Here is a 124,928-nt window from a genome sequence, read left to right as displayed (position 1 = left end):
GTTTATCTGTCTCTCCTCAGCAGACTCTTAATCAAATAGTATGTCAGAAAAAGAGATGTAAATGATTTTCCAGCACTCTAGAGTCCTTTTCACATTCATGCAAGTGCCGGATATAATAATTAGCATGAAAAGTAAAAAAAAAAAAATTTCAATACACAATATGTGATTACTGCATAAGTAATTTAGTAAAACAGATTTTAGTCATGTTTCATGTATATTGATTACAGCTGAAAGCTCTTTTTAGTGCAATCTATCAATTATTTCATTAAGACTGTGTTTCTTTAAAGGAAAAAAAATCAATCCCAGTATGTTTGTTTTGTTTTGTTTTGTAAGGAGAAACTATCCATAATTGTATGAATTTTTGTGACTGTAGAGACGGTGCGAGCGATGACCCATGTGATCAACCAGGGGATGGCCATGTACTGGGGCACGTCCCGCTGGAGTCCCATGGAGATAATGGTGGGTCACTTTAGCTTCCTCCTGCCATGCTCACGCCTTCTCTCTGACCTTGTACAGGAAGCACAAATCCACCCTAGCTAGAGTCAGACAAGGATTTCAGCCCCCTACTGCTTGTTCATCACCATCATCTGAATTGAAATCCTATTTGTTCGTGCGTTCAGAACCTGTGAGAACCAAACCGAGAATAAAATTCCTTCTGGTGTTTGCAGGAAGCGTACTCGGTGGCCCGGCAGTTTAACCAGATCCCGCCCATCTGCGAGCAGGCAGAGTATCACATGTTCCAGAGAGAGAAGGTCGAAGTGCAGCTGCCTGAGCTCTTTCATAAGATTGGTAAGTAGTCTACCCTCACATACGGACGACTCATACACTTGATCACCTCCCGGGTTCGTGTTGTCATGCTCTCCATAAATGAATAAGAACTATGGCGGCATCTTATAATGAAAGGGAATGCAGTAGTGTAAAAGAGTAAAGCACTTTGGGTCCGTGCAGTTATAGGAAAATAATCAGGCAACAGTAACTCTGCTTCCTCTCACCACACTAAAGCAAACGAAAAGGTTACTAAGTTAATGAGAGAAGTATAAAACACGAGATGACCAGACTGTTTCTTAGAAATGTGGAAATTCTCATATTTATAAAGAGATGCCTGTCCTTAAAAATGCTCAGTGCAAAGATTCAGTTTATTATATACTGACACAGCCTTGTTCTGTGTGCTGCACGTTATAACAAGTGAGTATAGCAGGACGGTTGCATTTTAGATAAATATTTCCGTGTGTGTGAGAGCCGCTTGATGTTCTTTTGTCGAGCATAGGCTTTTCAATTGGTTTCAGTTTCTTTGTAATCTGTATGAAATACATTCTGCCTTACTATAAATAAAAGTGTTAAATTTATGATACTTTTTTAGATCTTAATTATATTTGTGCATTATGGATCATCTCTACACTTCCATCTGGTGTGTCTGTGTGCGTGTGTGTTACAGGTGTAGGGGCGATGACGTGGTCCCCGCTGGCCTGCGGGATCATCTCAGGGAAATACGACAGCGGCGTTCCTCCGTACTCTCGCGCCTCTCTGAAGGTACTTGGGTTCCATCAGTCGCTCTGTCCCTCCATGCCTTTGAGGTTGTGTTGGGTTTTTTTTGTTGTTGTTGTTGTTGTTTTTTTCCTAGATTTTTGTGGCTTCGTATTGTGGTGGTTCTCTGTGTTGATGTTCTAATGGATGTGTTCGTGTCTTCCAGGTTTTAGCTTTGGGTGTGTTTCCTTGTGGGTGTGTGTTGTCTGTGAATGTGTCTTGTTGTGGCATGAGCCTTAAGAGCTGATTTGTCAAGTGACCATGCCTCTGTGGTAACTCTGAGGAGGACTTTTACGACCTACTGATTATTTCACACACACACACACACACACACACACACACACACACACATACACACACAGAGTCGTATCCACATCCTCAAGTCCCGAATTCGTCCAGTGCAGCAGTGTGTGTGCGCGTGTGTGTAGTGGCATGCTCCATCGTATCACAGTTGGTTCACTGGTCTTGGCTGTAACGTTCACCTCGTCCCTCAGCGCTCTAACACCACTGTTCATGCTCTGTGCTCTCACCTGCGTGTGTGTGCGCGCCCTCGCTCCCATACCACCCCGACACTGTGCTGGTGATCTAGACAGTGATGGGTCTTGTATTTATTTTTCAGATCTATGAGTGCTTGGATCATCAAACAGACTCAACCCTTCCCACTGTTAATCTTAACCAATATACTCATTATATACTGCTGTCCCAGCACACACACACGTGTGCACACACACTGGTTATAGATATTTGATGTGTTTTAATTAGTAGAAATTTAACACCATAATTAACACACTTCAGTTTGTGTGTGTGTTAAGGTCTTGAAGGAGTCAGGTGGGCAAAACAGATTCTCAGGATTTTCCACTCGTTCCAAATGAAGCCGATGTTCGACTGAACAATATCTGTAACCACATTCAATTCCTTTTTATTTGTATATCACCTTTAACAATAGTCATTGTCGCAAAGCAGCTTCACGGGATCATAAAAAAGTCAGGGAAATGTTTGAAATGTTTAAGAAAATACGTGTTAATCAGAATGATCAGATTGTTCTGATGAGCGAGCCGAGTGGCGAGGAAAAATCCCTGAGATGGCAATCAGAAGAAACCTTTAGAGGGACCAGAGTCAACAGGCAACCCATCCTCATTTAGGTGATAACAGGGATTGTTGTGCAGTCATATTGTGTGTTAGGTCGCTGGAAGTTCAATATAGCAGATGATGATGTGTTTAAGTAAATATAAAGTCGAGTTCGTTATTGGAGGCTCAGTCACGACAATCACCAGATGCAGCCCAAGCAGACAACATGGGGCCTCCATTCAACGAGATCAGCAACCAGAAGAGGGGCACCAGGACGGGTTAGACATGTCCAGAGGGCAGAGGGGGTCTGGATCACTGGTAGCACCGGAGTAGCATGTGTAGCTCGACAGGGAGAGAGAAGAAAAGATAACAGTTAGGTCTGGTCACAGTCACATAATGTATAAGAGGACTGTATATTTAGTGCAGAGTTTAAGCAGGGACTCCGGCTGGACTAACTATAACAACATAATTAAAAGGGAGAGCCAGAAGGAAACACAGACATGAGGGGGAACTGTGATGTAAAGCAACCAATCACTTCACCGTCAACAAACTTAAGTGATTAGTGAGAGTGGGGAAGACGGCATCTAAACATACCAGTTCACCATAATACTCTACGTCCATGAGTCCCCCAGATCTGCTCCTTTACTTAAGGCAAATCTATTTACAAAAATTCTTGGCTAAATAATTAGGTTTTTGGCCTGGACTTAAACACTGAGACTGTGTCTTAGTGCCGAACATTAATTATGGAAGACTATTCCATAACTTCCAAAGCTCTGCCCCCATCTGTAGTTTTCATAATACGTGGTACTGACAAGCAGCCTGCATCCTGCATCATCAAAGTGGGCGTGGCAGATCATAAGATCATATGCTTTATACGTCAAAAGTAGTATTTTAAAATCTATGCGAAATTTTACAGGGAGCCATTGCAGGAAGGTAAGAGATAGGGGTGATGTGCTTGTATCTTCTAATTCTAGTGAGGACTCCCACTGCTGCATTCTGGACTAACTGAAGCTCGTTTATGCACCTAGTTGAACAACCAGACAGTAAGTTGTTACAATAGGCCAACCGAGGGGTAATAAAAGGGGTATGCGCATAATCTGCTTTCCTTAGGGTTCAAGCTCATTTAACTGACTGCTCATTAAAAGCTGTTAATTATGTAATTAATAAAAGTTTGAGAATAAACATCTAAACCCAAAGCTCTTCATTTGAACTTGATTAGCAAAATGTTTTACTATAGAGATTCTTAATATTGTCCAAATGACATTTTGAAACTTTAAATAAACCTGACCTTAACGCAAAAAAAAATCAACTAAAGTGCTCTATTATGAGTATGTGTATCCTGTAAACATAAATGTATAAATTGTCTGTGCGTGTGGTGCCGATTTAGCTGCTGGCAAAGTGGTGCAACATTTTTACTAGAACCAGCTATTTTAGGATTTTTTTAGTCTTTATGTCGATTTTTCTTTATGTCAGATTTTAATTCTGAATCGATTTACATTTTTTAAAAAAATCCTACAAATGTAAAAATTTGTACTTGAAAATAAACCACCTGTCCTAGAAAAGACGAAATGTGTCCATCATTCTGAAAAATAAAAAATTCTGATCTTCTCCTCATCATCTTGAGTTTGTGGGGTACATTACAGCCACCTAACGGTCTGGAGTTACTGTAGGTGAGCAGAAATTTAGCACAATCAACAAGTGTTTTACTGTCTATTAGATCCATTCAGTAAATTTTATCTGTAGATTTACTTTTAAGAAATCTAGTTGATTTAGACAAATCAGACAATAAACATTAGTGCTATTGAATTAAATAAAAAATTTTAAAAAAGCAAAAAAAAAAATGGCCAAATCAAATTAAATCAACAGTCTACAAATAATTCACAGTTCTGGTTTCTTCAGCTCCCAATAAACATCCAAAAGAACCTCTTAATTGTGTGAAAACCATCGAGATGTGTGAAGTGTTTTGCCCAACTGCTCCTTTAAAGCTGTGCAGACAGAAGAGAGTGTGTGAGAGGCTCTGCCTGCGTCAAGTGCTGGGAAAGACAGAGTCACGTGTTTAAAAACAGGCCCTTGTTCACGCAGGTGCTGCTGGAAGTGTGTGCGCGCGTGCATTTACAGTATGTGTGTGTGAGAGAGAGAGAGAGAGCAGCAGGTGTGCGTGGACTGGGCCCTTGTTTTTAAGCAGGTGTGCTGTGTGGTTTAACAGGGCTACCAGTGGTTGAAGGACAAGATCTTGAGCGAGGAGGGCCGGCGTCAGCAGATGAAGCTGAAAGAGCTGCAGGCCATCGCCGAGCGGCTGGGGTGTACGCTGCCACAGCTCGCCATCGGTACGCAAACACTCACACTGCCGCTCTCTCTTTTTGTCTGTCTGTCCGTCCGTCCTGAACCTCGCTCCCTACGCCGCCCCTTCACATAGACACACACACTCCTCCATTCTTCATTCTGAGACTAACTAAAACTGGTGTGCATGGGTGTCTGTCTGTCTGTCTGTGCTTGTGCAAGTGTGTGTGTGTGTGTGTGTGTGTGTGTGTGTGTGTGTGTGTGTTTAGCCCTTTCTTGTTCGAAAGTTCTACAGCCTTAAAAGATTTGGTTCCCCAGTGTTCTGTTCCTATTAGCCCAGAGTTTAACACACCCCTCACTCCTGCCACAAGTGTGTGTGTGTGTGTGTGTGTGTGTGTGTGTGTGTGTGTGTGTATTCAGTACCTTGCATTTCATTTCACACATACCATGGGTGTAACCAGAATTAACAATTTGAATAATAATACTGATTGTGAGGTTTGAAAAACTTTCCAAATGTTTCCCCACAATCAGGCAGCATTAATAACTAATATTAATGGATACTATAGAAATTCTGACGTAAGTGTTAAATGACCGTCAAGCTTATTAATAATGATAACCAGCTGATCAGAACAGAGAGGCGGTGCTGATTACCCGTCAGTCCAGAGTGTTCCAGTATATGGGTGTGGTTCTGTGGGCGTGGCCTGGGAGTGTCCAGTGGGTAAAGCAGGAAGTGAGATTTTGGGTTTTCAAGGTAAAACAGAAAGGTTTTGGCTAACGAATAGAAAATAAATGAAGATATAGAATCTTACAAAGTGTCCAAAAAGTCTCCATACATACAAACGTGAAGCAAATGGTTAACCTTGTGACAGCTTCCTGATCCGGCCATGCGAATGATTTCAGTACTTTTCAAAAGCCATCCCTAAAGGACGTCTGAAAAATGCAGTACAGTAAAACCTTGGATTGCAATCATAATTTGTCCCAGAAGCGTGCTTGTATATCAAAGCAAATTTCCCCATTAGAAATAACAAAAACTCCAGTGATTTATTCTACAGCCCAAAAATATTCATAGGAAATAAAACAAAACAAATTAACCTCCACTTTACAGTACCTTTGAAAATAATTATGACTGGTGTTAGACGAAAGCAGGAGCCTAAACCGATTCATCTCCCGCACTGCTACAGCCTTTTCAACTTTTTTTTTTTTCTTTACAGAGGCCGTTGTTACAGTACAGTTACTAAACAACAGTCACTACACTAGGACACAAAGAATCCTTTACACACACACACACACACACGCATGGTCACGATGTTATATTAAACAGTACACGAAAGGATGTGGACTGTACGAGTGATGCATGCGCACTGAGACTGAGCATGGGAGACGATTACCCACAGTCCGACAGCGCGAGAGAGAGTAGAATCATTGTCTCCGTAGTCATCACGTGACACTCAGCAAACAAAGCACATACGCACTACAGTTCAGAGTTTACATAAGTTTAAGAGTTTAGTAATTATGATACAGTCGTCCCCGTTTATTCTTTACTTATTTTTTGTTGAAAGAACTTGCCAGATGTGTACTGTAAGTCTCTGTACCTGTCAGCATTGGCCGGTGGTTTTAAGTGTTTATTTAGCTTTAACCCATATGTTCCATATGCACCTCTACTGTAAATGTGTCATAAGCAGGTGATTTTACTCTGCAGGTCGTTTTTTAACATGGGCAATGTGCAGGAGTAATAAGATAAATCAGCAATACAGGGGAAAACATTACCGAAGCTGATTTAATGCTGCCTAGGTTGCTTCGTTTAAGGCGACATAGCTTTATTAGCTTCAGAGCTTTATTAGCTTACTTGTCTCTACACTATTATAAGTAGACAAACAGTGCTAGTCAATGAGCCGACCACCTACAGATCCATAGGCATCACTTTTTAATTCATTAATTCTCAGCAATACTTTCTGTTTATGGAACTGTAACCTTTATACATCTGTGTCCTATTTATTTCCGTACTTTTACCATTCCTAAAAAAAAAATTCTTAGCATCATATTTCATGTGAGGGCAAAAGACATTTGTAAGATCACGAATACGTCTTTAGTAACCGAGATATAGTGTGAGGTGAAAGGCTGACTAACCTGCAGTACATTTTTTTTTTCCCCCCCAGCAGTTTGTTTATCAGGCATTCGAAGCATTTTGAAAAGAAACAGGTGAAAAATGAAAACCAGTGAAATTATTCATAGAAAGTATTAATCTGAAAGCAAGCAGTAAATCACAGTGCCAAGTAAAATACTGTTCTAATTCTTTTACAGTAAATGTAGCACCTGTGGTGTGTGTGAATGTGTGTTTGTGCTCGAGTCCATTCGTGTGTGTGGTTGTGGGTGTCTTGTAAGTTGAGCAGGTCCTCATGTGTATGATCATGATTAAGTGGTGGTTTAGTTCCATGGTTCGTAGCCCTGATCGCTGCGGGAGGAACCACCTGTAGAAATGATGTTTCAGTTAAATATTAAGCAGAAACATCTCTTGGAAGCCCTGTTCTGGTTACACCCCTGCACCCCCTCCGCCCCTGACATTTCTTCCCCGGGTTCTGAGCGAGCCAGCAGCACTGGTACTGATCTGTCCATGCCGTGTCTGTTTCTGCACCTAGCACACGCTGAGGGAGTGAACACCACCGTCACCCACTCATGTCACCTTCTCTCTCTCTCTCCCTGTCTGACTCTTCTGTTTCTCTCACAATCTGTGTGTGTTTGTGTGTGAGCTGTCTGCTGTGAGGTTGATATAAGTGATGACTCGGCAGGTACAGTGAGCTGAACCACTGCACGGAACTTACACTTGTCCAACTGCAGCCTCCTGATGAGTTTAGATTTTAGGTTGTTTTTTTTTCCCCCCTTTCAAATTTAACTTTCTATGTAACTTGTACTTGTTTTAGTCTTAATGTGCCCAAATATTCCTTCAGTTCATCTTCAGTTTTAATTCTGAATGTGAGGTTATTTATTTTCCTCAGTTTGAAGTAGATGAGAGTTACTGTTGGGAAGACCAGCAGCCGAGAGCCTTTAGCATCTCTGAATATTATAATAATCGCTAAATTACAGATAAACACCCGTATTATTATTAAAAAAAATATTTTGGTAAAATGGCTTCAATAGTGATGAAGGTGAGGTGCAGAGCCGTTGATCTTGAGTTTTAAAAAAAGGCAGTTAATGTCACTACATAAGATGAGCAGCATTTATTTATTTGTTTAGCTAATCGTGTCTGTGTGTGTGAGAGAAAGAGAGAGTTTGCTAAATCTAATGGCGTGAATTCTATGCAAATCTCACTTGTGCCCATCATGTGCGGTTCTAGAGATTTACACAGACACTACAGTGTGCAAGAAACACACACAAACACTGAGTACATGTCACACACTTGAGATATGAGATCCCCACAGAGTTTCCTCTCCGCGTGTGTGTGTGTGTGTGTGTGTGTGAGAGAGGTGTTGCATGTATGGTCCTCCGGGAGCTGCAGCAGTCAGCACATGGCTTCTCTCACCTCCGACTCCAAACCTCTCCGCTCCAACACTGCAAGTTCTCTCAAAAAACACAAGAAAAAAATGTTTCATTCCTCCTGCCCCGGTGTTGGGAGCCATGGTAACGGTGCGGTCTGACGGCTGTTTTTTTTTTTTTTTTTTCCCTCTGTGTGTGTGAGAGTAGGTGGTGGAGTTAGCTAGAGTGTGTTTTAATTTTGGAAATGGCTTTATTTTTTGCGATGTTAGAAATGTTTGTGCTTGATGTGGAAGGGTGGGGGTGTGAGCTGTTTGTGTGGGCGAGTACGATAGTGTGTGTTGTGCGTGTGTTGTGTATTGGATGTGATTTATGTACTGATCCTCTGCAGCATGGTGCCTAAGGAATGAAGGAGTCAGCTCGGTGCTCTTAGGAGCCTCCAACAGCGAACAGCTCATGGAGAATATAGGTGCGATACAGGTGAGGACGTTGTGCTGCACCACTACACAAGCACCATCAACCTGCGTTGTGTGTCGTATTTCTAGATTATAATTTCAACTTTCTCTTTGTATTTATTCCGTAACTTTAAAAACTTGGCTTCTGACCTAACTGCCACAATTCACATTTAAGTTCTCTTCCACCTCAACACAGACTTTTTCACTCTTCTTTTAATTAGTGTCTATATAATTAGTGTCTATATAATTAGTGTCTATATAAATGAGCTACGGCTGAGCCACGCCCCTCCAAAGAACAGCAGCTGATTTTATTATTTATTTATTATTAATAACAAGAATAATTTAAAAACTGTAAAAACTAAACAATACAAATAACTTTACACAGTTTACAGAACAATAACAAGATCTATTGAAAATAACAGTATTCACAAACTTTTTTTTTCGGATTTTCTCCCTAATTCAGTCGTGTCCAATTCCTCCCCGTCACTAGGGGGCTCCCACAATTAGGCTACTACTACCACTCAGTCGGAAGGACCGAAGACTATCACGTGTTTCCTCCGCCAGCCGACCGCATCTTTTCGAACTGTTCGCTTACGGGGCGGCGTAACGCACTCGGAGGACAGCGCTATCCACTCCTTTCACTTGCGCGAGCTCACAGACGCCCCTGATTGGCTGTAGAGCCGTGATTAATGTGGAAGCACCAAGTACCTCTCACCCCTCTCCTCTGAGAAAGCTCGGCCAATCAGCTCTCTCTAGACCCCCGGCTGTGAACCAGCGATCTCCGGATGATAGGGCGAGCACTTACCACTGCGTTACCCAGAGGCCCTAGTATTCACAAACTTAATAAAAGAACTATGTAAATAAATAACAATTGACAGAATAAACTAGTAAATAAACTAACTAAATGAATAACAAAAAATCTATCTACATACCTATGTAGGTATCTTTCTCTCCCTCCCTCCTAACAAAGAACTGACCATATCAGCAATTTGTTGTAGAAGCTCTAATGTATTAAACCTGTGGTCTTTCAGAGCTGAACACATTTTAACTAAATAAGAGTGTGGTGTAACGCCGACTCGGGCATGACGTGCCATGTCAAACACTTCTCAGGGCAATTCTTTTATTTAAAAAAATAATAAATAATCTGCTCCATAGTCAGATTGTCGTTCAACCTGAATAACCATGTTGTTTGTTTTACTTTTGTTTTTGTTTTTTTGCAGGTCCTTCCGAAGTTGTCGTCCTCCATCGTGCACGAGGTGGACAGCATACTGGGGAACAAGCCCTACAGTAAAAAGGACTATCGCTCCTAGTGTGTGTGTGTGTGTGTGTGTGTGTGTGTGTGGAGCCCAGGGGCTGCCATGCACTGAGCCCCCTTTGCCTGTTTCTCCGTTTGCTTGAGCTTTTACTGAATGAGTAAACAGCGCATGAGACCGGCAGGTCCACCCCGAGCCTGCAGGGGGATCCCTTGTAAAAACATACAGGGAACATTGAAACTAAACATCAAAATAATACACACATGGGCTTTCAAAAGGGAAAAAAAAAAGAAATTAACAAAAAGAAAAGAGCTAGACCTTCATACCTGGGGGATAAATAGCTTTTAATAGAAAGCTGAAAAAATAAGAGAGGGAGAAAAAAATAGCACCTGCTTGCTTGGCTGTAGGAAATACTCGGTTTTCCTCTGCGCGTTGTTTTTAATACTCCGATGCATATTTGACCAAAAATAAAGAAAAATCACAAAAAAAAAAATCGAATAGATCTCTATATGAACGCAGCACTTAACTTTTATGGTTGGTTGCACATCTCCCATAGTCACTCATGAGGTCCGTCTCTCCAAAACCATTCACTGTGTCGTCTGCGTCATGATTGCACACACCCCCTTCGCAGATGAGCCAATCAGCACTTTAATAACAGTCCGTTTGAGGGAGTGGCTATGGGAGGCACCGGCGTCTAAACTGATACACAAGCATCGTTTTAGGGTTTTTTTTTGGGGGGGGGGGGGGGTTATTTTTTCCTTTTCTCGGTGCATCCGGTCCCACCTCAGAGTAGCGGTTATCTTAATGTCACAAAGTAAATAAAAACTGGACCTGCGTTCATCCGTTAGTGCGTTCATGCTAATCCAGTGGCGTCCTGGACCTCCCTCTCGCCTGCTGCGTACGAGCGTACGCTCAGGAACGTCTTTGAATGTGTTGACCCGCACACGAGCGCATGCTGAGTCTCGTCACCAGACGCCGGAGGTTAACGTTAAAGCTTCAGCGTCGACATACATGGCTAAAGCCAAAGATCTGTCCCGGCTCCGTCTGTAACGTCTCCCTGTCTCGCCCCCATCTTAAGCTCATCTGTAAGAGCATGCACTTCCTCTTATTCACTCACTTTATATACATCATATATCATGTATATCTCTTCCCGTGTATACTCGCCAAGAGACTTAGATATGTAGGTATTAACACCAATATATATTTGCATCCTGTATCTTAGGAATGTCATTAGATCTTTTCTACACCGTATACCACAAAAAATTTACGAGCCATTCTCTCCGACTTGCAGTGAAAATTTTCCTCCAACTGCATGACGTCTACTCCCAACCCCAGGCATGTGCACTCTTCAGCCATTATGCAAGGGGTGCGTGTGTGTGTGTGTGTGTGTGTGTGTGTGTACAGTGTGTGTGTATGTGTAATATATAATCTTCACATACATGCATACAGAGTCAGCCAAAATATGTTTACACTCTTCAGGAAAAGATAAACTTGTATAAAATAATTTAATACAAAACGTATTGCTGTTCGTTTATATGTGTGTATACTGTATATGTTTGTATACATGATAATATTATAATAATAATATGAAAATACATCATACTTTTGTTGTTTTTTCCTGAGGTGTGTATAAATGTTTTTGGCTGACTGACTAGTACACACATCATGTACTGTACACACGCACACATACATGTAGGACATAATTTGATTGATGGGTTTACACGGGCGTGTTTGTTTTTTTTGGGGGGTTTTTTCCTGAGGCGTAGATTTTTGTTTGTCTCACTACGCAAAGTTTCACCAGGAGCCGTGTTGATCCATGACCGAATAGACCGTGTCGCATCTTATTGGAGAAATGGAATTTGTTGATGCACAGACAAAAACAGTTTTGAGAACGTATTTCAGTTCTAATTAAACGAGCGCAATTCTTTTATCCTGTTGTACAAACAAATAAACAAACACTGATCTTTAAGTTTGGAGAGAGAGAGAAAGATTAGGGGATTCAGTCAGCGATTTGGTCACCCTTCTTCAGGCTAAAGGCTTCTGCTGTAAAATGGGGTCAGCAGATCCACTAAGGCATGCTCAGGGGTTTCCCAGCCTGCACCTCACCTGCGCTTCTCCATGGGATATGCTTTTCATTCTCACCGATCAGTCGCTCTCAGATCTGAAACTCCTGTTTCTTAGACTTGTATCTGTTAAGATGATTTGGGTCTGGCTTGTAGATCTAAAGTTGTTGCCTGTCTCTGGATCAGGCTGGAGTTCCACACCTTCTCTTTCTCCAGTACTACCTTACATTTGGGTATCGGGTACCGCTGAATCTCCTGGACCATCCATTACGTACGAAGGGAGCTCCTTAAAGAGCGAGCAAGACGAAAATCCTATGAGCATGTGGGGATCTTCTTAGAGCAAGGCAGCATTTATATTTTTATCCACTTTCTCCTTCTAATGAGCCTCATTCACCAAGTTTGTTTTTAATGGCACCATGACGGTCTGTTCTTCTACACGGACATTTCAGAAGTGTTGTGAGCTTTTCATCTCCCACGCTTAACTTGTCTTAACTTGAACTTGCAAATCCTACATCCTGGAACTCCTGGTAATTCTTTTTCTCCTCCGTCTTTTAGGATCTCTCCTCAATGATGTTCTCAGAGTCCATTCTGAAATCTTTGTGCATCTCTCAGTACTGCACTCAGTTTAATTTAGAGTTAAATCACAAAGCGTGCATTACCTGTTAGAAGAACTTTATTTCATCAGAGGATTTTTTGATCCCACGGTTTCACTCAGATCATCAGACGATCGTTGCTGTTTTGTTTCTGATCTGACTCGTATAAATATTAGATTAGATTAGAATTTAGGTCGGTCCTTTGAGCTGTTGTTTAGTTTTAGGCGATACACCTCACTGTGCTCCATAAGGTAGAATCCGGTCCAGTTCTCCTACTGTGTGTAGCCGCTGTGTTTGAAATTAGGACGTTGTGGAAGCCGATTCTGAATCGTAAAATTAAAAAAGAAACAAACAGATGTTGATGTATTAATGTATTGGGTTTTTTTCTTTTTTTCTTTTCAATTATTTGTGGAAACGTCAAACGTCTCGTTGTGCTTTTTATGGCGTCGCCCTGTTTCTGTGTTAGAGATTCTCTCAGGAAAGAAGGGCATTACTGTGTGTTCGTCTGCGGTGGGAAACTAGTGCACTAGCGCCACACGTTTCATGACTAAGTACTGCATTTGAAGAAAAAAAGTTTTTAAAAAATAAATGAAAACTCATCAGTGGTACATCAGTGGCGTGCTGTGGAACATGTTCACTAGGGAAACGTTTTGTGCTTCTCTTCTCACAAAGGAAAACAAGACAGGGCAGTATTTACCCAGAACAGTGCTTTAATGTTTCAACATGAAACGCCTTTTATGTTCTTATACCCAGAGCGGAAACGTGAGCGTGCATGGGCTTTTTTTTTATTTTTATGAATGATTCTTTAAAAAAAAAAAAAAACACCTGTAGATAGAGGACGAGCGCTTAAAGCATCATCTGCTGTTTGCTTAGAAATTATTTTTCTGTTTAATATTTTAGAGGGATAAAGGCAAGTTTAAAACTTAAAAAAGGGGATTTTATTTTTTTAGTATTCTTCGTTGCCCTGCTTTGATATTAAGATGATGACGATGATGATGAGCACCTATTTGCACTGAATATGCATTTTGAAGAACTCTGTATAATGTATACAATGGCAAGCTTACATCTCCTCCTGTGTGTGGAGAGATACTGGATGTCCAGAATGATATATCTGTATATAGTTTGACCTTTTGTACATATATACATATAAATGGTTGTGATCACTTCGGCATTTTTTTTTTCTTTTTTTTTTTTTTTTTTTTTAATCCTTCATTGGCAGGCATTGCTAACTGCATTGTGCTTGAATTGAAATTTAGAAATGTACAGCTTCAGTATCTATGAAATGGAAATTATAAAATATTAATGAGGATGAAACTTGGGCATCTGGTCTTGTTTTTTCTTTTCCCTCTCCTTACACTTTCAAACAAGATTTTAAAAATATGACTCTTCCATGGACTATATATATTTTTATTTATACAGCATTAATAAAAATAATGTACATATCCATCATACATAAATACATTAAACAACTTTATATACTGTAGAATGAAAACTGCTGAAAGAATAATACAACAACCCTTGAGATCAGGCCTTAAATAAGGTCACTGCATGATCATTATAGTACATTGTTGCTGGTTACGAATTCAAGACAAGCAAATTATCATAAAAAATATACATATAAACTCCTGTATTAAGCAAAATAGCACCATGAATAAAGAACACTTTTCTTTGAAAACTGAACACTTTACATCGTATAAAGCTTAAATCTCATTTGCACATTGTATTATGTCCCTTTATCTATATGAGTGCAAGGTGTAGCTCGTTCTTTACATGATTTTAAACAGCCTCATTACAAGAAGACCTTGGAGCAAATGTCAGACACCAAGTATGTAGGGATGATGATGATGATGATGATGATGAGGAAGCACCTGATACGATACTTAGGTGGTGATTCAATTTGTACTTAGCAACCAGTTTTCTCCTACTACACAGGATGCTGTGCTGCCTGACCATGTTTAAATAGTTTAGAGCACCATCTGTAGGATCGTAGAGGAACTGCAACATATTTCCACTTCAAATGCAAACATATAAAAAAAAAAAAAAAAAGATGTAGGGAGTCAGATTGGTTTTGGTTGGATGAATTGGTGAATTTTTCCCCCTGCATCGCTACTAAAAATATTGTCAAAAACAGTACTTTTGTGATGTTAAATCTACAGATAAATAAAGGACAGTGTAACACGTATAACGATCATAACATAGAAACACAAAATTCACAAATGCAGGTGTAGTTCGTGTGATCGTGTGTTTGTTTTTCTTTTGTTGACAGGCAGTTGCTGATCTTGTACAAAAGAACAATTTTACTTTGTTTTTATGTTTGTGTAGTCAGTGCAGCTTGTAGAAAACACACATGATGAATGGCTTTTTGTCCTCCTCTGAGTGGGATGAGTGTGTGTTCCCTCAGCGCCGTCCTCATGCAGAGGAGGTCTGACGCAGGTTCATGGAGCTCCAGAGGAACAACACGCCTGCTCTTCCTGCTTCACTTCTTCAGGCTGTGCGTTATAAGTTGTTCAGATGTGACTGCTCATCTCTTCTGTCACGTCTGCTCAGAGGTGGAGGTCCATCTATGGAGACGACCAGATCACACCTTACACACTTGTGAATTAGGTAGAGTAGAGGTCCGGGTTACAGCCATTGGTTCTTGTTAGAAACTTGAGTGAGGAATCCTTTCTGTTTATTTACTACATTAGGTACAGTCGTGGTTGCGGTAAAGCAAGTACAGAACAGTGCTTCTGTACAAGGGTAAGGAAGTCTGCTTTAGTTTTTTAAATCATGTCGCTGATCCTCCAGAGTAAGGGGAACAGTTCTCATTCCCTCAGTGAGATGTTATTTGTCTCCTAGCCTTGCTTGTCTTGTGCTGTTAGCAGAATGTGCTCTGTGAAGAAGACCTCATGCTAAGTTTTGGTTCTTAATATTGTTAGATGTTTCACTGGCTTGAACCCGCACCCTCAGATTCCCAGACCAACAACCTAAGCCACCTGAGCGACCTCTCCCAGTCTTTTCACACAGGGTTATACAGTACAATCAATACACTAGTTCTGTGTCTCTCTCTGGATTAGTATTAGATTTTAGTCTCAGCATATTTTTTTTAAAGTTATGATTAAATGAGCACCATGTTGGGTCAGTACCAGAATGTTCCTAGTCTATTATTGTAAAATAAGAGATTCATTCTAAGGTATGGGGGAAGTTTTCAGATATAGGATTTGATTGATGTTAGAAGTAAAATTTTTAAAGCTGCAGAGAAGCTCATCAAAGCAAGGCTTCAGTGCAACAGTTTTGGGGGAAGCATTCAGTGTGTATTTATTTGTTAAAGTTTGCTCTAAAACACAATATAAATCCATCACTCATCACCATACTAAGAGATTTCTCTAATAATCTGGACAGGAATAAACATAGCATGTAAAAAATGAACTCTTATGAGCAGATGGGGGGAAAAAACGTGTTCAGTCCTCACATCGAGAGACAAACTTGAGACAAAGAATTAGTAAATGAAGTACGAGTTACCTTCTGTACACCTGGCGCCGATCCAGCCTTTCACACACACACAGTGACCAGTGCGACTGTCACACTCTGCTCCATTCTCACATTCGCAGTTTAATGAGCAGTCTGGTCCGTACCGGTTCACTCGACAGTCTAAAACACGCACAAAGGAGTTAGAAGATCAATGAGGAAACAGACACAGTTAATGTTGAGGCAAAATGTAAATAAAAATAAATTAATTAAAATAAAACTTACTGAAACGGAGTAAAAAGTGTTAATGAAGCAAAGATTCAGAGGAATAAAGATTAACTGGTAAAGTGTTACAGTTTTCTGTCTGCAAACTCAGCAATCAGTGACGTGTTTAAAAAAAAATTCAGTCCTTAGTGGGGGAAAGTGTCCCGAGTCTAATCTAACTCAGTGTTTTATCAAAAGAGTACAGTTTATCAAATAGAACATTTTTAACCCTACTGTACCTCTAGGCATATACTATAGTATAGCAATATACTCTCTATACGCTTACCTGCATCACACCTGAGTCCGGTTTTTCCTGGCACACACATGCACGTGCCACTCACGGGGTCACACGGTGTGTCGTCTGCGCAGTCACACGTCTTCGAGCAGTTCAGACCGTACGTGCCGCGCTCACACGCTGTAAAACGTTAAGAATTTTAGTTTAATCTCTTTCGTTGTACGTTTTTTGGAGCTGAACTATAACAAAAAAGTTTTTTTGTAATGCATCGGATACGTTTAATTTTGTGGCAGAATTGAATTGTTTAATAGAATTGTAATTGTTTAAATAAATGTATTAATGTATTTGTAATATATTAATAATGCTATAGAAGCAACCTTTAATTATTAGAGCTACAGTAGAGAACTATAAATTATAGTTAAAAACTAACTTTCAAAAAGTAAAAGAGACATTTGGTTTAATAAACACACTTAAAATTAAGGAATTTAAAAGAGCATTTTTATGACCTCACTTAAAACGGATACTGTAAGTGTGACTTTAGGCGTGTGCGCTCCACCGACTCGCTGCAGACAGGTCTAGACCATCACTGAGTACTAACTGTAAACTGGGTGTCCTTTTACTGTTAAACCTCTGCTGCAGCTAAAACACCTGCCATGTGTGTGATAGATACAGACATTAAATCTGTCTGGTCCTCTCCAGGAATCAACCATCAAGTCCTCCGTACAGTATTGTAACACACTGTACTGTAACACACTGTACTGCTGGTTTATTAAACACACCTAAGGTATTTAAATGAGAGCATTAATTAACAGCAGGAGGTTGATGGTGGTTATTATACGTTACTTCAATAACTCGTACATTTGCTCTGTTAACTCTGTGCTTCCTGAAACTTTTTAATGACCCCAATGAATTTTCTGTAAGCCCAAACCTTATTCACTCGACTTTATTATTCCAGACTGATTACACTGAAGATTTTAAGATGGCTATAAACTAAAAGAATATTCCTTCCACTGGCTCACTGCTCTAGTAAAAAGCTTCACACAATTTTGACTGTTTTAAAAACTATATACGAAAAAATACATCCAAAGCCTTTACATTAAAAACTTTTCGATGATCTACAAATTCAAACTTTCGGCAAAAATAAATGTTTTTTTTTAAGTTCATTTAAAACGGAAGCTGTGAAAAGCCTTCCTCTTAATTAATTCTTTTAAATGTTAATTTTTTTAACAGTATAACTTTAATTTGTGACCTTTCTGGCAGTTTGACCCCCAATATCCAGCAGGACAGATGCAGTGCCCGTCGCCGGGAGCACACACAGCTCCGTTCACACACTCGCAGTGCTGCTGGCACCGAGGTCCATACAGACCCTCTGGACAAGCTGTAACACACACACACACACTTCGCTGAATAGTACTGTAAAAAGACAAAACTGCTGATAATCAACAATGTGCCTGAGGGTTAAAAAAGTGTGTGTGTGTGTGTGTGTGTGTGTGTGTGTTTGAGAAAGAGAGAGAGACACACACTCACCATGCTGACACTGATGACCGTAGTATCCTGCTCCACACAGACATGATCCTGTCACCTCGTCACATGTGCTGTTGTGCTGACACACACATTCCAGTGCACAGTTTGGACCGTACCATCCCTCAGGGCACTCTGAGACACACACACACACACATATATATATATATATATATATACTGCATCTTATATGTATATAATCTTGTGCACTCGCAACAGCGCACGAACACTATACAGGATGAAATTTTAAGCCCCGTCTCCTCTCTGATTTGATTAGTGGTTGTTCATAAACCATAAAACACTTCTGGGTTGAGTCGCACCGCAAATTCAGTAATGAGAATTCAGAGTCTGTACTCATCAGTCCCAAATCATTTTCAATTAAAACGGGAATAATTGTTGCTTTTTGCCCCCCACATTAAAAAACACACACTAAGTTATGATGATGATAACAGTGATGCCACTCACCTCTCTCACAGTACGGTCCAGTGAAGCCGAGCCCACACACACACTTCCCAGAGACTGAGTCACACACACCTCCATTACTGCAGTTACAGCGCTGAGAACAGCCTACACCATACCAACCTGAAGCACAGCCTGAGTACACACACACACACACACAGACATACAATTTTTTCCAAGTGTTTAAGGTGTTAAAAGCATTTAGTAAAATGTTTTCTTTTTAATCACATGAAATTATACATTTTCTGTGTGTACTATCTTTACTACATTGTATATATTACACTACACTTTTACTACAGTATGACGTTCTACACATTTTACTCGCTTCACTATAGTACCTGTAACACACTATAAGAACTGCACTGATATTGATCTTGTGCTACTTTATAATCATGGTTCTCACACTTTTTAGCTCAATCTCCAGAGCAAACCGCTACGAATCACTACTTATAATCATCCAGCAGGACCTCAGGTGGGGCAGAAACATCACCATCACCACCACCACGCCTCTGTAACATCTGACCTGTGTGTGACAGATACAGAAATTAAATCCATCTGGTTCTCTCCAGGAATTAATAGTCACTTCCTCTGTATGCATCAAGTTCAGCTCTGCAGTTTCACTGTCCAAACGCAAGCTACCAAGCCTCATCAACAGCGCAGGAAGAAGAACCGTCTGGCAGCTCCGCCCCCTTACTGAGCTACACCCATCCCAGGTGAAGAAGAGAGAGACAGAGAGAGAGAGAGCAGGGAAAATAATGCTGTCTCCACACATCCCTGATGCTGTCTATTTCAGTGTTTCTCTTCACCGCAGAAACCTTGAGGCAGAGTCCTAAAGTCCCACAGCAGCAGACACCAAAAGGGTTTCTTCCCCTGCACTAGCACTTAAATAAACGAGTACAGCGCCAGAGTAATGCACCACCGCGTTAGTCTTACCCGTCCTGACACACTGTGTAAGTTTGGTGAAGATTTAAGAATGTCACAAAGGGGTTTCCTTTCTGTTTTTGCTGTTATTTTGGGATGTACAAAAATATCATAATTCTCAGATTTTCACCAAATTCACACTGTAAATCGATGGCTAATAAAGGGGTGCACTTACTTTCGTCCTGTCACTCCAGAGCTGGGATCTGAGCTTCTCAGTTCCATTATATCACACTTAAACAAAGCTAAAGTTTAGGAGTGCATAAACTTAATTCTGTAAGTTTTGAGGTAATTTCATGGATCAGACATGTTTTTCCAGCACACTCACTTGATACCTGATCAGACTTCATGTTTCTATCAGAGACAGCATTTAGGTTTTCAGCAGTTTAAGCTACAGTAGCTCTTCTATTGGATCTATCGGACCAGACGGACCAGCCTTTACTCCATACATGCATCAGTGAGCCTCGGCTGGCCGTAATCCTGTCACCGGTTCGCTGGTTTCCTTCCATGGAGCACATATGTAACATGTGCATGGCTTTATCATCATGGCCTGCTCCCCAGTCTGATGTGGCTCATGACTGTGTATGAGGTTCCACAGTAGTGAAGAAAGTGGAATGTAAAATCAACTCACATCTCAGAAGGTGGTTGGGAATCCCTCCAGGCTTCACATCAGATCAGGGAAATTACAACTACCCCTCTCTTCCCTGGTTGAGGAACTACAAGTAGCCAAGGTCGCTATGCCACAAGTAGCAGGGTGGCTATGACCCCAAGAAACTTAAGAAACGGCAAGGTCAGAGAAGATGAAATAAAAACCAGGTCGAGTCGGAAGTAGGGTTGGGTACCGAAAACCGGTACCAATACGGCACCGGTACCACCATAACCAGTATGTACCAGACCGAAACAGAACGCGAATTTCGGTGCCTTATTTCGGTGCCACTTAAATGCCTGAACTGTCGAATGAATGACGCAGTTGTAATAAGCATCAGATTCATCAACACACATGAAAAGATACCCAACCCTAGTCGGAAGTGGGAGGCCTCAGCAACTCTGACTGGAGCCAAAGGCATGGGAGGAGGCGTTTAAAAGGAAGACCGAACACTATAAGAACTTGGTGTGGAACTGCAGGGGCAGACGTGGTTCTGTCCAGTCGTAGTGGGATGTAGGGGCTTCCCAGCCCAATCAGTATGTAAGCTGATGGAGAAAGAAGGCAGTGAGAGAAAGAAGAGCAGTGCAAAGGCAGAAAGAGCCTACAGTACTACTGACCCACCAACAGGAAGAGATGTTATGGTTAATGGTCGAAACACTTTGGGATCGTTGGTAACCATCTGATGACACAACCTCCTGGCTAAAGGCTCCAGTCGTTGCAAGATGACTGAAGGAGAAGCATCCAAGGACGTATGCCATAACTTAAGGCTGATCAGTATATTATTTAATAATTTTAATAAAATGGCTCAATCTTTAATGGCTATAGTACAGTAGATGATGTAGATCTATTTCCATTTAATCTCGTGCACTGATTATGTATTTTAAGTGCTACTGATGATGATGCGCCACAATGCACACGCCTTTAGAGGTTTTGTGGAGTCCAGGCTTTGACGGGTCTGAGCTGATTTAGTGGCTGATTAAGTGCGTGACCTCAGTCTGTGTATAACCATGATCAGTTCACTAACCTTGCCCACAGTCGTCTCCTCGGTGCCCAGGAGCGCACACACACCTCCCTGTGACTGGGTCATTCCTCATCCCGGCCCTGCAGTGAGCGACATGGGCACAGTCTTGCCCGTAATGCCCGACCGGACACGCTGAAACAAAATATAGCCTTAAATCACTGCAACTGAAAAAATATATAAGATGCTCTGTAAAGAAATATGAAATTTAAAACAAAACAGCTCACTGATGTTGCACTGAGCTCCTATAAAACCAGGTGGACATTGGCATGCGCCCATTGTGGCCTGACACACCCCGCCGTTCACACACTGACACTCCCTCTCACAGTCTGGACCATAGCGCCCGCTCTCACACTCTAGAAAGACACACAGCAGACATCAGGACACCTGATTAAAGGAGCGGTATGTCATTTTTGAGACGGTCCAGAAAGAAACCCTGAAAGAAATTGTTAAACAATGCCATTTATTTGAAAAATATGACTAATTATACAAAAGGAATGTTTCTTATTTACGGATATCGTTCACGTGAAGTCATTAATTATTACATAGTTGTTTGACTAATTAATTTAAATCCTAATGATAAGTAAAATAACCCCAACAACCCTGATCAAAAGTTTACATACTGTATCCTGGAACGTTTGTCCACATTATAAACACGAAGGCTGTCACACACAGGTTTAAATGGCTGTTAAAGGAAAGTTTCCACACCTGAGACTCATTGAAATTGTAATTAGTGTCTGTGCTTAAAGAGTCAGTGAGTTTCTCAACTCATGAGATGGTGCACTGATTTGACTGGATACTGCACCATGGAGAAACTGCCTATAGACCTGTGTAATAAAGTGGTTGAACTTTATTAAGTAGGAAAAGGACATAAAAAGATATTTGGTACTTGAACACAAATGACCTGCATGGTTGAGATGGCAGGAGAAAGCCGTTACTGTGCCCATGCCACGAAAAGGCCGGCTTGCAGTACACCAGACAGCACCTAGACAAGCCTCACAGCTTCTGGAGTCATTTGGAGTGATGAGAACAAAACTGAACTCTATAGTCACATCAACAAATGCAATGTTTATGTTGGAAAGGACATTATCCACACTGTAAAGCATGGTGGTGGATCTCTTGTGTTTTGGGGCTGTGTGAGCTCCAGTGGCCCAAGGAAGGTTAGTGCAGGATGAAAGCAACATCTTATCAGAAAATAAAGGCAGACCATTTGCATTCTACAGTACAAAATCTGTGCATGGGACGCTCTTGGATGCTCCAACATGAAAATGACCCAAAACACAAGAACAAGTTGACCCTCCAATGGCTACAGCAGAAAAAGCTGAAGGTTCTGGAGCAGCCATCAGTCTTCTGACCTCAATATCATTGAGTCACTTTGGGGAGATCTCAAACATGTGTAACCCAGCTGGAAGTATAGGGTTAGACTATAAATAAAATATTGTACCTGCTTTAGGTTAGGGAAATACAATTAGTTTTGCAGTTAAATAAAATTTATTTAATATTTACCGGAAGTCAGAGCCAGCGAACGGAAGTTGCGCAGAGTGGTGCGGCGGCAGGAAAAAAAAAACAACCGAATATAGAAAAGGTTTGTTGTTTCGTGTCGTCACATTAATCGCGCTAAACAGTTATAAACTCTTCTTCAGAGTTAAGTGAAAGGAAATAGTAGTACAAGTGGGTGAAGAAAGCTCCACACAGACGGTGTTGAGCGGGAGGATTGCTGTTTTGCCGAGTCGCAGTACTTCTCTGATCTCGGTAAGTTAGCGTGGTGCGGCTGCTAGTCGGCTATATGCTTAACACTGCTAGTGGATTCAGTCATAACAACAGCATCATCACTGTTAAGCGCGAGTTACTATATTTTGTTATACCTATGAACGTAGATATGTGACTATTGTTTAAAGGATGACAAATTAAGTGTTACTGAATGTTTGTTAAATTTTACAGTGTGAGCATTGACTGATGTAGATGGTAAATTTCTAACAATTGAATTGAGGGTAATATATTGATGGAGAGAGTACCTGCATATTAAGTTTGTACTTTGTGATACTGTGCTTTATACCCTGTTGTACAACAATGAAAAGACTTTAATTACGAGTCAATAGAATTTATAAAGAACAGAAACATATCATGATCCTGTTGTAAATGCAGGTCAGGTCTTAAGAGAGTGAAAACCACATTGACGTCCGCCGTGAGGAATTACAGAATTAGAGATGGCGAGCCACCAGCTGATCTTTATGGAACTCAGCCGCTGAGTGAGGAATCATTGGGGTAGGAGGGTGCCAATCACTTGGAGTGGCACCCGCACATCTACAAGCATCATTATAGGAGAGGAACTAATGAACATTTCACCGGGAAAACGGAACTGGTGTAGAGAGTGATCACTGAACTTTTATTTTGTTAAAAGGGCCCATTTTTTATTTTCCATATTTGTATAGAAATTGTGTTTTGTGTGATAAACAAATTAAGACTCTAACTGTTCAATTCACTAATTGTGTGGTGTGTTCTGTTGCACTAAACATCACAGCTCCTTCCGAACCTAGACAGATAGGTGTACTCACAGAGGGTGGGTTACACATGCAGTTCATGCAAGTCAACCGAAAGATTTACAGGAACTGGATGCATTTTGCCAAGAGGAATGTGCAACTATACCACTTAATTATGAGTCAAGAAGAATTTTGAGAATTAGGTTAAATTAATTAAAATGCACGATTATTACAGAAGACTGGATGCAATGTCATTCTGTTCTGCTTTACATATGAACTTGACTCCTCTAAAAAATAAAATAAATTCATTTTGCCTTCTCACTCAAGTTTTCTTTAAAAAAAAAATGGCACAGATTTAGCAAATTTTTCCAAGGTATGCAAACTTTTGAGCACAACTGTAAATAATGTCAAACGTTTAGCATCGTAGTCACTTTACCCTGATCACATTTGGGTCCGGTGTACCCTGGAGCGCAGTAGCACTCTCCTGACACCGGGTGGCACAGCTGGTTCCTCTCGGAGCACTGACACACATGATTACAGTTAAGGCCGTAGGTGCCAGGTACGCAAGCTGCAAAGATAGCAAATAGCGTTAAAAAAAACGTACAGTGCAAGAGTGTGTGTGTGTGTGAGTTTATGGCAGCGTGTGTGAAGGGCAAGGATCCGGCTGCACTTACTCTGCTCACATCCATTTCCAGTGTACCCCGGCGGGCAGCCGCACTCTCCGCTAACGTGGTGGCAGGAAGTGCCATGTGGGCACGTACACAGCTGGGAACAGTTACTTCCGAAGGTTCCAGGCAAACAGGCTGAAAGAGACAAACGCTACTGTTGTTATAACACTGTTTCGCAATCCTTATCATCTAATCATTTATCTCAACCCAGAATTATATTTTTTACAACTGGCGTAAAAACCAGGTTCGTTAAAGTATCATACTTACTAATGTATACAGATTTGGGAGACACTGACTGGTCAATATCACAAACGCCCCTTAAACTACCCCTGTCCATAACATACTGTAGCTCAGGGTTTTACAGTGATATTAATGTGAATTTCAGAACTGACACAAATTTCTGTGGATCATTTTCGGTTGATATCTTAAGCAGCACCAAGAACAGAACTTGCACGAAACGATTGTACAACTCACAAACAAGAAACTTGTGGGATAAAATGAGACTGTGACAGAATTTCACACAAACTCACTGGTGATTATTTACGCTACTGTACCACAACCTCGGCGAGACGGGCTTACATGCTCCACTGACCTCATAGTTTTTGTGCAAAATCTTCATTTGATTAACGAGCAAGTGAGGCTTTAGTGAGATCAGGGACGGATACACACTGTGTCTGAGTGGTGTGTAAAGGCTGGACTCTATAGTGTACTGTAGGTGTGTAAGTGCCGAGCGCACCTTTGTCACACTGAGCTCCTCGCCAGCCTTCTGGACACACACATCTTCCACTGACATGATGACAAGAAGCTCCATGTCCACACTCACACTGCTCCTCACAGCCCACGCCGAAGCGGCCTGAGGCGCATGCTGACCACACACACACACACACACACACACACACACACAGTATAGGAAAAGTGCAACATGGGTTATTAAAAAAAAACTTTACAGATCCAAAATGTAGAAATGTACCATCTTACTACACATAGTTGTACTGCATGCTAGGAATCTTATTACTATTAGAAACAAAGCGGATCAGGTTTCTCCTCCGTGCTACCTTTCTCGCAGCGCTGTCCCATCCAGCCGGCTCCACAAACACACTGTCCGGTCTGCCTGTCACATTGACCCCCATTCTCACACTCACAAGTCCGCTGGCAGTCCGGCCCAAACCGGCCCGCAGCACACTCTGAAACCAAAGGAACAGAAAGACAAGTGACTGTAAATACAGTAGGCTGCGTTAAACATAAATCTGGTCCTCAGATTAATAATAAAGCATAATTAACGATACAGAACCGACAAACACATACACACACAGACAGGAGGCCAGTATTTCCAGCTGTGTTAGGTTTGGTGGTAACATCTGTACCGTGTTGCCCGCAGGCGTGTCTTTTCCACTCAGAATGTGACTCTATCTTTATAAACAAATAAAATGAGCTGAATTGAATTTGGTCTCCAACAAGCGTGCAGTCTAACATCTTAACCAGAGCTTTGGCTAATCTGGATCACACAAAGCCTCCAGGATGCGTGCGGTGTGTGTGGTTAGCGAGTTAGCGGGTAAACACACATCCTGGAGCTGCAATCCTAAGAGTTATGAGGCGGAAAAATAACTCAGGACCGAGGCAGATGGGGAACTGGAGGTCTTACACCCACGGTGGTCTAAAAGACAGCGTGTGGCCGAGAGCACCAGTAAACGCCTGACGCTAACGCTAACGAGCTGAGGACAGGAGTCAGGAGTCGGGAGTCGGGCCTGCTGCTGCCCAGTTTTGCTTGCCAAGTACCAGTCCACTGTATATAGTTAATTATATGAGTTATATAAGGTCAAATCTCTTAATGATGGCTTTACAGTAGCTCTATGGAACTGTTAGTGGATTTTATTGAATCACTATCTTAAAGTGAAAAATAAGGAATAGATAATAAGATCTGCTCTGATTTCTGTTGACGATTTGGCTAAACAGACATCCTACACATAGTCAATTAGAAGAAGCACTTCTCGCTCTTTAAGTCGCACTAGACTTAAATCGGGAACTCTAATGAAATAAAAATCATCCTGATGAGAAAAGACACTTAGTGCTGCTGGAGGGTGTAGTGTAAAGAGCACTCTGGCACAGTAATGACTCGGGAGAGGACGGGATCCCCTTCGAGTCTGGTTCCTCTCAAGGTTTCTCCTTCATCAGGGAGTTCCTACTTTGGCACCGTCACATCTGGCTTCCTCATTAGGCACCGAAATGGATTTCTGGATTTCTATAAAGCTGGTTTGTGACGACAGCTGTTGTTATAGTGCTGCAGTAAATCTCAACGCAACTTTCTCAGAACTGCCCACCAACCATAGTTTATTCTCCACACTTTTTTGGCTACATAGGACCTGCTTAAATTCTTAAACTACTTTCACCATCAACGTGGTAAAGATATTCAGTACAACATACTCCCTCTGGGTACCAGGATACATTCTCTGTCTCTCTATGTCTCTTTCCTGTCTCTCTCTCCTCTCTCTCCTCTCTCTCTGGTACTGACCTCGCTCACACGCCATGCCCGTCCAGCCGTTGGGACAGGAACAGCGCCCGCTGATGTGGTCACACGCCCCGCCATTCTGACACAAGCATCCCTGACTGCAGCCTAACCCAAACAAACCCGCCGGGCATTCTGGGAAAATGTAAAATAACGTCTCATTGAAATTACATCTCATTATATCTAATACACTCGCTACTGAAATTCAGCTCTGTTCCTCACTCTGTGTGCAGTTCAGTCCCGTCCACCCTGCCGTACACACGCACTGTCCTGTAACGCCGTGGCATCTCTCACTGTTCTGACAAGCACAGGTCTGAGAACAGCCTTCACCGTAAAAACCACCGGGACATGCTGGAAGAAGGATAAAGAGAGGACATGGGGGACACATATGTGTACATGCATGCAGGTTTATCAATAAATAAATAAATAAATATCTCCCTAATGAGATCATCGTTGTCTTTGCAGAAGAGATAGTTTAGATAACTGTGCGCTTACTCTGGTTACAGCTTGGACCAATCCAGCCTGCAGGACAGGCACATTTCCCACTCACGTGATCACAGTGCCCGCCATTCATACACACACACTTGTGCTGACAGTCCAGCCCATAATAACCCTGAGGACAGGCTGATACAACGCACACACAAAACAACTCGTTTAATAAGACATACAAATTGTGTATATATTTAAGGCGAAGTCTAGAAATCCACTCACGTTTCTCACAGAACGTTCCTGTCCAGCCCACTTTACAGGTACAAGCTCCACTTACATGGTCACATGACGCCTCGTTATCACACTGGCAGCGCTGCCGACAGCCCAGGCCAAAGAACCCAGCAGGGCATTCTGCGAGAGGGAAAATCGACAGAATGAAGACCTGACTTGAGCCTGTATGTGGAACTGTAAAAGTATAATACAGTCTGGGGGGGGGGGGGGTCATTAAAATCACAACGTTTACTACATTGGAACTGAGAGAAAAGATTTACCGAGGGTATGGGCAGGGTTAGAATTACGTGTACAGTAGTATAGCATTAATGTTTTGTGGGCGTGGCTAAAATACTTACTTTAAAATAAAAAATAAACTAACCTGAAAATCCTTTTTTTTAAAAAAAAAAAAAAAAAAAAAAAAAGCTTACATAGTCAGTAGAGCTCATTAAAACACTTAAGTACGGAGTTAGGTGACTATGGCTCATTATAATATTTATATAGGGCTCATTAGCATATTTAAGTACTTAGTCAGGTGACGTTGATCTCATTATAATATTTAGGTCATGTCACTAGAGCAGTACAATATTTTTATAATACTGAGTCAAATTATTATAATATTTAAGTACTCAGTCACATGACATAGGGCCCATTATAATATGAGAGTACTGGGTCAGGTGACTAGGGTTCATTATAATATTTAAATTTTTAAGCACCAAGTGACAAACATTCAATAAGATAATAAATGAAACGTATCGTTTCCCAGTGGGCCGCTGGCCAGTGTGGGCCTGTCCAATCAGCACGCAAATATATTTGAAAAATGATGGAAACCATGATATCGCATCTCTTGTCTATGAAGATAGGTCATCATCATCATCATCATCATCAGACACTGGTTCATCATCACTGACCTGCGCACATTCAGCTTACACTGATGAGTGGTATATCTTACACTGCATCACGATCCGTTGTCTTTAGTGTCTCTATATGTTTTCCTTTGTTTCTTTGTTTTAGAAATATGACCCAATATACAGTATGTTCACTGTTACTTTAAATAATATGTTTAAATAGCATTCGTTTCTCTATTGCTATGATTGTTAAAAATTAATCTGCACATTAATGAGCCAAATGTATTATGATGTGGGGCTGCTGTGGACCATGAAGTCCAGTGTCACTTTTTGGTCCCAGTCCTCCCCTGTATGACATCATAGTGTGTTCCTAATAAGCCCTGTTTAAACCAGAAGAAACGAGGATTTGCAGGTTTAGACGAATGTAAAAAGAGAGTGTGTGTGTTGTGAGAGAGTGTGTGTGGTTGTAAGTGGGTGTAGATGAAGGTAGAGTGAGAGTAAACAGTGAAGTACTCGGACGGTCCGTGGAACACACTCACTGAGGTCACAGCTCTCTCCCGTAAACCCGGCTTCACAGTTACACTGTCCTGTTAGCGCGTCACAGCTGCCATCACTGTTCCTGCAGTCGCACGCCTTCGCACAGCCCAGGCCCCAGTGTCCAGGGTCACATGCTGTACAGACCATAAACACAACAACTACGCAAGACTGCTACGCAAGACGTGTGATACAGAATAACACAGCTCATCAGGTTGTTGTACCTTTCCTGCAGTTGTGACCCGTCCAGCCTGGAGCGCAGGAGCAGCGGCCAGTCACGGGATGGCAGCGCCCGCTGTTCTCACACACACACTTCAGCTGGCAGCTTTGACCAAAACGACCAGCTGGACATGCTATACACACACACACACACGTTTAGAATGCGGCTCAGGCAGATTGTACAGTATGAATCAGGGAGGAAATTGAAATTTGAACCACGCTTAAGTGCTCACAGTTCTGACAGAGGCTTCCCATGAATCCTGCTGGACAAAAACACGAGCCGTTCTGTTTGTCACACACGCCTCCATTTTCACACACTGGACATGTCTCCTTACAGTCCAAACCCCACTGGCCTGCAGCACACTCTGTGTGTGTGTGTGTGTGTGTGTGTGTGTGTGTGTGTGTGTGTGTGTGAGAGAGAGAAAGAGAGAGAGTATTACTGTACTTTATGTAAACATTTACAGATCTAAAACCTCCAATAATGTTCGAAAGTCTTTACTTAACCAGTCCACCTTTTTTCAACCTGATTGACTGATGTATGTCATGAGGTAATAAAACATTTTCTAATCAGAAAAAAAAAGTTTAAAGAATAAATATAAATAATAGGGGAAAAGTTGTTATTAACATCTAAAAATATCAAGGACCTTAATATAATGTTCGTTTGAGTTGTGTGTTTTAACTGATAAAAACGTTTTTTATTTTTTTTGGAAACAGTGAAAAAAATTAGAGCGATTATGCTCACCTTCCTCGCACCGGCTGCCCATCGTCCCTGCAGGACATCGGCACTGACCGCTCACCTTCTCACATGGGGCTCCTGAGCAGTGACATGACTCCGAGCAGCCAATCCCAAAAGTCCCATCCTCACAATCTACACAAACACATCGTAAGACCTCTTCATAAACAATAGTTTTACTTCATCTATCAGATATGCGGGTCACTTTTTTTTAAAAATGGAAGAGGCTAATGATGACTGTCAATGTCCCCCACGGAAGATCTCTCCTCGTGGGGTATCAATGATGCTAAGAAGAATCAGACCAGGGCTACACGGGAGGAGCTGGTCAATGCCGTGAAGAGAGCTGGGACCATCATTTCCAAGGCAATCAGTAATTCACTAAAACGTCATGGTTTAAAATCTTGCATCGCGCGAAAGGTTCCCCTGCTTAGGTCAGCCCATGTCCAGGCCCATCTGAAATTTGCCAGGGACCATCTGGATGATCCAGAGGAGTCATGGGAGAAAGTCCTGTGGTCAGATGAGACCAAAGTAGAACTTTTTGGTCTTAACTCTATTCGTCGTGTTTGGAGGAAGAAGAATGATGAGTATCATCCCAATAATACCATACCTACAGTGAAGCATGGGGCTGGAAGCATCACGCTCTGGGGGTGTTTTTCTGCACAGGGGACGGGACAACTGCACTGCATTAAGGAGAGGATGAACGGGGCCATATATTGTGACATATTGGGCAAAAACCTCCTTCCCTCCGTCAGAGCATTAAAGATGGGTCGTGGCTGGGTCTTCCAACATGACAATGACTCAAAGCACACAGCCAGGAAAACCGAGGAGTGGCTCCGTAAGAAGCATATGGACTATTTAAAAGCAAAATAACTGGTCTTTGAGGGTCAGAAATCTGGCTGTTAAGCAAGTGATCAAATACTTATTTGACACAGTAATTCACAAATAAGTTGTTAAAAAATCATTTAATGTGATTTCTGGATTTTTCTCTTATTTGATTCTGTCTTTCACAGTAGAAATGCACCTATGCTGAAAATTGTAGACACCTCCATGATTTCTAAGTAAAAGAACTTGCAAAATCACAGGGTGATCAAATACTTATTGACCTCACTGTATAATCTTTGAGCTGAGACAAATTTCCAGACGTGTTGGTGTTTTTCCCCCAAAAAGTCCAAGAAAACACTGGCAGCCTTAGATTAGGTGCAGTCAGGGTTGCCAGATCACACAGACAAAATCCCACCTAGACAGTGCTGAAATCCTGATGATATACTGTAACTTTAAAGATGTTGTGTTTATTCGTGATCCATAAAACCCATGAAGAAAACAATAAAATTCAATTCAATTTATTTATATAGTGCTACATACTGTAACCGTGGCCATTATCGCAAAACAACTTTAGAACATCAAAACAAAATGTGTATAAATTATAATGATCAGATTATACCTGATGAGCAACCCTAGGGTGAAAGTGGCAATAACAAACCTCCTGAGATGTCACGAGGTCAGACCTAGCAAGATCAGGAGGACAGATAGATAGAAAGGAGTAACCGAGAAAGCTGCTATAGACTGGCTCGATCCCAAACCCCACTCTGCTCTACTATTCTCATCAGTGTACTCTTTATTAGAGTAGTGTGAGAGTGCAATTGTTCACCTTCATCGCAGTTTTCTCCCTTTTTACCAGCTGGACACTGACAAACCCCAGTCACAGGGTCACACGCCGCCCCAGATGAGCAGGAACACTTCTGACCACAGCCTGGACCATAAAAGCCTGCATCACACTCTACACACACACACACACACATGTATATCTCAGGTGCTGAAGATTACTTTATAAACCAACATCATGAGAGTAACATCACTCATTTATCATCTCTGTGTGATCCTGACCTTTCTCACAACGGTCACCCTGATACCCCGGCTTGCAGGCGCAGGTGCCGTGTCGCCGATGGCACTCCTGAGTGTTTTCCTGGACGCACTTACATTCCTCGGAGCAGCCGGGACCGAACACCCATTTAGGACATGCTATAAGACAAGGAGACACGTATATAAAGGGGCATGTTTATCAATCAGGGTGACACTGTACAGCCGCTGGGATACTCACGCAGGTGGCAGAAGCGGCCGTACAGCCCCGGGTCACACAGACACGCCCCGTATGTGCGATGGCACCGTCCATTATGGGCACAGTTACATTTCTTATTGCACTGCTTTCCATACAGACCTTTAGGGCATCCTGTGGGAAAAAGAGCACAAATAGTCATCTTAAAATACTTTACAATTTGTTACACGTGTTTTTTTTTTTCTTTTTTCTTTTTTACTGACCGTCCTCACAGTGTTCTCCACTGACACCTGGTGGACAGCGACAGCTTCCGGTCACTGGATCACACACCCCTCCATTTTTACACTTACACTGGAATGAGCAGTTTCTCCCGAACCAGCCTTCAGGACAGGCTGCATCACACACACACACACACACACACACACACAAACACAAACACACGCACATTAAAGGCAAAACAGACTTTCTTAAAAGGAACATAGACATAGCTTTGAGATGATCCTTCCAGAAGAAAACTCACTCTGGTTGCAGAGAATCCCTGTCCAACCATCTGGACAGTCGCAGCCAGTTCGGTGTGTGTTACACACTCCTCCATTTATACAGTCCTCGCAGGACAAACTGCAGTCGAACCCAAAAGTGTCGTTTAGACACACTAAAGACAATGAGAGAGACAGAGAGAAAAAAGATTAGTAAACCTTCTCTGGACATCAGGAAAATATATTTGGAGTATATATTGGAGTTATTGCCACGCCCATCATACAGTCCTGACCTCACTCTAATCCATCTTCACAAATCATTAAAGAGGTTCCTGGGAGGCCAGTGTTTCAAACATGAAGCAGGTAGTCAGTGGTGGGAGAACTTTCTACCTTGATGGCATCCAAGCACTACATGCATTAATAAACTTGAACGCCCCTTGTACAGTATAATGAACTCTGGTTTGCTCTATTCTTTGAAGACAGCAATAGTTTTTTGGGGACATTGAACATATTACTGAATTGAAGGTCTAACCGAATCTCTCAGTCAGTGTGCTCTCAGCCCGCAGCTCTCCTTCATCCTCCTCGTGATCATCATAAAGCTCCAACTGTTTGTAATCTGTGAGCTGGTTTACCAGCCAGGGCTCCTTCACCTGTCCAGTGTGGAGAACTGTTTCACTCAGCACTAAAAACCACACACACACACACACACACACATATATAATGTCAGATGGTTGTAGAGTTGTTAACTGGAGTAGCTGATGATCAGAAGCGGTGCAGATCACTCACACACGCAGGAGCGGCGGTCCGTGTCCAGCCCGTACCCGGGTTTGCAGGAACAGTGGAACGAGCCGGCGCTGTTCTGACATGTGTGTTCACAGCCACCATTCTCAGCCAGACACTCGTCTAGATCTGTACACACACACAGTTCCGTCCGGAGGTCATTATACAGCTCCGTCATACAGAGTAAATCCTCTGGAAATGCCGTTTTATGAAGTTCTCAAAGGTCTTAATTAAGAAGAATTAAATTCCTAGCATTTATTATTATAATGAGAAAATAAACCTTATAAGTGTGGTAATAATTTTAAATGAAATCTAGACATTCGTTACGAGCTGAACCATCTTCAGCGAATGAAAAGAAGATTTGACACCAACAGCATTGATGGAGATGTCTCCACTGCCAACTCGTCTCATCCTTAAAGTCCTTAAACACACTTAGGATATAACTCCACCATGTTTGGATCCATGCCAAAGTGAAATCAGTTCCTCTGGTGGTAGTGTAGATAGTGGGTCATTTCATAACACTGTTACATTTACCAGCCTGTATTTTGAGATACTATTTCTATCGATGTGGATGTTTAAAAAGTTATTTCAGGCTTGTCCTGTTTAATTGCCACTTTTTTATTGGATGGATGTATTAACTTCCAGAAAAAAACTCAAATAAACCAAAATTTCAAGATTAAAATGTGTTTTAAATATATAGGTTTAACAATGTAATATTTGATTGGAGATGGATCTTTAAGTATAAATTCGACTACATTTACAATACACTGCTTTTAAATAAACGGAATTCTCTACCAGAGAATTAGATTTCTTGCTATAATAAACACTGCTGTCGTTTCAGTTAAATATAGTCCGTCTTGACCTTTAAAGGTCCGGTATTTTACGATTTCAAACAGCTTTACTCCCCCTCTGAGCGCACTGTTTCAGTGTTTATGTAAATGAGGTACTGCTGAGCCACGCCCCTCTAGAGACAAGCAGAGCTAAGCCAGGAATTCTGCATAAAAGGTCAATATGTAATTCCATATAAAACATATATTATATTTGTTTTCAGAAACCAGAATTATGATTCTGATGAATCCTGGGAAATCAAAATAAACACAGCTCTATTCGGTCCCAATCCAGAGTGCGTTGCGGCTCCAAAGGCAACACGCACCGTCGCAGCTGCAGCCGTCCGAGTTGAGCCTGTAGCCCGCGGCGCAGTAGCACTCGTACCCTCCCGGGTAATTCATACAGTCCTGCTCACAACACGAGGTCCCGTCCACACACTCGTCCGCGTCTGAAATCGCAGTCGAATCGATCGCTTTTAGATGGAAGCCACGGTCAAAGAATAAATAAAGCTCAAGGATTCAGCGCGGTAAGAGGCAGAAGCTTTTATTTTACCAGTGCACGTCTTGAGGTCGTCGTGGAGACGGTAGCCTTGGTTACAGCTGCACACCGGGCCGTTTGAGTTGTGTTCGCAGTGATGAGAGCAGCCACCGTTGTTCGTCTCACAGCTGTTCACGATCTCCATCTCGATCCCTAACACACACATGCAAACAAAAAAACATCAATAATGCTTCAAAGTCTCGAGATATACTGATGTCATGTCGTTACAGTTCCAAAAAGCTCCTCGCGTACTTAGACAATTTGCGCTTTTGTTATAGCAGCTATAAACAGTCATTCCATCCTAAAGGGAAAAAAAAATCACAGCTTCTGAAGATGGCGAGAAAAATCTGTATAACCTTACAGAAATCCTCACCATATCGACTATCACACACAATTTTTTTAACCTGTTGATAAAGAATGCTTACTGTAAACATTCCCTGTAAACGCACTGTTACTATAGAAACCGTGACATATCAGATCCAGTGCATTCATTATACTGTACATAAACCCATCAGCCTGACTTTGGTTTAGAGAAAACATAAAAATATTTAAAAAAAAACACTTGATAGACAAAAAAGTTTAAGCTTAAGAAACGTCTCTGATATCTGGTGTAAAGAAAACAGACAGGACGGAAAAAACTCACGGTAGCATTGCGTGCCATCCGCTCCCACCTCGTATCCAGCGTTACACACACACACAAAGGAGCCTCTGGTGTTCCGGCAGCCGTGTGCACACTGCGCCTGACCCGTCTGGCACTCATCGATATCTGAGACACACACACACACACACACACACACATAACAATAACAATAACAATAACATATGAGGTCATATATCATATAACAGATTATTCAAGAACTGATTTTTAACTGTGAAGGCAACCACACAAACACAAACACATATTGAGGATTTTTAAGAGTCTCAAGAGCTTCTGGACAGAACCGAGATCCCGTGCTCACCGACGCAGGTGCGTTTGTCTACATGCAGCCGAAACCCAGGATCGCACTGGCAGCGGAAGGAGCCTCTGGTGTTCACACACTTGTGCTGACATCCTCCATTATGGACCAGACACTCATCTACATCTGCAGGGGAAATAAAAAAAAATAAAGTCTTTGACACACACCTCCGAGGTTTATTCATTTCCCTTAAAGTACAACATCGAAGACGCTCAGCTCCGTTCATCAGGACTGGAAGATAAATGAAAGATTTATCCCAGATAAAAAACATAAAAGCTTTTTGAGGAAAGGAAATAATAAATAATAGTGACAAAGCACTGCGCGATTTACCTTCACAGGTCTTGCCGTCGTGCGTCAGGTTGAAGCCCGGGCGACAGTCGCAGTAGGAGTTGTCCCCGTTGCTGTGGCACTCCTGAGAACATCCACCGTTCGATAGCGAACACGGGTTCTCCGCTGCACCTGGAACACATCCACGTCTGAAGCTTATTTTATGTTATTATTAATATTGACAAGTGGTTAAGGCATTGGACTACGGTGCAGGAAGTCCCAGGTTCGCATCCCACGACCACCAGGTTGTCCCTGTTGGGCCCTTAAGCTCGGTCCCTAACCCTCAAGGTGTATAATGCTTAGGAGATAAAAATGTAAGTTGCTCTGCATAAGGGCGTCTGCCAGACGCTTAAATATATTCGCACTCGGGGGGTTTTGAGACTAGTGTAAGTGTGTGTAATGAGCAGTGTGCACTGGGCGCCGCACGCTTAAAGTTAGGCAGAGAAGAATGCTACAATAACATGTAATTATTTAATATAATAATAATTTTTTTCAATAATGAAATAAAATCATTAAGTCAAAATATTTTGCTGTATTTCTTAATATAATTTATTTACAATAAAAAAAACTATTATGTTCATTTGTGTTCGTGTACGCTGGACATTCTCACCGAGTCTTATTAACAGTCAGCAGATGTTAGTTAAGGTATTTAATAGTGATTGACGTGGAAGCCAGATAAATATGAGAGAAAATTCTGTCATTTCTTTGCTAAAATACCCCTTCGCAAGGCGATCGGACGAAGAAAGAAAAAAAGTTAAAGAGCTTGGACCGGATCGACCTGATCTTCTAATTACACAGCAGTCACGTGACCGCGGCCGAGCCTACACTCTGTGCTTCTCCAGCACTTCTTAGGGATATTTACAGTCGATTTATAAAAAACGTCAATTTTGTTTGCGCCCACCAATAAAATTTTGCACCACTGATAAAGCTCTTGACTAAAACAACATGCATGAGGAATCACAAAGGAGTTTTCATTTTCTGCAATGAAAAAATACTCAAACTAGTTACGTTATCAGACAGTAACGATGTAATGTAACTGAATACTTTTTGAAGACAGTAATTTTGTAATGTAATTAGTTCCTGTAAAAAGTAACACTGGTAATGAGTGAGGTTTGAGACTAACGCGCTCGATGAGTTATTAGCTGTTTAAGGTTTGATAACGTGCGCCATAAACACACGTTTCTGCTGCAGCACTCAGAAGCTCGTGCGCTCGGCACAGAATCGTTTAATTGTTAGTTTAAGGTGCGTCTCTATTATAAATGTGGTGATACATGATTTCACACACAAAAGCATGTGATGTGAAAAAGCATGTGATGTAATTGATGACTGATCTAATTTTTTCCCCTCGTTTCTAATCAAGTGCAGGTTAAAGGCAGCACCAGGGATGGAAACAGCTCGTTACTGTCATAGGTGTCTCATATCTTCTAGTCCAGGTGTTTCTCTAATCAGTGTGTTTCAGGTTGAAACTCTATTATTAACAGAAGCTTTTGCAAACACCTGAAATCCTGAGCGGAAAGGAATGTGTTAATCCTGTAAATGGGGAAACTAGGTTAACATACACACACACACACACACACACACTCACGGTTGCAGTGTTTGCCGTCCTCGGCCAGTCTGTAGTTGGGTCGGCAGCGGCACTGGAACTGACCCGCTGAGTGCTGGATGCAAAAGTGTTCACACCCTCCGTTGTTCATGCCACACAAGTTGAGAGCTACACAACACACCCACACACAACACACACACACACACACACATACACCTTATTAATTCACAAAAAGCAAATGAAGCAAGCCTAGAAAGGTGCTACTTTATGATCTTTAGAGTTCTTCAATGAGACAGAACCGAGATCCCGTGCTCACCGATGCAGGTGCGCCTGTCTACATGCAGCCGAAACCCAGGATCGCACTGGCAGTGGAAGGAGCTTCTGGTGTTCACACACTTGTGCTGACATCCTCCATTATGGACCAGACACTCATCTATATCTGCGAGAGAAAACAAAATGTTGCACAAGTGATAAAAAGACAAGTTTAGTAAATGCAACATGACCAGGTTTGCGTCTCCACAGTCTGTTGCGTCCACACAGGTACACAGATGATCCCATCTGCTGTGAGAGCAGCCCTCGCAACATCTTTGAACAATTTCTGCAAATTTCAAACCTTCCAGTCAAATCCAATTCAGTTAAATCTGAACAGGGAGGAACGCTGACCTCATATAAGCAAATAAACCCAAAATAAACCGACACAGGTTCTCAGGTTCGCGTGCTCTGTGAACAAGAACGAGCGTGACAGCGGTGCACCCTGAGTCTGCTGACCCGTGACTGAGAGCTGACAGAAGCTGCGTTTGGGGTTCATGACTCGCTTATGAGATCAGAGCTGATCCTAGCATGCATCATTTACGCACACGCTAACATCCTGCTTAAGCTGAACTGAGATCAGATCTGCACCAGGGTGAGAGTCTGTGTGGGATAAGACAGACTACTTTCCCATGACGTCCGAGCACTAAGAGCGCGACGTGGGGATTCACATGCTGCTCAAAAGACAGACAAAATACCGTCATAAATCCAACACAAGACTTTACGAATTCTACACATATACTGTATATTCTGTATAGAAGGCGGCCCACATCTGGAGGAATGTATATATGTATATCTACACATACAGACTTTTGGGCCGCCATGCACTGTATGTGCAATGGCTTGTCAAGCCGACACACACAGGCCCTGTAGACCTCCATTAAAGCCAAACAACCTCCGTTAAAACTGCTCACAGTCAGTAAATAAGAATTTCTCGTCAGCTAGAAAATTTGTAAACTCTAAGCAAGCACATTTAAATCCTGGAGGAACAGCGCAATTCAATCTACATATTTGTGCAATAAAAAGAAAGGCGCTCAGTAAACATAGTCTTTGAGGAAACTTTTACAATTCTGTCTGTCAATAAAACGTAACGTATATTGATGCACTTCAACACAACATCTGTTTACAGTTACAAATAGCCAATTACACCAACACAGCTGTGCATTTTTCATTAAAATGTCAATCTTTCTGTTTACATGATAAAAATAACACACCCTTCAATCAATAAGAACCATATATATATAAGTTCTTTCACTGATAGTCAATATGTATCGTTAAAACATCTGGATCGGGGCTCCCCAGTGACGCAACAGAGATATCATTCCAGAGGTCACAAGGTCGATTCTCAGGTGATGCTACAGCCATCTGTAGCCGTGATCGTAGACAGCAGATTGGCCGTGCTCTCTCAGGGGGGTGGCATGGCATACCCGCGCTCGCACATCAATCATAGCAGCATGAAGCATTTATGAGCTCACGCAGGTAGAAGGGGGGGATAATGCTTTCCTCCGAGTGTGTTAAGGCGTCCACTAATGTTGCATAAGCAGAAGTTAGATAAGATGCAATCAGCTACTGTCAGGCGTCTAAAGGAATCATGCAATAGTGTTCACCCTCGTTGTCACCTTGTGTTCCCTAATACCCCTATTTCACCTTCGCGGTGGCCGTAGGTACGGTTCATCGTGATTCACGCGACAAAATTTGTGTATGTAGAAGTGACTAGCATTCTAGTAGCATCGCGACTTTGGCGCTGTGAACGCTTCCATTTCCATGCAAAAATTGAACGTTTAATTTTTTTGGGCGGACCTCGCGGAAGATTGCGGATCTTGCAGAACTTCGCGGAACGTCGGCGGCACATCGGCGGGCAATTGCGGCAGCTCACGGTAGCAATGTGAGAGGAAACAGAGAGAGCATTACTGATGTTCAGTTAAAGTAACACAGAATCAAGATCAGGTCTCCATCTAAAATCTATCCCACTTTCAAGCCAATCTTCAGCTTTTCAGCCCGGGATCTGAACACCAATCCTTCGAGAGCAGGCCCATACACTAGGACAGACATATTCCTAAAATTCTTTCTCTTCAAGCAACGTCAATACTCACTCCTATTTATTCCCCTTTCTTACTTCAGCAAAAACCTTGTGGTCTGTCCGCTTTCTCTTCGTACAAAACCTGCGACTTTTCGTGCCAACGAAAGCACTGTTCCCTCCAAAAGGAATGAAAGAGCCTAGTGTTATATAGCTTCATCTCTCTAACATATAACGCAGCAATAACCAGGTCAGTAGCTGTGCATCAACACAGAGCCTCTGCAGGAGATGCGGCTTTGTCCAGTTTTCCTTGGCGACTGACTCAAAGCACCGTATGGGTGACAGATTAACGTACAGATCAGAAACAACTACGTCCATAGAGACGTTGCGCTAGTTAAGTTCAAGGAGCTTCTTCTTCACATGTGTGTTTGTATGTTCTGTAATTGTTCAAAATGACCTGGTATATACAATATATATGGAAATGAGTCCAAGGTTAAACGTGCGAACTTAGACTGAACAACTGCTGTTGGTTTTGGATTGAAGAGTAAATGCATGTATGGATTGAAGCCACCTGGCGAATTAGGTTTGTAGGATTTTTTTAGATATTTAAACAAAGCGGCAGTCTTGAACATCGTGAGTGAAACATCTGATTCTTGATAAATCGACTGTCTGTGGGACCTGTACACACAATCAGTTTTTGCCACATCCCCTGTACAGTCCAGGGCCCGTATTTACTAAGTGTCTCAGCGTGACGCAATTTTGTCCTACTTTTAGGAGTAGGAGTCAGAGCAATTCCTACCTCCACCAAAATGTACGAGAGTTTCTGAGGTGTCCTAACTGGTTAAAAGTAGCAAGGAAACAATGTTTAGGTAGGCATGTGTGAAGGAGAGCAGTTTTAAGTGGTTTTTGTATAAAAGATACATTTGGACAAATATGAAATACTTTTTGTCCACTTTTTGTTTACATTCATACGGTGCTTGGTTTTGGGAATTTAAGTGGCAAAATATAATAAAAACCTGTTGCCAAGGATACTGTATGTACTGTAAGACACTTTAATCCTTGCTAATCTGAATCAAATGATGCATTCGAAGAATTCTGAAATAAAGGCCGTGTGAAAAGGGAAAGGAAAAATTATCTCAACCAGTTGTTTACAATGAAGTAAACTGATGCTGAATGCAAGGCTGGCCAAGCATGCACGTGATCCATCCTTAACACAAATCTAATGCCTCAAGGTTTCCAAAGATGTAAAAAGACGTGTGGTGTGCCTGGTCTGGGTGATACTGTACAGTAGGCTGAAGGAGACCAGAAGATCATCCATTACATACAGTAGAGCCGCCTACAAAATATATTGTGAAGCTGCAAATTCGAGGGTTACAGTAGATATGAATATGTTGGTTATAGGAAGACTCATAAAATATGGGTAAAAAAATATGTAGCTGATGATACGGTGTCGTTTTCTGTTTTAATGGAAGAAGTCTCTTAAAACATAATGTGATCAATTGCTTTCATATAAAAGTAATAACACACTGCAGGATGTGCTGTTATAGGAAATTAATCAATCTGGTTACTTCTGTTACGAGTTTCACATAATCAATTTGTTTTTTCGTATTTGTTATAGTTTTTGTATATTTGTTCTCTATTCTGTATAGGTATAAAGCGAACTCACCTGCTCTCAGGTATCCTGTGCTGAACCGGTCATATGAAGGGAAGCACTGTGGCCTGTAACAGCCCCTAAAACGATGCCAATGCGCAGAATAAGATTTCGAATACACCAAGCCGAGATGAACCCCAAAGAAGACCAAAGAAAGCAGCGGGCATGTGGGGGTCAGCATGCTGGCGAGCGTTCGGCCGGGGTCGGCCGGGGTCAGGGACGGCGACACGGATACAAGCGGAGAAGAACCCGGCTCAGGAGCGTCTCTTTCCTTTCATTCCTCACTCACTCATTTACAGTTGTACTCACTCAGTTCTCTCTCTCTCTCTCTCTCTCTCTCTCCCCAGGTCTCAGTCCCCTCCTTTTCTGGAACTTCATACTCCTTTTATTAAGGGCCGATTCAACACAGATAGGAACATTTTCAGCTTTCTGTTAAACATAAATTTACCCCAAAAATCTCTTTCATCCATGAAATCAGTATTTGCTCTACTTGCTCGGCTCACAGATGTGCCTTGGTTTAAAAAAAAAAAAACTCAAGAACAAATACAGTCTTTAAAATAAATCTGTGTGCTTACATTAAGCCCTAAAATCATAAATACCTGTTTACACTGTATTTCTGTCCTTATGTTCTTACAACATGATGTGGATCATATCAGATTCGAATGATTGTAGTGAAATTTATTAAGAGGGGTGCTCAAGTCAAACCAGGACTGTTGATATCAGGACGCAGTTCTAAGAGTAATAGTGCTTGGATACCACCAAGGCAGAAAGTTTTTTCAGAGCACCGGAGCCATGATCAGACTGCCTGCTTCATGCCTGAAACGCCGGCCTCCCAGGAACTCCTTTAACAGCCCAAACATGTGGAAAGTCAGCATTGTATAGGTGGGGGTGTTTATGAATAATTGCGTGTGCATTTTCCATTTTACAAGCGTCTGTTTCGCCCATCAGTGACCAAGTTATCTATCCATTTTCAAGGATCACTGAATGTTCATGGGAACAACTGCAGCGTGCCCTGAGTCGCGTTCGTCATTCACAAACGTACGGCCTTCTTTAAAACGTTTGCACGTTGTTCTGTTGTTTTACCGCGGCTAAGCGTCTCATCACCATTCTCTACTTTAAGTTTTCTGTAAATATCAGAAATCCCAAGTCCCAGTTTGACTTTAAGTATAGTCATACTTTGTTCTGCAATGCTTTAAGAAATAAATGCATTTTATAGTTCAATACACCAACCTGTGTGGGAAAATGTGTACAAGTTTAATAGCAGCACTAGAAGCGCTACATCTGGAAGCTCTCACAGGTATGACGGAGACAAAAAGTTTCCCTTCACTAAAATAAATGAAGCATATTGTATAATAAAACATCATGTTTGGGTGGTTTAGGGTTTGGGTTCGTTATCACAACTTGTTAAAGTCACTCAGATCCTTACACTTGCCCATTTTTCCTGCTTGTAGCACATCGACCTTAAGATCTTACTGTTCACTTGACACCTAATAAATCCCACACACTAACCAGTGTTATTCACGTCACCTGTCAACGGGGTTAATATCACGTTTGATCAGAGTAAATACTAGTGATGGGAAGTTTGAATCATTTTATTGATTCGGTTGTTTGAATCAAATTTTTTTTTTTTTTACCAAAAATTCTTTCATCAAAATGAACGAATCTTTTTTTTGTCACTTTTTTAGTTCATTTCGTTCTTTTGATCAGAAATAAAATTAAATGTTGCATTTTAAATGAAAAAAGACCCCCAATACCTCAACATACGCAAATTTTGTCTATAGTTTCAGTAAACAAAATATTAACATATTTATTAATTTATTAATATAAACAGAATAAGCAGCTTACCTTTTAAATCTTTCAGTCTGAGTCATTTGTTCTTTTAAATCTATTGCACCGCCTATGGGAGTCACGTGACAAAGGAACGAACGACTCGGAGTTGAAGAGTCATTAAGAAAGAATCACTCTATTCTGTTTCCCAATCACTCTCCGAGACGACTCGTTCTTCACGTTAAAGATTCGTTCAAAAAGAACGAATCATTCACGAACGACCCATCACATGTAAACACCAATGCTGATCAGATACTGTATGTAGAAACTCATTTTTTTTTTCCACCAGCTCGTCCCTGCATTCCTGCACAATCCTCCTTTATAATGTGTGGGGTTTTTGAAGATAAAAAGGCAGCTTTACTTGACTGTGTGCAAAAGTTATGACCCCTCCCATCAACATGCAAAATCTATTTACACAACTAATGTAAAATCTATTGAAAAGATTTACTTGACATTACATGTATAGATAGAACACAATAATGGAATAAACAATTAATACTCTATAGCCAAGTCTGGATAGATACAACATTATTCTGAATGTCTTAAGGAATCATGTGTAATACTATAGTAAGTAAAAAAAAAAAGAAAAGAAATTCAACTAAAAAACTAATTAATTAGGTTATTTATTCCATCCTAATGAAACACTAACTATTTATACACATCTGGAGAAAGAAATGAAAAAAAAAAAACGGAAACTTTTTTTTGTAAGTCTCGAAATCCAGACTCACAACACTAAACACTGTCAGTCCAGAAATGCTGGTACTTTAAGGTTTTTTTGGCTGGTACTGAAGTACCGCATGCTCACATAAAGATACGGTCTGGGTCTGATTAGCCTACAGTACACACACACACACACACACACACACACATTCCACATGGTACATGGTATTCCAGGAGGTGTTTTGGGTCGAGACTGAAGACGATAAGGATGTAGAAGAAGCCGATACGAAGCCTCTGAATGGTCAAGCAGGCGCCAAATTTAAGATTGACGTCTAATGTGAGATTATTATACAGTAAGGTCTGTGAAGTAACTCTAATGAGACTGTCAGGGAGCTGGAATGTAGAAGACATTCAACTGCACAGTGTGTGTGTGTGTGTGTGTGTGTGTGAGACAGAGAGAGAGAAACACTAATGATATATAGATCTGAAACTTTTATAGGAGATTTATAAAGAGAAGGTGAGTGCAGGTCCTGGCAGGAGACTGGCGCTGCAGAGCTGGCACTCACACGGCTGACTCTCAGTGATTTCCCCAGAGTCTGTCATGAGAACACTTTCAGGAGTCGAACAGAAAACTGTTATACACACACATATACTAGTGATGGAAAGTTTGGATCATTTTAGTGACTTGGTTCTTTGAATCGCGTTCATTAAAAAATAAACAAATCTTTTTTTAAGTCATTTAGTTCATTTCGTTCTTTTGATCAGTAATAAAATAAAACGTAACACTTTCATTAAACAGACCCCCAACACCTGTACATACACAAATTTTGGCTATAGTTCCAGTAATAAAACAACTACAATGCATATGATATACAGGATGAGCAGCTCCCCTCTCATATCTTCTAGTCTGAGTCGTTCATTCTTTTGACTCTGCTGCGTCTATGGGAGTCACGTGAGAAAAGGACGACCGACTCGGAGTAGAAGATATGAGAGGTGAGCTGCTCATCCTGTTTATCATCATTCCCACTAGAAGACTCAAAGTTTTTTTTTATTATTTTTTTTTTTTTTATAAATTTAGTCCTGTCCAATTCTTTTTTCCCCGATTTTCGTCGTGGCCAATTCCTCCCCGTCACTAGGAGGCTCCCACACACATCAAGGCTACTACAACCACTCAGTCGGGAGGACGAAAGCTATCCCGTGTTTCCTCCGAACCACGTGACGTGAGCCGACCGCATCTTTTTCGAACTGCTCGCTCACGCACCATTAGGGGCGGAGTAACACACTCGGAGGAAAGCGCTAGCCGCTCCTTCCGCGTGCGCGAGCTCACAGACGCCCCTGATTGGCTGTAGAGCCGTGGTTAATGTGGGAGCACAAGTACCTCTCATCCCTCCCCCCTGAGAGAGCTCGGCCAATCAGCTCTCTCTGTGCCTCCGGCTGTGAGAGGAAAACAGCATCACCCGGGGTTCGAACCAGCGATCGAGGTTTTGCGATGCTTTGTGGACGCGCGCCCAGTCTCTCTGAGACTACATGCTCAAAAAGAACAAATCGTTCATTCACCCCATCACGTAATTTCGACAAAGGTCATGCTTATATACTTTAGCTATTAAAGCCTGAAATGCAACAAACAGTAAGATGATGTTTTTTAGTTCAGGATTAGAATCATAATTCTGACTCTGTTTCAACTTGTTGCTAAATTATGCAACAGGGAATAAAATGATCAGCTCAGCCTTATGAGAAAATGACATTTAAAGCCATCTCCAAGCCAATCTTTTAAGCGGAATCAAAAGAAATACTTTTTTTTTAATTCACCACATTTTATTGCTGCAATATCTTAAGGATGTCAAACTACAGATTTTTTTTTTTTATATTTAAATGAGAATAAAACTGAAATGCTGGTATTTGGACCCAGTGAAGCCTGTGTTGACCATTTTATACAGATATGTTCCCTTAAATCGTATAGAAAAGCAACTTAAGTGGTTGAAACCAGACTACCTCTGGTGAAAAAATCCATTGGTTTTAAGATGGATGAATAAATTGGTTCTGTAATTAAAGTTAGCTTTTTTCAGCTTAGGCAATTGTCCATGGTCAAGCCATTTTGAACAAAAAACTAGGTTATACAGAATATGCTCTTATCCCAAACTACAGTATCTTGGTAACTACAGTAACTACTACCTTTATCTTGGTGTTGGCGAGGCCTCTCCTGCCTGTTCTTAAAAGCAACACGTAAGCAAGAACACATAACTCGTGCCCTGGCATCTCTACCCTGGCTGAGAGTCAAGTTCAAGGTCGTGTATAATTTAGCACCGGCGTACATTTCTGACCTGCCTGACGCCATGCAGTCCAGCACGCTTTCTCTGGTCTGATGATCAGGTGTTACTCACAGTTCACAAATCGAGGGTGAAGAGTCGGGGTGATCGCGCCCTTAAACACTGGAACGAACTGCCACTGTACATCAGGCAGCCTGCACGCTTCCTATCTATCTTTTTCTTAGGACCGTACAGCACTTTTGCTCGACTATGTTGTGTTTAAATCTGCTTTATAAATATATCATTGACTTAAACTCATTTTTATTTTCTGCTTCATGTGCACTTTTTTTCACCCTTCGTTTTTATACGAACATGTAACCTCTCAAGACTGTGTGGATTAAGGCCTATTAAGGCTTCTCTGTGGTCTCGGACTTTCTGCTGTGCCGGTACGGAGTGGCCTCCGTGAGCCCCGGATCTAACCTCACATGACCTGTAGGGGCAGGTGAGCACCATGGAGTGCCAGGGCGAGATGTTGCAATGCTAAGCATAATGGCAGAAGTGTTGAGACGAGGTTAGCGTGAGTGGGGGAGACGACTCTCTTTGTGTGGGTTAAAAAGCCCTAATTCGTCCTCTTGTGTATGACAAGTTTCGGGAACAGTAGTTTAAAAGAGTTTGCCGCTCGTGACACCTAAGGTGATTAAACTGCACTCTTTCAGGTTTTATCATGCAGCTAATGATGAGCAAAAGTGAAAAACACATTGGAAGCTGATTAAGGTGTCGGCTATTGATGTACCTGATGCTCTAAGCTCTTCCATACAGTATGTACCTGCTGCAATTGATTTCCTGTCCATTAGGGAGCGAAATCCTTTCCATGACGGAGTGAATTTGCACAACTTAACGAGCATCCTATCGATCATGATGAAAGCTGAACACCTCAGTGATGGAACCTCTTTAAAAGTCAATAAACCGCAGCAGAGATGTAGCGTAGCGTAGCGCAGTGCGGCGTTCATCACCGGCTCATGCTGATACACACTCCACAATCCGCCACAGACCTGATCGAGTGATGCAAGACCTCATCGTGTTTGATATCTCCAATACAATCGCTTCCAGATACGGACAGAAAAATGGGAGTGACCACATGTAAAAATCTAGAGACGTTTCGTTATATATTGTATGGATGAAGTCATAAGAAACCCCCCTGAAGAAGGTTTATTTAATCAGAACCTCCTCTGAAGTGCTCACCTTGGCAGGTCCTGCCGTCCTCTTTGAGTTCCTGTCCTGATGGACACTTGCAGTAGAAGCTGCCAATGGTGTTACAGCACAGAGCCTCGCACCCTCCATTAGTCTCCTCACACTCGTTCACATCTTGTAAAGAGACAGAGAGAGGGAACAAAAAATAATGAAACGGCCTCCAGCAATCAGAACCAGGTCAGGAACCACGAACCATGTCATGATGTATAGTTTAATATTGGTGAGGAACTTTTAAACATTAGTGTTATGTATCTAAAGTCACTTGCGTTTACTTCGCAGAGAAACTAAACATCAGGAGCCCTCATGATTCCTTTAGTTCCACCCCAATGAGGCATTTCATTAATACTGCCTACAACTTCAGTGGGGTGACGAGGACTGGGCATGTCCTCCCTGTGCCTGACCAACAGACCAAAGACAGGCAGATTAAATGAACTGGTGTTCTCAAATTGTCCATCGTGTGTACACTGTCCAGGGTGTACCCGCGCTGGGATGGGCTCTAGGTCCCACGCAGTGCTCTACAGGGTAAGCGGTATAGAAGATGAAACACTAAACTGATGTACAATAAATGACTCCAGATGTTTCTAAACCTAGAAAAGAAACCCTTTCTTATATCTTGACCTGCATGTGTTGCTCCTATAAGCGTACCTCTCATAGGTTTTTTTTAATATTTGTTTAGTTGTCCGTCACCGTGTGTGTTGTCTCGTTGTGCGTAGCCTGCTCACTAGTGATGCTAGGCATTAAATAGACATACTAGGCATTGTAATTCAAGTGAAAACAGCCTTTATTTTACCCTGAAAGTGCTTGGAAACATGGCATCAACACATGATTATGAATATGAACGATAAATCAGGTCATATTAATAACAAGATAAAGAGACACATTTTAAACATTTGAAAAGCAGCGTTTGTAATCTAGGCTAAACTTTTTTTTTTTTTTTATTTCTATAGGGCAAACCTACAGTTTACAGCCTACGCTAAATAACCACTATTATTTTTTTTTTCATTTATCACACAGAAATGTTCATTTAGCGTTTTCACGTTCGCTGTGAAAAAAAAGAATGCTAACGTTAGATTTAGCAGCTTGACCTGTTTTCCGTTTAATGGTTTAAATTCCCGACCTCAATTTCTCCCGCGCCTCGTTTTTGTTGTGACTGGCAGCAGTAGCTGCTTGGCGCTTTCGTGACTTGTCACGTGACGTAACCTTATCAAAGAACTTAATAAAATATGAAAATAGATATTCCCAAATATTTATAGGCTATAGGGAATTGCACGCAACATACATGGATTTTTTTATTTAATTTTGTTTTTAATGACCCGCCCCAACCCACCCCGCAAAGAAAGTGACAATTTCTTTACCCGCACCAACCCGTTTCCAGACGACCCGCGCATAACTACTCCTTAGCGCTCTCTCATGTATGTTCATCCCTCACCCTGAAAGCCCTAAAAATAAATGGGTACAAGAAGAAGACTTGTGTGCTTCAATTCCTGATTTTGGTTCTTCTTGGTCTTCTTCCTGTGATGTAGCCTATCACTGATGGCATTCTGTAACTTCCGGATCTTGTGCTAACAGCCTGTACAGTAAAGTAAACCTCTGGAACTAGGCAGTGTCTCTTGGGTCATCAGAACACACTGGTTATACTGGGACTAATCTGGTAATCCTAAGATCACAGCATGAGATATAAACAGATAAAATCTTTTAGAAAAACATTTATTTAAACATTTAAACAACATGCTGGAAAACGAGATGATGTGACACGCTTCAGTATATACAGGGTTATGGGTGAAGCAAGTTAAGAAGCCATTTAACATACAGTATGTGTTTAGTGAGACCTGGAGATGTCAGGAAGAGGGAGACAAGCCAGGCAATAAGAGAGAGAGAGAGAGAGAGAGAGAGGGAGAGAGAGAGTGATGTCTGGAGGACTTGAAACAAATCAATCCAGTTACGTATCACTATTCTTTTTGTATAACTTTTTTATTGGTGGCTCTAAACTACTCACACACTGGCAGGCAGCGAGCAACCTCAGTGGTAGGAGCAGATTATTTGCTGAGTTTCGTGATCTCAGTGCAAATCGAATCGCACTTAGGTATCACGATTACATCGTATCAGGTGAGTGGTGAGTCCCATCCCTGTCTTATTATTAATTAAATATTCATTTTTGTTGAATATTACTTGTTAAAGAACATACTGTACAGAGCATATTATAACTTTTGCACTGATTGCATTACATGATAGTTTGTGAAGTAATTAACACTGATCAGCCTTAACACTACAGCCACCGCGAGGTGAAGTGAACGAGCTGGCGTCGGGATGCCTGGGCTAGAGCAACTCTGAGATGGTCCCTGAGTGCAGGACAGGACTGAGAGGACAGTGAACCTTAGACGGGGTCATGGGTGGACAAGGCTTACCGGGAGTGAAGGCTGGTAGCACGGAGTATGAAAGCAGTGAATGCTGGCTGTGATAGAAAGGAACGAGGACACACAGAGCACTGCAGTTGGTGTAGTTGCAGAATGACACCACCTGACCAGCTGGGGGTTGATCCCTAGGCTGACTGGGTGAACTTACAACATACACAACTTCCTAAAGTCTAATATTACATCGTGTCTTGTTTAAAAGTGAGTCAGCGCTTCAAATCTGTTATTCTGAGTGCTGATTCACAAACATAGGAACTGGTGTGTTTGGTTGGTTGATTGGTTGATTGATTGGTTGATTGATTGGTTTGTATATTCGATTATCTTTATTGCTATACAGCACTAATATCATCTCTTTTACATCCAACAGTGGGCATTCATGGACACTATGGACACATTCATGCACAATTTTTGCACTATATACTTATACTTTCATTATGGACCACTGCACAAATCACTTTAATAATAAGACACTTTAAGAAGACAGTCACTTTATGCATACTTGCACACCTCAGCCATTTTTTTTACATTACTTATGGACAAATTTCTATTTTCTTCTTTCATATTTCAATATTATATATATTTTGTTCTTATTTGTACAGTATATTTTTATTCTTATTTTATCTTAGGTAGCACAGTATATTTTTACTTTTACTAGTTAATTTCATTTTCCTGCAATATTTCTTTTACTGCAATATGTCTTTATTTTTACTTGTACAGTATACTTTACCAGTTAACTTTATTTTCTACCGTATTACCTTTTATTTATATTTATTCTTATGTTTAAGTTTTTATTTTAAAGGGGTCATACAGGCCTACATGCACTTTTTTAAGCCGTTTGGACTGAACTGTGTGTTAGGAGAGTGCGTACACAACCACTCTACGATGATAAAGAGCCGCCCAGTGGTTTTCTTTTCATTTATTACAATAACACGCCCCTTCTGAAATCAGGCCAATCGCAAATGCCTGTCGATGTGACGCCACACCACAAGAGGCCGCTCCTACACTAGTTGATTGACACTGGTGTTTTAGCAAAGACCCGCCCTGAGTGAGAAGACGCTGTCGGCCATTGTTTTTTCGCCGCTGGAGCAAAATGTCGCCTAAGCGAGTGTTGTGTACAGTTGTTGGGTGTAATAGCGAACACAGCAGTCGTCATTCACTACCTAGGGTTAGTGACCTAGGGTACCTACCTAGGGTTAGGTATCTGAGCCACTGAGGACGCAGTGGCTGAATTTAGTTTTTAAAGCTAACGTCCCCGCCGATTTACCTAAATGCGTTCATGTTTGCGCTAATCATTTTTCACCAGACTGCTTTATAAACGCGGGTCAATATAAAGCAGGTTTTACTAGGAAGCTGCTCCTAAAAATCGGATCTGTACTAACGCTTCGTGTTCCTGCTTCATCTTCACCAGGCTCAGTGAGTGTGATTTATTTTACTATGACTCTTTGCAGATCGCCTTTTCTAATAATCACGATGAATGCGGAGTGTAAGTTAACTTGTCTTTATGTGTTATGTCGTCTTCTCTGTGTACATCCGTCTCTATATAATCCCTAATCGCCCGTTTATAATAAACAATGCATTGAGGCGATTGTCTAGTTGCAAACTGTGTACGTAGTCGGAAAACTATATTATGCTTACCTTTGTTACGTTAGATGGTTTATAAGGATGTCTGTCGAAGATTAAGAAGTCATGTAAACACATCAGTAAACACATCGCGTCCGTATCTCTCTCAGTATGCTTCTCGGCTTTATGTTGTTGTTGCTTGCGGCAGCGTGACAGCCCGTTAATTCATGCCCATGCAGTGATGAGAAAGACAAATCGAGCATGTCCATTCTTTTAATTTCTGCGTTGTCAGGCGATATTACAAACTTCCGCGTAGGTTCCGTACTTAAATCAAACCAAAAACGACTGAAGAAAACAGGCTCAGGCTCTACAGTATATTACAGCGTTTTCCAGTTTGGACTGCATTACCCACAAAGCACTGCGTTGCGGGCAATGCTTTGTGGGTAACGCAGTCCAAAGCATTGCCCGCACTGGACTACACTTCCGTGGCTATACCCCACGTGTCACGCCCCACAGAACGGGGGGGGGCGGGCTCAGCAGAGGTCATGAGCATTTAAATTAGCATGTACTGAAACAGGTTGCTGAGAACAGAGCTAGTTTTTACCAGGTAAAAGTAGTGGTTTTTTTTACACAATCCTTTTGAATTTTTAATTAACGTATAATACAAACTTTTCATTAGGACCCTAAAGATCATATTAACATTTAATTAAAAAAGTGATGTGTAGGACCTTTAAGGTCACTGGTAGTCGAAAAAGCATTTCACTGCATATCGTACTGTGTATGACTGTGTACGTGACAAATAAAATTTGAATTTGAATTTGCTTTAGGATGACAATAAATAACTGCTGAGTCAAACGATAGACTGACCCACTACAATTGCTAGAAATCCAATCACTTGTATTCACGGTTCTTTGTGTGTGTGTGTGTGTGTGTGTGTGTGACAGAGAGAGAGAGAGAGAGAGAATGATAGGATTCTTCTACTACTACTGAGTATTACAGAGTCTACACTGCCCCCTACTGTTGAACTGGTGTGCACAGAAAAGTCTGAAAAATTAATTATAAAATCTGCGTTTGAAATACAGTCTATTAATAAGATATTCTTTCAGACGGGACGACCTTATAGCCAGACAGGACTCGTAATTGAGTCTTGTTCGTTCCATGTGTGTCCCATCTGTTCTTTATTCCTCTCCCTCTCTCTCTCTCTGCATTTGTACCTGATCAGATAAAAGATTTGAAACAGTGCTCATCTTATTATCTTCATTAGGATGAACGTCTCGTCCCGTCCCCGTCCCCCCCACACACACTTTTACTGAAATATGACGTGGTACCCATCTGTGCATTTTTCAAACCATGTGAAGAAATACAAAAGCAGATAAATTAGATACAGGAGGGGATCCTCTGTCATCCACCTACACCACAGACGCCAGGAGACAACTGTTCACAACAACTGTTCACAACTGCTCCAGACCAAGAGGAGCGATGAACCCTCACCAAGTGACATGATTCAGCTCGGAATACCTCTGATGTTATTACTGAGGAATGCTATCAGGGCCGAATTTCAACAGAAATCGGAAAATATGATAATCATCCTCTTAATATACTGTGGGATTCCTTTAACGTTGTTATCGCTTTGAATTAAAGAAAATATGAGTTGGGAGAAATTCTTTACTTGCAATTTATTTGCTCGGAATAAAAAATAAAACAGGAATAAAATTAATTTAAACAGGTTTTTATTTGTGCGCTCGGACACCTGATACCTGGAAAAGTATTTTCAGTGAAGATTAAAAAAGTGCGATAGCAATCTATACAAAGCAGATACAGTCCGCTTTAGAAGTATTGGCACCCCTGGTAAATGCAGGTTAAAAAAACATTATTAGGGAAAAGAGTCTTTGTAGTTAACTGGCTTTGAAACATTGAAAAGATAAAACAAATCCAATCTTCAGGATCTTTTATTAAGCACTTGTAAAAAAAAAAAAAAAATATATATATATATATATATATATATATATATATACAAAGTGCAATCTGATCTTAAATATATATATTTTTTGCTCTTTAAAAAAGAAATAAAGTTTTACTACTATTATTATTATTATTATTATTATTATTATTATTGGCACCCCTGTCTTTAATACAAGCTTTGTTAAAACCAACCTTCCTCGTCTCCTAAAATAGTCAAGCTGTTCTTTTAATGAGAAAAAATCCACCTGAACCATAAAAAAAGATCATAATGAGAAACATGTACGAAGGAGTCTTCTAATAATGCTCGGTCCTCTTACCAGCTGCCTTGGCTTTGAATAAGAAATGTGGGGTGTATGTGGGGGGGTGTGGTGGTGGTGGGGGGGGGGGGGGTAGATTAAATAATGGGGTTAACGAGGTGTTCGGATGTAACAGGCGGAAACAAAGTGCAGCTGCTGTAACGTAAGTGAGGATGTTGCAGAAAATTAAAGGGAAATATACAGTAAGAGGATAAAACATATGATCGATAATACTGTTCTTAAATAAATAAATAAATAAATAAATAGTGTATACAGTATACAACACTTTATGCTTTAGGTTCTGCATGTTAGGAACGACTGAGCCTCATCACACCACCGCATCACTGATTAGTTTACGAGAATAGCAGCGCACACACACACACACACACACACACACACTGTTTCAGTCCTTACTTACTGTACACTCACTCACTCATCATCTATACCACTTACTCCTGTATACAGGATTATCCCAGGAGACTTAGGGCACAAGGCAGGTTACACCCTGGATGGGGTGCCAATTGGCCCACACACACACACACACACGCTGGGAATCGAACGCGGACCCTGGAGGTGCAAGGCGACAGTGCTAACCACCAGTGTTGTGTGTTAGGCGTTACAAAGTACAGCGTTACAAAGTACAGCGTTACAGTACTTGGATTACTTTTTCATGTAACGAGTAATTTAACCCGTTGGGTTCGCCATTTAAGTACTGTAGTTTAGTTATATTTTTAAAAATGTAATCCGTTCTTCAGACAATTTATGTAATCCGTGCGTCAGACAGCAGTCATTCCCAATCCCTAAGTGTGTGTGTGTGTGTGTGTGTGTGTGTGTGTGTTTGTGAAAGTCGTCCTACAAGCCCCGCCCCTGATAACCCGCCCCCCTGTTATTCCTGCTGTTATACCCCTATCTCACCTATGCAGTTTGACTATGGGAGGACCGACGCGCGGAAAGATGGAAACTTAATCGCAGCGCCAAAACTCGCGGTGAATCATGATGTACCGTACTTACGGCCACCACGCGAAACCGCGTAGGTTACCCCTACGGGTATTAGTAGTTGACAGATTATGGGCCAAACTTCACTGAGTGATGATGCTAGAATAATTATAAAGGTCTCGACTAAAACAACATGCATGAGGAATCACAAAGGAGTTTTCATTTTCTGCAGTGGAAAATTACTCTAACTAGTTACTTTCATCAGAAAATAACGCTGTAATGTAACTGAATACTTTTTAAAGACAGTAATTCTGTAATGTAAAGTTACTTTAAAAAGTAACGTCCTTCAAACCTGCTAACCGCTAGGCCACTGCGCTGCCTACTCCCGGTACACATCGTAGAAAATTAATTAGTTAAGAAATAAGATGTCAGATTTCATTAGGACAACAGCAACAACAAACCTTTCTAAATCATTCATTTAAAAAAATCATACTGAATCACTAAACTGAATCATACTGACTTCGAATAAAACCGGATTTAATACCTGTACTGAATCATCCTTATGAAATTACTTATTTATAACATTTAATATGATTTTAAATATGATCTAAAATAACCCGTGATCGTTTTCGACCTGCCGAAGTGACGAGTCAACACTCGGGAGACGCATTTCTCACCGCGGTAAAGAGGACATCGAGTGTGTGCGAATTCTCTGCATATCTCTCTTTTTAACCAGCTGCATTTGGTTTCCACATATTTTTTTTCTCTTCCTAAGGCATGTGTTGACAGGACACAGCAGACAAATAACTGCCGTCGCTCAGTAGATAACCCGTAGCCATGAGCAGCCCGAAGACTCCAAAACACTGGCTGGGAGAAGGAATGTCCGAGGAAATGCTCTGCCTTCTCTCTTTTCTCCACAAAACACAAGAAGAGAACGAACAACTAGGGGACATAAAGAAGTTGAATAGATGTGAAACCGGTTTATATTCAGAACTTTGTGACGACGACTGTTGATGTGGTGATACCTGTAGGTTAAGTTTCGCTCTAAGGGTGCTTTCTCATTAGACACAATAGATTTGTTCCCACATTGATTTGGACAGAGCTGGCAAGTCCCACACGCGCGTCCACTTCTCTGTTCAGGTACGATTGGTGCCTGATTGCTATCCGATTCGATCCATGCTTGAATATGCTGTACCGTGCCCAAGACCTTCTCTCAAATCCGACTTGGGCACGGTTCCTGAGCGCAGAACGATTGCGTCCTCACTGACCGAAATGAACCAGACTTTAGCGTCAAGTGTTCGCGGGAACGATCCCAGAGCCCTAATGTTAAAATGCCCTAAAAATAAACTAACTCTGAAAACTAAAAGTGGAGACTTTGGAGCAAACACTGGACTCCCAGAATGCATTGCAGATATCCGGGTCTACGACCCTATGAGACAAGTGGACAGAGTGGACAGGCGAGCAGATGAGACAGCACAACGAAGTGAAGCGCTACAGCGTGGCTGCATTGCTTAGATCATCAACTCAGCATTAGCAAATTGCTAATTAAATCTCGGTCACATGTTAATCACAGAGATTAAAATGCAGGGCATTCTAACTTTCCAGTTTAAAGTTAGCTATGCTAATTATTACATATAGTGGTTTAGCGTCTAATCGCGCTCCATCGTGCTCAGCATGCTTTCATAGCTAATAGCCGTGGCGACTCTGTTTCAGAGTGTTTTATGTCCTTAAACACAAAGTCACTGCCCGAGGTGTGACAGAGACAGAGCTCTCAATACTCTCCTCCGGAGTGAAAATTCTTCCCAAAACAAAACACACGCTGACATTCCTCAGGAAAAAAAGGTCCCTCAGTTATCGGTAATGCCCACTTCCCATTATAATGCTTTATGGCTCTATGTGACGTATGCAGAGGACGAAAATATGCTTTTCAGACCCACCGGGGATGACCTTTAACCTTTTGCATGTGCCGTGTCTGCACGCTGCCTGTTCGAGCCTGACTGTTTGACCTTTTGTTCCCGGAGGCGTGGTGTAGGAGCCTGCAGCGACACGGCACCAGCGCGAGGAATTCCGCAGTAAGTGCTGTGTGCGCTCAAAGTCTCAGGACTGCAGTCGGATTGCGTCTGTTTGTTGTTTTTGTTAATCATCATCATATAATATTTACACTCGAGTATCTTTTATGTGCCGAACAATTTTTTATCTGCCAGAACTATTTAAATTATTAGCAGTATTAGAACATCAGGAATCATTAGGATCTCATGTCGGAAATTAAAATCAACTAGAAACATAATGATTTAAAAATAATTCCGAAAAATAATGATCTATTCTTCTTCCATCTCTCGTTTTCATTTGAAATTATTTAAATATGTAGAAATTTAAGCCATACAATGCCATAGTTCTTCAGAGTTCATAATTAATGATAATTCCAGTAGCAAACTCAGTGTGGCTTCATAACAACCGTGATGCGTTTAACAAAAGATTGAAATCAAAATCAGATGGAATAGATGTGATGGAGGGGTAGCAAATATTCATCAGGAGGCTTTAACAGTAACCATAGAAAAAAAGTTCATATTCCTCCAGAATTCCTCCAACATTATTTCAACGGAAATGTTGTGGGAATGTTCATGAACGTTATATCATTTGGAACATCCTCAGATTCATGAAACCCAAATTTTCCAGAACCATAAAATGCTTTTTAAAGGCTAAAACTCGTAATATTTACTCGTAATAACGAATAAGATCAGAGCTGTTAACCGTCTACGTTTGTACTGTGTACTGCTGGCTGGATTTGCGAGTCTCTGGTCACATGGAGTCTGAGGACGCCGTGATGTGAAAGTGACCAACAAATTTGGAACCAACAAACGTTATCCAACAAACGTTATCACCTTGAGCGAATCCGTTGAGTTAAACACAGGCCCTGCTTCCATGATGAAGCCATCAGACTCCACATCTGTCTGCTGAGGGTCATCACCAGGGCAAGCAACAGGGCCGAGAGAAGGCATGAGAGAGAACTAAGCTCGTGAAACGCTGCGTCTGCTCTCAGATGCGGTTGTCACGCTGACTTATTTTTCATTAGTGAAGGTTTTACATGATGCTCGGAGAGATGGCACCAAACAGCGGCACGCCTCCTAGAAACCACCTGGTTCCTCTGAGACACATGAATCTTCCTCATTCTGCATCTCACACACTTGGAGGAATGCTCGGGTGTCTATCCTCTTCCTAATACAGAAGCTCACAGATTCTCACCACTGGATAGAGTCCATGTGGAGAACCATTGCACTTATGAAGGTGCACTTATGAAGCACTTATTTGACTTAAAAGTCCCTGGAATTTTACTCTAAGCTGTCCATGAGATTTACACTTTATGTTTCTATTTATGAAAGGACCCAGAGAGAAAATCAGGAGAATAATCCTCCATAGACTCCCTAAAGCCCGAGTGTGAGCGGAGAGCATCCAGGATGATGAATGTGACTAAAAGCTCAGGGGTGTCTGCTGTAATTAATGAGGCAGCACGACAGGAAGTGGAGCAACAAAGAACAGGAAACCGACCAGGAAACAGGAACGCCGGGTTTATCAAAGATTAAAAATGATCTTTAGGCTTTAAAACATTAACACGACTCGCTCATCTTCATCTTCCCTCCTGTCCTAATGGTCTGTATCTTCTACTGTCAGCTTCTGTAAATGTTTCCATCTTCGAGTAAAAGAGACAATGTGAGATGTAAAAGAAAGAATTCAAATAATTTCTTTTAAAATAAAATGATGTGATTTAGTTAGAGATGCACCATCACCACGTTTTTGTCAGAAATATTACAAGAACAAGAAGGTTCATTCAACACCAATGTCACTTTTTTACATGTACAGGAGTGAGAATTCTATTTATATCACAATTACACTTTCTACAATCTACAGGTCTATAAAGAAGGACATCCATTTACTATCACTTTTAACAGTTTGAAAGACAAAAATGGATATTTTTTCAGTGCTTTGGTGGCGCTGTTTCTTTCATATAGGAATGTAGATTTCATTAGGGATAGGAATCACCAGGGATCACCTGTCACGATATTATCATAATTCCTTATTGTTCTTTCCATTTGTATTGCGATTCTGTAACTATCACGATTTTATAAACATCCCAAATCAATAATCTTTTTTTTTTTGTTACAATTCCAAACACTTTGCTCCTAGACAGGATGCTGCGATGCCTGCTGTGTGAGCATTAAAGCATGCTACCTGTAGGATTGCAGAGAAACTGCAATATTGCATCATCTTAAATGTCAAACATCTAAAACTTCAAAAACGAATCACACAAATGATTTTAAGTCAGTGTGGCAATACATAAATTGAATCGATTTCTCTCTATGTTTCATTTCATGTGTGCATATAAATACAATTTTTACCTTAGTTATCTTCTCTGTTGTTCATAACACTGTTGCCTGTTTACTTTTATCTATATACATAAAAGAAAGCTTTGGCCTGTACATTCCTCTTTCAATTATATCTTTATGTTTCATACATTGGAGAACCAGAAACCAGTCTCAGAATAATTTCGGTCTATATGTCTGTCCAGCCAGATCTTGTCACAGCATCACGCAAACCTGGTGGGAGAGAATTTAATGATACTCTGGCAGTAGTTCGGTATCTGTTTACTTCGGGAAGCTGCACCATAAATGGAATAAAATCTTGAGTAGAAGTTAACGAGCAGCAACGTGCCAGATGACGTCATAGAATATCGTCGCTCAACAGCGACAATCAACACGACAGTTTACCGTGTACGTATACACCGAGAATGGGTAAGGCACAGAAACAACGGTGATGGAACATGTCGATAACAGTTCTCTTCCGCTGTTCATCACAAGGCGCCGTGTTTAAACGGTTTCCAGGCGTGAGAATGGACCACGTCTACAGGTTACCTCTTGTGATGTAAAGATAGTAAGAAAGCCTCATTTGGGTTTGTGTCCGGCCTTGACCGCCCCTGAACCTTGAACACAAGCAGGTGCTTGCAAATGAACCACGAACACTGTGAAGTGCAAAACGTCTCCGGCTGCTTTCACACACTTTTATCTCTCGAGCAATCAGATCACAGGTTAGGAGGCGAGCGAGGAAAAACGACTATGACTACGTCCAATATACTCTATCTAAAAATTCTTAAAACCTCTTTCATTTTTACTTTCACTGAAAGCGGACTGTTTTTAATAAAAAGTGAAAGTTTACATCATTCTGAAACCATCTCTAATCAGCCTGCATGACAGGACCAGTTACAAACTGACAGCACCAGTCCATGCGATGTGCTGGTGGCCTGTAGAGGTGAAGAGTTTTTTTGTGTTTTTTTTTAACGATGCCTCGCTTCTCAAACCTTCACACATGACCCTGTCGACCTGACATGAAGCGAGTTCATTAGAATCACTGATCCCTCAAACTTCCAGGTCATCCTGCTGGACCTCCAGCACAGATTCAACACTGCTGCATTCAGTAGCAAGGCAGCTCCAAGGACATCCATCATCCACTACAATCTTCTGATCTAAAAGATCTGAGTGGATTTCTGACCTCGGTATCACTCAGAACCTTCTCACCATGCATGAGAAAGGACATGCTGATGACTGACACGGGGCAAACATGCTGGAGAGAAAAGGGGATTGATACGCTTGAAGGAGGCTGGATTCTAATACTTGGCCCGGTTCTTACCTTATAATTACACAGGAGGAGACTGACGAGGTTTAACTACTTATCACTCAGTAGGTCCTTGTGGAACCAAAAATGCTTGAACTACCGAACCATTCAAATATTTGTAGGATTCAAACCTGAATTATATAACCTATATATAAAATTTGGTGTGCCAGAGGAGATCTGTTCCCCCAACGGCCATAAAATTATACAACTGTTCTCTGTAACTCATACACTATCTGGATATACACTGACAGTAACAGTAACACAATAGGACACTATTACTTACCTGTATTAATAATATAATAATAGCAATATTACATCTCAATAAAATATGTAATACAATATTACATACATATATTAAATTACTGTGAAATATTTACAATAGCTCTCGGGTCATATTTAGTGTGCAATAAGGTTATAATGGCATATTTAGTGTATTCATTTAAGGGATTCAAAAGTTTAGTGTGCATTATAGTACTTACTGTTTTGGAACTCTTTTTATTTTATTTTATTTTATTTTATATACAAAAAAAAAAAAAAATACATATATATATACAGGGTGGGCCATTTATATGGATGCACCGTAACTTTATTCTTTCATGAGTTATTTACAATTATAAAATGTGTTCAATGTGCTGCCCATTGTGTTGGATTGTCAATGCAAGCCTCTTCTCCCACTCTTCACACACTGATAGCAACACCGCAGGAGAAATGCTAGCACATTGAACACATTTATAACACATTTTATAAATGGTCAGAAACTTGTAAATAACTCATGAAAGAATAAAGTTACGTTAAAACCAAGCGCACCATTGTTTTTCTTGTGAAATTCCCAATAAGTTTGATGTGTCACATGACCCTCTTCCTATTAACACAAAAAAAAAAAAAGTTGGATCCAAAATGGCCGACTTCAAAATGGCCACCATGGTCACCATCCATCTTGAAAAGTTAATATCACCAAGCATTCCCATTTTATTAAGGTGTGTCCATATAAATAGCCCACCCTGTATATATATATATATATATATATATATATATAATGTATTTTTTTTTTTTTTGTTATTTATTACATAACAACTGTGAACAACTGTAACCAAGAATAAGCAATTTCCCCCTGGCATTAATAAAGACTTATTGAAAAAACTTATTGAAGGGATTTTATCAAAGTATAAACTGAAGAACGATTAATGGTCTTACAGTAGATTTGATCATTTTGATAAGAGTGAAGTCATCACAGGCAGTACCGGGCAGGTTAACCATGGCCAGTTCATGTGTGAACATGATTCCTTAAGCTGTCAGAACCACGCTTTTACACTCTGACTCCTGGAACATGGTGAGGCCATCAGGGAGGAAAATGAGCAATGAACCAACCCCAGGTCATAACACTTCCACCAGGGACTTGAACACTTCAAGCGCTTCCCTTTTTTCGCACTGGAATTTGGGTTAAACTGGATTTATCAGACCACATGACCTTTCTCTATTGCTCCAAAGTCCAACATTTACTGTATGCTCCCCAACAAACTAAAGCCCTTTTCCTGATTAGTCTCGATTAAACACAGCTCTGGTTGTCTCACGCAACTTCACCAAGAGTGTAAGTCATCTCCCACCACGCTCATTCAGACCACGTTGTCCAAGCACATTTCTTCTGTAAAGTTGAATGTTCAGCTCTATCATTCCAGAGTTTAATAATGTGTTGGACATTAAGGTCAATGAAGGCCAATAACTCAATACCTTTTTTGACCGGGCAGTGTAGAAAGAATAGGATAGACACTACTGTAGGTAGATTGTTAAAGGTGTGCTGGCCTCCATGTGGTTGTCTCTTTCTCTGTCTGTCTGCAGTCTGAATGTAGACCGAGTGCAGCTGTTAATGCGTAAACAGTGCTGACTGTCATTACAAATCCACCAACACATTGCTTTCACATGCAACTGCATGTCAGGAGAGTCAGACTGGCTTTCTTTATCTGATTTCCTCTAGTTTACGGCTTCATAAATGATGGGGGAAGATCATCATATCTTTTAAAAAAGGCCCTCGCAAATCTGTAACCTGTAAAAATCTCTAGAGGGAGTGTGATGCTTGGAAAGGTTTATAATAAAAAACAGTGTTGTGTACCAGAACGCAAGACGAAAATGGCAGGAACAGTGTTGGAAGCTATGTTCTGCACAGTTCTGTGTTATGAAGGGCAGCTGTTGGATTTATACACAGACCTTCTGTTATGTGCTAAAGCCACAGGGATATGTCAGATGTCATCACATGGTACACTATTACAGGTAAGTATGATGGACAGGAATGTGGTAACAACTGGAGTGCGGAATTCCTGCTTGACATCATAACTGGCAAAAACTGACCCGGTGTTTATGGAGCTCACGTTGGCTTTATAGTCACAATGAAAACATATATATAGGGGTTTTTTTTTCGGAGGAAATGCTCTGCTTGTTGCTTGATTTAAGCTGAAAGAAATGTGCTTCTGGTAAGGACAGTTTATTTAAACATTGAGCAAATGGTAAACAAACTATCAGCTCCATCTTCCAGACGTTTGGGCGGAGAAATGACTGCACAACAGCCGTGTGGTTTATGGTCTGGATTCGAACATCTGTCTTGGTTACGGTCAAGTTTCTGTGATGTATAGCATTGAGGTCCTTGTTAGCTGGCAGTTGAGAAGATGAATGTGTCTTAGATCACTTATAGAAGCTACACCTTTGTTAAAAAGCATGTATAATCTAAATACCAATGTGAAAGTTATTTAGAACACGTGTTTGAGCACACTGGTACTCTAAGATCCATGTGCGTATTTTATTACGCCTAACTCTTTTTCCTCGGGCACATTTCATTTATTTCATGACGGTAGAACCTGAGGATGTCCTACCGCTCTACAGAGGTGCCGCAATGCCCCAGGCACAGGTCCCGCCCTTCAGGTAACAATGGACCAGTCTCTGTCCATGATCAGGCTGGGTGTCAATCAGAAAAGCAATAAAACCATCACACTATTCATAAGCTAATAGCATCCTAAAGGGAAAAGGGCAAGACCTTATGCAAAGCTCTCCACAGTCAGGAAAAAAAACAATGGCAGTGGGTCTCCACATGGCGGGAAAATAGTCATGTGGAACTGGCATTTCCTTTTACCACTTCAAATGCGTGGATAGACATTTGGGTGGCAGGGGGTTGGCCACATGCAGGGACGGCAGAATGGCGGAAATTTAAGTACCGTTTTCACCAAACAAAGGACTGAAAAGAAAAGGGATTAACAGACCAATCACTGTCTCGTTGGAGAGACACAGCATTGCTGTCAGCTTGACAAATAAGTACGTTTCATTTAAACTAACAGAGTAGCAACATAATCCGATTTTTGTCTAATTACTGGCTCAATTACTGACAAGTAGCATTATCGTCAGATTATTACTCATGGATGTAACAGTCCTAATGATCAGATTACAAAAATAAAAAAATCTGCATTAATACGCATAAGATCAACATGACTAATAGACACACTTATGTCCTGTTTCTGTGTGTGTATAGTCAACAAACAAGCAAAAGATGAAATAGATCTTTAGATCTCTATTCACTCCATTAAAGTCACATCAAGACGGCTTATCTCAACTCACTGATAATAATTTTAAGATACTTGACAGCAAAATCTGGGTTAAAGTTGTCTTGTGTCCATGCCACTGTCCACCTTTTGACTGGAGTCCCAATCCATCTCATCCCATCCCTTTCCTTTTCTGAAATTGTCCCCTAAAGTGTGTTTAAATATGATGGGGCGGTCATTCTGTGCTGGATGAAGCGGTGTCAGGAATTTCCTGTCGTGTGGGGATATCACTAAAGCAACCGTCTCGTCCATTCCTAACACACTACTGAACTGTTGGCTTCCATTTCTTATTTGCAAGAGATAAAATTCTTGACCTTCTACAGCTTGAGACCAACATCAGACAGAAGGAGACTGAAATTCGAGCATTAAGGAAGCACAAGGAAGGAAGGAAGGAAGGAAGGAAGGAAGGATATGCCAAGATACCGAGATTTCAGGAGCGTGTGAGATGTGAAATGCATTCACAGACAAAACAAAAGATACACTGATAGTCTGTAGCTCCATGTGACATACGTCGAGCATGATGTAAAGGTGAACTGTATTTACTCACCGTACTGACAGCTGGGGCCGTGGAAGCCAGCCGGGCACTCACAGAGTTGAGAGGACCCTTCTCTGCAATGGCCTCCGTTAAAACAGACGCCATAGCTGCAGATAGCTGGCGGAAAGAAACCGTAGTTATTAGAGATGAGAAAAATAAGCGAGCAAAAATAATAATACAATGAAGTAGATTGTGTATAAAACATTACAACATACTATAATACATTTTCTTTTAGATATTAAAAGTTTTTCATTAAAAGTTATTTGTGAGTATTGGGATTTGAGATTTGGGATTTATCCAGAACCCACTGCAGTCCAAATAGGGACCGTGGAGGCCATTGGTGACCAATGTATTCATTCCCATTTTTACAGCCAGACACTACAGCCTATTTGGAAACGGCAATTAGCCTAATCCACATGTCTCTGGACTGTGGGAGGAAACCAGAATACCTTAAGGAAGCCCACCAAGCACAGTGAAAGCATGCGAACCCCATGGACACACACCCTGAGGCAGGACTCGAACCCGGACCTTGGAAGTGCAAGCAGACTTAAAATGCGTTGCTTAGCATTCTAAATATGTTTATTATACTGCATGTATTGGTGTATTAACATTTTAATTATTTAATTATAGAAATGACAGAGATTTATTTACAGTCTGTCTCATTTATTCCAAGCCAAAGCTTTTTCAATTCTATCAATAAGTCTGTATATAATAATAAAATCTAATCAAAATGTTCAAAAATACTCACTAAATTAGACACTAACACTTTTCTCTATAAAAGCTCCAATAGTGTAGATTTGGTCATTTGCTTTAAAAAAAAAAAATATATATATATATATATATATATATATATATATATATCAACCATCCAAAAAAAATTCAAACATGTAATGTCCTGTGCATGTCTTTCAGGTGGTGTGTTCCAGGATTTACACAGAGACCAAACAAGTCATGTCATGCTCAGACACTTAATCCACCGAAACTCATTTGGGACTTTTCTTACATTTTCTGCCTTTCATTATTTACACAGCCCAAAAAAAAAATTTAGCTTCTGGATCACAGCTGAGCATTTTCTCCATTATTTTCTGTGCTTCAGTGACATTTTTCGTAAAAAACTCAACAGAGCTCGTAGGCTCCTCCAAGAAGCTAGATGAAGAGGACAGGGGCTGAATGTGTTTTCAATCAGCAAGAATTACAGCCACCAGACACACTAATCACACTCCCCCCCCCCCCCCCCCCACAAGCAGGGGTCCATTCATTCTATTTAAGCTATGTGTGTGTGTGTGTGTGTGTGTGTGTGTGTGTGTGCGCGTATGCATGTGTGTGCTACTGTGAATCCAAAAATCCGTAAATGAACATGAGTATTCTGTGCCCCATAAAGGCCTCTTGGGCAAAGTATAGACCATCAGATGTCACATTCCATAAACGCCCATCACTCAAAACTAATGACCCCCACATCTTTTTCGCTTGCGTGTGTGTTTGTTTAACTTGTGCCAGGTGTGTATGTACGTATGTATGTATGTATGTTTGCATGAGTGTAGTCCTGTCTGAATGTGATGTATGCTCCATGTCTGCTCCGGGGCTTCCTCATCAGACTGAGACTTGACGGTTCTGCTGCGGAGGAACACGAACCCTGAGCTGATAATAGTTTTGTTAGTATTCAAAATCCACTTTAAATAATTACCTAATGTATCTTTAGGCAAAACCCCAGTTTATAGGTAATTAAAGCTACATAATTAACCCCAATTGGACAATTATGGTTAATTTACATTGTCTGTACCTGTACTAGTACATTATTATCTAACAGTGAAGCCCTCAAGTCTGATGTAAGGCATTAAATACTGCATAGTGTCTCTACTGCATAGTGTCATTATAATTTTCACCCAGTTTAATTATTGTCAGTATTGTGAGAATTATTATTTTTTTCTTAAATACAGTTTAAAAAAACCTTTTTTTAGACTTAAGCTGGCATGTGGTTGCCTTTTTCTTTTGCTTTCGTTCTCCTTTTTTTAGTAAACGATACTTTGATGAAGGAGTGCCAGATGCCTGATAATAGGGTTGAGACTTCTAGGAATCCTGCTTAGGTTTAAGATGAAGATTTTCACACTGAAACCAGCAGTCTGTAGTAGAAAAACCGAGCTTATATTAAAGTGTGCCGAGCTGTCGATCAAGTTCAGGATTACATTCACAAAGAGAAAAAAATATCGCTTTATTTCACAACTCCCAAACAGGTACAATTACAGAGTGTTTTAAATTATACCACTTTGGAGAGAAGAGTAAACCCTCTGCCTAGCTGCCAAGTACTGTACAGTCGCTGAAAAAGACAGAAGGAGAAAATCCACTCAAAAGAAGCAAACAGTCCCTGAAACAATGGGTCATGAAAGTGTCATGTCTGAAACGAAGAGAAATCAATAGTCATGTGGCTTTTGTAACCGCTCGCATTGTTGCGCAGAAGTACATGGCGTCTGGTGACCCTCAGACCACCCACAGACACCGCTCAGGACATCCGGTAAAAGCTCCTGAGATCCACATGGACATCTGTTCAACACTGGATTTAATCTGCTGATGAACGACTTGAGAGACGGATAAAAGTGAGGTCGTAGTATTGGGGAGCAACTGTCCTCTCTCTTTAGAATGAATGAAAAGTCTGAAATCTACTCCTGATTCCCCCATTTGCATCAGTCTCCATTGTGCAGAAAGAGATACTTAAAGATGAAAAGAAAAGGAAATACCAGTTAAAGCTAAGGAGGTCTTCCAAAGCATCTTCACCACTAAGAGTACTTAGAGTCAAGGAGTCAACTGGTGCACTTGAGAAACAAAAAAAAAGCTGTTCTGTAAGTGGTCTAGGCAAAAAAGCCAATTAATGTGCCTTTTTCATTTATTTCCTGTCCTTAAAGAAGAATGGGAATTGGTTTTGTTCCACTCTTCCCACTTCCTGTTGTTGGAGTTTGTGCTAATCCTGTGTAAAGCTCAATCTTACATCTGGCTCGGGGGGGGGTTGATATTTAAGTGGACCGGTTTTTAAAGAAAAGAAAAATCATTTCCAAAGGAGAAAGAAAACATTTTCGACGTGTCCTCGCGAGCACCAAAAGGAACAGCAGCCGAATAACGAGGGTCATTAGACTAATTACCTTAGCCTAGCTTTTGAAGCAGTATGATGGAGTAAGCTTCATGGTTACACCCTGTCTTTATCCTGGACACTCTTTAATTCCCCAGAGTGTGAAAGCAGAACCATGGAGACAACCTTTCATTCTGTGGATACACTCTAAACAGCCTGGACTTCCACATCTATGATACTACAGGCAGGGCTGATACACGTCAGGCTCCTTCTTATTTATCCTGCGGCTTTATCCTGGTTCACTTGTTTAAAAAAAAAAAAGTAACTAATTTGTCCTTATAATCTCCCGTGACTGATCAAGGCCTGGAGTTAGAAAGATAAAAGCTCAACATAGATCCAGTAGCACCACTTAAGAGCAGCGGATGTGGTGCCAGAAATTTGTGAGCCGGGCAGAGAGAAATGTGTGTCGACAGACTTTTTTTTGGGGGGGGTGTTGCAAAACAAACCGGTATTGGGTTGAGCGCTAGGTTTGGTTTTAGCTGGGATAACGAGTGGTTTAACCTTCAGCAGCACACAAAGAGGCCTTTGAGAGTGGTGTTAGATCCAGTAACGTGACCCGTAGCCAGGGAATTGTCTGCAGCAGCCTTGTGTGTTGATCTAAAGGTCTTTGCCCTGAGTAGAGCCATGCATCTAGCACAGGAGCCTAGCTCTGATTCTCCCGCACTTACCCTGCGACCACATCCAGGGTGGAATGGATCTTTACAAGTTAACCTGTTCTGGCAGGAAACAGACTTCTTTATTGAGGAGTAGTGTAGATTAAAACAACACGTATTTCTGTGTCAGTCTCTAGTTATTTTATTCTTCCGGACTCACCACTGCATCCAAACAAGCCACCTTTCAAAGTAACCGTGTTCTTTACCGAATTGGTATGGGTAATGCATGTTATTTTAGCTCAAAGACGGTTTATTAGAAATACGATTTCTAATTTTATTATTTCTTTATAATGCTTTTATATACCTTTAATGGGAAGTCATATATGACAGGATAAGAATAAACCACGATTAATAAGGAATCATAGAACCAGAATAATGCAGCACTTACGGTAGAGACATCCAGCTTCCCCGCTGAGCTGCGACCAACCTGGGCAGCACTTGTGAACCGTCTCATGAGTCTGTCGATACACTTGTCTGTACGCAGTGTAATACGCTGTCCTGCAACAAAACACGCCAATCCTTTATTACCTTTTAACTTTATTACTTCCAAACAACCTCTTTACCCAGTCTCACACTAACAGTGGGCTGCTACAGAGCCGTGCCCGACTCTGTCATCACCTCCTTTTAGTGCTTTGATGACGACGATGACAAAGACGACGACAATGATGATGGTGATCACAACCATCATCGCGGCCTCTCAGTGTAAAGGAAACCACAGCACTCGCCTCAGGTCGTGTTCGCGGTTAGACGGCAGAGTGAAAGACTTGAACCGCGACCAGTGTTGCGCGTTACACCCAACAATGACCGTGACTAATGTTTAGGGATAAACTTCAATGCACAAAACACAAACAGTGTGTAATTTGTGAGACATCTTCCAACTCTTTCATGTTTCTTTCTCAAAGCATGAGACAGACCCAGGCTTTGTGTTAAAGCCACGACCCCGGGCCCTGTAGTTTGGGCTTCTCTTGGGCTCCGTCACACCATGCTCGCTCACAGCTCTCTGTTTATGAGCTCTAATTGCAGGCTTGGTGGCTTTTAAGAGCAGGGCTCAGCTCACTGCGATCTGTACGCAGAGAAAGCAAAATCAAAGCTCCAGCCACGCAAGAATGCCTAAGACGTCCTGGAGATGCCGGGCGAATTGCAGCAGCTTTCTGGAAAAGCATGGTGACACCTTGCAGTTTGGGGTGATTAAAGGAAATTCCACTGATTACAGAACAAACAAAGATGAGCAAATGAAAGAGGAGTATCTCCTGATGTGTCTTTAAATGGCTTGCATAAACATTCAAACATACAACTTGGAAAAAGGAATATTCGGAATATTTTTCATTAAAAATAAAGTTAATTTATGACAAAGAAAAACAAAGAAGTAGAGAAGGCGACTGTTTATTAAATATACATAGGAAGCAATTTTTTACTCAGTCACATCTAATAATTACACTCATCTATCAAAGGGGTTTTTCTTCATCCATTCATTCATTCATTCATTCCTCTTATATATATCCTGTAGAGGATCATGCAAGTACATTGGGAATGCCAGTTAGCCTAATCTGTATGTCCTTGGACTGTTGGAGGAAACCAAAGCACCTAGACGGGAATCTAACAGTCGACGCACGAGGTGGGCAAATCACTACGCAGAGCTGCTGCGAGGAGTTTATTTCTATTTTTAAAAATATTATTTATCCAAAAATGAACTGAAATAAAAAGACAGTATAGTCAGGATCCCCACCTCCGCTCATAGCCCATGCACCACGACTGTCCTTCACATCCTTGTTTCCACACTTTGACCATTCGGGTGAACGCTTGCACGCAGGGCTGCATGTGAGCCACCAGCTTCACCTCGCGCTCTGTGCACACGTTAAGCCTGCAGAGGACACATGAACAGACGGTGAGTCACGATGTAATGAGTCAGGAGTAATCATGTGTTTGTGTTTTTGTGGGGGGTTTTTTGTGTTCACCTCTTAATTCTGCACCTGGTACCTGATTTTAAAGCATTTCCTACTCCACCAGTACACATAAACACTGAATATCCAACATCTAGAGTAGTTTAACTTAAACAACTAAGAGTTGTCTTGTCAATTACAGAATCACATCAGGAAGAAAAAAGTATCACAGATTCACTTTAACAGTTCATGGCCAGGTTACGCAAAAGCAGCAAATCACAGAACTATGCAGGAACTCAACTAATGAATCCACACACACTTCAACGTTCTACTTTTACACAATAGAAAATGTTAGACTCAGATCTGGAATGAGGTGATGTGTTCACAACACAAAACCCCCTCTTATAACTGTACATTATACTGTGCATCTATTCTAATATTTTCACACAATCTGATGCTAAGAAAACACTTTGTTTGAGAACATTAAAAATTGTTTTACAATTTTCATTGTTAAAAGCAGACTTTTTGCTTTGTTGCACATACTAGCTTGGCACAGTTGTACGCCAGATGCCCTTTCTGACGCAACCCTCCGATTTTATCCAGGCTTGAGACCGACAGTGGGACAGGGTTTGGGCATTGGCTGGGAATCGAACCCAGGCCTTGAGCATGGTAGGCGAAACACCTACGACTGGGCCACCAGTGCCCTAAGTAACATCCATATATTAATATGCACAAGGTTTTGTCTGTCCATTGGTGAGAATTCCCTCTTTCAATGATATCTTTACATTGGACAACTCGAAACCAGTCTCAGAAAAAATTCTCTCTGCATGTATGTCTGTCCAAAATGGCTGGACAGAATTTAATGAAACTTGCAGCACTTAGATATCTGCCTAAAGATTAACCCGCACCATAAGCGATCAAAACAAAATGTTGAGAAAATTGTGTTGAGATGTTAATAACAGTTATGTGCCGGATTTAATAATCTACTTTAAAATACGCTACTAATAAGCGTTTCGCTCCATGTTAACAAACACCTGCTCCAACAGATATTAATTAGAAAAGCTAAACTAAATGTCTATTATTTTCACAGATGAAATAACAGCGCTGAAGTGGTATTAGTGTTTTTTAATGCGCTGAAGTTGTTTTAAAACAAACCTTATTCTTTATCTGATCTACTTTTTTATTTCTTTGTATTGATAAGTTAGACAGAGGGTTCTGCCGTACAGACTGACAAGCAGACATGTATGTAAGCTTCAACATGAAATAATAATATCACTGATTGCATTGAAGCTTATTAAATATAATACAGTCTAATTCACAAGTACAGTACAAATGATATATTTTTAAAGGAGAAACAATAGTTCTTAAATACAAAAAAAATATGTTCTAATATCCAGCTAGCACAAAAACAACCCAAGGACAATGAAGCTTTAAAAGTAAAGCTAAAGTTTAAACTCCTTTGATCCAGCCTGGTGGAGTTGAGGTCACGTGATCGGCTCACCTTGATGAGTAATAATTAACATATTAATCTTTTATTATTATTATTATTATTATTATTATAAATCCCAGCATGGTCAGAAATGAGTTCTGCTGCAGATCACTCACTCCGACAGTACAGTACTCCTCAGACCCTGATGATGCTCAGATTCATCACTCACATGTAAGGCATCAGGTCCGATCCGCGCGATGTGGCGGGAATTCCGCTCATTAGAAGCAGCAGCAGCAGCAGCGCGAGCGGAGTTAGAGGACGGAGCGCGCGGCCACACGGAGCTCTGAAAGAGGGCATGGTGGAGCAGAGCGCAGGACTCACACACACACACACACACACACACACACACCGTCTAACACAGAGGAGAAGCTGAGTCCATGCTGGTGGAGACACCTCCAGTCTCTCTCTCACACACACACACACACACTAGTCTCAGAGGCTTAAGCCCACCTACTACTGTATACCCTAAAGAGAGTGGCAATGAGTCACTTGAACTGAACCGATTCCGTTAAGTGAATCAAAACTCAACTGTTGTTTTCTTTGATCCTCGATAATGCAACATTGTTAACATGGGTGTAAATTTCATTTAACAGGAGGGACAATACATATAAAATTTCTCATGGGCAATTTTTGAAGGGGACACATTAAATACAGTCAAATTGTACTTATAAAGATACAGTCTGTCCCCACAGTGAAAAACTTTGCTAAAAACTATTTATTGCATTGTTTGTTATGTTGTTTACGGTCAAGCCATCAACATGCAATAAAATTTAAACATGACTGTTATTGTGAAAAAGATATAGAAAATAAGTAATGTTTTGTAACAAAATCAATCATTAAATAATCAATTTACAGTAACTGCTCTATGTAAAAGAAAGTATACACCTAACTTACCTGATACTGTATATCTGATTGACCCTGGTCTACCTGTCCCTCAATCATTTCTGTCTCCTTTGCCTGTGATTGATATTGTGACATTAGTATTTTCATAAGCACCCATTCTTAAAGCCAAATTGCCTTAATATGTGAACTTGTTGTACTTTATTTGGCGTTTAGGTGCACTGAAAAATGATCTTATGTCCATTTATTTATGACACTGCAAGGCAAGTTTATTTATACTGTAGCACATTTCATACACACTGGTAATTTAAATTGCATTACATAAAGAAAGTAAAACTATCATAAATAATATTCACAACAATAAAAATAAGGAATAAAAAAAAGTTTAAAATTGTATTTAAAATTAATTAAGACACTTAGAACAGAATGGATATTGATTATACAAAACAATACAGTGGTGTCAGTTAGGACGTAGCACAGTGCTCATTTAGTAAATGCACAGCTGAACAATATGTTAATTGTGGCCGTTAATGTTAAGTTAACATTATGCCAAGTCACAGTCACAAATAAAACAATGCATGGGAAACGGCGTTGGTTGTGTTAGTTGCAGTGCACTATGCAACAAGCAACTGGTTCTAAATGCTTTTTTTGCGGGATTTTTTTTTTCTTACCCAATTATCTTAGGTATACATACATATATTTTTCACAATAGAGATTGCGATTTTTTTTTTATATATATTTTTTTTGGGGGGACAACCCTCGGATTGGGGGGGGGGGGGGCACGTCCCCTCCGTCCCCCAGGATTTACGCCCATGTTAATAATAACCTGTGATCATATTTACATCTGTATCTAAATGCCTCTCATCTACTAAATGTCTTTTAACGTGACAATAAAGTAACATTTTTATAAAAGTTATTTTAATTTCTGTCATTTCTGTTTAGTAAGAGACGTTTATAAAGAACTGATTTTTTTTAAGATCCGAGAAAAAATAGTCTTATTTTAATTAGTAATTTTGCATATTTATAAACATACTATTTTTTTTTTACAGAGTTCCTGTTACACAGCCATTCCTCACCGACTCTGACAGTAAGTGTTGTCCTCACTGAATCTAACAGTAGACAGCATCGTCTAAGCCGAGCTCATGACTACTGAAACCTTGGATCAGTGTGGAATGTGATAAATGAGGGGATGGGATCATATGTACAGGGGTGAGAGTGATTAATGAAGGTGCAGTAGTTAATACAATGTGCCCAAAAGTTTGTATAAAAGTTTGTTTATATGAAGTTTAATTTGAGAATTTGCTAGATATGTACCATTTTTTAAAAGAAATGTGTATAAGGACTATAAACTTCTTATGGGACTCAAGTTCATATGTATGTAAGGCAGAACAGAATGGCATCATCAAAGAAAACATGACAATAAAGAGAAACGAGGAAATAATCCCTGTTCAAAAGTTGCATACGTTTAGTTCTTAATATCGTGTATTTCCCCCTTTAGCATCAACAATGGCATGCAGTCTTTTGTATTAATTGTGCATGTTAATTAATTACCTACTCTAACTTACTCATGGATGTCAATCATCTCAGAGCACACACACACACACACACCAACATACACACACAATTTGGGAAAGCCAATTAGCTTGATCTGCATGTCTTTGGACTGTGAGAGGAAGTCCCCAATGGAAACCGACCGAGCACAGGGAGAACCCCATGCACACAGACCCAAGGCCGGAATCAAGCCTGAAACCTGAAAGGCAACCACTGTCGCCTTGCCTTCTGAGAAGGCTCAGATCTTTTAACATCAACCCCATTATTTGGATGTTTTATGGAACTCGTTGTGGCGAGGGTTATTTTTTATGCTGTAGTCTGTCGGGGCTGTAACATGAAAGTGTCAGACAGAAATGGACTGTACAAGTAATTAAAAGCGCCGGATCAGTACTAGGCATGGAGCTTGACTCTGGGTATGTGGTAGAGGAGGATTCTGTTCAAAATACAATGCATCTTGATCTATCCTTCTCACCCACTAGACATTGTTCTCTCCAACCAGAGAAGCAAATTCAGCGAGAGACTGAATACTACCAAGTGTTCTACAGAGCGCCACCGGAGATCTTTCCTTCCAACCCATAGCAAAATTTTGTTGCTTAGAATTATGTTCACTAGTCTTGAGACTGAATTGAGCTTTTTCATTACAAGCCAGACATTGTCTTTTCTATTTCTCCCAAAGGTGACTTAGGAGAAACAATGAGACACAACAGAGATACAACCCGAGAGATACATAAGAAACATAAGAAATCTGAGACATACATGAGACAAACATAAGAAATCTGAGACATACATGAAAAAACAGAACTGCATTTGAAGAAGAAGCAAATGAGCCATATATAAGACAGTGAGATTAAAGCCAACTATAAATGAGAAGTATGAAACACAAATGAGAATTATTAAAGTTTTATTGAACATTCTCAATTAACAGCATACAGTGATGAGCCACAACTAGCACCACCTCAGACAAGCCAGTGTCCTTACTGACCTCTCTCCACCACAAAATGAAAACTGGTTAACAATATTAAAAAGTATATATGACTTTTAACACAATATTATGATTTATTGTATTCTCTATTGATTTCACATTTCAGAGATCTAACCTAATAATCTTCCCTTCTTTTACCCGTATGTGAAGAGTAAGATGAAGTATATTAAAAAAAAAGTACTAAACACTCTTTAGTGGAGGTGGCACTGTTTGTCAGAGAACCCTAGCCCTTAACCCCCCATTTTTAGCCATTCATTGTGTTATGTTTCATTGTGTGTAAGAAATATATAGGGGTCAGGATTGTGCAATAAAGAGTAAAAAAAAAATTTCAGCACAACCTATAGGCAATATAATGAACTGAATTTTATTTCATTTTAATCAACTATACACACATGACTGAGCATAAATGTAAAAATGATCATGTAGGCAAAGAAATAAAAAAGATTTAAGATCATGTGTGACCATAATAATAAGAATAAGAATAAGAATGCATATATTAACTATACAGTCCAAAATAAAGTGACATGTAATGAAAACCCTGTCTTTCAGCAAACATACATTTTATAATTAGGACATGAAATGTAATATGTGCTTTTTGTGAGTTCTACATTTTTGTACATCATTCCGGTAGCAGTAAAATGTAAGTTTTTTCAAAAATAATAAGGGTAATTTTGCATGACATATCAGAAAACCCAAATGCACAGTTTACTGTATATTTGGGAAACAAAACATATGTGAGTCACACAAGACAAATATGAACCATCTCTGAGATTTACAGGTAATAAGCGACATTTGAGAAGATGGAGAAAATGTCTAAACAATCTCATTCAAGTCTCAAAGACATTTGTTTCAATTTCAAATTTTGTAAAAGATGTAAAACATTCCTTTTATATTATCAGTCATATTTTCCAAATAAATGGACTGTTTAACAATTTCTTTCAGGGTATGCAAACATTTGAGCACAATCATATATGATTTTTTTATTATGTATATAAAAAATTGTACAGGGAATAAGACATGTTAAGAAGATATCATGCTTAAATAACACAATATTTATCTGAACATATATTAGTGTTTGGATGATAGAGTATAAACAGAATAAAAAGGGTAGAATGTACAGTAGCGCAATGATAAACATACATTATGGATGTTAGTGGATGAAGAAGTGCAATATAGACAAAAAATCAGCAATATGTTGAAAAGTTTATATGAAGAACTAAAAACTGATTTTTCAGTATTTTCTTTGCAATAAGCTACAACTGGTGACTTAGAGGTTAGCACTGTCACCCTGCACCTCCACGGTCTGGGTTCGACTCCTGGCTCAGGTCTGTGTGCATTAATGTTTGTATGTTCGCTCTGAGTTCTTGTTTTCTTCCAAGATAAATCAAGTGCATATATAAAAAAAAATAAAAAATGAACGCCCCATGTAAAACATCCATGCAGTGTGAGGTCATGATGTTTGCATCGCATTACAGGAACTGAGTATGATGAAGGCAGATGAAGGCACTAAAGATCAGGGCTACAAATTTCAGTCTACTGATTCAGCATTACTGAAAAAAATAACTGTTTAGATTGATCTTTTAAACACATTAAATCACACAGGTCAGTGAGATAAACGTCAATGTGTATAATTAAACCTTTTTTTTTGGCAGAAGCTGAGTTTTGATCAACAGCAGAAACACAAATCCACTCAGCACCTTCCAAGAGCTTTAGTGACGTTGAGAAATGACTTGTGTGAACTTGTGAACTTCACTTAAGTGAAGTGGACTTTAAGTTTCTTCCAAAACCCTTCACAGATATACAGGACCTAGGGTTTAATTTCTAGAAAGATCTAGGGTTTTATGATGTTCAGTTGTCAGTAAAGAGTTTGAGTGTGTTTCTGTAAATCATTAAATTAACTGTGTAATTTAAAGTAACCCCTTCACTATTGTATTATTCTGTGCATAAGAGGTTAGAGATTATCAGAGATTATGTTTAGTTTAGTATTAAACATGAAATTTAAATTCAAATCCTGTTCTGCTTTTTTCTCAGACTGAGGTGCTGTACAGCACAATCACACACTGCCCCTAATGGCCATTCACGGAACTGCATAGTGTCTGCCACTGATTATAAGCTGATTATATTCTTTAAGTAGAAGACAAATAAATAAACAACTGCACATTTCATTATTCAATTTATGAACTAAATGCTAGTTTAAAATGCTATTAAATACATTGTTTAAGCACCGTTTAACTGATCTGAAATTAGACAGCTTGCTATAATTATATCACTGGCACTATATCAACATTACAACTGAATAAACCACTTTATACTGCAGTGTGTGTCTTTACGTATGAACATGATCACGATTAGCTAAGAGCTAAGGGCTGGGGGGGGGGGGGGGATCCAAGATGGCGGAGTGCGTACCAAGTTTGTTGCAGGTTTCAGAACTTTTTGTTGTTTTGTTCTGGAATTGTGACTTTAAAGAGTTAAAGTGCGTTAACCCAATATTTGTGGACGTAAACTAGTACCAGAATAAACAACTTTCCACCAAATTCACCTTAATTTTCCTTAATTAGTCTTTTTTAATATTTTCTGCGACTAAGATGGATCATGACTACGAGAGAGGAGTGTGACGACGACGACATTGAGGCTTTGGAAGTCGACGATACGACCTTCAAAGACGACAAAATCAACTGGGCTTACATCCGACAAAAGGTCCGAACCCGAAGAAAGCAAAAGTGGCACGAGCCCGGATATTGGAGGATGAGGACACCGCTGCTGCTATCCTGCAAGCAATCAATGTCTTAACGCAGAAGATGGATGAACAAACGGCGCTGCTGCGAAAGTTTAAAAAACGTATCGATAGGAACACAGCGGAAATAAGGAAGAATAAAGAAGGTATAGCAGAACTCCAGGAGAAAGGTATTGATTATGGTATTTTTCCTGAAAAAGAGACAACAGAAAGAGATGGTCATTGGGATTCTCACCAGAGTTGTACCCATGTCTGTGGATAGACTGAGAGAAACTGTTGACACTGTTCATCGGCTGGGAAGGAAGGGAAATCTTTCTTCTGCATCATCCGCGTCCCCAAGAGCCATAATTATTCAGTTTGGTATGAGGACAGTCCAGGACGACGTCTAGAAAAAATCGAGGGATGCAAGAGTTTGTAAAGAGAAGAACATCCGCTTTAAGGAAGACATCTCCAAAGAAGATCGGGAGGCTTGAGCCAAACTGTGGCCGCTGGTTCAGGACGCCAGGAGTAAGGGCAAGAGAGCGTTTCTGAAGGAAGGCTATGCTTTGATTGACAAGCGAAGAGTGGACCCAATCTGAGCATTATATGCACCCGTTTTTCACTTCTCAGGTGTGCTGATGTTGTATCAGCTTTAATGTTTTATATGTTCCCTGATTGTTGAGGGTTATTGCACTAACCGTTTTATATAGGACGCAGCTGCTCGTTCCTGCAAGTCTTCTACATTTTCTTTTTCTTAAATAGTTCTATAGACGTGTTTTATGTTATCTTTTATATCGTTGAATGTTAGGGGGCTGAAAAACATTGTGAAGCGTAAGGCAATTTTTCTTTTCTGCAAGGAGCAAAAGGCAAACTGTGTCTTTCTACAAGAGACCCACTCTGTAGAGGCTGACACAAAGTTCTGGAAACTACAGTGGGGAGACCCTGTTTTCTTTAGTCACGGTTCACCTCATTCAGCTGGAGTGATGATTTTATTTAATAGATTTCCGGGTAACGTCATAGATTGTAAAAGTGATTCTGATGGTTATTGGCTGATGATGGTGGTGTCAGAGATTAATGGTTCAAACTACATTATGTTATGCGTGTATGGTTATACCAATAGAGCTCAGAACAAAAAACGTCTCGGGTTACTTTGCTGTAACCCTGTTCCCTGAAAAGGCGGGAACGAGATGCTGCGTGAAAACGCTATGGGAACATCTTGTCATGTTGCCGGTTGTGAAGCATGTGTGTACCAAACACGCCAAATTTTTGGCTTTTATAACCTCGGTCAGGTGACGTCATCTGATAGGACGCACCTGCAGGTTATAAATAGTAGTGAACCGGAAACATTCCTTAGATTGATTTGTCTGAACGGACGTCCGGTCACATAGGCAGTGCGGCATTGGGACGCAGCATCTCGTTCCTGCCTTTTCAGGAAACAGGGTTACAGCAAAGTAACCCGAGACGTTCCCTTTCAAAGGCTACACTCGATGCTGCGTGAAAACGCTATGGGAACGAGAGTGCCAACGCCGCCGCACTGCGAGTGTCTGGACTCCAAGGTTGTGTAGCGTGTGCGCACAAGGCCAAGAAGGTCTCAGAACTATGTCTGGGTAGCTGACTCGAGGACCCGTGAGCCCGGAGTAGCATGAACATCCAAACTATAAATGTAATAAATGTGTGCGGAGAGGACAACCCTCCGTGTCACACACTTGCTGCAGGGGAATACCTCTTGCTAGTGCAATAGATGAGGCGATCCCCCTGGTTGAATGAGCCCTGATTCCTAGAGGCGAAGTGAGCCCACGCGCCTCATAGGAGAGGGCAATAGCCCAGTGTAGTGGGGGCCACCCCCCGTTGCGGCCCCAGACCATGTAAAAGCTGCTTTGACTTACGCCACTAGCTGATGCGGTGGACGTAAATCTAAAGAGCACTTACTGGACACAGTAGGTGAAGTCTTTCCTGCTCCGAAGCTGTAAAGGTGGAGGACAGAAGGCTTCATAAACAATAGGATGCATATTGGAAAATGTGTGCGGAGAGGACCAACCCTCCGCGTCCCAGACTTGCTGCAAGGGAATACCTCTTGCTAGTGCAATTGATGAGGCGATTCCCCTGGTTGAATGAACCCTGATTCCTAGAGGCGAAGTGAACCCACGCGCCTCATAGGAGAGGGCAATAGCATCTCTCACGCCGCTTGCGGCTTCAAAACATGTAAAAACTGCTCTGACTTACGCCACTGGCTAATGCGGTGGACGTAAATCTGAAGAGCACGAACTGGACACAGTAAGTGAAGTCTCTCCTGCTCCGAAGCTGTAAAGGCGGAGGACAGAAGGCTTCAAAACAATAGGATGCATATTGGCAAATGTGTGCAGAGAGGACCAACTCTCCGCATCACAGACTTGCTGCAAAGGAATACCTCTTGCTAGTGCAATTGATGAGGCGATTCCCCTGGTTGAATGAACCCTGATTCCTAGAGGCGAAGTGAACCCACGCGCCTCATAGGAGAGGGCAATAGCATCTCTCACGCAGCTTGCGGCTTCAAAACATGTAAAAGCTGCTCTGACTTACGCCACTGGCTAATGCGGTGGATGTAAATCTGAAGAGCACGTACTGGACACAGTAAGTGATGTCTCTCCTGCTCCGAAGCTGTAAAGGCGGAGGACAGAAGGCTTCAAAACAATAGGATGCATGTTGGCAAATGTGTGCGGAGAGGACCAACCCTCCGTGTCACATACTTGCTGCAAGGGAATACCTCTTGCTAATGCAATTGATGAGGCGATTCCCCTGGTTGAATGAGCCCTGATTCCTAGGGGCGAAGTGAGCCCACGCGCCTCATAGAAGAGGGCAATAGCTGTCTGATTCTCTTAGAGAGGTAACACCATTTAGAAAAACCATTTTAAGGGTCAGAAACCTGAGGCGCTGACTCTAGTGGTTCAACAAGGGGCACAAGCCAGAGGACATTTTTTTTATCTGCAGAAACTCCAGCACTGAAACAATTCGGCAGTGGACTGGGTCTACCTGCTTCGTCATGCACCAACTTTTCAAATACATTCTATTTGAGGGGAGGCAGTCCTAGTACTTAGAATAGTCTTAATTACGCTGGCAGGAAGACCAGCTTGACTTACAGTCAGAGAGTAGTAAAGGGGACATTTGCTGATCTTGCGAGGCGAAGAGGTCCACCTACGCTACATGAAATTTTCCCAGAATGTAAATCGCCCTGAGGGACAGGAATCTGGTGCGCTAGCTATTTAGCGGTGGAGCACAGTCCGCCCTGGCGATTAATATATGAGACTGCCATAGTGTTGTCCACCCGCACTAGGACATGGTAGTCTCAACTGCTGGAGGAAGTGCTTTAGGGCCTGAAATAGAGCCATGATTTTGAGGCAATTGATGTGCCGCGCAAAAAGATGGCCTCTCCAGCTCCCTTGGGCTGGACGATCATTTAAGACCGCACCCCAGCCCATGAGGGAAGCGTCTGTCGTTAGCATCTGCGACAACAAGACGAACTTAGAGTGGGACCCAGAGTCAGAAACCGGGGTCTGAACCACATAGGAAGGGTACGAAGCACCTGGCGCGTAGCCCTTATTGGGGATTGGCCCTAGAGTAAAATCCCCTGGTTCTTAGCCACAACTGAAATGCTCTCATGTGCAGAAGGTCCAAAGGTGTCACCGTGGCTACAGCTGCCATGAGAGCTAAGACCTCTGAAAGTGATGGTCACTTTCTGGTCTAGCTTGATTTCCTTGACGGTGTTGAGAATGGATTCGACACGAGCGGGAGACAGCTGTGCCCGCTTACGCTCAAATTCCATGTGACACCCAAAAATGTTGTCCTCTAAATAGGAAAGAGAATGCTTTCATGGCATTGGATCTCAATCCTAGGAAACAAAGATTAGCTAGAACGACATGCTGATGTTGAAGCGCTAGCTACTGAGACTGGGCCAGCCAGTCATGTAATTCAATATGAATGCTCTGGAGTCGTAAGAGCCAGAACTACATCCATGTATTTTGTGTAGGTGCGGGTGAAAAAGCTAGACCAAATGGAAGGACCCGATACTGGTAAGCTTCGCCCCCGAAAGCGAACCTCAGGAACCTCCTGTGTTGTGGCAATATTTCCATTGATTTTTTTTTAGATAGCGGTAAAGCCCGCAAAATCAAAAAAAAAAAAATTGGACGCAGCCCCCCGTTCCTCTTGCACTTTCCGGTTTCATGGAAGTGGAGACCACGCCATTGAAACGCGGAAGGTGATGTGAGAACTGAATCCTGTAGTTTCTCTGTACAGTGCTTAGTGCCCAAGGAGATATACTTGGTAGTAGCTTCCATGCGGCCAGTTTCTCAGAAAGGAGCAAAGCTTAGCGGCTTGGTTAAACGGGGGGGATGTTAGATGTTCGGCATCCTGAAACACGGCAGGAAAAACCCGAAGAACTAACATTTTATTGGAGACTGGAGTTGCCCAAAACACCAGTGGTGGCGGAGCAAGAACACCAACCTCCTGGGGGTGCCAGGGAGAACACTTCATTCTTTAAAAGGAATTCTGCGTGCCTCTCCCCATTGGGGGGCCACCCCCCACGGTCCTGGGCACATGAACCTCAGGGCTTCTTTGTGAAGACAATATGCCAGTCTGACCTCTTTTGAGGCGGATTGCGTGACGCACCCCAATCTTGCGAGGGGGTGCCCAGCTCAAAAACACTCTCCTTGTGTGTTTCATGCCTCGCAACAGTCAGACCCGGTCGAGACTGGGTGGCCGACAGTCCCGACTCTTGAGCAAGGCGGGGAAGGAATTTCCCGAAGGCTTGTTATATAACTTCGCCTCATGAACCTAGTGGCGACCGAGTTAACGAGATCGCCAAGTAGGCCGGGAGGCGAGATGGGGCATCGAGGAGGAATACACGATCCTTTTCCTTAATGCCCCTGTGATTCAACCACAAGTGCCTCTCCGCGGAGACCATAGCAGCCATAAAACCGCCGATAGCACGAGCCGTCTGCTTTGTTGCACGAAGAGACAAGTCTGTGGCCCGGCGTAAATCCAATACGCCTTACCTTGCAGAGCCCCGCCAGTACTCAAGTCTCTCAGCAGGTCAGCCTGGTAGGCGTGCAAAACCGCCATGGTGTGCAATGTGCCAACCTGACCTGCTGCCTGAAAAGCTTTTCCCTCCAGGGAAGATAAAAAGTCTACACAGCTTGAAAGGAAGTAATAGCTTTTCAGGAAGGATGATGTCCCAGAAGAGAGATAGCCTGGAAGCGTCTCTTCTATCTGGGTGTCATCATATAACTCCGCGTTTCTACCTCAATTATATTTAAATAAGTAAATAAGTTGATGGCAGGAAAACACGGGATGAATACAGCTTACTCCATGAAAGGGTTAACTCATATGGAGATTGCTAAGAAAAGGGGAGAGAGCGTCGTTCAGGCTCCGCCCCCAGCCACCCGACAGAACCGTCTATGTTTTTATTTATTTATTTTTAAGTGCTTAGAGCCTATTACCATCTCCGCGGAAGCAGAAGAGGATGTTTATCCTTGCCCATTCACAAGAAGCGCGGCGCGCGCTTGCGAGCGGACAGAGGGATTTCCCGATCCGATGAGAACGCGAAAGAAAGGAGTTTTAAATCCGTTTCTCACTGCTCTGCCGGATGCACAAGTTTAAGCCCCAGGAATGCGCGGCGGCTCGGAATGCGAGGCGCGCGCGTAGCACTTAATCGAAGCAGTAAATGTAGAGATCGCCCTCCGATATGGATTATACACACGGAGGGACATCTCGTTTAAACTCTGCCATTATCGGTGAGTTAAACACTTATTTTTGCTGGTTAGACACACACACTCACAACTAGGTGAAGACAAGAATCTGAGGAATGTTTCCGGTTCACTCCTATTTATAACCTGCAGGTGCGTCCTATCAGATGACGTCACCTGACCGAGGTTATAAAAGCCAAAAATTTGGCGTGTTTGGTACACACATGCTTCACAACCGGCAACATGACAAGATGTTCCCCATAGCGTTTTCATGCAGCATCGAGTGTAGCCTTTGAAAGGGAACTTCAATCTTTCCTTTGCGACAAATTGGAGCAATGGAAGTTAAGCTATTTAGTTGACAAGGTTATTGTGGGAGGAGACTTTAATGTTGTTCCTGACCCTTTTTTAGTCCGTTTTCCATCTAGGGCGTCATGTCACATCTTTGATGATACTATTCTTAATTTGGTTACCAAAGTCAGTCTGTGTGACTACTGGAGACTGGACAATCCTTCTGCGACTCGATATACTCGGTTTAATTCATCTAACAAAGGTCAATGTTCCAGGATTGATTCTTGGTTAATTTCCAACAACTTGATCAATGATATCTCCAAGTGTGAAATTTCAGCAAACGGTGCCTATTTTCGTTCAAGAGCCCGATGGATTGAGGAGGGAAGAAAAACTTTTTCTACTTCTTTAATTTAGAGAAGAAGAGACAAGCTAAAAAAGGATTCAATGACTGAATATTGAGGGGGTTACAACCAATGACCAGGAAAATGAGGAAATATTACAGTTTTATAGTAATCTTTATAAGTCAAACTATTCGGTTCTTCAGGTTCTATTGGAACATTGGATGAAGATTTGAAGGTTCTTATGGAGGGTGAACTCGCGATTGAAGAGCTGGACGAGGCAGTCAAACGGGTAAATCACCAGGAATTGATGGGTTAACATTGGAATTTTACTCCTTTTCCTGGCAAGACATTAGATTAATGCTTTTCAATGCATATATAGAATGTATCTCATCGACTAATCTTTCACCCACAATGAAACAAGGTCTCATCACATTAATCCCAAAACCCAACAAAGACAAACTTCTATTGGATAATTGGAGACCGGTAACTTTTCTGTGCATTGACTATAAATTATTGGCTCATGTTTATGCGAACCGTTTAAATGAGTGTTTAAAACATTTAGTGGATGAGTGTCAGTCGGCTTTTATAAAAGGAAGAAATATACACAATCATATTAGATTGATTCTTGATATGATTAATTATCGTCACTTAATCAAGACTGAAAGTTTGGTGTTGTTTTTGGACATTCATAAGCCCTTTGATACTGTTGAACATCCTGTTTTGCTTAAAGCCTTACATCACCTTAGTTTTGGGGTAAACTTTTGTACTGTAATGTGATCAAAATGTTTTACAGCAACATCTATAGCTTTGTTTCTCTTAACCCTGGAATGACGCCTAGGTTTGAGGTGTAGCGAGGTATTCGTCAGGGATGCCCTATTTCTCCTAAACTGTTCATCCTGACCACTCAGTTGTTGGCGCTGATCATCCAGAATGACCCTGATCTGCAAGGTATAAACATTTTTGATGAAGAATTCAAGATAAGTAAATTTGCCGATGATACAGCTCTGTTTTTAGGAGACAAATCTATGGTAGCTAAGCCTCTCAACACTATCTCATTCTTCTCCCAGGCTTCAGGACTGTGTCTGAATATATATATAAAAAAAAGTGAATTGTTACCTATTCACACATGTTCTGATTCTAATATTGCTTCAATAAGAGTAGAACCAGAAGTGAAGTATTTAGGTATAGTGATATCTAAAACCATGATTAGAAGAGAAGAAACCAACATCTGTAGTCGTATTGTTGACAGGAAGAGATCTCTTAGTCGTTGGCTGACTAGGGATATCACTGGATTTGGTAGAGTCATTCTTTCCAAAGCTGAAGGTCTTTCTAAATTCATTTATCCTTGTCATTCTCTGTATGTTTCTCCCTAAAACTTAAGAAAGCCAACTCAGTTATTTTTTAATTCCTGTGGAAATATAAAACCCACTATATTAAAAGATCACCGTTGGTGAAGGATTATGTTCAGGGTGGTGCTAGAGCTTTGGACTTTGAATCATTGGTAGGAACTTTTAAGATTAATTGGCTACGAGCTTGTTTATTATATATATATATATATATATATATATATATATATATATATATATATATATATATATCTGATTCCATGTGGTTTTATATACCCAGATCTATATTCAAGAAATTAGGAGGAATTGATTTTTTTATTTTATTAAAATGTGACTTTGGGATCAGCAAAATTCCTGTTAAATTATCTTGTTTTCACAAACAGATCCTTTCTTTCTGGAAAATGATATTTACACACAACTTCTCTCCCCACATGTCAACACTATGGAGCAATAGAGTGATAACTGTTAACAGAAAGTCATCGTTTAATAGAAACTGGTTTGAGAGTTGTAATTTGTTCGTGACTGACTTGTTGGACTCCGATGGTATTTTGTTGGATTATGTATCTTTTTTAAAGAAATTTAATTTAGGTTGTCCGCAGAAAGAATACCGGACGGTTTATCGTGCTATCCCGTTGGCTTTAAGGCAGCTAATATGCAACATAATGTTATATACAGAAGTCAAACCAGTGTTGCCAAATTAAAAAATTGGTAATTGTAATCTAGACGATAGCAAATGTAACAATAAGGTTATTTAACTTTAAATTAATTCTTTTCCATGAGTTTGACCCAGGTAGGCATTTGCAGGCTTTTCATGGGGATCAGTCACTCATGGAAAAGGATTTGTTAAGTGGCCTGTTTCCCCAAAAGTTAAAGAAACTCATTTCAGGATAATTATTAATATATACCCAGTGTCCGAATTTTTAAAGAGAAGGTTTAACTTTAAGGTGGACCTGTGTTCTTTTTGTGATTCAGCCTGTGAAACATTACAACACCTGTTTTTCCTATGTCCTATGTCAGCTGATTTTTGGTCAGAATTACACACCTGGTTATCACTCAAGATCAATGATCGATGATATGAAATTTGGTTTTTAAATGACTTTAAACAACACTTTATGCTACTTAAGAAACTGAAATCAAGCAAATCAGTAAGGATCTGTGATGACATTTCTCATTTTTTACTGTTTTGATTCATGCCTCCAGTGCCGTGCTCTCTGTTATTTTGCACTCAGTTTTTATTACTGTGAATCCTTTTAGCCCCCCTTTCGTTCCTTTCTTTATTTTGTTATGATATTGTAATAATTGAATGTTGATTTGTTTTATCCTCCGCGAGATTTTGTACTGTATTGTATTTTGTTTGTTATTCAATAAAAATAAATAAATAAATAAAAAACTAAGGGCTAATGTGCGCAAGCTTAGCTGTAGCTTAGCATAGCTTCTGTACTACGTTTATTATAAATGCATATTTGGGAACGTATAAAATTAAATATTCACGCCTGAATGTTTAATAGACTAAATGAGATTGTTATTAACTTTTCCACTACTGCTACCATTGCTACAAATTTAGCATTTAAATAGCAAGTACAGAATAGTGACACTTGATTTACGCTTCGCCTTTTAACTATATTTTAACGATAATTATCTGATACTATATAAAGTCACATATTTAATGAAAATTAAAACATAATCACATATAATTCACTCATAACACATTACACACGAAGTCATTGGCTAATGGTGGCCATGTTTCTTTTTCACGATTCTAACTGCCTCTTAAAGCCAAATGTCCAGTCCAGCCTTCCTCAAAAAGAAAAAACGTCTGATGATTCCTTCCCGATCTTATCTTGTCTTATTCTGTGTTTTTCTTTATCTACATCCATTTATTATTTCCACACACTCTACTTGTTCCGTCTTAGTACCACGTGCGTCTTTGGAGTTCTGTAAGTTGAATCGCCACAATCTATACTGTAGATCTCATTCTCCCTCAGCTTCCCTGTTCTTTAATGGCAACTTTGCAGTCCAGTCATTAAAAACATTAAATGCTTCCTTTCCTGATCAGTGACTTCCTCCTATTCTAAAAGACTTTATTGCCTTCTACTCTCCTTCTAGTCTGCACCTGTACTAATGATTGTTCTGCTGCTGCTGGATTACTTCAAATCAGTGTGTTTCAATGACTAAACTACTGTAAATTTCTCGGCCCATTGTCACTCACCAAACAATGGGTTCGAGTGATGTCACAAACATTGATGATGTCACACGGGGAAGCGATAAATAACTTTATCACTCCCTTTTTACAGACGGAAAGACACTCTTTTTGCTGAACATTGAGGATAATTAATCATGACCATGAGGTTAATGAATCACAGAGATCAGAAACCAGCAATTCGGGATGAAGGCACGTTACGCCGAAGTTCCAGATTAATGGCAAATGGGTACTATAATATCCATGACAACACAATTCGACAGATCTGCTACAAGGAGGCCCCTGTCAGAATTTTCAAAAACAGGAAGAGGAAGCGCAAGGGGGGCGGAGCCCGTCGCAACTTCATTAAGGAACTTAATTTGTGCGATTCTCAAAGCCTGAAGAATCCTAAGAATAGAGAGAAACCTGAAAGATCTCAACATGTTTCCTCACCCAGCAGATGGACTTCAGTTGTAAAGGAGGTGGTTCATCTTTCACTTGTCTTCCTCCTGGTACTTTTTTGTGTTTGGTTCTTCTACATGTGTGTTACTAAATGGCTGGTACTTCTTGCTCGACTCTCAGACTTGGTTAAAGACATTGAGTTAGTAAAACATGCCATGTTACAGCAGGAAATAGAAATTGAGAAGGGGATTAAGACAATCGAAAGTATGTTAACAGAACAAAGGAGAGAACAAGAGAAGATGGCGCTTATCCATCACCGGGCAGATGATGTTGGAATGGCTGACTATGCTCTGGAGTCTTTTGGCGCGTCTGTGATATCCAGTACAGAGACCTATAAAACCAAATACTGCAAAGTTTTTGGCATCAGTCTGTGGTGCAGGAATCATGGCCCTGAGACTGTTCTACAGCCGGGGGTTGTCCCTGGGCAATGCTGGGCATTTAGAGGTAGTCAAGGTTACCTGCTTATCTCTCTGTCATACCCTGTACACATTACTCATGTGACCCTGGAGCACATGCCCGTAGTATTATCACCCACAGCCCACATCAGGAGCGCACCAAGAGACTTTGCAGTTTATGGGATGATGAATGAGAAAGAAGAAGGAGATCTTCTTGGAATATTCACCTATGACCAGAATGGGGAATCGCTCCAGACTTTTAAAATCCCAGACCCTCTGAGTAAGGTGTATAGTCTGTGTGACCTGAGGATCCTCAGTAACTGGGGTCACCCTAAACACACCTGTGTGTATCGCTTCAGGGTCCACAGCCAGCCCAGCAGCAGATGAAATAATGTATAAACGGAAAAAGGAGGTAAAGGAGATAAAATCAAACCTAATATGAAAAGCATCAAATCATCCCTGGTTTCACTACTGTTAAGGTGGGCAGAGATGCCAAGACAAGTGGCAAATGCAAGGGTGGAGGGCTCATTCCATTCATTAATAGCAGATGGTGTAACCCAATCATATCACTATAAAGGAGGTTATCTGCCATCGGGACATTGACTAACCCTAACCTTAGTGGTGAGTCTCCATTCACACTACACACCCAGGGAATTCTTGCACACCATTGTTGTATGTGTTTACATCCAACCATGAGCAGACAGACAAACAATAGAATTGAAAGTGAAGCTTATAGTATCATCCCCCTTCTTCCACTGGGAAAATCGTGACATAATCTGGTCTTCCTGAAGCCCCTCTACAAGCCCCGTGTCTTGAGTCAGTCAACAACATGCACATTCAGAAAATGGTCTCCTGAAGCTGTAGAGATTCTGAAGGACTGTTCTGAGTGTACTGATTGGACTTCAAGACCCTCATATTGGTGATACTGATGTATGGACCTGAACTTCTGTATGGACATCATGGTGCCTGCTAGAACTATGTACGGCTTCCTTAACAACAAGCCTTGGATTAACAGTAAAGTCAAGCATCTGCTTAACCTAAAAAAGGCTGAACTTAAGCACATAAGTCTGATACAGATGGAAAGTGGAAATCAAATTGCAGGAATGTTATAATGCTGAAAGCCCGTGCCAAAGAACTAAGTAAGCCATTCCAATATAATTTCAACCTAAGTTTTTCAACCCGGGGAAAGTACCTGAACTTTGAAAAACAAAGGTACTGTGATGATCATGTTCTTTGACTTCTCCAGTCTGGTAAATCTGGTAATCTGAATCACAACATGACTGAAAGGCCACAGTAAGTCAGGATAAGGGACTGCATCTCACCTCAGAGGCGAGACCACTTTAGGGAACTCTCCTCGCCCATTTTCTGTTCAGTCTATAAACGTCTGAATTAATAACTCGGAGTCATACCTCATGCAGAATTTCTCAGATGACACTGCCATTGAGGTATGATTAGGGGGACTTTGTGGCATGGTGGAGTCTAAAGCAGTTACATATTTACAATAGCAAGACCAAAGAGTTGGTGATTGACTTTTGTCGGTCTGGGTCTGTCCTGCTACTTGTCTTCTTCAAGTGAATGGATGTGGACATGGTGAAAACATACAAATACCGTAGGCTGTAGGTCAGAGCTGGCTGTTCTTCCTATAGAGATTGGGCTCTTTAAACATCTGCAAAAAAAAGCCCTCTTCGTCAGTGTATGTGGTAGTGTGCTGGGGATGTGCAGTACTGTAGCCTCGGGGATGCTACAGTAAAAAGTGGTCAGGGGAGCTGGTTCTGTAGTTAGTTTGGAATTGGACTCTCTTGAGGCAGTACCAGAGAGGGGGACATTCAAGGGTGACCTATCATTACCATCTCTGACCACCCACTGCAGAGAACTTTTGCCAAACAGAAAAGTGTGTTCAGTGGAAGAGTTCTGCTGACTTCCCAGACTCATCCAGCTTTTGGCGACAGGGGCATGGGAGTTAAGGGACTTAACGCCACCACACTTAGACTCAGTCACTTGTTACCTTTGTGCTGTTCCTTTGCACAATTATTGCTATTTGCACTGTTGTCACTTTGTCATCACTGCAACTGCACATCAATGGTTAGACTGCATTTCATTTAGTATTATTACTTTCTCTTGCCTTTTTTAAATATTACGTGTGACTTATATAATTTTATTAACAAAGATTTAAGTAACAAAGTACATTGTGCCTGCATACTATATATAAGCTCTGTAGTGTGCAAACACCTGAAAACCTGCCTTTGCCTATTACTGTCCTCATTTCTACTGGCTGTTTGGGATTTCTTGTGATGAGTAAAGTATGTATCTACGATGACCATTGTTGTAGCTGTGATGTGTTGTGGGTAATGGAGTTTGAACCAGACTTGAGCTGTGCTATGACAAATAGTCAATGTCTTTTACTGCTGCACTTGATGAAACAGAAAGGCCATCCAAAATTACTGTGAGATCAGACAAAAAAGATTCTAGCTAGCATGTGGTCCTATAACCAGTACATCTGACTAGTCAGGATTAAATAGAAGGAATTTAATAAAAATCCAGTGTCTAATGTCCTTCACACACCCCTTAATTTTATTAAGTTGTTGTCTCTCATCTAGCTTTGCTGAAACATATAACTTACATCATTAGCATTATAGTGCAAACTAATACCATGCTTAAGAATTATGTTACATAGAGGAAGGATATAGAATGAAAATAGCCTAAAACTGAACCCTGTGGAACACCAAATCTCACTTGAATACACAAGAATAGTCACCATTTACATCTACAAACTGATATAATCAGTAAAATCAATTAAAAAAATTTACCTAATTCCTACAGCATTTTTTAATCTATCAAGCAAAATATTACAATTAATAGTGTCGAAAGTTGTACTAAGGAAAAGTGCACCACAAGCAAGGAGACACAACCCTGATCAGGGGCCAGCAGTAGGGCATTAGGTGCTACCACCTTTTTTAGGATCTTGGAGATAAAGGGGAGGTTTGATATTGGCCTATAGATGGACACCTGACAGGGGTCAAGGTCAGGTTTGTATCTCATTATAATCCCACAGCCAGATGTTTCCAACCAATCAATCTTGATTGGACGAGAGGCTTTGCATGAGTGCTGTTAATGGGTGGTAACACCACTGGGACGGTCACAGGATGAGCGAAAGTAGGTCTGTATGGGCCCGCAGAACTGAGCTGCCTGCCAAAACCCACATTTTAAACCAGTCACAGAAGTACTTTCACATCGGATAACATTGGCCTCTTAAACAACACACTGTCTCCTTAGTAATTGCTTCTTAGTCATTCCAAATTGCCACCATATTTTATTTATATTTTATTAAGGTTAACTAGCTTCTAACACAAGGCTGAATCCCAAATCCCTCTCTAATCTAATCTCTGACCAAGGACACTACAAGGTGTGTGGAACAAGGGATTGTACACCTTCCATAGCATACTAGATTTTCATTTACCACTTTTTTGGATTTAAACCAGGAACAGAAAGTTAGCTGTTAGTGGAAATATGAAGTAAATCTCATAGGTTTCTCAGGACAGTCCACCACCTCAATTGTTTATTCTGCTCACCTTTTGGCTACATAGTACCAGGAAAAATTTAAAGAGACTTTGACCCCTGTTAATTAAACTAGCTGTTGCTCAGTAACTGTGGGTCGTCAACTCTGCCAGTCACAGTTAGTTAGTTCTGTGAGGCACGGAAGGATATGTGTGGGCAGGGCAAAATAACTGGTTTAATCAATAAACAAACCATAATCTGTTTACAATAAGTGGTGTTCTGTGCTGATAACCAACACAACAGCACTTCATCTCATGTGATATTAAATATACAACTATTACTGTGTACAGGCTTAATCAACTTAACCGCTTTTGTTTCCACTGGGAACAAAAGGGAAGACATTACAGAGATCTTACTAATTCACAATTTATAAGAAAAATATCTATTTAGATTGATCTTTTTTTTTCTACTACACATCCCACCAGTTAATCTGAATAGTCAGGGAGACCATAATAAGTGTCTTTTTATTATACTTTTAAATATTTTCTTATACTAATTTGCACACATTATTTAATTATATTAATTTGCCTCTACTGGCCATTTACAGAAATGCACAGTGTCTGACTGATTTTATATATATATATATATATATATACAGTGGTGTGAAAAACTATTTGCCCCCTTCCTGATTTCTTATTCTTTTGCATGTTTGTCACACTTAAATGTTTCTGATCATCAAACACATTATCTATGTGTTTGATGATATGTTATTTTAAATATAGTTGCAAGCAACGATGAAAAGGCCCAAGCACACTGCGCCATCGCCACCCAGGTGCACTAGAAAGACAGTGGGCACCCTGTGCAAATGCATTTAAAGGGGCCATACCAATACCATTATGACATAATTTTAGAAAAGGGGGAAATTTATGTTTAGACATCCAAAAAGCCCCAAATGCTCAATATAATGTCTCACAGAAAGTTAAACTAGTTTTTGGCATAAGTTCAAGGTATCAAAAATCCCTTTATCATTTTGCATCCTAAATGTATTGAGATCACATAGGCCTGGTTTGGTGGCGATCATAAAAATCGGGGAATGACCCAAAATAACTGACTTCCAATACACGGCCAATTTTCACGGGATTAAAATCACAGACTGTAAGGTCCACCACCAGAGCTCCCTGTTTTTTATTTGTGGTTTTTGTTGGCTGACTCAGTTTCCCAGCAGGCACCTCGGTCAGGTGATGCGAGTGCACACCTGAGCCGAGGTAGCCATTAACCCATCTATAAATAGCTGTTTAGACTGGGAAACTGGGTCGAGCATTTTTGGGTTTAAGCACTTTCAGTTGTGTGGGAATTTTGTTTTGGTTTGTTTTGTTCTTTGTTTAAGTTTATATTTTGATTTAAGTTGTGTTGACTTGGGCTCTTAGTTTGGCAATGTTTCTGTCTATGTTCTGTGTGTTTGTGTTAGTGGAGCTGATTCAGTCCTGTCCTAGATGTACGTAAGTACTGTGGTTGTTGTCCTCCTGTGTTCTTGTGTGTTTAGCTAGAGGCAGGTAAGTAGTTCGGTGTGTGTTTGGCTAGGAGCGTGTTTAGCTAAAATCTATGCTGAGCTAACTAGCATGCTTTTAGCCATAGCCCCTTTGTGTCTCTAGCTGTTCTGTGTTTTCTACCTCTCTAGTGTCCCAGTGCGCCTAGCTTTGTAGTGCCGCCTAGCTTTGTAGTGCCGCCTCGCTTAGCCTTAGGGTGCCGCCTCGCTTAGCCTTAGGGTGCTGCCTCGCCTAGCTTTTTAGTGCCGCCTCGCCTAGCCTGGGAGTGCCGCCTCGCCTAGCCTGGGAGTGCCGCCTCGCCTAGCCACTGGGTATCCCTTGTCTCTGTGTTTCTGTGCCCCAATTCCCTAGTGTGTGTTGAGCTATTAGGTAAGTGTAGCTTAGTGCATGTTGGGGCTGAAGACATGTTTAGCTAGGTGTATGTGTAGCTGACTGCCATGGTTAAGAGCAATCTTAACCATGTTTAGCTAAAAGCCATGCCTAGCTGACTGCCATGTCTTTAGCCCTAGTCCCGTCCCTCTCCTGTCTCTAGTCTCTACGTGTCTCCCCTAGTCTCTACGTGTCTCCCCTAGTCTCTACGTGTCTCCCTCTAGTGTCCAGTTTCAGCTCCACGCATAGTTTGTGCGTCCCGTTACGTCTTTGTCCTCTTTTTGCCTGTGTTACGTCACAGGATGTGTTCATCCTTCTGCCTGTGTCCTGCCAGACAGCCCCTGTTAGCACAAAATTAAGTATTGTTTGAGTTTGTTTGTTCTTTTGTTTGTTGGAGTCTTTACTTATACTTTTATGTTTACCTTCATTAAAAGACTCTTTTTGATTACACAACCCCTCTGCCTCTATGCCTGCTCTCTCTGCCCATGGTGAGACACTGTTCGTGACACAGAAACCAATTATTACAAATCACTCAAGGTCGTCAGGTAATACTAGTCCGGTGCGAATACCGAAAAGGTACTGAAGCAGGGTATATCACAGCAGGGGCTAGAATTTGAGAAAGGGATCATGTTACTGCAAATGAAAATGGCAGACCCAAGGATAAAACAAATGATAATCATTCACAAGTTATTCAAAACTATTCCCAGGCTGATGATGTTGGAATGGCTGACTACATTTTGGGGTCATTATCCATGTACTTGTCATATCCAGTACAGAGATCTATAAAGCTACAATGAAATGATCAATGAGAAAGAAGGAGATCTTCTCTGCAAATTCTCTTATGGAAGAGATGACTGCAGAGAAATTGTGTATTTTTCTTTTAATTTTTTAATTTTTTTAATAATAATAATAGTAATAATAATAGTAATAATGTTGTTGTTAGTCTTTTGGCTGCTTACGTTATGGGGTTGCCATAGCAGAACCTTCAATCTGCAAAACAACTTGTTTTATACTGGATGCCCTTCCTGACTCAACCCTCCCATTTTTATCCGGGCTTGAAACCGGCACTGCACCCAGTGGCTGGGGTTTGGGCATTGGCTGGGAATCAACCCTGGGCTTCCCGCTTGGTAGGCGAGAAACTTACCAGTGAGCCACCAATACCTCAATAATAAGAAGAATAATAAGAATAAACATTTTGTAAGTGTCCCTAAAATTGCTGTCCATCCTGTCATTTTAAACCAGTGTCATCAGTGACATCACCACCATCATGCTCTGACCCATCATCCAACACAATTTGGCCCCTGCAGCTACAGTTACAATATCTTGTTAAAATTGCACCTGGAAGTGGGAGAGATATATTAGGCAGCAAGTGAGCATTTTGTTGATGTGATGGAAGCAGAAAAAAGGAATTGAGTGACTATGACACGGGCCCAGTTGTGATGGCTAGACAACTGTATCAGAGCAACTTCAAAACTGCAGTTCATGTATGATGCTGGTCTGAAGTGGTCGGGACCTACCAAAAGTGGTCCAAGTAAGAAAACATCAGTGAAACGGTGACAGGGTCCAGGGCAGTTAAGTCCCACTAACAAGCATGTGAAGCGAAGGCAAGCCTGTGTAGTCCTATCCGTCTGAACACAAAGCATAACATTCATAACATTCTAATATTTCATTGGACTTCCTTTTAATTTGATTACGGCCATTGTATAGTTTAGATAAGCTTATGCAACATCACAACATTTATTTCTGTCCAGAGTTGCATTAATTTCTCTTATCTTATTAAATTCTTAATAGGTTTAAGGTCTGGACTCTGTGGTGGCCAATCCATATGTGAAAATGATGTCCCCTGCTTCCCGAACCACTCTTCCACTATTAGAGCCCATAATAGAGCCCAGGGAAGAAAAAAAATCCATTGATGGAAAAACCTGGTCATTCAGTACATTCAAGCAACCCCAGAAAATAACACTGCCTCGGAACGCTTGTACGGTAGGTAGGCACAGTATGCATGATGGGTGCCATTACTTTATCTGTCTCTTTCCTTACATTTATGCACCAGTCACATTTTGAAACATGATAAATCTGGAATCATCAGACCACATGACCTTTTTCCACACCTGCCTAAAATCAGTTCTCAGTACTGTATGTCCACCTGCGTGCAGATTCTAACGCCTGCATGCTACCATTACCTCTGAATGTCAACTTGCTTCCTCACGCTGCTCCAATGTTTGGGCAGCCCCTACTTCTGCCTGTCGTCTGTGCTGTCGCTGTAGACACGTCGCAGTCTGATCTGGCGTTTTATTCGTTCATTGTATGCGCCATTGCCGTAGACACCCTGCAGTCTGGTCCAAGGTTTCAGTATCTGTTTTCGCCATTGTTTCATTTTTTTTTCTCCTTTTGCATGGTTTGGTTACATCAACCTATAAAATGCTTGAACTATGAGCCATGCCTGACATAACCAGTGTGGCTACTGTTGCATTCGGTGAGGAATGCCTGTGACACGCTCACAGTAAATCATAAATGTTGATGATGATGCTACCTGCCATTACATTCAGTGAGAAACGCAGACTGATCCGGGGTTTCGGTAGCTATGACCTCGCCCTGACGGCACTGGCTACTGTTACAGTAACACCAGGAACACCTGTGAGATGCTCACAGTAGACATAAAAGTTGGTGGTGATTTTGCCTAATGCCTTTCTGTACAAACACTGCCTGTCCATACATACAGAGTTTTATATCTTTATAAAAGTTATATCCATAGATAAACCATGTTTCTAGACATATTTTAAGCATTTTTAGAACATAATTTCTTGTTAAATTTCCAGTTTTTTTTCTACAAGTAGAATGAATACCTCTGAAAATCAGAGCAAGTTTGAAACTGTAGTTGATAATTTAGTTAATGATATATGATGTGTTGGAAGCTGGTTGTTCTAATGTTAGAGAAGTTTAGGGGGTAAGAAAGAATTTGCCCCAGGTGCTTTTAGATCTACAGAATTGTCTACACTAAGTAAATACCTGCAGTGTGTGTGTAAAGAAGGGACATGCATGACCAACATGAGCGGTGTGTGTGTGTGTGTGTGTGTGAGGTTATAAAACAGGGGAATAATAATTGTGCAAACAGTAACTCAAACAATTTATTAAAACTAGTTAAACAAACATAAAACAGGCAAATATCCTAAATAACACTTTCTGCTCTAGTGATGAGTCTTAAATGATTCCTTGATTCTGAATGAATCTTTAGTGTGACTCGGGAACAACGAGTCGACTCGCGGAATGATTCGTTCAGTCGCCCATGCGGAATATCACAGGTTCTGTACAGTTTCGAGTCTTCGGGTTTCACGAATCGTTTGTTCATCACGTGACCGCGACATACCCTTAACCACTCCAGTCTGAAATAATTAATGATTTTTTTTTTTTTTTTTCATTTTTCTTATAAAATTATATTTTTGTCTTGTTTGTTGTGCGGTCAATGTTTGCGTAAGAAGTAGGTGTTAGGAAAGTAACAGGAAACATTTTAATTACATTTCGCTATAATGAACGAAGTAAAAGGAAATGACTCGAAAAAAGATTCGTTCATTTTACTGAACGAGACTTAAAGGACGGAATTGGTTATTTCATTATCTGAACTTCCCAGCACTGATATTATAAGTCAGCACTTTTGCGACACTCCCTATGCGACTTTACGACCTTTGCACCGTGTTTACGGTCCGACTGTCATGCGCTGTATGAATATGCTGAGAGTAATACGAGCTGGGCAGAACGCGGTCCGGGCACTGACTGTCACACTCACACACCCGAGTCAGTCTGTCAGTATGTCGTCGTGTCGCAGCTCACGCGCAGTTCCAGCTACGGTTCTGGGTAGCATGGCGTTCGGGGGGCGCGCAGACGCGGACACGAGCGCGAAGATGGTGAAGGCGTTTTTGGAGCGCGGGCACGACGAGCTGGACACCGCGTTCATGTACACAGACGGGCACGCGGAGACAGTGATCGGAGCAATGCACCTGCCTCAGACAGGTATAATGGTTTATAATAAAAAAATATTTAAACTGTCTAAAGTTTAGTATTAGTATTATTATTTGGAAATATATTGCACTACTAAAAGTGGCAATAAAGCACAAAAATAAATCAACACAGATTTGGACATTTGCCATGTTAAGTCAAATAGACTTTTATTGTCATTTCAACCATATTTTGTTCAGTACACAGTGAAACAAATCAACGTTCCTCCAGGACCAAGGTGCTACATGCATTCAACTAAAATTAACAAAAGTAAATATGCAGTTGCAAGCAACGATGAGTGGGCCCAAGCACCTCGCACCATGGCCTCGAGGGTGCACCAGACCTGTGTGTCTTTTGAGCATATTAAGACCTCTAAAAAGCTATTGCTGCCTGGGCTGCACCACACAACTTGCATGCTTCACACTCTATGATGTAATTGGACTGATGTCTGCTTGGACCTTGTCACTTTGAGTGTGTGTGTGTGTGCGGTGAAAGAGAGATGTGAGTGTGTGAATGTTGACATTTGTGATGTGTAAGTGTGTAGAATGGGGAGAAAATCTATTTTGAAACCTCCAAAAGGTCATGGATCCTGAAAAAAAAAAAAAGCATCACACTATGATGTTACTCATGTCATTAGCTGTGATGTGACTTAATGTGATGTCGCACAGACAGTTATCCACCACTTTTCAGCATAGGTTTAAGGCATCATCACGGCTGACCTGTTTAAGAAATCAAAAACCCCTCCGCAATTTTGCATCCTCAGTGTGAAATATTGCAGTGTGAAAGTTGTTGTCAGCTAAATGTGTACCAAGTTTTGTGTGCATATGTGCAAGTGTGTATGAGCTATGCAGCAAAACCTTGTGTGACTCTCAGGCATTAATTCTAATGGCAGCAGAATACAACCTGTCTGCCAATTTCCATGAATTTTTGAGCATGTTAAGACCCCCAAAAGTTCAAATTTATTTACAAATTTTGCTCATCTTGCAAGATGCTCACAGACCAAATTACTTGCAAAAAAAGATTTTACTGTATTATATTATATACAGTTGCAACGAAAATTCTAACATAATATATACAGTTGCACAAACAAATTGTTCAACCTCCTTATTTCTAACTCAAATATAGTTTCTCGCCTGCCATGCAGTGTGCAGTGCCGTGTTCGAGTCCCAGCCAATGTCCAAATACCAGCCACTGGATGCGTCCAGCGTAAAACCTGTGCCAAGTTGTTGTGTGAATCAGTTGGTCTGCTGTGGCAACCCCCCTACTGAAGCAACCGAAAGACTAACAACATATTGTATTATATTATGTTATATACTGTATATACTCTGTGTAACACCCACTTTGAAATGGACTGCTTGGTATGGACATTCTCTCTTATGGCTGAAAAGGGGTCTCGCACAAATACAGAATGAATTCCAATTAATTAAAGATTTTTGTTTCTTTTAGTTCGAATTGCCACCAAAGCGAACCCCTGGGAGGGCAAGACGCTGAAGCCTGAGAGTGTACGCTCTCAGCTTGAGACGTCGCTTCAGAGGCTGCATGCTCAAAGCGTTGACATCTTCTACTTACATGCTCCAGACCATGAGAACCCCGTCCAGGACACGCTCAGAGCCTGCAACCAGCTGCACAAAGAGGTAGAGCAGCCCTGTATATCCATGTCCTGCTTTAATATATAGTAAATCATGGCTGCTCGCTTTTAACAAGAAATTAAAAAAAAGTTTTATTTGCCAGGGAAAGTTTAAAGAGCTGGGTTTATCTAACTATGCCTCATGGGAAGTGGCTGAAATTTGCTGCATCTGCAAACATAATAGCTGGATCGTTCCTACCGTCTACCAGGTGAGTCACAGAGATTTCACTGATCTATTGCTCGTGTAGAGCTTACAACTTGAATGTGTTCTTTAAAGGGCATGTACAACGCTACGACTCGACAAGTGGAGACGGAACTGCTGCCGTGTCTGCGATACTTCGGCATACGTTTCTACGCCTACAACCCCTTGGCGGGTATGTTAGCATAGTAGTGTATTTTGGATCATCTTTGCATTTGTAATGCTAACATTCACACTCGTTTAGTTTTTCCCTGATATAAATAAGATAAATCTCAATGTGCCTCAATTTGCCTAAATCTAGGTATGTAACTGACTAGAAACACATTTCCTGTGACAGACGTAACTTTTCTTTGAGCACCAATTATGTCTTTTAGACGTTGAGCACTAATTACAATTAAATAGAGGCTAAACACAGGTATAAAGCAATTAGCATAAGACCGAACATGATTGATTCATACATCACTTGTTTGAAACATCTTGAGATGTAATAACCCTGAGTAATCTTTATTTAGGAGGCCTTCTCACTGGGAAATACCATTATGAGGATAAAGATGGAGCTCAGCCTGCAGGACGCTTCTTTGGAAACACATGGGCTGCTGCCTATAGAGACCGGTAAATCTCTTCCCAGGTCTTATTTCTGACATTTTTCTCTAAACCTGTTTCTGTAACCAGCTGCTGCTGTAACACAATTATTTTCCTCATGGGATCAAATAAATAGAGACAAAATAAATAAACATCAATAAATAAATATTTATTGAGTTTGCATAAGGGCATCTGCCAAATGCAGTGCAAATGTAACTGCAATATCCTCCAGTCAACTCAGCCATGTGAGCTCCTTGTTTACTCAGGATCAGTAGTAGGAGATTGACGACAGCATAGAGGTGGTCAGGTTCAAGCCCCATCACCACCACTAGTACAGTTAACTAGTACTGTTAATCAGGCTAGGTCTAGCTTTCAGAAGCACTTTTACAGCCTCATTTATTGGTCTGTTTGGTTTGCTGCACAAAACCATGAGCAAATTAGTTTGAGGTGTTTTATTGATCATTCTGTTAATCTGAATTTGTAGGTATTGGAAAGATAGCCATTTCCGTGCTATAGACGGCGTCCTGAAGGCTCTTGACGAGGCGTACGGTCCCGACAAGCCAACTTTGACCTCAGCTGCAATACGTTGGATGTATCACCACTCTCAGCTCAAGGTACAAGCTCTGAAATACAATACTGAATATTAAATGAAAAGTGACCCAATATCTGACTCTGTGTAATATACAATCAGGTCTATACTTTTTGGGACAGAGAGAGGTTTTTGGCACTTAGGATTAGGCTTTAATTTAAGATGTTTGACAAGTGTTAATAACCATATTCGAAATTACTGATATTTTTCATACACACACCATTTTGGTGGTCATAATTAATAGAACAAACAGCTAACGAGTATTTACATGGCCTGGTGTGCCGTGACTGTATAGTGTGTCAGTTTCCATCCTTTAAATGTGGGGAAAGGCAATCATCTACAACAATTCAACAATCTATGTACAAAAAATTACAAGTTAAAAATTGAACATGAGTGAATTCTTTCACATTCCAAAGGCCCTTTTTCCATACATAATGATAAAATGAAAATTGGGGAAATGTATTGTTTACGGCGACTGACGTCATGAATAACGTTTGAAGCCTCGCTGCGATTAGCGGTTCACAAAGTGGTTCGAATCCTGCCACCATGTATTGACAGATATAAAGCCAAAGCGCTTTTTTTATGCTCTGAATGTTATTGGTCTATTATTTGCAGGATTATCTTGGTTTGTAAATAACTGTGCAAAAAATATATACCCATTTTATATATTACAGTGGTGTGAAAAACTATTTGCCCCCTTCCTGATTTCTTATTCTTTTGCATGTTTGTCACACAAAATGTTTCTGATCATCAAACACATTTAACTATTAGTCAAAGATAACAAGTAAACACAAAATGCAGTTTTTAAATGATGGTTTTTATTATTTAGGGAGAAAAAAAAATCCAAACCTACATGGCCCTGTGTGAAAAAGTAATTGACCCCTGAACCTAATAACTGGTTGGGCCACCCTTAGCAGCAATAACTGCAATCAAGCGTTTGCGATAACTTGCAACGAGTCTTTTACAGCGCTCTGGAGGAATTTTGGCCCACTCATCTTTGCAGAATTGTTGTAATTCAGCTTTTTTTGAGGGTTTTCTAGCATGAACCGCCTTTTTAAGGTCATGCCACAACATCTCAATAGGATTCAGGTCAGGACTTTGACTAGGCCACTCCAAAGTCTTCATTTTGTTTTTCCTTCAGCCATTCAGAGGTGAATTTGCTGGTGTGTTTTGGGTCATTGTCCTGCTTCAGCACCCAAGATCGCTTCAGCTTGAGTTGACGAACAGATGGCCGGACATTCTCCTTCAGGATTTTTTGGTAGACAGTAGAATTCATGGTTCCATCTATCACAGCAAGCCTTCCAGGTCCTGAAGCAGCAAAACAACCCCAGACCATCACACTACCACCCCCATGTTTTACTGTTGGTATGGTGTTCTTTTTCTGAAATGCTGTGTTACTTTTACGCCAGATGTAACGGGACACGCACCTTCCAAAAAGTTCAACTTTTGTCTCGTCGGTCCACAAGGTATTTTCCCAAAAGTCTTGGCAATCATTGAGACGAGCCTTAATGTTCTTTTTGCTTAAAAGTGGTTTGCGCCTTGGAAATCTGCCATGTAGGCCGTTTTTGCCCTTGTCTCTTTCTTATGGTGGAGTCGTGAACACTGACCTTAATTGAGGCAAGTGAGGCCTGCAGTTCTTTAGATGTTGTCCTGGGGTCTTTTGTGGCCTCTCGGATGAGTTGTCTCTGCGCTCTTGGGGTATTTTTGGTCGGCCGGCCACTCCTGGGAAGGTTCACCATTGTTCCATGTTTTTGCCCTTTGTGGATAATGGCTCTCACTGTGGTTCGCTGGAGTCCCAAAGCTTTAGAAATGGCTTTATAACCTTTACCAGACTGATAGATCTCTACTTTTGATTACTTTTGTTCTCATTTGTTCCTGAATTTCTTTGGATCTTGGCATGATGTTTAGCTTTTGAGGCGCTTTTAGTCTACTTCTCTGTGTCAGGTAGCTCCTATTTAAGTGATTTCTTGACTGAAACAGGTGTGGCAGTAATCAGGCCTGGGGGTGACTACAGAAATTGAACTCAGGTGTGATAAAAGTTATTTTTTAACAAGCGGGGCAATCACTTTTTCACACAGGGCCATGTAGGTTTGGATTTTTTTTTCTCCCTTAATAACGTAAACCTTCATTTAAAAACTGCATTTTGTGTTCAATTATGTTATCTTTGACTAATAGTTAACGGTTTTTGATGAGTAGAAACATTTAAGTGTGACAAACATGCAAAAGAATAAGAAATCAGGAAGGGGGCAAATAGTTTTTTCACACCACTGTGTGTATATATATATATAAAAAAAATTTTTTTTAAAAATCACTCCTAGGTTGTAGAATGAACTTCCTGTACAGCCAAGTCACTTGCCATCTTAAAGCAACGCACTTTTAATCGACTTATGTTTATGTACTTGACTGATGGTACTTTTAGTTAGTAACCTAGTGAACCAGAGTAAGGGTATATACAGTATTTATTAAGTCTGCATAAGGGCGTCTGCCAAATGCTGTGCAAAGGTAACTGCAATATCCTTCAGTCAATATGTGAAGTAGTTCACTCAGGATCTCTCTCTCTCTCTCTCTCTCTATATATATATATATATATATATATATATATATAAATATATATATATATATATATATATAGAGAGAGAGAGAGATATAAAAAAGATATAAAGCCCAAGGAATCTTTGCACAACCACCAGTTGCACAAGCACTGCTCTTTTCTTTCCTTATTTCAGTAACACTGCCTGCTTGAAAATAGTTAATCACATCCTGCCAGACTCACATTAACTAAGCATTTATTATGTTTTTATCCTCTAACATTTCCCCAGTTGGAAAACATCACAGTCCCTCTCTCTCTCATAAGAAACATTTCACAATGTTTCAAAGAACTTATAAATGTAATAGAGGCAGGTCACTTTGGTATGTGTGCTACTGCCATGGAACATGAATATAACCGGCACAGAAATCTTATAACTACTATTTACAAAAAAAAAAACCACAAGCACGTTAATTGGAGAAGACAACAGATTATTTAAATGGGCCATTATCTTGTGCTCACAATAGAAAAATGCATAGTTTAATGAGAATCATTGATAATTCCCATGCCAAACTTACAGTAGGGTAAGAGAGCTTTAAGAGGATCACATACAGTACTAGTAAAATGACTACAAACACATCTGCTCATCTTACATTCTTAGATCAGTGGGGGGGAATTTCTTGTGAACCAATTGGTTGGAAGTCTTCAGGGCTTCATGAAGCTTCATCTCGCCATCACTGTCCTAAGAGGATGCAAACTTTTCCATTGGTTTGGTCATGTTGTACAGTAACAGACTCTGGATCAGCAACACTCTGTCATCCATAATAACTTCAAATGCTGCCACTGTCTAAGAATTCATAAGGAACCAGTTTAAAGCAAATATAAAAGCGAATCGGTCATAATTAAGCAAGTACTCAAGTCTTCCTCAAGAACTTGTGTCTTGTGTAAATAACATTCCCAGAGAGTAAGATTTGTTCACAAAATGTTAACAAGCATGATGTTAAGTAAATTTTCCTGTGTCTCAGGGTGAGCTTGGAGACGCCATGATCATCGGGATGTCCACCATGGAGCAGCTTCACGAGAACTTAGAAGCAGCTGAAGGTGGTCCTTTAAAGCAGGAAGTGGTGGATGCCTTCAAGCGTGGCTGGGATCTCGTGTCTCATGAGTGTCCTAACTACTTTCGCTAGACATTTCCTCGAGGGGGAAAAAGAACAAACGCACACACTGCTAATCACAGCTGGAAATTAAAATTGACTAGAATAATTTTCCCAGGAAATATAGCGTATTAAAAGCAGCTCACAGCTGAGCAAAAATTCCTTTGTTTCCATTCAGGTTAACATTTCTACTTAATTTTTGACTTTGTAATTTAGGGCTTATTTTTGATATTCTAATAAAGATCACCAAAGATTCATCATATTGTTTAAAAAAAAAGTCTAAGCATTTAATCCCATATCAGCACACTTAATAATAATAATAATATACTACTTTCAAAGTGATGCTGTTTGCTTACATTATAATATGAAGGGCTCAAACAAGTGGATGATGTCAAAGGAACAATCTGCACAACTGTATTGTGCCTTTACAGGTTAGGCCACCATGTCCATGTTACTAGTCCACAGTCCATTTTTTTTTCCTCCTAGCACTCTTCATCATCGTCGTCGTCATCTTCCTCCCCCTGAGCAGCCTCTTCACCTTCCTCCAACAGCTCGAAATCTCCCGTCTCTGAATTCCACATGCACTTTACTGTCACCTTGAACTCAGCCATCTCGAACCCGAACAGTTTCTGGAAGCAGTTCGTACAACAGGTTAAATCAGCTTCACGTCCACACAGACACATCCACGCGCGCGCAAACTAAAGCAGTTTTACCATTTAATATTTTTAGCTTCTCGGTCAGAATTTCCCGGGTCATATGATAAACAGAAATGTAATCAGTGTAAATGTAGCACTCACCAGGATTCGGGCTTGTTCAGGAGTCAGTGTGTCTCCTTCTTTACACACTTCATAGTCCTTCAATAACGTGACAACTCCTGTGGACACATTTTAAATTGTTGTTAGACACAGCTTGGGTGAAAATAGGTCTGTACGGTCCGCAGTACTAAGCAGAGAGAGCAACACCCTGCCAAAACCCAAATACACTTTTAGCAAGAACATAAAATACATCTGATAACATTATGTCATCTTTAAGACCACACAGTCTCCTCCTTCTGAAAAAGGAAGTTGTTAAATAATGAAATAAATTGTAATCTACTGATGATAAATGGTGTTTGTGGAACTGTTTTATAAAAGCACTATCACACTCCAGTTCGTGCTGTTGTACTGAATACCAGCACGGCTATTATATCTTCTGTACTTGCCCTGCACTCTCATGTCAACAACCGCATCACAGCTGTGCTGACATTCAGTACAACAGCATAACCTTGAGTGTGATCTTGATTAGATAATAGCATGGATTGACGTGTCGGTCAATCTGAAATACCTGAAATTCATTTAAAGATCCAGCCAATTGAAGGCCGTCTCAAACCACTGGTGTATTACATTTGTAAATTGTACACTCACAGGTTATGTCGTTTTCCTGCTATTGAGTGCACCGGATATGTGGTTTACCATGCAGGTTAAAATATTCTGGTGTGTGCACACCTTTTTTAAGCGCTGTAGGCAGTCCTAGCTGTCTGAGCTGAGGCTCCATGGAGTGGGAGAACTGTTCAAGCGGCCCCTCGTCCAGAGTAACTGCCATATGAGCCACATTCCCCGCTCGAGCGTAATCCGTCTCCCTGAACCCAGCGAAATACCTGTAATACAGGAGGTGAGGGGAATCGATACATGGTGTGTAATGATGCGCAGAAATACTACACATAAAATCAGAACTTGATCCTACAGCACAGTCAGTCATGTTTATTTTTGATTCATTGATTAGCAGATGAGTACAAGGTCCCACCCTTAAAGACATCGACCAATCAAGGTGTGGATGATCTGTGCTTCCAGACAGAACAAGAGCATGCTGTGGATCCGAGTCTGTGCAGTGTTGCAAGGATGTACGATAATTATTGTATTTGTACTATTATTCGTGCAATCAATAACTGTAAAGAGAGTTTTTTGGTGTCACAGTATAACAGCGTGGATCTGACTTGGAACCAGTCTGGTTTTTCACTTTATATATTATATAAACACTGTCAAAAAAATTATCCGGGAACTGTAGGAAATGAGCTGATCTACATCTCTCCTTAGATCTCATGAGACACTCGACCATCGCCTCCTATCCCAGTGTAGGCAAAATAGTTGATGTTTAAAACAATTATTTAAATAGTTGGAGAAAGTTGCAGTTCATTGGTAGAAGTAGTTATATATGGCACAAACTCTACTGACAATTTTCCCTGAAATATAATTACTCTGGGGCCGCTGTATAATTATTTGGTTTTTTACTATCTAGCAATACTGCTAAATCAGTGTATAGCCTCTTACTACAAACTAAGAAAAAATATCCCTGTGTATTTACTTACTCTAGTACGTCCTCTTTGGTTTTGTTTGTAAACAGGACTCCCACTTCCCCTCGCAGGAACTTGCTCACCTACAACGAGACGTAAAACACCACAAATTCATACATACATTCTGCTCCAATCCATTCTGACCTGCTGAATGATAGAGATAAATGATCAGGTACCTTGTGCAAATTATCCTTGTATTCGTCTGTCGGTCCTTTCCCGAGCGCAATCATCATCACCTTGTTCTTGCCAAAAAAAAACCTGATCAAAAAGGGATAATGATTAAATTAACAATAATGATAGCACTGACCGGGTGCTGTGTGTACACGAGTCTCTCTCTCACCGGCTGTGCTTCCACGCTGTCCTGACATCTTTCAGTTTGCTGTTCCTCATGTTTTCCACCGAGAAGATGAACACGTATCTGTACGTGTCGATGCATTTCCGCAGCTGAAACAGGAAATGAAAATTTACATTTAGGCATTTGGCAGACACTCTTATCCAGAGCGATTACAAAAGTGCTTTGAAGATTCGATCACTGGATAAACCCTTACACTGGGTTACGAACCCAGTACCATCAAACATTGTCAGGAAAGTTTTTTTGGTTTACCCCAAATACATAAACAGATAGGTCTTTAGCTGTTGGTTGAGGATTGCCAGAGACTCGGCTGTATGAACATCTCGAGAAAGGTTTATTCCACCAGCTAGGTGCCAAAACAGAAAAGGGCCTCGATCCCTGAGAGATAGTGGGATCATTTGAGCAGTGCTGGAGGATCTGAGGGAACATGGTGCAGTGTGATTACAGCTAAGAGGTCAGTGGGTGCTGGGACGTTTTTAGCTTTGTAGGCAAGCTTCAGTGTTTTGAATTTGATGCGTGCAGCTACAGGAAACCAATGAAGGGAGTGGAGAAGTGGGAGAACTTAGGAAGGCTAAAAACAAATCGTGCAGCTGCATTCTGGATCAGCTGCAGGGGACAAATGGTGGACAGAGGCAGACCTGCCAGGAGTGAGTTGCAGTAGACTGAACAAGCACCCGAGTTGCTTGTGTGGAGAGAAATAGGCGAATTTTTGTGTGTTGTGATGAAGAAATCGGCAAGAGAAATTAATGTTAGGAATGTGTGAACAAAATGACTAGTAATTCTCCAGAGTTCCCCCTAGGGTGCGGGCACACTGAAAGAGTGATCAGATTGTTGTCCAGCAAGATCATAAGATCATGACACCTGGGATGAACAGCAGTTCATTTCCACCATAGCATTACTGCTGATTTCTGCACTCTAACTCGTCAGAAGGCATCAATTAATTCTCTATAACAGCAGTGTAGGATTACATTAATGCATTTGTTTTGATAAAGGTATTGTTTCCACTTGTTCACTTTGATTTGTACAGCAGTGTGTTATAAAATGATTAAACGCATGAAACCCTTGATACATGAAGGTTATTTTAAGGAGTCTCCAGTGTCAGTGATTTGTAAAAATCACAGGTAAGTCCTTGTTATGATTTTATCCCTTTTTTCTAATACAGAACAATAACATTCTGTATTAGAAGTGTGATGTCACATGGGAACACTCAGGAAGATCATTGAGATTATGTCAGGAACAAATAAGGTTGAATGAATCCCTACTGGACACCAAACTTTAAAGTAAAACAGTCATGTTTGCAGAAACAATGAAGAAGCTCCTGACCTCCTCAATCAGGTTCTGCTTAGATTCCAGTCCCTTCTTGACAGTTTTGGTCAGAGAGACTGTGGACAGAAAGAGAAAAAAAGAGTTTAGAAACTCATCAGAAGTGTCACGTGTTCAGTCAGGAGCGCTTACAACTCAACAGGAGATTAAACAACAGAATGCATCTTAACTAGACCTGAAACCCACGAGGAAGCCACGTGACCTACACCAACCGTATTTAGCTCGTGAGCCGATTAGTGAACTTCATTCCACTCTAAGAGCGGAAATGTAACGTGATAATTCATCCAGCGGACCTGGTGAAATATGTTAATCTGCCCTTTAAATTTACATTGTAAAACATGACACAGATAACTTTATTTCATATACTTAAACCCACCTTTCTTATCCCGCTTTGATTTCGGCATGGCTCTCACGTTGCTCGTGCGCTTCCTTTCTTCTTCTGCGGCTGTTGAAGGCGGAGTTACAAACAGCACCAGAGCCTCTGCTGCCCCCTGGCGCCTGCTCTGCTAACTGCAATCACCAGGATTCTATTAATGATTTCTTTTTTTTTTTAAGAATATTTCTGATAAATCCATCCACCCATCTAGTAACCTCTGTAGTCTACCTAGGGACACGTGAATACATTTGTATTATTCCCATTTCATTACTGTAGTAGGACCTCCGGTCAACATTTACATTGCACATTCACACACTACAAGCTATTTGGAAAGCCCAATTAGCCTAATATCTTTGAACTCTGTTGGGAAACCAGAGTACCCACCAAGCACAGGAGAACATGCAAACTCCATGCACACAGACCCCGAAGCAGGAATCACCCCCCCATGGGAGGGTTGTGTCATTAACGGCATCCGGCGTTAAACCTGCGACAAGCAGCCAAAAGACTAACACCAACAAGGAGTGGGGATTCCTCAAATTTAAAGCATAGTGCAGGTCATTATGGAAACTTGAGCAAGCAGTGTATCTACCCCACTCTCTTTTACATTCATAAGCTGAACAACTCCTAAAACTCATTTGTTTTGGCTCACGTCTTATGCAAGTTGACCTTCCAGCCATCTTCCTGAATCGAATACAAGAACACAGTCTCCAGCAATCAGCAGGACCTCCTGGCAACTTTTTCTTCTTTCCCCACGTTCATCTGGTCCTGTTCAGGGTCACCCCAACAGATCAACAGATCCCTTTCCTGAAGGAACCCTCATCAAAAAGGGAGCTCGGATTTGTGCAATAAGTCTGTTTTTCCTTTTTTATCTATATTTTCATATTAGGTTTGATTTTATCTCCTTCACTTTTTCGTTTTCTAGATTTTTCGGCTGCCTCCGGGCTGGCTGTGGACCCTGAAGCGGTACACACAGGTGTGTTTTGGGTGACCCCAGTTACTAAGGATCCTTAGCTCACACAGTCTATAGACCTTACTCGGAGAGTCTGGAATTTTAAAAGTTTGGACCGGTTCTCCATCCTGGTCATAGGTGAATGTTCCGAGAAGATCTCCTTCTTCTTTCTCATTCATCATCCCATAAACTGCAAAGTCTCTTGGCGCACTCCCAGTGTGGCCTGTGCATGACAACGCTAAAGGAATGTGGTCTAGGGTCACATGAGTGATGCGTACAGGGTATGACAAAGAAATGAGCAGATAACCTTGACTACCTCTAAATGCCCAGCATTGCCCAGGGTAAACCCCCGGCTGTATTACAGTCTCAGGGCCATGATTCCTGCACCACAGACTGATGCCAAAAACTTTGCAGTATTTGGTTTTATAGGTCTCTGTACTGGATATCACAGACGCGCCTAAAGACTCCAGGGCGTAGTCAGCCATTCCAACATCATCTGCCCGGTGATGGCTGACCGGCCTGTGTACTGTCTTCTCTTTCTGGTCTGTTATCTTTTTTTTTAGCGACTCGATCCATGTCTCGAATTTTAGCCCCTGGTGTGACATGGCATGTTTCACTAACTCTACGTCTTTAACCAAGTCTGAGTGTCCAGCAAGAAGAACCAGCCATTTAGTAACACATGTGTATGAGAACCAAACACCAAAAACTACCAGGAGGAAGACAAGCGAAATATAACCCATCTTCATCATAACCGAAGTCCATCTGCCGGGTGGGGAAACATGTTGTGGAGGTGTTTCAGGTTTCTGAGAATTGCTCGAGTTTAACTCCTCAATTAAATTGCTACAGGCTTCACCCCCCTTGCGCTTCCTGTTTTTAAAGATCCTGACAGGGGTCTCCTTGTAGCAGATGTGTCGAAGCATGTCGTCATCAGGTTTATAATCCCCGGCTGCCATTATTCTGGGACTTCGGCGTAACGTGCCTTTGTCCCGAATCGCTGGTTTCTCATCTCTGAGATTCATTAACCTCATGGTCATGATCAATTAGTCTCAATGCTCAGCAAAAAGAGTCGGATTCTGTTTGTTTATCTCTTTTACTCTGTGTGATGTCATCAATGTTTGTGACATCATCACTCAAAGGCATGGTTTGGAGAGTGGAAAGATGGGCGGGGTTATAGGTTGGTGGGCATTATTAAGTTTTATTGATTTGTTTGGGTGTTGTTGTTTTTTGCTGGTTTTATGCCTTTTTTCACGACAAAATTCAAATTCACCCCTTTATTATTTTCTCATTCTATTGTATCTGTATATTTTAAAATTCATTGAGCATCAGAATGCATACTGAATTGGCTCCCAGTGAAATTTCATGTCGTTTTTAAAATACTAAGTTTGACATATAAAGCATTAAATGGTCCCACGCCTCCGTGAGCTGCTAGTGTCTTATGATCCGCCACGCCTACTTCAATGATGCAGCTTGTCAGTACCACGTATTATGAAAACTACAGCTGGGGGCAGAGCTTTTTCTTACAAAGCCCCAAAGTTATGGAATAGTCTTCCAATTAGTGTTCGGGACCCAGACACAGTCTCAGTGTTTAAGTCTAGGCTAAAAACTAGGTCAAACATTTTTATGAATAGATTTGTCTTAGGTAAAGGGGCAGATCTGGTGGACTCACGGACGTATCATATCCAACACATGGAGCTGCTCTACTGATAAACTCAGGAAAGCCCTTGTTCCCGGAGCCACATGCTGCTTTAACACCTCTTTACATTGCCTGGGGACGTGATTGGGATTCTTGGTCAGGTGATCCTTCAATAACCACTTCTCATCCTCAATTAGACATGCAACTCCCCTTTATAATAGACTTACTGCTCACCGTCATATTTATTCATCTACTTAGCATGTACACTAATCCTCACTGTAATAAATCCATTCATTTCAATGCACTAACCTTTGCCATGCTGTCACTTTCTAATTGATATATATTAGTTGCACATCTCAATATATTATGTTTTTTTCTTTAATGATTTCTGTTGAAGCATGGTTGTCTCCCACATGAGACACAATTGACAATTTGTAATTTGAACTACTGTGTAACTATTCTTGCTACTGGATGTTAGAAATTCGCTTTAGGATCAATAAAATATCTCTCTCTATCTCACTTATCTTTTATACCGCTTTATTCTGTATTCAGGGTTGTGGGGACCTGGAGCCTATCCCAGGAGACATGGGTATAAGGCGGGGTACACCCTGGACAGGGTGCTAATCTATCGCAGGGCCTACACACATACACACACTCATTCACACACTACGGGCAATTTGGGGACGCCAATTAGCCTGATCTGCATGTCTTTGGACTGTGGAAGGAAACCAGAGTACCCGGAGGAAACCCACCACGCACTGAGAACATGCAAACTCCATGCACACCGAGACAGGAATTGAGTCTGGCTTGGAATTAAACCAAGGCGACAGTACCACCACACCACTGTATATAAATCATAAGAATGAAATAGGGGAAACTGTACAGTACAGTAAATATTCATAGTATTACGAATGGTCTGTGGTTTATTCTGTAACATTTTCTAGTGTGAGTGATTTTACTGGCAGCCTCACACCTCCAGGGCCCAGGGTTTGATTCCCCCCTCGGAGTTTGCATGTTCACCCTATGCTTTATGGGTTTCCTCCATGTTTTCCGGTTTCCCCCCACAGTCCAAAGACACCCAGATTAGACTAACTGGTAAACCCAAATTGCCCGTAGTGTGCCCGTGTCATTCATCAGTAAATAAATTAATTAATGCAGTGTGCAGTGGTGTATTGATTTTTTGTCATCTAATACTTAAATACTATAATCACAAAGTGTGCTAAGAGCAGCTGAAACCTTTTTGCACGCTGAATGGAGGTACAGGTTCCTACAATACAGGATTGTTCGTTTGTTAATGCTTTTTGACGGCACTATTAGTCTGTACGACACACTGCATAGAGTTTATTATCAGCAGAGTAATTAAAAGACCTGCCCACTGGTTACATTAGAAGTTCTCACACCACATAACACCACACCACGCAGAAATCTTTTACTGTATTGGCCTGGGTTTATAAATTTTTTTTTTATACATTACAATTCTGTGAATGGCCATTAGGGGCAGTGTGTGATTAACTTAAAGGCTCAGACATACTGTACAGCACTTCAAGAGCAGAAGGGGATTTGAATTTGATCTGTAGCACCCTTATCACCCTCAGTTCCTCCAATGCGACACTTCATGGATGATTTTCATGGGGTGTTCAATTGTTTTGATATATGTACTTATCTTGAAAGCATCTGATAAAGACCAAACTGACCTTTTATAGACCATCCAAAATGACCTAAACCAGTTATAAATCTCTTTAAAAATCAGATATAAAAATCATGTTTTAGATCTAACTTCTTATCGATATGATTTTTGTTAAAAGACTAAAGCTCCGCCGCATCATTCTCCTTAGGTAGAGATGAAGCAAGGGCTAAAGCCCACTGCACTGCAACTGATACGCTGTAGGCTTAAACTGAAAATATTAATAATAAGAAGAAGAACAACAAATAGAACATAGGAAGACTTTGAAGTTATAGAATTAACTTTAATATGAAACAATGAAAAGAAGCAGCATGGCAACCGGATGAAATAAACCTTCAAGACTCCAAAAGTGTCCTGCACCATTGATTTATTATTATTATTACTATAATGATTGTCTGAGTGTTTTTTTTTTTTTTTATAATTCTATAAATCTTTTTGCATATGGGTTTAATTCACTTATTGTTCTGGGGCGTCCCGGGGTCCGGGTACAGAGCGGCTCGATCAGGAGCGCCGCGTACACACTGATATAAAGTAAAGTGTTCACACATACTGCCGTCAGAGCAAATTAAACTTTATATGAAATGAATTGACTTTCATATTAATTAAAAAAAATTTTTTTACAAACACTGTGCAATGTCAAAGATTTAAAAAAAATCCAGCTACAACTCGACAGCCAAGCAAAAAAAAAAAAAAACCTGGACGATAATCAGCCCCAGAGTCGGGATTAAACACGTGCAAATATTATGACTTTCCATCCGTATCCTCAGATGCATTCGATTCGCACAATACTGTACCACCATGACAGGCGTTAATGCATCAGTGAAGGCGGAGCTTAACATTGTGACGTCATAACCACCAGCCATTTGTTTTAAAAGCTTTCTTAAACTCCATATGAAACTTATGCTGTTTAGATCGCTTGGTCTGTACGCTGCAGGGGTAGTGCCAAGAATATAAAGGTGACTTCAATACCAACATTTTCAGTGATATTTATATGTATATGTATAGTGTATCTGGGCATCAGGACGCGATGAATCTCCAGCAGACAAAAATGCAAAGATGCAGAGGAACAAAATATACATATTGTGTGTGTGTGTGTGTGTGTCTCATAGACAAAAAGATTTGCTTCATTTGCTTAAGGCTAATCAATCTGGAGACAGCTTCCGCACAATGCATCACAGTATTAAAACAAAGTCACATGCCCTGTTAGAGCGTGGATTGTGTGTGTGCGTGTGTGAGAAAAAGAGACTCCAATGTCACTGTCTAATGAGACTCGGTGCGAGGATCATGTTTGTGTTTTTTCCTTCTCTTCTCTCTCAGGATGCATTAACATCACTGACAGCTTTGGAGAATATGTAAGTGTGTGTGTTTGTAAACGATGGAAATAATTTTGTTTGCACTTAAATGCATTTAATCACATGACATTTCTGTGCATATTTACTCTCTCTGTCAAAGCTTAATTGTTTTTTAAATTGTGCCATGTGCATGTTTTTTTTGGGTTTGTTAAGAGTTTAAATGTGTGTGTAAATGTGCAGATAATCATGATGCAGTTTTCTAAGTGGTTTGGGCCAAAAAAGGAAAAAGAAGAAGAAAAAAAAACGTCCACAATGTCCCTTTTCACCTAAACACAGTCATTCAGCCAAGACGAGTCCAGTTTTGATGACGTTTCACTTTCTTCAGCCAACAACATGCTCTAGTACACAAAACAACACTCCAGCTCTAGTTAGTCTTTGTATTCAGCACCGTTTCCAGTTCTCACTCATGTAAGATAAAGCGGAAACAGACTTGCACTACTTTTTGGAGTAGTTTAAATTAACCTTGTGTTAGTCTTTTGTGAGCATGGCATATCAGCTGATCTGTTTTACATACCATACATACGAATCAGGAACCAAAAACAGGATGGAACTTGAGCGTGGCTAACAGGTGACGTGGACCTGTGATGGACCTGACCCAAGAGGGCATGGCTCCTCTCTCTGGCATCTTTACCTTATTCACATTCCATCTGCAAACCCGTGCTCCTGAGATTCTCTGTACGGCTTTTATACTAAGGGGAAAATTTAACAACACCACCTAGGTGTAAAGGTAGGCCAGATTCAAGTAAGAACAGCGTGTTGTAGATACTGCTGTTTAAGTTACTGAGGTTTCAATAACTGAAATAAAAGTTAGAAATATTTTTAATATTTTCAATTTTAAATAAAACTGGTTGGAACAGTGACTTTTATTTTAATCTGTTGTTCATTATCTAATCCCTTTGTACATTTAGTCTTTGTAATCGATCCATGGCACAAAAAGGCTCAATCCTCGTTAATTAATTTTAATTAAATATTAATTTCCCGCTTTTATGGCGCTTTCATTAGAGTCAAAGGTCAAGTGTTAGTCAAGTGATAAGTTTGTGGCCTGTTTGTGTGGGCACTGAATAAAGATACAAATTTCACACACCATCACATGGCTTGGCTGATTGACTACATTTACAGCAAGTAAGAAATTGTGGATTTCTTTTTCCTAAAAACTTATTGGTATTTATAACCCAATAATAAATCGGTCCTCACAGAGGCTTTAGGACATTTCTTTGCACCTTACATCTAACCTCTGCTTCCAATACGAGGCAAAACTCGGACAAAATATGACAGCTATCACAAAATAAATTCAAGTATAAATGAACCTGAAAGACTATGGACGATCATTACGGTGATATTATAAGCTGTGTGTGGCGTCCCGCCCTTGCCAACCATCTGATCATCCCTGAGGTGTCTTCATGGCCGATTGTTAAGAATAATCATAATAAAAAATTCAATGAGAAAACCATGCTATTGTCTACTAGCATGACGGACAGCAAAATAAACAAACAAACAAACAACAAAAAAAAAAAAGCCATGAGTGATTTTTTTCTGCATGGATGGACTCCCAGTAAAAAAACAAACAAACAAAAAAACCCACTTTGATATTGTTTAATTTTCTTCTGCTAACCATCATCTTCTCCGAGTTCCTGTTGGCACGGAGACGATCTCGCGCGCAATCACAGACCCCTCCGTTCTTTCCCTCGACCTGTGTGTTGTCTGTCGAGAACAGAACGCAGGTGCCACCGCAGTCCGATGTTCTCCTCTGTGGGCGTCGCAGCTCATAGTGCCGGCGCTCAGCGCTGAAAAGGCTTACGTGCTTTCTTTCTCCTGCGTTGTCCTTTAGCGCCCTCGCTCCAGCTTTCGCTCGTCTCTCCTCGCTGGGTAAAAAAGCTGGACTGAGGAGGCGGTCCCGGGCCAGCCCCACTGGGGTGATTTGGGGTTGGTCCTGGTGAGAAAAATCCACCGTTTGACGAGGCATCGCTGCCCGGCGCCCCCTGGAAAATACGGGTGAAGAAATCGTGCAGGTCGGAAGGAGAGCCTGGAGTTGGGGTATGGCCTGAGGGAGATCTGAGAGAAAGAACGAGAGAGAGAGAGAGAGAAGTGACTTTGCTTATTTATATAAACCAGTGAATTAGACTGACTGGTAAAAAAGGGGGGCCGTGGTGTTGCTGATCATTTAAATAAGTCATGTCCTCTACACCTGACTGGCTAAGTGAAGGAGGTGTGGCCTGTGTTTCTAATTGTCAGAAGGAGGTGTGGCCAGAGTGTTTCCCTCTCAGCAAAGTATCCATTGCAGAAAAGAAGGTGTGGCCTGAGTGTCTCTCTACCAATAAAGGAGGTGTGTCCTGTGTGTCTATCCGAGTTGTGGCCTTGATGTCTCTATCTAAGTAAAGGAGGTGTGGCCTCCTGTCTGTCATTCCCAGTAGTGTGCCACTTCAAACACAGACTGTTGTGCTTCATTAAACCTCTGGCTGCTTTAAATGCCTGTGTCTGATACTAACGTTATTCTGAAATATAAAGGTGGGTTACCTGTGCCGGCCTGAGTTGCTGTTACTCTTGGAACCAAAAGAGATGTGATAGGGGACGCGGTGTGTGTCGGGGGAGATTCCTATTCTCTGACAACCCGCCCATTCTGTATGAGGACACAAATTAACAAAACTCAATACAAAAAAAAAAAGCAATTAGATATGAACTTTATTTATCCCGGGGGAGGCATTAGACAAATACCAGTGATGTCATAGACTTTGCCGTCCATAAAGGCGAAGTAGGTGATCTTCAGCCCGAGCATGCTGGACTCGGCCCACAGGTCACCCTCCTCAGCACCGTGCCGTTTACTACACTCAGCACAGAAACGCGCTTCATGTGGCTCACGGTCCATCTCAAACCTCCTGAAAGGAAAAAGCCCAGACAGAGTGAGCGAATACACATGCAGAGTTAGCATGCTGATCTCGCTAACATTTATGATCTGACTGATAATCAGGATTCTGTGTTTAACTATCTTCAATCTAATTTCTAAGCGCTGTTGCATAATTCTCATTAAAAATGGCATACTTGTGTTTGCCCTCACACTTGGTGCACATCATGGTGTTCATGGCCTCCTTCAGGTCATCCTGCAGCTTCGTCAGGAACTCGTTCATCGACTTGGAGAGCTCTGACGCTGCCATCCGCTTCCTGTTTGGTCCCCCGTTAAAAAAATTGATCACACTGTGGTGTTAGTGATGTGACAAACGTCTTGAACCAAGTGGCTGTCATTTTATAAAAAGCGCACTCACAGCTCATACTCGCGCCGAGTCTCTGGGTTGCTCACGATGTCCCATGCTGCTCGCAGGACTTTAAAAGCCTCGCCGGCTCGAGGGTGTTTGTTTTTGTCTGGATGGACCTAAATGTACAGCAGCGGGTAGAAGAAATTATTTTATATACACATGACACCTCTAACAAGAGTGTTACTACAAAGCCACGCCTCTTAATCGCCGCGTCTGACAGGCGACAAGTCACTTTGTATTCACCTGTACAGCCAGCTGTCTATAGGCCCTCTTCAGCTCCAACTCTGTGGCGTGTGTGTTCACACCCAGTACGTTAAAAGGGTCCAGCTCATCTTCAGGAATCTGCATGAGACAGATTTATTTCTATTATCAATTCTGAGCATAAAGAAAATAAAACAAATAATCAGCAAATAATCATACAAGCTCATGACCTGTGCCAAAGCCAGCAGTCTCTCAAGCTCCTGTCCAGGCTGACTCCGCTCCATCCTGGATGGAGACTCTGGATTCACCGTCGCGTGTGTGGAGCTGCGTTTCCAAAGCCAACCTATAATCCTTTCTGTAAGTGCAACTCCTTTCTTCATTATCCAGCAGCTCTGAAGTCTGAGCCACCATCGCCTGCCTCGGTCTCCACCCAGCCTCTCCACAACGCTCCTCAGCACCACGGCGCTTAAGAACATCACGCTAGTAAAGAGGCTGAAAGCAGAAACTACCGCACGACGTGCAGAGCTCGTGGTTCTGTAAACCCAGCCCGCCAGAGCGGTACCTGAACTCCGGGTCCGTTCCACAATTCGTCTCAAATCCTGCTTCATTCCCGGGATGTCTGTGACCTTAAAGAGCATGAAGGCGCCAAGGTCATAAAGTGCAATCGCTCCGGATTCGACAACAACACCACAGTGGTGGGTCAGAGACACGATCAGGTCCACTACCATATGGATGCAGGAGATACTCCACGGGCTGACGGATTCTGACAGGAAATCTCGGAACGCGGCCAGGACCTGGAAGCCAGTTTGTCTTCTCAGGCGGCTCTGGTTATGATGGTGGTGATTCCTCCGCCGAATCTGCTTGTGTCTGCTTGCTCCAGACGAAGAGGAAAAGGACGAAGGCGACATCCAGGATGAAAACTGATCACCTGAGCCGCTTTTCCTCGACTTTCCTTTCTTCCCCCGAGATCCAGACACAACAGTGTTCCTACAACCGTCTTTTTCATCGTCTGCTTCATCAAACACCTCCTCCTCCTCCAGCTGATCTGTACCCCCATTGATTCTCGCATATCCGCTCTCTTCCTCTTGCTGTTTTGCGCCGTAGCACTCAGAGTTCGAATCCTCCTGCACCTCCTGAGATGTTTCCACTTCCTCTGACAGATTTGGAACATGCTCCTTAGATATGTCCACATTCGCTGATCCGTGGTCTGGACAAGTGCTCAAGTCTTCTGGATCAGCCATGACGTCGGTCATTCTCAAGAAGCCGAAACAAAGAGGGACTCAGGGGTCCGTCATTACCCGTCACACAGTCCACTAATCTCCAAGAGGATCAATAAACATCTGGCTCAGGGAAAGCACAGAACAATTTGGAATTGTTGTTCCTAAGCACTGCTTCACATGTTCAAGCAAAACGTATGTACAAATCGGTGGAAACTTACATTACTGATCCGGTCCATTATCAGATTTCCTCCATGGCTCCTGTAAAGCAGACAAAATAAAACTAGTCAATCATAAGTTTTAACAAAATGACATGGTTACTTTATATATCTTCTTCTTTGTCTTTGGCTGTTCCCTTTCAGAGGGCGCCACACATCTGCCTCCATCCAACCATATCCTCTGCATCTTCTTTTTTCACACCAAGTAACTTGATTGTCCTCTCCCACTGCCTCCATAAATCTTCTCTTTGGTCTTCCTTACTTTATATATATATATGGTCTCTATATATAGTATATTATAGTGTGTGTGTGTGTGTGTGTATATATATATATATACACACACACACACACACACACACACTATAATATACTATATATAGAGACCATAGAGAAAAAAAAATGGCTGAAATATTTCTATAAACCTTTTTTACGCCTTAGGTCAAGTCTATTTCTATCATTCAACACCACATCCTACATCTACGTAACACAGCAGTTTAATAAATCATTACACTTGTGCCGTTGCTTTTATAAAAAAAATAAATAACGTTTTACATTAGACTGCACAAAAAAAAAAATCCTGTTCTACCTTCTGCGGTCAAAACTTGTGGTTTTTAATCTGCTCACAACTTCACCTCTACTCAACATTTGATTTCATTTATGCTGCACGTTTAACTTCAGGCAAATATCCAAGTACTGCCAACGTTTCATTACATTCTGTCCTGCCAGTTTTGCAGCAGTGCTGTTACACATTCTGGCTGGACAGACATACAGACAGACAGACAGACAGATTTTTTTCCCTAAGACTTGTTTCAGGTCCTCCAATGTATGAAACTTAAAGATATTATTGAACGAGTTCCTACGGCACACACTTCTGTGTCTGGGAAACACACCTCTCTAGGGATCACATCACACACACACACACACACTGAGCAGGTTACAGTGCTGCTGCTGTGAACTGGCAATAATAAAACATGCAGTTAGACATATGAACACACCTATATTAGCATGCACGAAATGCTCGTCCTCGGGAGTATTTTATTTGTCCACCTCTCTCTCTTTCTCTCTCTCTCTCTTTCTCTCTCTGTCTGTCTTTAAATCCATTCCTCTCCCCCCTTTATGTCTCTTTTCCTTCTACTGCAGGTTTGGAATGTTATTGAGCTACATGCCAATCTCAGGTTGCTTTAATCCCAACAACAGCGTTTTTATTTTGTGCACCAAAATATTTCACGCTAAATGCACGGCTATTTACATTAATTGTCTTTAAAAATGAAAAGCAAACAACAACAACAACAACACCGAAGTGCCATGACAGGACTCCTGACTGTCCAGACATTACGACTTGTAGTTAGAAAAGCATTACCGAAAACACTTACGCTTTAGGACTGACATTCAAGCCAAACTTTTAGAAATATGCACTAAGATCTTCTTCTCGTACAGTTTCATAAAACCTCGAATTTTACACTTAGCCAACTCGCTACCTGACGTCGCTGCCCTTGTTGTTTCTCTTTTTTTTTCTTTCTCCACGCTATACACTTCCGGGTAAGGAGAACTACTTCCGGTTTGAGATGTAACACTTTCCGGGCTGTTAGAATAGAAAAAGTTTTAATAACAACAACAATAATGATAGTTGATGGATTTCCAACGTCAAAAAGCATCTTAAATGTGTGTGATAACAAATTAATATATAAATACGATAAATATAAATAATTAACATCACACACAACTATAGCCCTCAGAACTCTGTATTAATTATTACATATTTAAATATGGGATCTGCACCTAAAACCAGCTCATTTTTGCTGGCAAATGTGGTCCCATTAAAAATAATGAATTTATTATCCTTTTGGTAGAATTTTAAAAACTGTACAGACAGGGTCAGTTTTTTTAGGGAAACATCTTGTTATTCAGGGGTCTGGTGAACAGCTTAATGCCACAATTGTCATTTAGACCATATATATGGCGTATCCATATATACAGTACACACACACACGCACGCAGTATTTGGCCAAACCTTTTTATTCTTGAATTCAGGTGTTTCAATCAGGTCCCTTATGCCCAGTGAACAGCAATCCTAATGCTTCAGTACACCAAAACACGCTATGTTTCCAACTTTATGGTAACAGTTTGGGTAGGCCCGTTTCTATTCCAACATGACTGTGAATAAGTGCACAAAGCAAGGACTAGAATGAGTTCGGTGTGAAAGAACCTGACTGGCCCACACAGACCTGACCCTGACCTCCAGCCCATCAAGCACCTTTGGCATGAACTGGAATGGAGATTGTGAGCCAAGCCTGCTCACCCAACATTAGTGCCTGACCTCACAAGTGCTCGACAAAATGAATAGGCACACAAACCCACATAAACATTCCAAAATCTTGTGGACAGCCTGCCAAGAATAGTAGAAGCTGTTATAGCTTCGAAAAGTGGACCAACTCCATATTGAAGTACATGTATTGGGTACAACATTGTTGCAGGTTTGGCCAAAATACATCTTGTTAAGTAATGTGGACATGAGGAGCAGTTTGCACTACTGTCTTGCACCTCCAATGATGGAAATCAGAACTTGCCTCTGATCTGTGTGTTTTGGTGTGTGGACTCTTTGTGTTCCCCCTGTGCTTTTGCACTTTTCTCCAGTTACTCTTGTTTCCTCCCACAGTCTAGACATGCCCTGTTTATCTGATAGGTGTTTCTATATTGTCCATAGTGGATGATTGGGTGTGTGAGTGCACAATGGTGCTTGTGAACGCTTTAGAATTGTCTCCCGCTTGCATAAATCATCCTTTGATTTTTCATAAATCCTAAAAGTAGATAAAATAAGAAAACCTATTCGAACAAATGAGAAACATTGTAATATATTTAGTACGTATCCAATAATACACCTGTGTGTGGAATAAATATGTGAAGCTTTAGAATTCCCAGGGAAGATGAAATCAGAGTCAGGTGATTTCAGTCAATGGAATGACCATCATTATTAAAATCTGATCTTTATGACACGTGTGAATACGTAGCATGGCTTGAACATAGAATGTTTGTTAAATACAGCTTGTGTACACATGTAGAAAATCCCACACAGCTGTTTTCTTCACTGTCATGTGTGACACTCTGAGAGATAGCAGAGGAACCCAGGGCAACTTCTAAGCAACTAAAGATCCTTCCCACACATGATTAATGTTAACGTTCAATAGTTCACCAACAGGAGAATGATAATGTTGTACATGCCAGGTTGCAGAGAGAAAGCCACTGCTTTCTGACTACAGTTTTCTAAAGATCACACGGACAAGCCAAAAGCATACTAGAAAAATATTTGTGCATAAATAAGACTAAAATAAAACTTTTTGGCTTAAATTAGAAAGATTATATTTGAAAAAAGGAAAATACTGCATTCCAGAAATCAAACCTTTTTCCATCTGTGAAACATGAAGGTGATAGTACATGGTTTGGGCCTGTGTTGCTGCATCTGGGACAGGATGGCTTGCCATTATTGATGGAACTATGAATTATGAATGACACTAGCAAATTCTAAAGGAAAATTTTAGCACATCTGTCCTGATCTTAATCCTAAAAATGGACCTGAAGCAAGTAGGTCATGTGAGGCAAGCCACCAACATCCCAGAGATGAAGCTGATGTGCTGATCAATAGTTCCAGGGCTAGCACCATGGCCTCCCACCTCCAGGTTCCATTTCTGCCTTGAATCTGTGTGCGTTTTCAGGTCATGCTAGATACTGATATACAAGAATTACATACTTTGGAGACACACTGTGTTTTTGTATGATTTTTCTCAATAAATAAATTACAATAACCAAGTACAGTATTTTTGTCCCTTTCGTTTTTGAGTTCTATTCATCTGTTTTTAGAAAATCTAATGATCTTCTGGGTCATGTGCCCTGCGATGGCTTGGTGTTGACTACCTGGGATAGGCTACGACCCTGATTAGAGGATTAAGTCGTATAGATGATAAGTGAGTGAGTGACTAAGTGTTCTAGGTGAGATTTGTGCCCTACTGTAAGTAGGAAAGACTCCAGGCCCCCAGTAACCACACACATATTTTTTGTATGGAAAAAAAATATTAATATTTGTTAAAGAAGGACATCTCTAGTAATTATGATTGATTCTTTATGTATGCCAGAAGTGCCATACATACTGCACACACCTCAAATTAATACAAACTAACCTAGTCATTAGTATGTCACTGAGGTCAGTAATCCAGTTCAGACAGGATATTATGATATATTATTTGTGGTTGTTTCTATTAATCATTTTATAGATATTAAATACTAAACTACATAATAATGATAATAATTCCAGTCCCTTGCACATACTGAATTAAAAAAACTGCTTTAGAGGTACACAAGTACCTCTAAATGCATAATTTATTTCATTGTGCTACTTAATGCTACATTTTCCTGTATATTATCACTAATAACTGTAATAATAAAGAGTCAGTCCTGTATATAATAAGTACTGATTAAAAACAGACCTGCAGAGAGTTTACTGATCAGACATCTTATGACGTGTTTGTTAATGTTAACCCAATGTAGAAAGCAACAAAGTACAGGTAATGTGTTACACATTGCAACGACATTCATGAGAATAAGCGCATAAAATAAAGGAATGTAAAATACATTTTGTACAATATATAAAATCTTTATTTCATCTAAAGCTTAAAAGCGATTTATGAACACTATAGAAATCCTAGACGATGACTAAGAATAAAGAATATTTGGTTATACTTTTTAATGTTCTTGTCATTTATTCTATTACACTGCATTTTAATGTGTAAGTTAAAGTCCTGACATTCGCTATGTAAAATAATCACTACCACAGCATGTGAGACATGGGGTCTGTGGTGCAATGTGGTGTAGGTGTCTCTCGCTTTTTTGCAGCGGTGTAGGTGTCGTCTTATGTCCCTCTAATCGTTATTAAATAGCACTTCTGACGAACATCAGAATATTTTTCAGGTTATGTGACACATTATGAGTAATGTCCATGTGGGTTGACCCATAGACACACACACACCCACACCCACGCTCCCACACATCACCCTTTTACAGCTTTACATTTGACGTACAGTTAGACATGACCTAATAGGTAGTGAACAAGACACTCAAATATTCCACATACAGAATTATTATGTTTGTTGACACTTTAAAGTGCATTCACCATCCGTCCTGTGTCTTTGTCCTGGGATAAGACTTTCCAGACAAATTTATCATTTGAACAATTCCATATGTAGACATTTTCGAAATCTCAGAAACATATTTTAATCTATTCAGACACTGTGTCTATTACAGTGAGCATCAAGAGTTTGCTTTTATTTATTTGGCACGGTGTCCTTGCACCTCCAGGGTCTTGGTTCGATTCCTGCCTCAGATCTGTGTGCATGTAGTTTGCATGTTCCCCCTTCTTGGTGGGTTTCCTCTGGGTGCTCTAGTTTCTTCCCACCGTCCAAAGCCATGTAGATTAGGGTAATAAGAGTTTCCTTATTGTTCATAGTGTGTACATAAGCATTTATGTGTGTGCCCTGCAAAGGATTGGCACCCTGTCCAGGGTGTACACTGAAGTATAGACAATGAATGAATGAGTGAGAGAGCATTATAAGTTAAAGAAGTTATGATGATATATTAAATATGATAAAATATCAACAAGAGAGTTAATTAGAGATTAAAATACTGATTAATTGTATAGAGGCTTTAATGAAAATTGTTTA

General features: G+C 40.9%; 6 protein-coding genes across 13 annotated transcripts in view; 3 read left to right on the top strand and 3 right to left on the bottom strand.

The window, feature by feature from the left end:
- Positions 1-11,436, top strand: part of kcnab2a (potassium voltage-gated channel subfamily A regulatory beta subunit 2a) — a 106,042-nt gene extending 94,606 nt beyond the window's left edge. For all 5 annotated transcript variants that reach the window (XM_053483499.1, XM_053483498.1, XM_053483500.1 and 2 more), the window contains 6 exons: positions 374-459; positions 669-789; positions 1,436-1,530; positions 4,799-4,919; positions 8,732-8,820; positions 10,016-11,436. In XM_053483499.1, the coding sequence (XP_053339474.1) occupies positions 374-459; positions 669-789; positions 1,436-1,530; positions 4,799-4,919; positions 8,732-8,820; positions 10,016-10,105 (602 nt within the window). In that variant the 3' untranslated portion in view covers positions 10,106-11,436. The remainder of the gene's footprint in view (positions 1-373; positions 460-668; positions 790-1,435; positions 1,531-4,798; positions 4,920-8,731; positions 8,821-10,015) is intronic.
- Positions 11,437-13,759: 2,323 nt separating this feature from the next.
- megf6b (multiple EGF-like-domains 6b) lies at positions 13,760-71,750 on the bottom strand. Its single transcript, XM_053483501.1, has 39 exons — positions 71,612-71,750; positions 69,800-69,934; positions 68,462-68,571; positions 64,315-64,419; positions 47,349-47,471; positions 37,713-37,835; positions 37,439-37,564; positions 35,857-35,985; positions 35,530-35,652; positions 35,214-35,336; positions 34,586-34,723; positions 34,359-34,481; positions 33,212-33,334; positions 32,958-33,107; positions 32,470-32,601; positions 32,213-32,341; positions 31,995-32,123; positions 31,781-31,915; positions 31,545-31,673; positions 29,906-30,031; positions 29,397-29,528; positions 29,169-29,297; positions 28,950-29,081; positions 27,575-27,703; positions 27,359-27,487; positions 27,086-27,214; positions 26,870-26,998; positions 25,416-25,544; positions 25,097-25,225; positions 24,367-24,495; positions 24,129-24,260; positions 21,440-21,568; positions 21,219-21,347; positions 18,637-18,765; positions 18,178-18,306; positions 17,900-18,028; positions 16,702-16,830; positions 16,206-16,334; positions 13,760-15,265 (listed from the first exon to the last, which is right to left on the bottom strand). Exons 1-39 carry the CDS (start codon positions 71,737-71,739, stop codon positions 15,201-15,203), a joined length of 4,935 nt encoding a protein of 1,644 aa, XP_053339476.1. The 5' UTR covers positions 71,740-71,750; the 3' UTR covers positions 13,760-15,200.
- A 16,350-nt stretch (positions 71,751-88,100) lies between these two features.
- Positions 88,101-88,643, top strand: LOC128511723 (SUN domain-containing protein 2-like). The gene has a single exon (XM_053484703.1). It carries the CDS (start codon positions 88,101-88,103, stop codon positions 88,641-88,643), a length of 543 nt encoding a protein of 180 aa, XP_053340678.1.
- Positions 88,644-97,263: 8,620 nt separating this feature from the next.
- akr7a3 (aldo-keto reductase family 7, member A3 (aflatoxin aldehyde reductase)) lies at positions 97,264-104,371 on the top strand. The gene is made up of 7 exons (XM_053484514.1): positions 97,264-97,675; positions 99,107-99,294; positions 99,392-99,496; positions 99,565-99,661; positions 99,999-100,098; positions 100,553-100,682; positions 104,210-104,371. The coding sequence occupies exons 1-7, from the start codon at positions 97,378-97,380 to the stop codon at positions 104,369-104,371; spliced, it is 1,080 nt and encodes a 359-aa protein (XP_053340489.1). The 5' UTR covers positions 97,264-97,377.
- Positions 104,064-108,800, bottom strand: mrto4 (MRT4 homolog, ribosome maturation factor). The gene is made up of 8 exons (XM_053484515.1): positions 108,719-108,800; positions 108,343-108,401; positions 107,008-107,111; positions 106,844-106,925; positions 106,683-106,750; positions 105,823-105,974; positions 105,136-105,212; positions 104,064-104,967 (listed from the first exon to the last, which is right to left on the bottom strand). Exons 1-8 carry the CDS (start codon positions 108,744-108,746, stop codon positions 104,821-104,823), a joined length of 717 nt encoding a protein of 238 aa, XP_053340490.1. The 5' UTR covers positions 108,747-108,800; the 3' UTR covers positions 104,064-104,820.
- Positions 108,801-113,285: 4,485 nt separating this feature from the next.
- Positions 113,286-120,765, bottom strand: dnajc14 (DnaJ (Hsp40) homolog, subfamily C, member 14). Of its 4 annotated transcripts, none has more exons than XM_053484512.1 (9): positions 120,699-120,765; positions 119,224-119,263; positions 118,016-119,125; positions 117,828-117,926; positions 117,594-117,700; positions 117,373-117,492; positions 117,049-117,209; positions 116,851-116,953; positions 113,286-116,388 (listed from the first exon to the last, which is right to left on the bottom strand). In XM_053484512.1, exons 3-9 carry the CDS (start codon positions 119,036-119,038, stop codon positions 116,115-116,117), a joined length of 1,887 nt encoding a protein of 628 aa, XP_053340487.1. In that variant the 5' UTR covers positions 119,039-119,125; positions 119,224-119,263; positions 120,699-120,765; the 3' UTR covers positions 113,286-116,114. The 4 variants fall into 4 exon arrangements, with proteins under 4 accessions (XP_053340487.1, XP_053340486.1, XP_053340488.1 ...); XM_053484511.1 differs by having other exon boundaries at positions 120,594-120,727; XM_053484513.1 differs by lacking the exon at positions 120,699-120,765 and adding an exon at positions 120,216-120,234.
- Positions 120,766-124,928: the final 4,163 nt, after the last annotated feature.

The sequence above is a fragment of the Clarias gariepinus genome, chromosome 23 (assembly GCF_024256425.1).
Source record: "Clarias gariepinus isolate MV-2021 ecotype Netherlands chromosome 23, CGAR_prim_01v2, whole genome shotgun sequence".
Classification (NCBI taxonomy): domain Eukaryota; kingdom Metazoa; phylum Chordata; class Actinopteri; order Siluriformes; family Clariidae; genus Clarias; species Clarias gariepinus.
The sequence above is the reverse complement of the archived record's forward strand: the minus strand, read 5'-3'. Positions and strand labels throughout refer to the sequence as shown.

Excerpts from the sequence above, each read along its gene's own strand:
- megf6b (XM_053483501.1), bottom strand. The coding sequence starts at position 71,739 with ATGCCCTCTTTCAGAGCTCCGTGTGGCCGCGCGCTCCGTCCTCTAACT. Across the intron at positions 31,674-31,780 it reads GGGTGACCGTTGTGAGAAAG|AGTGTGATGCAGGCTTTTAT; the intron begins GTCAGGATCACA and ends GTGTGTGTGTAG. Across the intron at positions 18,029-18,177 it reads CGGTCATCAGTGTCAGCATG|CTTGTCCAGAGGGTCTGTAT; the intron begins GTGAGTGTGTGT and ends TGTGTGTTACAG.
- LOC128511723 (XM_053484703.1), top strand. The coding sequence starts at position 88,101 with ATGGCGCTTATCCATCACCGGGCAGATGATGTTGGAATGGCTGACTAT.
- akr7a3 (XM_053484514.1), top strand. The coding sequence starts at position 97,378 with ATGCGCTGTATGAATATGCTGAGAGTAATACGAGCTGGGCAGAACGCG. Across the intron at positions 97,676-99,106 it reads AATGCACCTGCCTCAGACAG|TTCGAATTGCCACCAAAGCG; the intron begins GTATAATGGTTT and ends TGTTTCTTTTAG. Across the intron at positions 99,662-99,998 it reads CGCCTACAACCCCTTGGCGG|GAGGCCTTCTCACTGGGAAA; the intron begins GTATGTTAGCAT and ends ATCTTTATTTAG.
- mrto4 (XM_053484515.1), bottom strand. The coding sequence starts at position 108,746 with ATGCCGAAATCAAAGCGGGATAAGAAAG. Across the intron at positions 106,926-107,007 it reads ACAGCGTGGAAGCACAGCCG|GTTTTTTTTTGGCAAGAACA; the intron begins GTGAGAGAGAGA and ends CTTTTTGATCAG. Across the intron at positions 104,968-105,135 it reads CTGAACAAGCCCGAATCCTG|AAACTGTTCGGGTTCGAGAT; the intron begins GTGAGTGCTACA and ends AACTGCTTCCAG.
- dnajc14 (XM_053484512.1), bottom strand. The coding sequence starts at position 119,038 with ATGACCGACGTCATGGCTGATCCAGAAGACTTGAGCACTTGTCCAGAC. Across the intron at positions 117,210-117,372 it reads AAGTGTGAGGGCAAACACAA|GAGGTTTGAGATGGACCGTG; the intron begins GTATGCCATTTT and ends TTTTCCTTTCAG. Across the intron at positions 116,954-117,048 it reads CAAAGTCTATGACATCACTG|AATGGGCGGGTTGTCAGAGA; the intron begins GTATTTGTCTAA and ends GTCCTCATACAG.